Source organism: Callithrix jacchus, chromosome 12 (genome assembly GCF_049354715.1).
Source record: "Callithrix jacchus isolate 240 chromosome 12, calJac240_pri, whole genome shotgun sequence".
In the NCBI taxonomy this organism is placed as follows: Eukaryota; Metazoa; Chordata; class Mammalia; order Primates; family Cebidae; genus Callithrix; species Callithrix jacchus.
In genome coordinates, this window is record NC_133513.1 from 40,749,686 (window position 1) to 40,893,864 (window position 144,179).

Below are 144,179 nucleotides of genomic sequence, written 5' to 3' on the forward strand. Positions count from 1 at the left end.
ATACTACAAACAGAACCCCCCACTCCACCCCCCGCCCACCCCAGCACGCTGGGGCCTCAGTAGGGCCTTAGAGGGCAGGCGTGGGTCAGTCGAGCACTCCTGGAGAACACAGTCCTTAGTGGTTCAGGATATGAGCATGGTTCAGAGCGCTGTTGGCATTAACAGCCTGGTCTTGGAGAGGGGCACACGCACAGGGTGGTGCACCGCCTGCAGGGAATTACAGCGGCGTCTGCGATGGGCTCTCAGTGCCCTGGAGGACCGGTAGAGGGAGGCACCGTCAGCCGGGGCCTGGCCGACAGAGGGCAGCCCAGGGCGAGGCTCCAGTGCGCAGGCTCGCGGGCGCAGGTGGGATTGGACCGCGACGAAGGCCGGTTGGCTCCGCGTGGGCCCAACTGGCGAGGTTGCTGGGGTTGCGGCCGGGCAGTTGGGGAGACCCGCAGGCCCAGGTGAGGAGAGGTGGCTGGGGGCCAGGTGGGCAGAGGGCGTAGGGGAGGCCGGGTGTGAAGAAGAAGATGCCGTTGGTGCACCGGGGGCCCAAGGCGTGGGTTGTGGCGTTGGCTCGGGAGGCTGCCCGGGAGAGCCTGGGCTATGAGGCAGTGCCGCTGCAACGCGAGGGCAGGACCCAGCCCTGGCCGTGTAATGCCAGCTGCACTGTGATGCGTGTCGGGGCACCTGTGCGTGACAGGACTGGGACAGGAACCCTGTGGCTCCGTGCCAGGGGAAGGCCGCCAGCTCCCTGAGGAGCAGGGATGTGGTATGATTGATAAGAAGCCATCATCAGGTGCTAAGATGGCCAAGAACTTCCCAATGACCCAAGGGCCGGTGGAGGTTGAGAGACCTAGAAAGAAAGAACATGAATTCATCAGTCCATTCAGCAGCTATTTTGAACGCCTCCTGTGTCCCAGACACTATTCAAGAAGCTCGGAATATCAATGAACATGATAGGCAAGGCCCTCATATTCCAGCCTTGACTCAAGGAAAACTGTAGGGTGTGGTAAGTTTCATTTTTGGAAATCATGGAATCAGTACTTATGTTTTGAATGTGTTAGGTTTGAGATGCCGAGTAGGTTTTTCCAACAGAAGACTTACAAAGAGCACAGCTGGGAAGAATTTTGCAGCGGACTCTGGCGACTTACCACCTACAGGTGCCATGAACATTTAGCACATTTGATTTTTCACATTACCTATTCATCCTTCTCTCCATTTATCAATTAATCAGTCAACTGGTAGATTTTTTTTTTAATGTGAAATATACACACATAAATCATCTAGTAGATATTTGGGTTGAGATATCAAATATGCTTTTTAGAAATGTAAATCTGAAGTCCTGGAGGATGTCGGACTAGAGTTGACCTTTGGAATCAACATCATATACTGTACATAGTATTTAAAATAGGAGATTGGTGAAGACATCTAGTTCAATAGTGTACACAAAGAAGAGAAGGGGAAGCCAAAAAAGGGAGGGAGGCAGTGTCAACCATGTTGAATGTTACTGTGTAAGATGACTTTGGCAATTAGAAGGATTTTAGTCATTTTGACAAGAACAACCTTAATGGAGAAGAGGGGCCTTAAGATTGGGTGGAGTTTTTTTTTTTTTTTCAAGATAGAAGAAAGCAGAATGTTTATATGCCAATGTGATTAAACTCATAAAAAGGAAAAACTGCTGCAGATGAAAGAGGGGAACATTGTAGAGGGTAGTTGTTGAATACCTGGGAAAGGAGGAGACCCTAAGCAGGTGGGTAGTTGGTTTTGAAATGAGCAGGGACACTTACTCTGTTGTAACCAGAGGGGAAGCTGAGATAACAGGTGCAGATACTGTTGGGGGTAGCATGAGAGTCTATCCGTATAAGCAGTCATCAGCTGAGAGGGAGGGCAGCAGGGGAGAGGAAAGTTGTGGGAACTTGGAGAACAGATGTGTGACAGAGTCCTAGAGAGGGTGAAAGTGGACTTGCACCCAATCCAATAGAGCCGGATTCCCAGGCAGTGCTGAGCACCCATTTGAGATGTGTAGTCCTGTATCTAAAGTGGTGCAAACCAGTGTGGTGATGTCGTGTTCAACTTTGGAAATGTCGAGAGGATTAAATGAAGTAATGCATGAAAAACATTTAATAGAGTGTCAGGCATCTGATGAATGTTAACAGTTTTTATTTGAGCCCTCATTTTGTTTTTCTTTTCTGTTTATACACATGTGACTGGGGAGGGCTGATAATTACCACCTGATAGGCTGTTCTGTGGCATGTTCTCCAATCACAGAGAACTACAGTTTGCAGCTACTCAGAAGTCTGGTTCTTGTTGTGGTTACATGTACACAGCCTGATAATTGAGACTGTTTGCCTTTTAGAGCCATTGTCCTGGACTGGTTGGGCTGGGATTTGTCACAGTGACTGTCCTTAAGTTTTTCTGAAAATCTCTTAGGACTGCATTTCATATTGGATCTGATGTATTAGTAATCTACAGAATCTGCAAATCTAAGATCGGCAGGAAAATTTTCTGTTTCATAGATTTTCATTTCTCCCTGACCATGTGAGCTGTATTAAAATACAAATGATAGTAATAATGGCTGACATTGACTTGAAATACCTTAGCTTGAGCTTGGCTATAATGAATACATTTTAAACAATCCTGCCAACTCCATTTTGCCCACCCTGAGCTATGTTTGCCCACCCTGAGTTATATAGGGCATTCTGTTCTGAAAGCTTGTGGTCTGAGACACCTGGCATCTTTGTAACCAATTTTCTGAGAAACAGGGCCCACCAGCCCTGTACATACTGTATCTGCAACTGTGTAACTGCTACCCCACACTGCTACCCCACATCCTGAGTAAAAAAATAATTTTAAATAGAACTTTTTGTTAGGCCCCCCCTTCTCCCTAAGTTCCTCCTTCTGCTTCTGTAATAATCTGCTTACCACCCCCGACCCTAAACTGGTATAAAAATGTAGACCACCCTTTGTTCTTGGCTAAGAGGTTTGAGCTTTAGCTGACTCTCGGATGCCAGCATAAAGATGGACTCTCAACAAACTCAGTGCGTGGTGCTTCTGTTTAAACTCGCTCGAGTATAACAGACTGAGCTCTTAAAAGTGACGAGCGCTTATCTAAGCAAATCTCATGCATAATCTTGTTTAATCGCCACTTCAGCTCTACAAGGCAGGTACCATTATTATCCTGATTTTTCAGATGCAAAAGTAGGCTCCAAGAGGTTAAGTAACTTGCCCAAGTTACACATACCCTGACCTCCTGTTTCTACTGCAGACATTAACCTTTTTTTTTTTTTTTTAATTGCTTGGTCTTCACTCATCTGCATTGCAGTGGAGTACTTGAAGTTGATGGACTCCAAAGCCAGATTATCTGGTTTCAGAAAACTGCCACTTATTAGCTATGAGACTTTGAATAAATTATCTAACTTCTGTGTGCCTTTGTTTCTTTTTGACAAAATGGAAATAATAGTAGTACCTGCCTGATAGGGCTATTATCATTGCAATTGAGAATCACGTGAGTTAATATATTTACTATGTCTAACATAGTGCCTGGTTGTTTAGATGCTACTATTATTGTCTGCCTGGTAGTACCACCAAGGTGTTATGTATACTGATTGGTTTGATCTATCAAAATAATTTGGCAGGGTGCGTTGGCTCACGCCTGTAATCCCAGCAGTTTGGGAGGCCAAGGTGGGTGGGTCACAAGGACAGGAGTTCAAGACTAGCCTGGCAAACATAGTGAAACCCCGTCTCTGTTAAAAATACAAAAATATTAGCTGGGTGTGGTGTGGTGGTGGGTGCCTGTAATCCAAGCTACTTGGGAAGCCGAGGCAAGAGAATCACTTGAACCTGGGAGGTGGAGGTTGAGTGAGTGGAGATGGTGCCACCATACTCCAGCCTGTGCAACAGTATGAGACTCCGTTTCAAAAAAAAGAAAAATTCTCCAAGTGTCCTGTTATTGCGTCTAAGTAGAGTTTTAAAATTGCAGTGCACTATATTACTTCCACCTCAAGGATCACTCTTGTTTCCTCTGAGTTCATCTCTCTGAGGGAAACAAATAGATAATAGTTTGTTTCTAGGTGCAGAAAACAACTCAGATTTCATGTAGACTCACTTGATCAATGGAGTTCATTTCATTAATCCTGACATTACTTACTACTTAGCGAAGGGGAATAAGGCTTAGGGAGTAATGTGATTCCATGTTGCTTTTCCCAGATGAGCAGCCCATTTAGAGGAATTGGGTTAGAAAGACCAATGGACTACGTAGCCACTATTAGGCATAGCATATGGTAAGTGATGTGGATCAGTGGGCTGCACATAAAAGTGTTCTGAAAAGATCTGTAATGTCTTTGGAGTTACCGTGATGTGTTGTGTCAGATACTGATTAAAAGTGACTGGTAGGCTTGGCATTTGAGACCAGTGAAAGTTCTAAATGATCTTTGCAGATATATAACATGGAGAGTAAATGTATGATATAAAGTAATGGTTCCCAGTGAGTTTGCATCAGAATCACCAGTGTGCAGCTTTATGAAGATTTGCAGAATGACAGGCTCCACTTCCATAGATTCTGAATCAGTAAGTCTCGATAGGGTTCTGGAATGAATCTGTTTTCATAAGAGCTCCCCAAGTGACTCTGATGTGCAGTTAGCATGGGATATTGTTAGTGCAAATCAGTGCTTTTAAGCCCTGACCATGTTTTGCAATTACCTTTCAATCAGCTTTTTTTTTTTTTTAAGTATTGATGTTCTGGAGCCACCCCAGGGATTCTGATTTAATTTGACCTGGGTTAGGTCTGGACAATGGTGTATTTAAAGAAAAAAAATTCTCAGGTGATTCTAATATGCAGCTAGGTTTGAGAATCACTGCCATAGTCAGCTAGATTTCCCGCCATAGTTTATTTGCTCCTGAAAATTTAAAATAAACCTGGCTTCAGGCAGCACTTTACCACCAGGAAAGTGGAAACATGAGCATTTCTGAACTTCCCCAATGTAAATGTTCAATATGATAATCAGGTAACAATTAAAAATGTGAATTGCTGACAAAATTAGCATTTCTTACACTAAGCTATGAAGATTTGATCAAGTTTCCCCTGAGGATGAGAATTTACATTTCCTGAGAGCTTCATGTAGAATCTCAATATTTCAGCAACTCTGGGAGGTATGTATAATTCCCATTTTGTAGATGAGAATTTTGAGGCTAAGGGAGTTTGAGGTTAAGTAGCTTGCACACTCAGTTGTGTGTATTTCCAAGATCTAGGTTCCATTTTCTCAGTGATTCTCAACTTTGAGTGCACACTGGGGTCACCTGAGGAACTTTAAAATAATAGGTGCTTGGCTGGGTGTGGTGGCTCATGCCTGTAATCCCAGCAGCACTTTGGGAGGCTGAGGTGGGTGGGTCATGAGGTCAAGAGATTGAGACCATCCTGGCCAACATGGTGAAACCCCATCTCTACCGAAAATACAAAAATTAGCTGGGTGTGATGGTGCACGCCCGTAGTCCCAGCTACTTGGGAGACTGAGGCAGGAGAATCAGTGGAATGTGGGAAGCGGTTGCAATGATCTGAGATTACGCCACTGCACTCCAGCCTTGGCAACAGAGCGAGACTGTCTCGATTACCAGTGCTGATGTTCCATTCTCAGACATTCTGATTTTGTTGATCTTGTGTGGCCTGGAATTGGGATTTTGCAAAGCTCTCTAGCTAATTCTAATGTGCAGCCGAAATTGGGAATCTTGTGTTGTACCATACAGCTTCCTAGTGGTCTAAATTAATTTTCTCTTATGCACGTAGATTGCCCCTCTGTAGACTGCTGTGACTGGGTTCCTTGTCTTCGTACATTCACTTATAGATATCTTAGTGTCTTTTCTTTCCACTCCTTCCTGACTTTTAACAAATATGTAAAGATTGCCATACGCTGTTCTTGGTTCCAGAATGACACAGTGATGACAGGACAGACCAACTTGCCAGCCTCATAGTACTTATATGGGGGAAGATAGACAATAAACATGTGAGAAGGTACATATGGACTTATATATGTAAGCAGATTTTAAAGTAATACAAAGTGCTTTTGGGAAAAATAAAGCAGGATGATAAGTAGTGATCCCAGCAGCAATGCATGAGATTCTATTTGCTCCACATTCTCACTAGAACCACTTTGTATTGGTTCGTGTGTGTGTGTGTGCTTGATTTTACCGTTTTTAATAGGTATATAGTAATATTTCATTATGGTTTTCCTTTACATTTTTATATTGGCCATTTGTGTTAAGCATCTTTTCATGTGTTTATTTGCCATCTGTGTGTCTTCTTTGGTGAAGTGTCTCTTGATACTTTTGACACATCTATTGACTGTTATTTAAACGTGAGTTGTTCTCTTTTTGAGTCATAAGGGTCTGTATATTTGGGATGAAAAGCCTTTCTCAGATGTGTGTTTTGCAGATATCTTCTCACAGACTATGGCTTGACTTTGCATTTTCTTAAATACTGTCTTTTGAAGAGCAAAAGATTTTAATTTTTTTGAAGTCAAGTTATCAATTATTTCTTTTGTGGTTTGTGCTTAGTGTCTTAAGAAATTTTTGCATAATCCAGTGTCACAAAAGTTTTCCCTTAAGTTTTCATCTAGAAGTTTTATAAGTTTAGAGTTTGCATTTTGGTCTGTCATCTATTTTGAGTTGATTTTTATACATAATATGAATATGGGGCGAAGTTCATAATTCTGTATATGGATGTCTCATTTTCCCAACACGTTTGTTGAAAGCACTATCCTATCCCATTATATCATCTTGGCACCTTTCCTTTCCTAAATCAATTGTTGCTATGTGTGAATTATTTCTAATCTCTCTGTTCTTTCCTGCTGAGCTATATGTCTATTCTTATACCAGTACCACTCCTGTTTCCTCTGCTTTTTCTCCTCCATGCTTCTTCTCCTTCTTTTTATTCTTTTTCTTAGTGGTTACTCTAGGCTATATAAGTTTGTCACGGTCTACCTTCAAATAATATATCATTTTACATATAATGTAATATATACCTTGCAACAGTGTGCTTCCATTATTTCCCACCCAGACTTTGTGCTATGATTGCCATGTATTTTATGTCTACATATCTTATAAATGCCACCATTTAATTGTCATTATTTTTGCTTTAGATGATTATCTTTTTAAATTCTTGTTCTCTTCACTCTTAAAAATCTTATTTTATAGACTGCTTTTAGAACAGTTTTATGAAAAAATTGAGCAGATATTACAGAAAGTTATCCTATGACTCCTCAGCCCCACAGTTTTCCCTGTTATTAATATGTTGCATTTGTTTGGTACATTTGTTATAGATAATAAACCAATATCTATAGATTAGTATTAACTGAAGTCTCTAGTTTACATTAGGGTTCACTAGTTTTATTGTACATATTTATAGTTTTTGACAAATGTATAATGTCATGTATCCACAATTATAGTATCATGCAAAATAGTTATGTTGCCCTAAAAGTCTTCTGTGCTTCATCTATTCATTATTTCACTTCAACTTCTGAACCCCTACTAACCACTGATTTTTTTGTTGTCTTAAAAGCTTTGCATTTTCTACAGTGTCATGTAGTTGAAATTATGTAGTATATAGCCTTTCAAATTGGCTTCTTTTCTTTAGAAACTTTAAGGTTTCTCCATATCTTATTATAGCTTGATAGTTTATTGTTTATCATTATATAGATGTTCCTTGAAAGGGCTGTATATGCAAAATAACCCCCAAATATAGAAGGAGCCAAGAAATCAAAGAATGAGGCAAACATATCTAGTTTGTTGGCAGAGGGTGATATTTAGGGGGAAATTTTGGACAGAAGTGTGTTCTCAGGCAGCAGTAAGACATGTTGACGTTCGCACCATTACTCTCCAGACTCAGGGCTTACATATCATGGGAAAGGGGTATATACAGGCTCCATAGACAATTAAAGACAACCCTTGAGAACAGGCAAGATTGCAGTATGCATTATTGCCTGTAATTTTTATGATAACATCAAGGTTGACATGTTCTTACACTATGGATAGGAAATAAGGTAGGAATCAAGGAGGCGTTTCCATGACTGGGGTTCATCAGAAGTCAGAATAGTGGATTAACATCCAAAATGGAGTAACTTTTGTCTCCACAATGGATGTATCACAGTTTATTCAAATTATGGTTACATCTTGGTTGCTTCCAGTTTTGGGTGATTATGAGTTAAGCAGCTATACACATTTGAATGCAGGTTTTGTATGGATGTAAGTTTTCAGGTTAATTAGGTGAATACCTAAGAGTACAGTTGCTGAATCACATGCCAATACTATGTGTAACTTTGAAAGAATTTGTTAAAGTGTCTTTAAAGTGGCTGTATCAGTTTGCATTCCCACTGACAATGAATGAGTGTTCCTGTTGCTCCATATACTCATCAGCATTTGCTATTGTCAGTTTTTTGGGATTTAGCCATTCTAATAAGTACGTAGTATTACCTCATTATTTTAGTTTGTAATTTCAATAAGAACTTATAGAGGTGGCAAATAAGCATGTGAAAAAGATGCTCAACATCATAAGTTCTCTGATGAGGTGTCAATTTAGGTATTTTGCCCACTTTATTTTTTGTTTCTTTTCCTTTTATAAAAAAAAATTCAATAGTTTTTGGAGAACAGGTGGTTTTTTTGTTACAGAGATAAGTTTCTTAGTGGTAACTTCTGAAATTTTGGTGCACCCACCACCTGAGCAGTGTACACTTTACCCAATGTGTATTACTTTATCCCTTACCCCACATTCCAACTTCCCTTCAAGTCCCCAAAGTCCATTATATCGTTTATTCCTTTTCATCCTCGGCTTAGCTCCCATTTTTAAGTGAGAATATATGATACTTGGTTTTCCATTCCTGAGTTATTTCACTTAGAATAATGGTCTCCAACTCCACTCAGGTTGCTACAAATGCCATTATTCTGTTCCGTTTTATGGCTGAGTAGTATTCCATGGTGTGTGTGTGTGTGTGTGTGTGTGTGTGTGTATATATCACATTTTATTTACTCGTTGGTTGATGGGTATGGGTGTTTAGACTGGTTCTTTATTTTTGCAATGGTGAATTATGTTGCTTTAAACATGGCTGTGCACATGTCTTTTTCATATAATGACTTCTTTTACTCTAAGTAGATACCCAGTAGTGGGATTGCTGGATAAATGGTTATACTTATAGTTCTTTAGGGACTCTTCATACTGTTTTCCATAGTGGTTGTACTGGTTTACATTCCTGCCAGCAGTACAAAAGTGTTCCTTTTTACCACATCCATGCCAACGTGTATTATTTTTTATTTTTTGATTATTGCCTTTCTTGTAGGAATAAAGTATCTCATTATAGCTTTGATTTGCATTTTCCTGATAATTAGTTATGTTGAGCATCTTTTCATATGTTTGTTGGCTCTTTGTATATCTTCTTTTGAGAATTATCTATTCACGTCCTTTGCCTACTTTTTGACTTTTTTGTTTTTTCCCTTGCTGATTTGTTTGAGTTCTTGTAGATTCTGGAAATTTGTCCTTTGTTGAATGCATAGTTTGTGAATATTTTCTCTTATTCTGTGGGTTGTTTGTTTACTCTGCTGATTATTTTTGTGGTGCAGAAGCTTTTTAGGTTCATCAGGTTCCATCTATTTATTTTTGTTTTTATTGTATTTGCTTTGGGTTCTTGGTCATGAAGTATTTGCCTAAGCCAATATCTAGAAGAGTTTTGCCAATGTTATCTTCTAGAATTTTTATGGCTTTAGGTCTTTAGATTTAAGTCTCTGATCCATCTCGAGTTGATTTTTGTATAAGGTGAGAGATGAGGATCCAGTTTCATTCTTCTGCTTGTGACTTTATCCCAGCACTGTAAAGTGGGGAAATGACACTTTTCCCACTGGTAAATAACAGAATTTGTTGAACAGGGGGTCCTTTTCTGACATTATGTTTTTGCTTGCTTTGTCAAAGATCAGTTAGCTGTATTTAGCTTTATTTCTAGGTTCTCTATTCTGTTCCATTGGTCTACATGGAAGACCACTGGAACTGTATTTAGCTTTATTTCTAGGCTGTATTTAGCTTTATTTCTAGGTTCTCTATTCTGTTACATTGATCTGCATGGTCTACATTGGTTCCATTGGCCTATTTTTATACCAGTACCATGCTGTTTTGGTAACTATAGCCTTGTAGTATAGTTTGAAGTGGGATAATATGATGCCTCTAGATTTGTTTTTTGGTTAATCTTGCTTTGGTTATGTGGGTTCTTTTTTGGTTTCATATGAATTTTAGGATTTTTTTTCTAGTTCTGTGAAGAATGATGATGGTACTTTGATAGGAATTGCATTGAATCTGTAGATTGCTCTAGGAAGTTTAGTGATTTTCACAATATTGATTTTACCCATCCATGAAATGGTACCTCCATTTGTTTGTGTCATCACTGTTTCCTTTCACCAGTATTTTGTAGTTTTCCTTGTAGAGATCTTTCCCCTCCTTAGTTAGGTATATTACTAATTATTTTATTTTTATTTTTATTTTTCCAAATGTTGTAAAAGGGATTGCATTCTTGATTTGTTTCTCAGCTTGGTTATTGTTGTGGTGTAGTAGCGCTACTGATTTGTGTACCTTGATTTTGTGTCTTGAAACTTACTGAATTTATCAGATCTATGAGCTTTTTGGATGAGTTTTTAGGGATTTCTAGGTATACAGTCATATCATTGGTGAATAGTGACAGTTTGACTTCCTCTTTACCAATTTGGATGCCCTTTATTTTTTTTGTCTGATTATTCTGACTAGGACATCCAGTGCTATGTTGAATAGAGGTTGTGAAAGTGGGTGTCCTCGTCTTGCTCCAGTTCTCAGGGGGAATGCTTTTAACTTTTCCCTGTTCAGTATAATGTTGGTTGTGGGTTTGTCATAGAGGGTTTTTATTACCTTAAGGTATATTTTTTCTATGCCAGTTTTGCTGAGGGATGCTGGATTTTGTCAAATGCTTTTTCTGTATCTATTGAGATAATCATGTGATTTTTTTTTGTTTTTAATTCTATTTATGCGATATATCACATTTATCTTCTTGTATATGTTAAACTATCCCTGCACCCTTGATATTAAACCCATTTGATCATGACATATCATCTTTTTGATATGCTGTTGGATTCACTTAGCTAATATTTTATTGAGGTTTTCTGCATCTATGTTCCTCAGGGGTATTGGTTTATAGTTCTCTTTTTTTTTTTATGTCCTTTTCTGGTTTGGGCTTCACATAATGATTTAGGGAGAATTATCTTTCCCTGTCTTTTGGAACAGTTTCAATAAGATTGGTACCAACTATTCTTTGAATATCTGATAAAATACAGCCAGTAATCCATCTGGTCTGGGGTTTTTGTTGTTGTTGTTGGCCTTTTAAAAAAATTATTGGTCTGTTCAGTTTGTATTTCTTCATTTAATCTGGGAGGGCTATATATTTCCAGGAATTTATTTATCTACTCTAGATTTTTTAGTTTGTGTGCATAAAGGTGTTAATAGTAGCCTGGAATGAGCTTTTGTATTTCTGTATTATCTGTTTTAATATCCTGTTTCATTTCTTATCGAGTTTATTTGGATCTTCTCTCTTGGTTAATTTAGCTAATGGTCTATCAGTTTTGTTGATCTTTTCAAAGAACCAGCTGTTTGTTTCATTTATCTTTTGTATTTTTTGTTTCAATTTTGTTTAGTTCTGCTTTGATCTTTGTTATTTCTTTTATTCTGGTTGGCTTGTGTTTAGTTTGTTCTTATTTCTCTAGTTTCTTGAGGTGTGGCCTTATATTGTTTGTGCTCTTTCAGACTTTTTGATGTAGGCATTTAATGCAATGAACTTTCCTCTTAGCATTGCTTTTGCTGTATCCTAGAGGTTTTGATAATTTATTTCACTATTTTTGTTCAACTCAAATAATTTTTAATTTCTGTCGTGATTTCATTGTTGACCCAAAGATCATTCAGGAGCAGATTAATTAATTAATTAATTGATTTCCATGTATTTGTATAGTGTCAAGGGTTCCTTTTGGAGTTAATTTCCAGTTTTGTTCCACTGGGGTCTTAAAGAATACTTATATAATTTTGATTTTATGAATTTATTGATTCTTTTTGGTAAACTATTATATGATCTATCTTGGAGAATGTTCCATGTGCTGAAGAAAATATTGCATATTCTGCATTTCTTGGGTAGAATATTCTGTAAGTATCTTTTAAGTTCGTTTGCTCAAGAGTGTAGCTTAAGCCCATTATTTCTTTGCTGACTCTCTTGATGACCTGTGTAGTGCTGTCAGTGGAGTATTGAACTTCCTCAATATTATTGTGTTGCCATCTGTCTCATTTCTTAGGTGTAGCAGCAATTGTTTTATAAATTTTGTGAGCTCCAGTGTTGGGTGTATATGTTTTTAGGATTGTGATGTTTGCCTGTTGGACTAATCCTTTTATGTGAGACCTTATGTGTTAGGTGAGTCTCTTAAAGGCAGCAAATATTTGGCTGGTGGATTTTTATCCATTCTGCCATTCTGTATCTTTTAAGTGGAGCATTTTGGCCATTTACATTCAATGCTAGTATTGAGGTGTGAGGTATTGTTTTATTCATCATGCTAGTTATTGTCTTAATACCTTTTTTGTTGTGTTATTGTTTTATAGGCTCTGTGAGATTTGTGCTTTCAGGAGGTTCTATTTTGGTGTATTTTGAGTTTTTTTTCAAGGTTTAAAACTCCTTTAAGCATTTCTTGTAGTGCTGGCTTATTAGTGGCACATTCTATCAGCATTTGTTTATCTAAAAAAGATTTTAATCTCTCCCTCATTTATGAAGCTTAGTTTTGCTGAATGCAAATTCTTGGCTGACAATTATTTTGTTTCAGGAGACTAAAGATAGGACTCTTTTCCCTTCTGGCTTATAAGGTTTCTGCTAAATCTGCTGTTAATCTGGTAAATTTTTCTTTATAGGAGATTTCATGCTTTTGTCTCACAGCTCAAGATTCTTTTTTCGCCTTGACTTCACATAACCTGATGACTGTGCCTAGGTGATTATCTTTTTTGCAATGCATTTCTCACATGTTTTTTGAGCTTCTTGTATTTGGATGTCTAGATCTCTAAAAAGGCCAGGGAAGTTTTCCTCAATTATTCTCTCAAATAAGTTTTCCAAACTTTTAGATTTCTCTTTATCCTCAGGAACATCAATTAGTCTTAGTCTGGTCATTTAACATTATCCCACATTTCTTGGAGCTTTGTTCATTTTTTAAAATTCTTTTTTTTTGTCTTTGTCTGATTATGTTAATTCAAAAGCCTTGTCTTAGAGTTCTGAAGTTCTTTCTTCTATTTATTCTAGTCTATTTTTCAAACTTCCCACTGATTTTTGTATTTCTCTAAGAGTATCTTTCATTTTCAGAAGTTGTTGTGTTTTTTTTCTTTGTGATATCTATTTCTCTGGAGAATTTTTCATTTATATACTGTATTTTTAAAAAATTTCTTTAAGTGTTTTTTTTTTTTAACTTTTCTCTGGTATCTCCTTGAGTAGCTTAATAGTCAACCTTCTGAATTCTTTATGTGGCACTTCAAGGATTTCTTTTTGGCTAGAGAACTGGTGTGATCTTTTGTGGGTGTAAGAGAATCTTGTTCTGTCTTATTACTACAATTACTTTTCTGGTTCTTTCTCATTTGAGTAGACTATTTCAGTAGAGAGGTCTGAAACTCAAGGCCTGCTGTTCAGATTCTCTTGTCCCACGGAGTGATCCCTTGATGTGGTGTTCTCCCCATTCCCTCAGGGATGAGACTTCCTGAGAGCTGGACTACAATACTTGTTATTGCTCTTCTGAGTCTAGCCACCCAGCAGGGCTACCAGGCTCTGGACTGGTGCTGGGGGATGTCTGCAAAGAGTCCTGTGCTGTGATCCATCTTCAGGTTCCCCCACCATGGATACCAGCATCTTCTCTGGTAGAGGTGGCAGGAAAGTGAAGTAGACTCTGAGAGTCCTTGGTCGTAGATAAGTTTAGTGTGCTGGCTTTCTTGAATGCTGGTTATGCTACAGTGAGGTTGTCATGCCGATATACTTAGGACCTCTGGTTAGCCAGGATGTTGCAGGTAGTGGAATTAGGTGTTGACTTCTTCCTGAGATTAGGATTATTCTGTTGTGTTGCTGTAATGGCCTGAGTTGGTTGGCCTCTATCTAGGAGGTGGAGCTTTCAGGAGAGCACCAGCTGTGCTAGTAGTAGGGGACTCTAAGTCTGCCCTAAGATGGCCAGGGTAACTATTTTGTTTTCTCAGGTGGTGGGGGCTGTGGGTGGGGGATAATGCTTCCCAGAGTTTCTATGTTTTGTGTTCAACTACCGGGGCGGGTAGGGAATGCCATCAGGTGGCAGCATGGTCTGGGCTCAGATTCTCCTTGGGCAGGGTTTGCTGAGGCCACTGTGGGGGATGGGGTTGGTTCTCAGGTCAATGGGGTGATGTTCCATGAGGGATCTTGGCCCCCTCTGTTGTATTATATAGTTCACCAGGGAAGTCGGGGATAGCCAGTAGCAAGAGGCCTGACTCAGCTCCCATGCAGCTGGTGAGGCCACATATCATGCAGTGCCCCACTCAGACCTTGCACCTGCTCAGTTGGTGGCAGTTCCTGTGCTCCTGCACTTGCTTATATCTGCAGCAGGTCCTCCTTGTTCCTTGGACTCCACTCAGGAAAATTTGTGCCCAGTCGAAACTACTACCAATTTCATCTGGCAGTGTTCTTCACTCTGCAGCCCTTCTGCAATTCTGCTTGTTGTCTTCCTCAAGGGTTTTGGTGAGGTATAGTCAGGGATGGCTTCCCTGTGCTTGAGCTGGGGACTGGGAGTGCGTACAAGGCACTTCCTGCTACTTCTACTTTTATGTTTTGTGTGACTCCCTAAATTCCTTCCATCTTTAGGTAAGGTTAAATTCTGCTGTGATCTGGATTTTCAGATTCCCAGTAGGGATTGTGTTTGGAATTAGGTTTTCTCCCTTTAACAGTTTGGGAACTCACAGTTTTTCTCCTGTTTCACAGAATTTGCAGTGGCATGCCTGTTTTGCCAATTTTTAAATAAAGTTGTTTGTTTTCTCATTGTTGAGCTTTAAGGATCTTTGTATATTTTTTAATTAGAAATTCCCTATCAGATATGTGTTTTTCAAACATTTTTTTCTGGTCTGTAGCTTGTCTTTTTACTCTCTTAATAGTGTATTTTGCAGAAAAGAAGTTTTAAATTTTTTTTTTTTTTTGAGACGGAGTTTTGCTCTTGTTACCCAGGCTGGAGTGCAATGGCGTGATCTCGGCTCACCACAACCTCTGCCTCCTGGGTTCAGGCAATTCTCCTGCCTCAGCCTCCTGAGTAGCTGGGATTGCAGGCACGCGCCACCATGCCCAGCTAATTTTTTGTATTTTTAGTAGAGACGGGGTTTCACCATGTTGACCAGGATGGTCTCGATCTCTTGACCTCGTGATCTACCCTCCTCAGCCTCCCAAAGTGCTGGGATTACGGCGTGAGCCACCATGCCTGGCCAGAAGTTTTTAATTTTAATGAAGTCCAACTTATCAGCTTTGTTACATGGATTATTTTTTGTTGTTGTATTTAAAAACTCATTGTGAAAACCAAGATCACCTGGATTTTCTCTTGGATTATTGATGTGTGGTTGAATTTTATACCCTAAGAGAATATTTTGAAGTTCTAACCCCAGGTACCTACGAATCCAACCTTATTTAGAAATAGGGCCTTTGCAGATGTAAGCTGAGGTCCTAATGCAATGACTGGTGTCCCTGTGAAACAAGGGAAATTTGGACACAGACAGAGGGAGAAATTCATGTGACAGCACAGGCTGAAATTGGAGTGGGATGTCTAAACCAGGGAACATCAAAGATTGCTGAAACCACCAAAAGTTAGGAAGAGACAAGGAAGCATCCTTCCCTGGGGCCTAAGAGAGGGCATGGCCTTGCCACCACCTTACCTTCAGACTTCTGCCCCCAGAACTGTGAGAGAATACATTTCTGATTTTTATAAGCCATCCATTTGTGGCAATTTGTTATGGCAGCCATAGGACATGAATACATATTTTGATACCAGGAAGTCTTTTTCTGTTGTAATGAGTACCTAAAAACATGGAAGTAGCTTTGGAATTGTGTAGAGACTGGAAGAATTTTAATATGAAAAGCCTAGACTGCTTTGAAAAGACTATTGGTAGAATTACAGATATTAAAAGTGATTCTGGTGAAGGCTCAAAGAGAGGGGAATTGTAGAGAAAGCATCTATCATAGATTCTCTGCATCTTAGAGAATACATATATTTTCATGAACAGAATGTTACTAGAAATATGAACTTTAAAGATGCTTCTAGTGAGGCCTTAAAAAGGAAGTGCATAAACATATTATCAGACACTAGAGGAAAAGTGATCCTTATTACAGAGTGGCAGAAACTTGGCTGAACTGTGTTTTACCTATGGGTGGAAAGCAGAATTTGTAGGCAATGAACTTGTATATTCAGCTGAGGAGATTTTTAAGTAAAGCATGAAAGATGGGGCCACAGTTTCTCCTGCCTGCTTATAGTGAAATGCAAAAGGAAAGAGATAACTTGAGGAAGGAATAGTTAAGCAAAGGCACCAGCACTTGATAGGTTTGAAAGTTCTCAGCCAATTCAGGAAACATACTCTGGAAACAGGACCATGATTGGGAGTTGCTGAACAAACATTCACTGAAAAGATTACATGTGTGACTTATAGATCCAGACAGCCCTCTCAGACCCTGGAAACCTAATGAAAATTTGCCTGCCATGTTTTGGACTCGTTTGAGACCTGTGAGCCATTTTTTCCTTCTAGTTTCTCCCTTTCGGAAAGGGACCATTTGTCTTATGCCTGTTGTATTGTGGAAGCAGATAACTTGTGGGTTTCAGCGTCCACAGGAGAGAAACTTTGCCCAAGGATGGACTATACCCACGGTCTCACATATACCTGATTTAGATGATTTAGGAGACGATATTTGGGACATTATATTGATATTTAGAGGCGATTTGGTACTTAAAGTTGATGCTGGAATGAGTCAAGTCTCCTGGAGATGTTGAAATGGGGTGAATGTATTTTGCACACAGTTAGGACATGACTTTTGGGGGATTGGAGAGAAAACTGTGGTGGTTTAAATTGTGTGAGCCAGTTGAATCATGCTGTCCAAGGACTTCTGGCTAACACCAAAAAACAGGGAGATACAAGGAAGTGTCCTCCCCTAGAGCCTTCAGATAGAGTGCATCCCTGCTGACACCTTGATTTGAGCCTTCTAGCTTCCAGATCTGTTTTCTCTTCTTTTAAGCCCCTCCAGTTTGTGGTACTGTGTTATGGTAGCCCTTGGGCACCAACACAGTTATCTTCTAGAAGTTTGAGAGTTATTATGTTTTACATTTCGGCCTGTGATTCATTTTGAGTTAATTTTTGTGAAAGGTGTAAGGTCTGTTCAAGTGTCATTTGTTGAAAAGAATAGTCTTACGTCTTTGCTTCTTTCCTAAAGATCGGTTGACTACATTTGTGCGGGTACGTTTATATGGACACTCTATTGTTCCATTGATCTATTTGTCTGTTCTTTCAACAGTACCTTGTGGTCTTGATTGTTGCAGCTTTACAGTAAGTCTTGAAATCCTGTATCACCTTGTCTTCTAACTTTGCTCTCCTTTAGTATTTTGTTGCTCATTTTGGGTTTTCTACCTTTTCATATAAACTTAAGAAAGAATTTGTTGATATCCATGAAACAATTTGCTGGTATGTTTGTTGGAATTACTTTGGCTCTATAAATCATGTTGGGAAGAATTGAGGTCTTAAAAATATTGAGTTTTTCTATCCATGAACATGAAATATCTCTCCATTTGTTTAGATATTTGCTTTCCTTTGTCAAAGTGTGGTAGAGTTCCTCATATAGGTCCTGAATATATTTTGTTAGATTTATACTTATATATTTAATTTTTGGGGGCAGCTAATGTAAATGATACTGTGTTTTAAATTTTCAATTCCAGCTGTTAATTGCTGGTTTATAGGAAAGGAATTGACTTTTGCATATTAACTTTGTATTCTGCAGCCTTGCTATAATTGCTTATTAAGTTCCAGGAGTTTTTATTTATTTATTTTGAGATGGAGTCTCACTCTGTTGCCCAGGCTGGAGTGCAGTGGTGTGATCTCAGCTCACTGCAACCTCTGCCTCCTGGATTCAAGTGATTCTTCTGCCTCAGCCTCCCAAGTAGCTGAAATTACAGATGTGCGCTACTATGCCTGCCTAATTTTTTGTATTTTTAGTAGAGATAGGACTTTGCCATCTTGGTCAGGCTGGTCTCAAACTCCTGACCTCAAGCGATCCACCTGCCTTAGCCTCACAAAGTGCTGGGATTACATGTGTGAGTCACCGTGCCTGGCTAAGTTCCAGGAGTTTTTATTGTTGTTTATTCGTTGAGGTATTTTATATAATATTCATGTCATCTGAGAAGCAAGGCAGTTTTATTTTTTCCTTTTCAACTGTATGCCATTTCTTATTGAATTAGTTAGAAATTGTATATGATGTTGAATAGGAGTGTTGAAAGAAAACATCCTGGCCTTGTTACCTATCTTAGAGGAAAGTCTCTAGTTTCTCACTGTTAAGTTACCTGTAGATTTTTTTGTAGATATTTTTTATTGAGTTGAGAAAGTTTGCCTCTAGTCCTAGTTTTCTAAGATTTTTTTTAAATCAAGGATGGAATTTGGATTTTGTCAAATGATTTTTTGCATCTATTGATATGATTATATGAATTGTTAAGAATCAGTGAGGTGCTTTGCCAGATGTCCACTAAACTATGACCTCCTTGGAGGCAGAGGTTATTGCATCATCCCTGGATCCACATCTCTGATACAGTGACTGGCACATTGTAAACACTCAAAGCCTGCTGAATTGATTTAGCATTTTACTTTCACAATCAAAAGCCATGATCACGCACCTGAAAGACATACTTGTGGCTCAGTACATGGAAGGTATGGTTGTCAGGCAACCACATCCAGCCTGGGTTGTTTGGTGACTGGAGAAGGTATGGGGCTAGTGGTCTCCAAACCTCCCCAATCACTTTTTTAGAAGTACCTGATTGAGGCCAAGGACATAACTGTTTCTGTTTATTTTTCTGTTTGTTATTTTCATCTATTTTTTTAAATTAATTACTGTGCAACTTTAGCCACTCGCTTCTAAGTAGCATAGAGTCCCCAAAACTTGAGTACCATTTGCTATTCTTTAGGAACAGCTTTATTACCAGAAGTGAGTGGCTTGGGCATCACTGCCTTGTCACAGGGAAGTGTTTTTCACCTTTGACCTCATATCTGACTATGAGGACCACAGAGGAGGGAGGTGGGGAAAAAGAACTAGGAGAGGGAAGAATTTCAAATGTGGAGAACTTGGTTCTTTTTTTTTTTTTTTAACCAGTCTACAGAAACTCAAAGTTCAAACCATTAAATGATGAGAAAGCTAGAAGATTGGTTTTCTCTTCTCCTTATTAACTTATCATGGATAAAATGTCCATAGAGGTTAGAAGAGTAGGAACATGCCTTTACTTTTTTCTCTGTTCATGCCAGGGCTTCTAAAAGGAGCCTGACTATAGCTCTCAGTTCAGATAATAATATTATAACTATCACTAATGGTCTTCAATGTTTTAAGGAGAAAGGATATGGATTTAAAAATTTTTGTATCAGCGAAAAGATCCATATTGCTGATAGCCCTTTTCTAAATCTTTTATTTTACAGGTTAAGTGGCTAAAGATTAAGGACAAGATTGGCCTTTAGGCATATGTGGACCCATGGATATGATCTGTGTAAGTCAGTAAGTTATCTCTCTGACTTCTTTTCATTTTCTTAGTGCAGATGTTTTCCTTGTCCTTTAGGTGGCATATTGGTTTTTCTGGAAACCATTGTGAAACTGTTCATATCTACTTAAAGGAACTCATTTGAAGTCTGAGTCTTGAGGCAATAGGCAGAACAGGTATGCTGGAAGGAAAGTATGAGTCTTAGGTGAGTCTCAGGTGGGAGGGACAACTGCATATTATAATTTTACTTGGAGTTTTCCCGGGTTTGATGATCTATTATTGAGTCTAATTTTAGTCCTTATTTATATATGTCCATTGACTGTACATTATGAGTCCTTTGTCTGGAATTCCTCTTTTCATGATAGCAGAACAAGTTAAATTTTGTTAGGTATATTTCTATATTAAGAAGATATTAACTTGTTACTTTTAAAAAACATTTAGTGCAAAAATGGTCAGATTTAGATAAGCCTTGTATGCAAAATTATTTGTGGTAAAAATACTGCAACATTATACAGTTCGTTTTTCTTTCTTTTGTAGAGATGGCTGTTCTGTGATTACTCTGGGATGCTGTTTAGGTCTTGCTGTGTAGTTTTTTTCTTTCCTGGGAAGTATAAGGCAGGAACTTAGAAGGTGAGATACAACTAAGTAGGGTCTTTAATGAGGACGACAGTGTATTTCCCATGATAGCCTTTGTCAGGGCTCTCTAAGATTGCTCCAAGTGTCAGTGACTGGAAAGAAGAACTCCTAGGATTCAGCAGGTAGTCACATCCATGGCTAAGATATATTACACTGAAGCAGTACAGAGCAAAGTCAGCAAAGGGAAATCAGATACAAGCTTCCCAGAATCTTCTAGTGGATTCACATAGGATGCACCTAATTTTCTGAATGACAAGGTATGGAAACCTGTGTGAAATGTTGTCTATCAGGAAAAGTCATCTGAGCCTAAGAGTTTAGGGCCTTTATCAGGGCTGTCAGTGTGACTGATAGCAGTCATTGAAATTCCAGATACCTAGAAGGAAAGTAGATGTTTTAGGATAAATGAGCTACTTGACAGACGGACAAACAGATGGACCTGAGGTTCATTTAGAAAAATTTTATATTAGTGTAGGCAATGGTTTTACCATTAGTGTAGGCAATGGTTTTACCAAGTTCCCAGATATCAGCCAAGGACCAGCTTTGTAAGCAGGCATTCCTAAGGAGAGTAGTAGTCTTGGGCCTGCTAGGTGAAGTCATTAACTCTCGTCTGCACACATATGTAATGTGCATACATTCCTGACTGACATGATCTCAGTTATGAAAATAGTTCAGCTGCACCCTATAAATAATTAGTTCTTTGGATTATGGAAGCCAGGGTCTGCTAATGAAACCATGCCCCAAGGAGTTAACCAGTGGCAAAGAGAAATTCTTGAGCTTATAGGATTGGTTGATAAAAACAACTTTCTGAAAAGCTGAAATTCTCTCTTCTTGCAAGATAACAAAACTGGCTGAAATCAGTTGAAACCAATATAACCAACTAGAGTCTACACAGAATGAGCTTGCTGATGCCACAGCCCAAATTTCTGCTGTATGCTTTTGTATTAACTTTCCCCGAATTTATATATGTGACCCATGAGATAGCATAAGAGATACTGCACATGCCCAAAGACTCTTCAGACCCCAGTTTCCATCTACCAATCTCCTACTCATTTCAGAATTCACTCCCTAAACATTTTCTAATAAAAATGATGCATTTAAGCCAGTACAGGGAGATGGATTTAGGCTAGACTCCGGTCTCCTTGTTCTTAGCACCTACAAAAAAAAAATAGTCTTTCTTTTCTCAAAAACCTGGTGCCATAGTATTGGCTTCTAACACATTGAGCAGTGAACTCTTTTGCCTGGAAACACTGAGTAGAGGTACAGGAATTGTGTATTTTGAAGCAAAGCATCCTCTTATAATTACTGATACACTTCCAAGAGAGAGAGAGAGGAATGTAGGAAGGAGGGAAGAAAAGAAGTTTCAACAGACAGATGGACCTGAGGTTCAGGAGACTGGAGGGAATATGTCAAAATAATTTATACCATGAGTGAAACAAACAGTAGAAGGTTGTTTACCTTGGCGCCTTAATAGCAGAGGCATCCAGATAACAGAGTCATTTTGGAAAGACGTCTTAAGTCATTCATTACTTTTACTTGGACCATTCTAATAATTGAAAAAGTATTTGCTCAGAATGTAGCTCATGCTGACTGTATCATCAGTCCCTGGGTTTCAAGGGGTGAAGCATTGTTGACATAGGGTTCCAGTGCCTTTGGAACCTTAAGTCTAACATTGTTCCAGTGGATGCTCACAGTAATCTTTAATGAGCTTGCTGCTAACACAGTTGGTAACAGTTTGTTCTTATGTCTATGATGGGTTGGTAACAACTATTTTTTAATGCTTAAACTTTCATTAATAACTTAATCTTATCTTTGTACAAGTGTTTCTATTTTTAATTGAAGTACATTATCTTTTTGTGGCTTTTAAAAAATCAATTGTATTGAAGTATAATTGTGTATAAGGCTTTTAACTTTGCAAGTAAAGATGATTTTCTCTTTTCTGTCCCAATATGAATCCTTTTATTTTACTTTTCTTGTTTTGCCTGATTGCATTGGCCAGAACTGTCAGTGGCTCTGGAGGTCGCGCTTTAGCACTTCACTTCTCCCTGCTTTCCTCCGAGCCCCCAGCCCTCATGCTCACATACTACAGAGAATGATTGATTAATAAACCACTGAATGACATTGCTTAATGGTTATGTTTATAATGAGAAAAAGCAATACCATCATTTCTTATAAAAAACTAAAAACCATTCTTAAAAGGCATAAAACATGCCAAATAATTACTAGTAGTCCAAAAAGCTTGTACCGAGAAATTCGTCTTAAGAAATATAGATTTCAGAGGAAGGAACTATTATCCCTGGGGTGACCACAGGTAGGGCAAGAGTCAGTACTATTGAGCATTTGAGACTTCTTTCATTCCCTTCTCTTCAGGGTAGTGTAGGTCTCAGTAGTGTGATAGAACTTTCATAAGCATTGGAAGTAGCCCCAGCCCTGGTGCTAAGAACTGCCAGGGCCCAAGGTGCTGAGCATGCCATTTTTAATTGTGTATCTTGGCATCTTACACTCAACCCAAAGTCCACTGTGAAGAAATAGTCTTTGTTAGCATCTGCTGCAGTTTTGCCAGTTTGTGATAGACGAAAATAGTGTCCCAGCTGAGAATTTGGGAATATGCACAGTGTTGTTCAGTTGTGTCACCCTGCCACCTGAGGAAATGTGTTTTGTTTTTGCTTCCTGAGCAAAACAAGCACTTGTATTTTTTCTTTTTTTTATGATTGGATGGGATCACTTTGTGTCATATTGGAGCTTTTGTTCCTCTATCCTCAGTGCTCTATCACAGAATAAGTAATACTATTTCAAGGATTTCCCTTTTATCAGGGATAATTCTCTACTTTCTATACTTTGTATCTTACCCAGGAGTTGGAGGGAAACCTTTATGTTACAGACCTGACCACTGGTTCCCAAATATCTTTCACAGTCTTTCCCTCAGGGACCAAGTGCCTATATCATTCAAGTAACACCTCTGTGACTTCTCAGAGTTCTTGATGGACATGCAAATTAGTTACCTGGTGTTACATACACATTCTTTATGGAATTAACTAATTAGTCCCTTGAACATTTCTTGCATGTCTCCAGTGTGTTAGTCTAGTGGTTGGAGATTCAAAAGTGAAAATCTTACAGTTTCTGTCCTCAAGATACTTATGGTCCAACCTGGAGGAGATGAGTCCAGAAATCATTATAAAACATGGAGCTTATAAGGGAACACTTCCAGGAGCTTACTTAGCCAAGCTGGAGGGGAGGTGGGAAATATGGTAAAAGCTTGCACTATATTTTCTGAAAAGTTTTCTTCTGCAAATGAAGATTTTGTTTTTATTATATAGTTTACAATTTATATTGTAGACCTCACAGACTACCTACAATTTCAGTACATATATGTTGATGTTGACTTGTATGATCTTATATTGTTACTGATTTACTACAGTAGCTGCAACTCAAAATCGAATTAAATGTTAATCATTTAAAGATTGCTTTGTTTTGTCTATTTTAATATGTACTAGAAACATGTCAGGAAAGGGGAATCTATTTAATTCTTATGTTTCTGTAGGGTTATCTGTGATTTACTACACTGTTGTTTACTAAAATACTAGAATTAGGCATTCATTTCTGATCAAAGCTGTTCTGATACTTTTATGGATTGTCTGAACAACTGACTGTTAGTATGGATTGATATGGATTTTAGTCTATTCATCTGTGCTCTAAAGAGATCTTACTAATGTATGTGTGTATTCATATAAAGAGGATAAGCCATTAGGGTGGAGGGCCATTCACATATTTGTGGAATGCAAGATATAGCATATTTAAACCCCAGTATTTGAATTAGTAAGAGTGTCTCCAGTTATCAAGGAGTGTAAAACAAAATTTATTTTGTCTTTAATTAAAATTGTACTATTTTATATATTTTCAATCATGTACTTGGGAGACAGAAGCTTAGGTGTCATTCTTAGAGGTTCTTAGTTAATTCTGAGCTCTTTAACATCTCATGTCTGCCTCCAGGGAAGGCTCCTTGTGAAATCTATTACCTTACTCTCAGTCACAAGACCACTGCCATCGTTTTGTTTTTAACAGAGTCTTGCTCTGTTGCACAGGCTGGAGTACAGTGGCATAATCATAACTTATTGCAGCCTCCAACTCTCAGGCTCAAGTGATCCTCCTGCCTTAGCTGCCCAAGCAGCTGGAACCACAGGTGAGTGCCACAATACTTCACTATTTATTTTTTCATTTTTAGTAGATAAGAGGTCTCACTTGGTTGCTCAGGCTGGCCTCAAACTCTTGAGCTCAAATGATCTTCCCACCTTGGCCTCCCAAAGTGCTGGGATTATAGGTGTGAGCCACTGTGCCTAGCCCTGTCCTCCTATTTAAAAAAGATATTCTTCCCCTTGTCAAAGTCATGTTTTTTAAAAATTAAAAATGGGACTCATACACATTTGAAATGAAACCAGGTTAAAGATTTGACTCAATGTATTAATTAGTGAGGAAGCCAGGAAGATGGCAAAGGTAGTTCAAAGAACAGTTTGAGGACCTAGGTTTTTCACTGACATTTTAAACCAATGTTAGAGTAAGAATGCTAGACTAGATTAAGAAAACCTGGTTAATGCCCGACAGATGTAAATTATAATCTTTAGTGTTACCTTATCAGACAGAAATTATTTGTATCACTGCTGGACTTTTAACTGGTAGTAAACAATGAAATGAATAAAGTACAATTTCCCGACGTAAGTAATCTTTGGGATGGCCCATCATTATTGTATAACATTGAAGGGACATGCCACTTATCTTTTTGCCTTACCTTCACATTTTAAATTTATTTATTTATTTAGCTACAGGGTCTGGCTCTATCACCAGGCTGGACTGCAGTGGTGTGATCTTGGCTCAGTTCATTTTCTACCTCCTGGGCTCAAGCCATCCTCCCACCTCAGCTTCTCGAGTAGCTGGGACCACAGCTGGTACATGCCACCACACCTGACTAATTTTTGTAGAGACAGAGTTTCACCCAGTTGTCCCGGCTGGTCTTGAACTCCTGAGCTCAAGCAATCCTCCTGCCTCAGCCTCCCAAAGTGCTATGATTGTAGGCATGATCTACCACACCCAGTCTTAAATAAATTTTAAGACCTATATCTCAAAGTTTTAAAATAAATCTATTTTACAACATTAACTTTAGATTCAGATTATAGAAATGCCATTTTATTTGCAGGTATTTAATGGAAAGATCTCCAGACAAAAAAGTATTCTTGGTTTTAACCAATGAGAGCAATGTAACATGGCCTACAGGCCACTTAAGGCAAGGATTAGAAAAGAAAAAATATTTTGTGCGAGAACTTTTTATAGATTGAATGAAGAAGAACTCCTTGAAGATGGACTCTGTAGTTCTTATTTATTCAGTATTGAATTCTCAGTACCTAATTTAGCTTAGGTGTGGCATTTAAATAATTGAGTTTCCATTGAGTGACACTGATTGAATGTGTGTGTGTGTGTGTGTGTGTGTGTGTATTTATATAAAGAGATCCATCATTGGAGTGGAGGGCCATTCACATATTTATTTGTGGAATGCAAGGCATAGCATATTTAAACGCTAATATTTGATAACTAAATGTATCTCTAGTTCTCAAGGAATATCTAGAAATTATTTGATAAAATTTCAAATGAAATTTAATTGTCTTTAATTAAAATTACACTATTTTAAATATTTTGAATTGATGAATAATAATATGTCAAAGCTATGATAGCTCATGTTGTCTAAAAGAAAAATACTTGGCTTTGTGTGTTTTACCAGGTGAACAAAAATTGTTTGTTGGCCCCCAGGATACTAATTAGACCTTTAGCCTGGCTCACAGGACTTAAGGCTCCATATCTGAAGAAGCCTTTTACCAGTCTCATTTGGGGGATGGAGACAACATGTCTTCACCCAAGGACTTTAGAGCAGAGTCTGGTAGGTGCATCATCCACTTTTCTGGGTATGGGATCAGGAGGAGCTTTAACAGTGCCTCTCAAACTGTAGATTTGCATAGGGACCACCTGTGGATCACTATCCTGCATATTCTGATTGCCTGGGTCTTCGTCGGGGAGGGGGAGGCAAGACTGCATTTCTTATAAGCCATCACACTTAGAGAACCAATAGTTAGACTCTAGTGTTTTACTTTACTCTTTACATATAACATTTTTTTCCTGATTATAAATACAATATAGGGTTATTGTGAAGAATTCTGGAAGTACAAAAAAGCACCAAAACAGACAAAACAATAAGACAATAAAAACAACCTGTAATCTGCCACCAAGCTGTTTGTTTCCATAATTTTGTTAGATGTGAACTCAAAGCATACACATTTATAGTTTTTGATACATCATACTAATGCTATGTTTTAGTTAAATCTTAGCTGTCTCCTAGCCAACCCATATTATTATTGTCATGCTTAAAATATTAGTAGCTTTCCATCATTTTTCAGTATTTCTTTTATGCCTTTTCTCATTCCTTTTACATTCAGCTCAGCTTCTATACACTCTTCTACCTGCCCTCCTTGTCATTATTATTGCTCCCTCCCTAGAGGTGTTTTTCCAATCTTTATTGAGGTATAATTGACAAAAATTGTGTATAAGGTATATAACTTGATGTTTTGATTTGTCTATACACTGTGAAATGATTACAAAATTAAGCTAACATATTCATCACCTCACATAGTTACCATTTTCTTTCTGTATGTGTGTATTACAAACATAAGATCTACCCTCTTAGCAACTATCGTTACAATACAGTATTGTATGTATTATGCTACACATCAGATCTTCAGAACTTACTCATCTTGTATAACTGATATTTGATGCCAACTGACCTGCAACTCCCCATTTCTTCCTTCCCCCATCCCCTGGCAACCACCATTCTGCTATCTGCTTTTGTGAGTCTGGATTCCATCTATAAGTAAGATTATGCAATATTTGTGTAAGGTGAAGGATAGGAGTCTAAGTTTATTCTGCATAGTAATATACAGTTGTTCCCAACACCATTTATGGAAGAGATTATCTTGTCCCCAATACATGTTCTTTGTGCCTTGTCATGAAAGAGTTGACTGTAAACATATTAATTTATTTCTGAGTTCTCTAGTGTATTCCAGTGGTATATGTGTCTGTTTTTATGCCAGTGTCATGATTTTGTGGTTACTATAGATTTGTAGTGTATTTTGAAATCAGGGAGTGTAATACCCTAAGCTTTGTTCTTGTTCTTTTGTTTTTATTTTGTTTTTGTTTTTCTTGGCTCAGAATTGCTTTGGCTATTTGGAGTATTTTTTGTACTTCCATATGAATTTTAGGATTTTAAAAATTTCTCTGAAGAATGTCATTGGTATTTTGATAGAAATGACATTGAGCTCTCAGATTGCTTTAGTTATGTGGTCATTTTAAAAATATTTATTTCATTCGATGAACATGGGATGTCTTTCCATTTGTTTGTATATTCTTCAATTTATTTCATCAATTTTTTATAGTTTCCATTGTAGCGATCTTTAATATCTGGTTAAATTGATACCTAGATAATATTTTTTGTAGTTATTGTAAATGAGATTGCTTACTTGATTTCTTTTTCAGGTAGCTTGTTATTGGTATATAGAAATTCTAATGATTTTTGCATGTTGATTTTGTATCCTGCAGCTTTACTTAATTTGTTCATCAGTTCTAAGAGTTTTTGGTGGATTCTTTAGGTTTTTGCATTTATAAGAGCATGTCATGTGGAAACAGGGACAAATTTGACTCTCTTTTTCAATTTGTCTGCCTTTTATTTGTTTCTCTTGCCTAATGCTCTGGCAAGGACTTCCAGTATGGTATAGTTTGGATGTTTATCTCTTCCAATTATGTTGAAATGTAATCTTCATCTCTTCCAATTATGTTGAAATGTAATCTTCAACCTGGTGGGATGTGTTGGATCATAGGGGCAGATCCCTCATGAGTGGCTTGGTACTATCCCCCTGGTGATGGATGGGTGCTTGCTTAGCTCATGTGAGATCTGGTTGTTCAAAGGAGTCTGGAACCTCCCCTTTTCTCTTGCTTTCTCTTTCACCCTGTGATATGCTGGCTCCCCATTCACTTTTTGCCATAACTAGAAACCTCTTGAGGTCATCACTAGAAACAGATATCAGCACCATGCTTCCTATACAGCCTGCAGAACCACGAGCCAAAACAAACCTCTTTTCTTTATAAATTACGCAGCCTTAGACATTCGTATATAGTAATGCAAACACACTAACACATAGTATTATGGGTTTTTTTAAAGAGTGTTTTTAAAAATAACATCTGCCTGGTTCTCTTACTGATTAATTATATAGTGAAGTAACATCATCATTTATATATCTGTATAAGAGCCATGATTTTAATGTTTCTGAAAACTATCCTTTAACAGTTGCAAACTTTTATGAAAAAGCTGATTTTAATGATAAATCAATTATGCTAGAAATGGAAAAATATGGAAATCTACCCATTTTTTTTGTAGATGATTTCTTTTTTTCCAACTTTTATTTTAGGTTTGGGGGTACATATGCAGTTTTGTTACATGGGCAAATTGCTTGTCCCTGTGGCTTGGTGAGCAAATGATTTCATCCCTCAAGGGGTAGTGATTCACTTAGGATAATGGCCTCCAGCTGCATCCATGTTGCAGCAAAGGACATTATTTCATTCATTTTTTTTTTTTTGAGACAGTCTTGCTCTGTTGGCCAAGCTGGAGTGCAGTGGCATGATCTCGGCTCACTACAGCCTCCATCTCCCAGGCTCAAGCAATTTTTCTGCCTCAGCCTCCTGAGTAGCTGGGATTACAGGTGTGTGCCACCACACCCAGCTAATTTTTGTATTTGTAGTAGAGACAGGGTTTCACCATGTTGGCCAGGCTGGTCTCCAACTCCTAACCTCAGGTAATTCACCTGCCTCAGCCTCCCAAAGTACTGGTATTACAAGCATAAGCCACTGCACCTGGCCATTATTTTATTCTTTTTATGGTTGTGTAATATTCCATGGTGTATATGTACCACATTTTCTTTAGTCCACTGTTGACAGGCATGTTAGTTCATTCTATGTCTTTGCTATTGTGAAAAGTTCTGTGATGAACATACATGTGTATGTGTCTATATGACAGAACAATTCAAATCCCTTCATATACCCAGTAATGAGATTGCTGTATCAAATAGTAGTTGTTTTATGTTCTTTGAGAAGCCTTCAAACTGCTTTCCACAGTGGCTGAACTTAAATTCCCATCCCTCTTCTCTGCAATCTCACACACATTTGTTTTTGTTTGTTTGTTGTTTGTTTTGTTTACTTTTTAGTAATAGCCACTCTGACTTGTGTAAGATAGTATCTCATTGTGGTTTTGATTTGCATTTCTCTAATGATTAGTGATATTGAGCATTTTTTTTCATATGCTTCTTGGCTAGGTATATGTCTTCTTTTCAAAAATGTCTGCTAATGTCCTTTGCCCATTTTTTAATGGGATCGTTTTCTCCTTGCTTATTCATTTGTTTAACCTCCTTGTAAGTTCTGTGCATTAATTTGAGGAATCCTTGCATTATTATGATATTGAGTTTTCTCATATAAGAATACAAGTTCTTTATTCTATCTTTTGTGCCCTTCAGTATAATTTTTAAATTTTCACTATATGTTTGGTTCAATTATTTCTGATTTCTAGTTACTTTTTATTACTGTTGTGAATGGTATATTTTCTTCTGTTTTGATATCTGGTTGGTTATCACAGATATATGGAAAGTCCTTAATTTATTGATTCTTGTATAAGATATCCTGCCAGACTCTCTTATTTCTAATAAAGCGTGAATATCCCTTATCCAAAATGCTTGGGACCAGAAGTGTTTCAGATTTTGGATTTTTTTTTTTGGATTGTTTGTATGTACATAATGAGATATCTTGGTATTGGGAGCCAAAAATAAACATGAAATTTATCTATGTTTCATATATACGTTATACACATAGCCTAAAGGTAATATCATACAGTATTTTAAGTAATTTTGTTTATGGAAAAAATTGTGTTAAATACTTAGGTGTGGAATTTTCTACTCTGTGGCATCATGTTGGTGCTCACAAATTTCAAAATTGGGAACATTTTAGATTTTGGGTTTTTAGATTAGGGATGCTCAACCTGTAGTTTGACTGCAGAGTTTATTTAATTTTCCATCTAGATAATTATAATATTGTAAAATAACAATTTACTTGATTTGCTTCCAATCCTTATGCTTTTATTCTTTTCTTTATTGTCTAGGCTCTGTATTTTATAGTATTAGATAAGAGTAGTGATAGCAGGCATTCTTGTATTTTCTTTAAAATAATGAGACAATGTCTAAAATTTACCATTAAGTATAATGCCAGTTTGGGCTAGATAAACTTTAAGTTAAAGAAGTTTCCTTCTATTTATAGTTTGATTGTTGGGTTTCAAATGAGTTTCCTTTATATGTTCAGATATAGTATGATTTGTTCTTTATTTGTTAACATTTGTTAATATGCTAATTTATGTTATAGTTTTTTTCTCATACTATACATATTTTGAATTCTTGTGATAAATTCAACTTAGTTCGGATGCATTTCTTTTCACTGCACCATTTAGTTACTAGGTTGGTGCAAAAGTAATTGTGGTTTTTGAAATTTAAAGTAACAGCAAATGTCATTTTATTTAGGAATATATTCATTACTGGGTTTGGTTTGTCATTTTTCTTAACATGTATTTTCCATGTTTTATTTTTATGTTAGGATTTTACTAACCTTGTAATATAAATGAGACAACTTTAATAAACATTTTCACAACCATTTGCATGAGAAAGATATTTTTGTTCATTGAAAGTCTGATAAAGTCCCATCTGGAAACCTTTTTGGGGCCAGATGCTTTTTCCTCTAGGGAGTGAGATTTTTGATTATTGGTTTGACTTTTTAAATGGTTATTATACTATTCAGCCTTTCTACATCTTCTGGAGTAAATTTTCATAACTTATAATTCTCTTATAAAAGTTTTCATCTCATCAGATTTTTCTAAATTTTCTCATAGTATTTGCTTATTATCTTTAAAAATTAGATTTGCATTTGTAGCCATGCCATGCCCTTTTTCATTTTTAATGTTATTTGTGCACTTACTCTCCTTTGATTGGTAGTGAAAGAGGATTGTATAATATTTTTAAGTTTTCTTTTTTAGAACTAGTTTTTTGGATTTTCCTGATTATTTTATTCTTTAACCTTATTTTCTATTATTATATTTTTTTTTATGATTTCCTCCTTTTACTTTCTCTGGGTTTCCTCAGTTTTTCTTTGTTTGGCCTCTATGATTGAATACAAAAGTCATTTATAGTAGCTTTTTTTTCCTGTCTTTTTTGTGAACACATTTAAGACTATACATTTCCCTCTATCTAAACACTCATTTAACTATTTCACATTAGTTTTGATATGTTGTCCCTTCACTGATATTTCTTAATATTTTAATTTATAAAATTAATTCATATGTTATAAAGTTTCACAATTTCTGTTAGATTTCCTTTTTAACACACATTTGGGAACACATTTTTTCATTTCCATAGTGCTTGTTTACTATATTTTTTATTGATTTTGTAATATGCTATGCCACTGAATTTCTAAATCAAAATATTTAAGGCTGCTGTGGTTTGAGACACACTACTCTGGGTGCTCAATACTGAGGTAAGAGAAAAGTTTTTCCCTTGGATTCTTATCTGAAGAGTCTGCGCCATAACATTAACAAAGTATTAGGAACAATCATGTAAGAAACCGAGACTTTTCCCTGGGATGATTCATATTACATTCTTCAACAAAGCCAAAAACAATTTTCTATATACCTTAACATATTGCTAACTTATGAATGATAAATAATATAAGAAGTTAAAGTGAGACTTTTGTAACACAGTATTCTTTATTCAAGAAATAGACTCTGAAACACAGAAGACTGCATTCTGCAGCTCCCAATGCAAAGGCTCTGCAGGGTGTATATATCTAGGATTTACTTGAAGAGTACTTTCTTGAATAATATGGCAATGAGGAACAGGGGAACTGCTCAAAAGTCAACTCCCCGAGGGTAATCCTAGAAGAAGGATCATCTTTGCTATGTTTCTTTTTTCAAAGCAGGGGGGAAAGATATTATAGGAGATAAAGACGAGGTGTTTGGAAAACAGGAGAAGTAGGTGAAAATTACCCTCATGTAGCTTTATTTTTCTCATTAAGGCTCCAGCTTTCCTTCTGTGTAATGTTTTCTATTTGATCAGTTTTTTTCCTCCCTTTGTTAAGTAAAAGATAATGAGGGAAGTGATTCTGAAGCAGAAGACCTGAATTTCAGGGAGACTTTGCCTTCATCAAGTCGGAAAAACACACCTAGATCAAAGGTAAGACTAGGATCTCTACTAATTTTGGCTAATAATCTAAATTGCTGACTATGCTCTCTGGGAAACAGATTCTATTTTGTTCTCACCAAAATGATATCTTAAGTCTTTGTCACTATAGTGTTGACAATGACAAAAATAGGAATTTGAAAGAGTGGAACTTTTTGCAAAGTTTCCAATGAATTGCATTTTCTAATGAAAATTCCTTTTAATGCTACTCTGGAAATTTTACTGGCACTTGTTTTGCATTACTAATGAAGATACAAAATAAATTCCATATGAAGTATGAAACACCTTTAGATGTATTGATTGTGGACTTTTTCGTTGTTTGAGATAGCATGATTGGGTGTCTCCCAACTATGGAAAAGTAGAGGGCTGTGAAAAGTCTGTGATAAAACCTCTTACTTCAACACATTCCCCCGTTTGTGGAGATAGTGCTAGGGTTGGAGCACAGAAAAAGGGAAATGCATTTTAGTCAGCTGGGTGCTTTGCATTTTTTTTCTTTTACCTAGTCAACTGGAACTTTGGAACTGCCATGATGATGCTGGCCTTGTGCTCCCTTCCTGTAAGTTAGAGCAGTAATGGGGATAAAGTCAGTACATAAACCAAATACTGCTACCACTTCCCCTGTTCAATTGCCACCTCCACCCCAAGTGAACAGGAGCGAAGCTTTTAAAAATGACATTATAACTTGGTTATTATCTCCTGTTCATTCCCTGTTATACTTAAGATGGCCATATCAGGGCTACCATCACATCTTTGGCTGGGATTCTCTGGCTGTTAGTGCTGTGTTGGGCTCTCAGCTCACTCTCGATACTTAACTCTGATCTCTGCTTCTCCTTGAAGCAGAGATGATTTGAAAGCTTCACAGAATGGCCCAAGTAGATTCTTTGTATAGTTTTATTTGACTTCTTCTAGAACTGAACATATTTTGTGATTTTGTTTATATTTTTACTTTTGAGTATTTTTTTTCTTGCTAAATTATAGCTTGGCCTATCTAGGATGAATTCTGATATGCTTTAAACTTTAAAGCTATATAATATTAGTGGATAATAACACTTAATACATAAAGATACCACTTATTTCTAATTTAAGTTAAAAAATTCATATAACTTAATTTCAATAATAATCCCAAAGTTATTTTTGTGTGTGAATGAGATTTGATCAGCCGATTCATGAGATGTGCTTGAGAAAATAGACGGCCAAGTATAGCAAGACAGTATCAGACAAGAAAGGAAGGAAATGTGTGTATATGGTGTTGGGGCACTGGCACTACAAGTTATCAAGACTGAAGTCTCTCCAGTGCAAACTTGGGCAGTGCAAGGTGGAGAAATACTTAGAATTAGGAGATTAGATGGTGCAAGTACTAAAGATAAATATGGTGGCAGGAATTTTATATTCACAGTAAACAAAACACGATAAACACTTATAAGAATCTCTTCTAGGCTGAAATGATAAATCTATTTTTTCTCAAATGAAGCTTTTTAAAAATTTAGTTTTGAAAAATCATTGGAGTAATTCAATATAAATAACTTCTATTTGCATAGTATTCTACACTTGACAGATTGGAAAATATTTAATACAGAGATACACAATGAAGTGATTTTCTAGGAGCAGACATTATACTATGTGATTGTGGCTATAATTCCATTACTGCAGATCCTTTTGTTCTTCTTTTAAATAGCTATAGAAATCATATTTCTTTTAAACCATATTTTTCTAAAACCAGGGCCATAATTTGTTTCCTTTCTTATGTCTGTAGGTTTCTGACAATAAGGTTAACTCAGAGAAGGTAAAACTTCCTCTTCAGAATTTCCCAGATAATGATTATGAGGATTTTTCTGAAGCACCTTCAGAAAGGTATAACTAATATGCTTATTTAGTGAGTTTTCTGTTTATGTTACTTATATTCATAGCTAGCCCTCTGCATGGAGACAGTGAATAATGGCCCTCAAATGTTTAATTTTTCAAGATACAGCTTTTTATAAACCTGATTTAGCTTTATTAGAAATACGTTTACGATCTCAGAAGTATGGTAATTAACACAAGAGAAAAGTATTCTTGAAGGATTTGATTTCTCTATCCTTCAGTGGTTACAGAGCTTCAAAGCTTTTGCAAATATGCCTGGAGTTTTTGAAGTGGTCAGTGTACTTGAGGTAGCATGAAGCTCTTGGTACATCACTAAATTTTATTAGAAATTTGATCTATTTTCAGAAAGAAAAGTATGCACTATAAACAATAGTATTGTTAGTATGGTGAATTTTGGTAGCACACACATATATAAATTTATTTGTTATACTTTAAATTCTGGAGTAAATGTGCAGATCTTGCAGGATTGTTACATAGGTGTACACGTGTTATGTGGTGGTTTGCTGCATACATTGCCCTGTCATCTACATTAGGTATTTCTCCTAGTGCTATCCCTCTCCAATCCTCTAATCCTCTGCTGTTCCTCCCCTAACCCCCCACCCCTTAGGCCCCAGCGTGTGATGTTCCCCTTCCTGTATCTGTGTGTTCTCATTGTTCAACACCCACTTATGAGTGAGAACTAAGAATGATGGTTTCCAATTTCATCCATGTTCCTGCAAGGGACATGAACTCATCCCCTTTTATGGCTGCAGAGTATTCCATGATATATATGTGTCACATTTTCTTTATCCAGTCTATCTTTGATGGGCATTTGGGTTGGTTCCAAGCCTTTGCTATTGTGAACAGTGCCACAATAAACATATGTGTGCATGTGTCTTTATAATAGAGTTATTTATAATCCTTTGGATATAGACCTAGTAATGGAATTGCTGGGTCAAATGGTATTTCTATTTCTAGATCCTTGAGGAATCACCACACTGTCTTCCACAATGGTTGAACTAATTTACACTCCTACCAACAGTGTAAAAGCATTCCTGTTTCTCCACATCCTCTCCAGGATCTGTTGTCTTCTAATTTTTTAATGATCCCCATTCCAAATGGCATGAGGTGGTATATCAATGTGGTTTTGATATGCATTTCTCTAATGACCAGTGATGAGCTTTTTTTCATGTTTGTTGGCTACATAAATGTCTTCTTTTGAAAAGTGTCTGTCCATATCCTTTGCCTACTTTTTGATGGGGTTGTTTTTGTTTCTTGTAAATCTGTTTTAGTTCTTTGCAGATTCTGGACATTAGCCCTTTGTCAGATAGGTAGATTGCAAATTTTTTTTTCCATTCTGTTGGTTGCTGTTCACTCTATCAATAGTTTCTCTTGCTGTGCAGAAGCTCTCAAGTTTAATTAGATCCCATTTGTTTATTTTGGCTTTTGTTGCCATTGCTTTTGGTGTTTCAGTTATAAAGTTCTTGCCCATGCCTATGTCCTGAATGGTATTGCCTAGGTTTTCCTCTAGAGTTTTTATAGTGTTAGGTCTCATGTTTAAATCTTTAATCCACATATATTTAAAAAATTTAAAGTACCCGAAGAAGAGCAAATTTAGGAAAATGAAAGAAACCTAATTTTTCATGCTAACAAAATATTCAAATTTAGGTGTTATAAGCAAAAACATCAGATGAGGAAACATTTTATTAAGCCATATTTCCTTGGAAATTTATCAGTAATATTAGCTATACTCTACGGAATAGCAATATATAAGAATGTGTATATTCTTTATGTTGTGTTTTTGTATGTGTATATGTATCAAATTTGTATGAACAACTTTAATTTGTTTATTTAATGCACTTCATTAAATAAACAAGTAATAGTAATTCCAAAGGCATTTTGAGATTCTGTGATATACTCAGCACTGTACACAAATACAAACTACTACATATTTCTTGCTCTTTAGTTCACAGTTTAATTAGGGAAACAGATATATAAAAGTCAAATTGAAGTACAATGTAGTAAATATTATTTTAGAGTTAAAATCCAAAGATAGTGGGTACAGAAGACTGAGAACTATGCATAAGGGAAGTTTCCCACAAGCTTCTTTGAAGAAGATATTTTAGTTGAATTTGGGATTTAATTAAATAGGGTGTAAAGGAGAAGAACATTTCAGGCAAGAGGAAGAAGTTTGAGCAAGGTAAGGAGTTGTGAAAATGTCTACTAATGGGGAGAAATATTAGGTGCCAAGAGTTGTAGGGCATGTGTGCCCTACCCTAAACTTACGTGTTGGATAAGGGGCTTTGATTTATCCTGATATTGGTTGGGCAGGTATAATTAAATGTGTATTTTAGGAAGAATTTTCTCAAAACATTGAAGATTAGATGCTTCAGTCAAATTAGGACTTTGCTAGGTAGGGTTGCAAATGAAAGTACAAGAGCCAAGTAGATAGTGTTAGCGAGTCAGTTGACTTTGGAGAGGTTGGAAAGGAAACAGAACGTGGGTATGGGTTAGCATTTGAAAAATCTGTTCATAATTAGTAGCTAGACAGAGTTTAAATTGTTTCCTATTTTTAAGATAGAGAAAATTGAGTATTTTTATGATATGAAAGAATGTGTAGATAGGGAGAGATTAATAGTATATTTAAGAAAATATAAGTCATAGTAAAGTACCTCAGAGGAGGCGGAAGGAATGGAATTAAGAACATAGAAGGATGAATTTTGAGTGGGCCGAAAGCAAGGAATATCAAAGATATTGATGAATCTAAATAAACGTTTAAAAAGATAAAGAATTTCTATTTTCTGGCTTGCATTTTCTAGAAGAAGCTAAATTTTTACTAAGGCAGAGTATTAAGATTAGGACTACAAGAGGATGGTGGCTTGGAATTAGCTGCCATGGAAGAGTGGTACAGGAAACCAACCAGGGACATGCTGGTGTTTTCCAAATGGCTCTCTGCCGATATTAGAAAGCCCAGCAACTCCAGTGCTTCCCTCCCACAGCCTAGGTAAAGGAGGGGAGAAGGTAAGGTGGATGGATCTGAGGTGGATCCATCCACAGAAGCTAAGGCAGATGGATCTGAGGTGACTAGTTTGCAAGGTAAAAGAAGTGGAGGAGATGGAGTTTATGATCAGACATTGGGATTATGGAATTATCTCAGAAGTTGGCCAGTTTCAGGTGATGACAATGGGAGTGGGTGGCTGGATTGAAATGGAAGTGAATGTCAATTAAATAATCAATAAAGATGATTAGAAAGTATTTCTGAAATGTACCTATTCTTTGAAACCATGGGCAAATTATACATTTCTTTTCTAGTGATGGAAATTCTAGCATGTGGACAGCCAGAGGCCACCTCAGAAGAGACAGGTGGAGCACTGAGGATGAGGAGGGTGCAGGGCCCTCACAGGCTGCCTCCCCTCTGCTTTCTGGTATGATGTCATCCTATTTTCTTGAAGAGGCTCTAATATATTACATATTTCTAATACAAGTGAAGGAAAAAGCTACGAAAGTCTTCAAAAAATGGGAAAATATGGTTTTCTAGGAGTTTCTTTTAAAAATAAAAAAATGCCCCACACTCCATATTCAAAATATTAAATTTCTGCCCTTTCTTCAAGTATTTTAACATATTAAATATGTCAGTTTTGTAAAATCCATGTTTTTAAAAGCTACGTATTTTATATATTTGAAATATAACCTGCTAACCAATTTCTTTTTAAAAAATTCATTGCACAATATATGCTCTATAAATAAAATAACATTTTTGGATTATAAATTATCATGTTTATAATGGGAAAAAATAAATATGTCTAACAAATTATAACACTAAAGAATATTTCAGAACTTTTTGTGTATATGTATTTACATGTATATAAATATAAAGGTAATTAGAACTATGAATATATACTTAATCTATATATGTATACATATGTATTCATAAAATTTGTGTTTGTTAACTTGGGAGATCACATGCACACTTCAGAAACCTTGGAGTTGGAGAGGATCTTAGAGGTCATCCATAGCCAACATCCCTTTAAATGTTGAAAACATCTCTCATGACTTCATATGAAAAATATCAAACCCAATTAAGACAATATCACATTATGCAATTATTAAAATGCAGATGTCATACAAAAATAGTTTATAAGACCATGCTTTTATAAAATGAGGCATAATTTTTAATTAAAACATGCTTAATTAAACTGAGGCATACACTAAAATTCATCCTTTTAGCATATGGTTCTGTGAGGTTTGACCAAGGTTTACCACCACAATCAAGGTATAGTACATTTCTATCTCCCCATAAATTTCTCTTGTAACTTTTTATAGTCCACTCTTAACCCAGTGCCTACCAACCAGTAATCTATTTTCATTCTCTTTTGGCTTTTTCAAGGCATTATATAAATGGAATCATAAATATGTAGACTTTTGAGCCCAACTTCTTAGCATAATTCTTTTGATGTTCATCTGTGTCATTGCATTTATCAATATTTAATTTCTTTTTTATTGAATAGTATTCCTTTCACCAGTTGAAGGACACTGAGTGGTTTCCAGATTTTGGCAATTATGGATAAAAGTACTATAGATAATCACAAACTTTGTGTAAACATAAGTTTTCATTACTTTAAGGTAAATACCTAGGAGTGGGATTTCTGGGTCATAAATGTGTCACAGACAAACTGTATTCCAAAGATGCTGTACTAGTATTGTTGGTGGCTTTTTTAACTTTTTTTTTCCTCCTACTGTTTTTACTCTTTGTATTTCAGTTAGGTAATTTCTGTCAACCTATCTTCAAGTCTACTGATTCCTTTCTTGGTCATGTTGAGTCTACTAATGAACCCATTGAAAGTATATAGTGTTTTTTATGTACAACATTTCCATTTGACATCTTCCTACAGAATCTGTCTCTGTTGCTAATGCATTTTGTCTGAATTTTTCATGAGAGCTTAAAGATGTTAATGACAGTTATTTAAAATTCCCTCTTGGATAACTCTGACAGATGGGTTGTTGCTGATATTTTTTTCCATGATTGCCTTGTTTTTTGACACTGGTTTCTGTTGTTGCAGCTGCTGCATCTTCCTTATGTGTCTGTGTATTTGATTGAGTGTTGGTACTGGATGTAGAAAAAAAGAGACTGAAGTAAATAGAATTTATGCCTAGAAATAGTCATGCCTATTCCTCTGCTATGCCATTTAGGACACGAACTGGATTTTGGTTTTGTGTTGCTGTCGTTTGGCTTAGACTTAGAATTGGCTTAGAATTCCTTAAGATTTAACTTGTGCGCAGGGTGGCAGCTGGGATGCTAAAGATTTTTTTTTTTTTTTTTGCCTTTCTATTTCATCCTCAGCTTTAGGCCTATGCTTGAGAAGGGCTCTCTCTCCTTTTGCCCATCTTCCAGCAGTAGACTGGTGCTTGCTTGCCTCAGGAAGGAGGACCGAGTCACTCTTTGTTGTCCTATTCCATTCTCGGCCTTGGGCAGGTCATCAGTGACGGGCTTGGTCAGTGATACTACCCCTTCTCATGGCATCCAGACTCTGCCTGATACCTTTGGCAAGTCCACGGTGGAGAAGGTTTCCTTCTTCATTTCGTGTAGCGATAGGAGGTTTGTAACAATAATGACATCAAATTCTGGGCTCAAGACTGTTTTCTGCACCTTCTCCAGGAATAGAGGGACTTTGTTTGCTCTTTTCCCAGCTGCAGTGGGTCTATACTTATACACAGCAGGGATTGTTGCTCCTCTTCCTTCAGTGTAAGACTTTTGTTCTGGGTAAATAGGTCTAAGTGGGGCTTTATGCATTTTCTACCATGACAGTAGCTCCCTTCCTCCAACCTTACCCTTCTGAGGGATTGGTTCTTCCCCTCTCCTGCTCAGCTCTCAGTCTTTCTTATGAGCAGCTGTTGGAGGTCTGTGAATTTGAGTCTGCAAATGTGTGCAGGTTCTCTTTGTGCCTATAGCTTTATGCTGTTCTCTACTGTCACAATGGCTCACATCCAGCCATCAGCAGTGCATTACATTGTATGTCTGAATACTTCTTTCCCATTTGTATAGTGCCTGGTATCTTTTTCTCCCTTGAACTGCCACAGGGAGCCAGTGTTCGTGTCCTGTCACTCCTTAGGAGAGTTCTTTCCTTAGATTTCAAACTACTTGGTTGACCTGCAATCTCAGCTCTCTGATGGATTCAATAAAATTTTGATTTAGTGTTTTTTTTCAACTTGTATGTATTGTTAGGGTGTAAGTGATACTCATACTAGCTTTCTATATTTAGGCAGACATGGAATTTTGAATATAAATATATTTTTAAAGTAAAATAACACATTCCTTTGCAAACAGGGACTACCATGTCTTAGCTGTTAGAGTAAGGCCAGTTCCTAGGGAAAACTAGATAGACACTGCTTTTTTCTTTCTCAGTACCCTCCTTTTCAGTTTCAGTTTAGGACTATGGTTAGGCTCCTCCTGGGGTCTCTTACTGAGGTCTATGCTGACACAGCATTAATGCCTAGAAAATATAAAGAACTGCTTATTTATAAGTAAAAGATAACCAAATAGAAAAATGGGCAAAATACATTAACAGGCATTTCACAGAAGAGAAAATATGAAAAAGTGATTCAACCTAATTTTGAATCAGGAGACTGAAAATTAAGTCATGGTGAAATAATAATTTACATTGACTAGATTGTTTCCATTTTTAAAAATGTGATAATAGTTGATATTGGTGAGTATGTGGCTTGATGGAAACCATTTTGGAAAATAATTTGGTATTTTTTTTAATGTGCACACACCTTATGTCCTAGCAATTTCCTTCCTGGTTATTTAGCTTAGAAAAACTCTTGACCTTTTGTACCAGAAGACATGCAAGAATGTCCCTACTGGGCTTGTTTATAATAGACTTCAACTACAAACAACTCAGGTATCTGTCAGCACTAGCATTTATGAATTAGATATTGTATTTTGTATAATGTGAAGATGAATAAACTCAGATGCAGTCTCAGCAAAAAAAAGATTTAAAACAAAATAATTTATATAAATTTGCAAAATATGCAAAACAGCATAAAGGGTAAATAAAACAAAAGGAATGATAGCACAATTCAGAATAGTTATTCCCTGAGGGAGGAGGACACAGAATGAAGCCTGGGAAGGGGCCACAGGAACATCAGGGGAAAGGCTAATGTTCTGTTTTAAATTGGGTATGTATCTTTTTCTTAAAGATATTTCACTTAACTATTATATTATACCTATTTATTATTTAATAAAAATTTAAAAGCCAAAATGAAAAAAATTAAATTATAAAGTTAAAATATACTAAAGTTTAATGAAAATCAATATAGGATTATATAGAGAAAAAGTTAATAATTTGCTCCCATCATCTTTAATCCTGATTCAAAGGCAACCAATATTAATAGTTTATCTATGAATACACAAGGATATAAAAACATTTTCTGTTTAAAGTTTAAATAAAAATTGATGTGTGCTTTACAACTCTATAACCTTAGTTTTTTTTTATTTAAACTATATCATGTACATAAAGATGTATTCTAACATGGGATTAATAGTTGTCTAACATTTCATTGTATGGAAATACCATAGTATATTTACCCATTCTCCAACTGACTTTTTCTGCAATATATATTTTTACATGTACTTCCTATGTACTGGTACTTTGATTTTGGTTAGATTCCCTAAAGTAGGATTGCTAAATCAAAGTTTATGTTCATTTTATATTTTAATGGACAATACCAGATTCCTTTCCAAAAGCTTAGAGAAATTTATTGTTACCCTAAGGTGTTTGGGGTGGTTCAATTTTCCCACCTTCTTGTTATCATTAGATAACCCATTTTCCAATTTTTGCTAATCTGATGGATTAAAAATAGCATCTCATTATTTAGATTTTCATTATCTTGATTGCTAGTAGGATCAAGTATCTTTTTTTTTTTTTTTTTAAGACAGAGTCTTGCTCTGTTGCCCAGGCTGGAGTGCAATAGCACAATGTTGGCTCATTGGAACCTCCACCTCCTGGGTTCAAACAACTCTCCTGCCTGAGCTCTTGAGTAGCTGGGACTACAGGCACATGTCATCATGCCTGGCTGATTTTTGTATTTTTAGTAGAGACAGGGTTTCACCATATTGGCCAGGCTGGTCTCGAACTCCTGACCTCATGATCCACCTGCCTTGGCCTCCCAAAGTGCTGGGATTACAGGTGTGAACCATCATGCCCAGCCAGGATCAAGTATCTTAATATGTGTTTATTAACTTCTTAGATTTGCATATTTATAAACTTTGTTCATTCTTTTCTTATTAATTTGTAGGCATCTTCACAAGTTGGAAATCTTAAGATGTTGTCTGTCTGAGAAATGTGCTATAAATTGTGACCCTCAATTCTATACCTTAAGAAAGGAGATCTTAATGAACGTTCTTAATTTCTAGAATGTTTAAGAAGGTCTTCTTTACAGGAAAAACATAACAAATATTCCTCTAAATTTTCTTCAGAATTTTTATTCATTTATTTTACTTAGATCACTAATTTATCTGCAGTTTATTGCTAAATATCGTAGGGGGATAGAAAACTGTATTTTTTTTATATGACTAGACAGTTATACCAGCACTATTCACTAAGTAAACCACATTTCCCAAATGAATTTATATATACTTTTATCACATATTGTTTCCAAAAATGTTTGATTTTTTTTTCTATTCTCTAAATTTTTTTACTAATTGACTTGTTTGTTCTTGTGGACATATTATATTATTCTGCTTTGAGTCTTAATCATTCTAAATATATCTGGAAAGGAAAATCCTCCCTCTAATTTCTTAAAAAAGTAAATTTTTGTAGCTATTTGGGCAAGTTTTTGCTACATTGAGCATTTTAAATTATTTTGTTCATTTCTGTGTAAACTCATTTGAAATTTAGATTGAGTGACATGCAGTTATATTCATTCAGGTAGGATTGGGGACTTGTGATTTTAATTTCTTTCTTCCACATATAGAATGAGGGGAGTCAGGTGATCAGCCACAGAGTATCTGAGCACAGAATAGCTGCCACCCCGTGTTCAACTTCCAGATCTGACATGAGAACCTCGCTTGTGCCCTATCTTAGCTGGAAACATTCAAGAAACAGAATTCTGGGAAATGTGGTCCAGCATAGCCATGTCGACATATTTATAAAGCTGTCAGAGTCCACCCTTTATCAGCCTGGCACCCATACACATCCTTCTAAATGTTGCTTAATATCCAAATAAAGACAACCTTATGCTTGCATCTACAGTGATAAAACTAATCAGTGAGGAAGGATCCAAGATGGCTGATCACTAACAGCTCAGGATTGTAGCTCCCAGTGAAAGCGCAGAGAATGAGAGGACGCCACACTTTCAGATGAATTTTCGTCGCTCATGGACCAGAAGATTCCCAGTGGAGGAGCCCCATGGGTTACCAGCGCTACTCTTGTGGCCGGCGCAGCGGTTTTGCTGGCGCTTCGGCGTGGCAGCTCTTCATGCAGAGTAAACGGGACTAGTTCCCCTTCTGACTGATGTTTGGAGCTCCAGGAAGGCAGAGCCACTTATTACGGACTCAAAAAGAAAGCCAGACCAGAGATTCCCGGGCAGAAGAGCACCATCAGTCTTATTGCTGCTGTTTTGGCCAGTGCAGTGGGTTGCTCAGATTCCAGTGCTGGGAATCAATAAACTGGACGTCGGCTCAGAAACCTAATTGTAAAGACGACAGATGGATAAATTTATAACAAAGGGAAGAAATCAGTCTAAAAAGGCTGAGAATACCCAAAATCAGAACCGTTCTTCCTCTACAGGGGATTGCAGTTCCTCATCAGCAACGGAACAAGCCCTGATGGAAAAGGACTGTGTTCCATTATCTGAAGTAGGCTTCAGAAGGTGGATGATAAGAAACTTCTGGGAGTTAAAAGAAATTGTTCTGACCCAATGTAAAACTAAGAACTTTGAAAAAAGGTTTGACAAAATGCTAATAAGACTAGACAATATAGAGAGGAATATAAATGAACTAACGGAGTTGAAAAACACAACATGAGAACTTAGCAAAATATGCACGAGTTTGAATAGCCGAATTGATCAAGCAGAAGAAAGGATATCAGAGGTCGAAGACCAACTAAATGAAATAAAATGAGAAGACAAGAATAGAGAAAAAAGGATAAAAAGAAATGAACGAAGTCTCCAAACAATGTGGGACTATGTACCTGAATGTGACGAAGAGAATGAATCCAAGCTGGAAAATACTCTTCAGGATATTATTCAGGAAAACTTTCCCAATCTAGCAAAGCAGGACAATATTCAACCCCTGGTAATACAGAGAACACCACAAAGATATTCCCCAAGAAGAGCAACCCCAAGGCACATAATCGTCAGATTCACCAGGGTTGAAATGAAGGAGAAAATACTAAGGGCAGCCAGAGAGAAAGGTCAGGTTACCCACAAAGGAAAGCCTATTAGACTTACAGCAGATCTCTCAGCAGAAACCCTAAAAGCCAGAAGAGAGTGGGGGCCAATATTCAACATCCTTAAAGAACAGAACTTTCAGCTCAGAATTTCATATCCTGCCACACTGAGCTTCACAATTGAAGGAAAAATGAAATCTTTTATGAAGAAGCAAGTACTCAGAGATTTTATTACCACCAAGCCTGCTTTGCAAGAGCTTCTGAAGGAAGCATTATACATAGAAAGGAACAACCAGTATTACCCTTTCTAAAAATATACCAAAAAGTAAAGAGCATCAACATAAAGAAGAATTTCTATAAACGAATGGATAAAATAGCCAGTTAACATCAAATGGCAGTAACTCTAAATTTAAATCGACTAAATCCCCCAATCAAAAGATACAGCCAAAACCTAATGGTATGCTGCATCCAGACCCACTTCACATCCAAAGATACACAAAGACTGAAAACAAAGGGATGGAGAAAGACTTACCAACCAAATGGAGAGCAAAAATAAATAAATAAATAAATAAATAAAAAGCAGGAGTTGCAATTCTCACATCTGATAAAATAGATTTCAAAGCAACAAAGATATAATGGTAAAAGGATCAATGCAACAATAAGAACTAACGATCCTAACACCCAGATACATAAGACCCATAATGAGATTTAGACTCAACGAGACAGAAAATTGATGAGGACAACCAGGACTTGAACTTAGATCCGGAACAAGTAAATTTAATAAATATTTATAGAGCTCTCCATTTTAAATACACAAAATATACATTCTTCACTTTAAATACACAAAATATTGATCGGCCATTATTAATACCCATTTATAGAATACAGCAATATTCCCGTTCTCTCTCCCTCTTTTTCTTCCTCTCTCTTCCTCTCCTTCACTCCTTTTTTTTCTATTTTTTTCTTCTTTCCTTTCTAAAGAAAAAAAATACAAAGAAAACATAACATTCCAGAAACTTTGAAAAGCAGTATCAGTCTTGGGGTTTTCTTATAAAGTTTACACAAGTGTTTTACCCTGAAATCTTCCCAATCAACAACCCTCCTTAGACATTCTCATTCTGTCTCCAAAGTTTTGAAGTTATATTAGTAGCTAAACACACACACAGTCTCTCCCACATTCCCTCTCACTAGAAAAAAAAAAAAAAAACTAATCAGTGTACAACTAAAAACATTCTCTCCCTTTCTCCAAAAGTCTCTTTCTTGTCTTGAATGATATTCTTCTGTAAATGATTCACATTCCATTTAATATTTTCAAAAGAAAACAAAAACATGGTATATATATATATATATTATGCATATCAAAAAAGAAAAATTCACAACTATTATGTCCTTATTTGTGCAGCTGGTCACATGGTTGTATCTGCCATCTTGCATCTGTTTGGTATTCTCTTTCAGCTCACCAAATATCTCATTTGGTTGTGGTTCCTTGTCTGATAGGTGACCCAAATATTCATCCCTGAAGATCTAAGCCATTAGTAGTTCTGCCTAGATTGGGTGGTTGTAGTTTTTCATTGACTTTAATCACTTTGACACATGCTAGAGAATCACCTGCAGTGCAGAAATATTCTTCCTTAACCCTTTGCCCAGTTTCTTTTAATACTTAGAATCCAGCACACTAGGCAGTGCAGTTATCCCCCTTTCCCTGATGATTGAGTAGCATATGAGAAGCCCAAAATGGTCTTGTGGCATTCTCAACCTCCAGTTCAATGGATTTGTTGTTTCCCCTGATGAAGCATTCCTCAATCTGTTTAGGTCTGCTTTGATGTCTTTCATCAGTGTTTGGTTGTTCTGCAGTCTTAACATATGAATTGTATATATGTTTTATTAGATTTATATCCAAGTATTTCATATGTTTTGGTGCTATTGTAAATGGGACTTAGGAAAAATGTTTTAACTTCTACTGTTCATTGATAGTAGATAGAAATATGATTGGGTTTTGTATATTATCCATGTGTCCTTCAACCTTCCTAAACCCACTCATTAATTCTATGACCTTTTAAATATATTTTTGGAATTTTTCTATGTAGATACTCATGTTATTGGTAAATAAACACAGTTTTATTTTTCTACTTTTCCAATGTATATGAATTTTTTTCTTTTTCTTTTTATTTTTAATTTTTTTTAATTTTTTATTGGATTTTAGGTTTTGGGGTACATGAGCAGAGCATGCAAGACAGTTGCGCAGGTACACACATGGCAGTGTGCTCTGCTTTCCTTTTCCCCTTCACCCACGTTTGGCATTTCTCCCCAGGTTATCCCTCCCCATCTCCCCCTCCCACTGGCCCTCCCCTTTTCCCCCCTATAGACCCCAGTGTTTAGTACTCCCCTTTCTGTGTCCATGTGTTCTCAATTTTCATCACCCGCCTATGAGTGAGAATATGCGGTGTTTCAATTTCTGTTCTTGTGTCAGTTTGATGTTCTCCAGATTCATCCATGTCCCTACAAACGACACAAACTCATCATTTCTGATTGCTGCATAATATTCCATGGTGTATATGTGCCACATTTTTCCAATCCAGTCTATTATCAGTGGGCATTTGGGTTGATTCCAGGTCTTTGCTATTGTAATCAGTGCTGCAATGAACATTCGTGTACTTGTGTCCTTATAGTAGAACGATTTATATTCTTTTCTTTTTTATTACTTATTGCATTAGCTAGGACCTTTGGTACAATGTTGATTAAGAGGAAAGAGAATAGACATCCTTGCCAGATTCTCCATTTTATGGGGAAAGTATTCTTTTTTCATAATAAAGTATAATATTAGTTGTAGGATTTTTGCGAATGCCATTTATCAGGTTAAGGGAGCCTTCCTCTTATTCTAGTTTCCAGGAGAGTTATCATGAATGGACTCTTTCTTTTGTTAAATGCTTTTTCTGCATTATTGAGATGATCATATCATTTTTCTTTTTTTGTCTGTTGATATATGATGAGTTACTTTGGTTGATTTCTAAATATCTAACCTGCTTTTCATTCCTGGGATAGATCCAACTTGGTCCTGGTGTATTACTGTTTTTATGTTTTACAATTTGATTTGCTAGTATTTTCCTGAAGACTTTTTTTTGTGTGTGTTTTTGTTCATGACCGATACTGATCTGTAATTTTATTTTATTTTATTTTTCATCATTTCGTTTTCTGGTTTTAGTATCAGAGTAATGCTTCCCTTATAAAATTAGTTGGGAAGTGTTTGCTCCTCTTTAGTATTCTGGAAAAGTTTGTATAAAATTGGTAATATTGCTTCCTTAAATGTTTGGTAAAATTTGCCAGTGAGGACAGCTAGACATGAAATTTGTGAGGTTGTTAAATAAATATTTGTGTTAGTTTTTAGTTTTGTTTAGGGCTTCTGTAACAAAGTAGCCAAGAATGGATGGTTTGAACAACAGAAAAATATTTTCTCATGGTTCTGTAAGCAAGCAGTCCAACATCAAGATGTCAGCAAGGTTGTTTTCTTCTGAGGCCTCGCTTCTTGGCTTGCAGATAGCTATCTTTCCTCTGTGTCTTCACATGGTCTTCCCTCTGTGTATATCTGTGTCTTAATATCTTCTTATAAGGATACTAGTTATATTACATTAAGGGGTACTCTAATGACTTCATTTTAGCTTAATCACCACTTTATAGACCCTATCTCCATATATGATCACATTCAGAGTTACTGAGAGTTAGGACTTAGTACATATGTATTTTAGGGAAGGGGACACAATTCAGCCCATAACAATATTCAATTTATTTAATTGACATAGGACTATTTAGGTTGTCTCTCTTTTTTTACAAAATGAGCTTTGGCAGTTGGTATTTTTCAGTGAATTAGTCCCATTTATGTCAATTGTCTAACTTATGGGACTAGAGTTGTTCATAATATTCCCTTATTAACTTTTTTTAAATGTCTATAATATCTTAATTGATCACCTCCCTTTTTTTAAATTTAGTAAAATGCGTCTTTGTTCTGTGTTTCTTGATCACTTTGGCTAGAGACTATATCAATTTTATTGATCTTTTCCAGGAACTAGCTTTTAGTTTCACTTATTTTCTCATTGTTTTCAATTTCATTGATTCCTGCTCTTTATTGTTTCCTTTTTCCTTCTTGCTTTGATTTTATTGTTTTTCTTAATTTATTAAGGTAGAAACTTAGATTATTGATATATTTCTTTTTCATAAATACAGCTGGCCCTCATATCTGTAGATCCTCCATCTGCAAATTCAACCAACTGTAGATCAAAGGTATATGAAGAACAAAGATAACACTACAACAAAAAATTACAAATTTTAAAAATATAGTATAACAACTATTTACATGGTATTTATGTTGTATTAGGTATTATAAGTAATCTAGACATGATTTAAAGTATATGAGAGAGAGGATATGCTTAGATTATATGCAAATACTGTGATATTTTATATAAAGGACTTGAGCATCTGAGGATTTTGGTATCTGTGGGAGGTCCTGTAACCAATCCCCTGCAAATACAGAGGGACAACAGTAGTGTAAGCATTTAGTACAACAGATCTTTCTGTAAGTACTGCTTTAGTTGCATCCCATACATTTTGGGGTGTTTTTATTTTCATTCAGTTTATGTTTTCTCATTCTTAGTAGCAAAAGGTGGAACAATTTGAACAACAATCTAATGGCGCAGTGGATTATAGTATGAAGTATAAAATAATCATCCATGAGTTCATACTGATGTAATTAAATGATTAAATATGCTAGTAAATTAAATATGCTAGTAAATGGGAGACAAATCTCCCATGCAGAAGAATGCCTGATAAATTATGTTGATATTCAATTCTAAAGGAAGTGGATCATCATTCCTACCTCTTAAGTGTGGGTTGCACATATTGACTTTCTTCCAAAGAGTACAAAGGATAACTTCCAGGGCAGTACAAAGAATAACTACATAGTAAGAAACCTAATAAAAACGACTGCAGCCAAGTGATCAAGATCAGCATCAACTGTCATACATCATGTTGATAGAATATACCCTCGATATGATTGATAAATATGGCACTCTACCTCTGTGATCTTATTCCTGAAAACCCATAACCCCAGTCTTAATCTTGAGAAAAAATTTAGACAAATTTCAATGGTGAGACATTGAAGAATACACCCGGCCAGTACTCTTCAAACCTATCAAGGCCATTAAAAATAAGAAAAATCTGAGAAGACATCATAGCCAACAGCTGCCCAAGGAGACTTGACAACTAAATATAATGTTTATTTTAGATGGGCTCCTGAAACAGTGAAAAGGTATTAAGGAAATCTAAGAAAATCAAAATACAGTATAGACTTTAGTTAACAAAAATGTATCAATATTGGTTCAATACTAATGAATGTACCATCCAAATGTAAAACATTAACAATAGGTGAAACTTTGGCAGGGAATATTTAGGAATTCTGTGTGCTATTTTTTAATATTAAACTTTTCTAAACAATAAAATCTCATTTTTAACAAAATATCTTCCTGTTTCTCTTGTGACTTCCTCTTTGATCTATGGGTTACTTAAAGGTATTTTTTTCCAAATTATTTTTATTGTGGTATAATTTATATAACATAAAATTTACTATCAATGTTAAGTGTTCAATTCAGCATTTGTAATTACATTTTTAAAAATTTGTTTGTATACTTTTGGTATAATTGCCAGATCCAATGTCTTGAAGATATTGCCATATTTTCTCATAAGAGTTTTATAGTTTTCCTTTTTACATTTAGGTAATGGATTCGTTTTTAGTTAATTTTTGTATATGGCATTAGTTAAAAATCCAATTTCATTATTTTGCATGTGGACAACTTCCCAGCACCATTCATTGTTAAGACTGTGTTTTTCCCATTACATGGCCTTGACAAAGTTTTGAAAATCACTGGAGTTTTATTTCTGGTTTCTCTGTTCTGTTCTCTTGGTCTGTATGCCTGTCTATGCCAGTACCAGACTGTTTAGATTACTGTAGTTTTGTAGTAAGTTTTGAAATGAAGAAGTGAAGTGTGACCCTTTTCCCCCCATGTTTTTCAGGATTGTTTTTAGCTTTTTGGGGTCCTTTGAATTTCCATGTGAATTTTAGGATCAGTTTGTCTATTTCTGCAAAAGGGATCATTGAGATTTTGATAAGGATTACATTGAATTTTTAGATTGTTTTGGGTAGTACTGATATCTTAATGATATTAAATCTTCCAAACTATGAACATGAGATGTATTTGTTTAATTTTTTTTCAGCAATGTTTTGTAGGTCTCTTTGTACAAGTCTTTCCCTTCCCTTTCTTGGTTAAGTTAATTTCAAAGTATTTTCTTTATGTTATTGTAAATGAAATTGTTTTCTTAATTTCATTTTCAGATTGTTCATGTGAGTGTATATAAATGCAACTGATTTTTGTGTTTGACTTTGTATCCTGCTACTTTACTGAATTTATTTTTTAACTGTGCATTTGTGTGTGTATATGTGTAAAAAAATCCAGTAATCTTTAGGATTTTATACATATATATCATATCATTTGTAAACAGAGATGTTTACTTTTGCTTTCCAATTTGGATGCCTTTTATTTCTTTTACTTCTTAATTTCTCTGACTAGGATTTCCAGTATTAGGTTAAATAAAAGTGGTGAAAATGGCATCCATGCCTTGCTTCCAATCTTAGGCGAAAAGCTTTTACTTTTTCAACATTCAGTATGTTTTTTACTGGTTTTCCATATATAACTTGTATTTATGTTTAGGTGTCTTTCTTATATTCCTCGTTTGTTGAATTTGTTTCTGTAAAAAAGTAGGCTGGGCATAGTGGCTCATGCTTGTAATCCCAACACTTTGGGTAGCTGAGGTGGACAGATCACCTGAGGTCAGGAGTTCAAGACCAGCCTGGCCAACATGGTGAAAGCCTGTCTCTACTAAAAAGAAAAAAATAAATAAACAGCAAGTGTCGTGTGTGGTAGCAGGTACCTGTAATCCCAGCTACTTGGGAGGCTGAGGTAGGCAAATCACTTGAACCCAGGAGGCAGAGGTTATGGTGACCCAAGATAGCACCACTGCGCTCAAGCCTGGGTGACAGAGTGAAACTGTCTTAAAAAAAAAAACAAAAAAGAATATGTTCTTGAAAGGATGTTGAATTTTGTCAAATACTTTTTCTGCATTAATTGAGATAATCGTGGGGGTTTCTTCCCCCCTTTCATTCTGTTAACGTGTTGTATTACCTTGATTTTTATATGTTAAACTATCCTTGCATTCCCGTAATAAATCCCACAGTCATGTGTATGATCTTTTTAATATGCTACTCAATATTTGGTTTGCTGGCATTTTATGGAGTATTTTTATAGTAATGTTTAAGAGGGATATTGGCCTTTATTTTCTGTTCTTGTAGGGTCATTGTTTGACTTTGACATCAGGATAGTGCTGGCCTCTTAGAGTGAGTTGGGGAGTGTTCCCTACTTTTTAATTTTTTTGAACAATTTGAGAAGTATTGGTGTTAGTTCTTTTTTAAATGTACAGTAGAATTTACCAGTGAGGCCATTGGGTCCAGGGCTTATTTTTTTTGGATAGTTTTGATAACATATTCAATCACCTTACTAGTTACAGATCTATTCAGATTTTCTATTTCTTTGTGGTTTGGTCTCAGTGGATTTTGTGTTTCTATGAATTTGTCTGTTTCATTGAAGTTATCCAGGTTTTTTTTTTTCATACAGATTCTCATCGTACTCCCTTATAATCTTTTTTATTTCTTCAGAATTGGTAGTGATATTCTTATTTTTATTTCTGATTTTAGTAATTTGAGTCTTTTCTCTTTTTATCTTAGTTTATCTAATTAGAGGTTTCTCATTTTGTTGATACCTTTGAAGAACTTGCTTTTAGTTTCATTGATTTTTTTTATATTTTATACTCTGATCTCTGTTCTAATCTTTATTATTTCCTTCCTTTTGTTAGCTTTAGCTTCAGTTTTTTGTTTTGTTTGTAGTTCTTTACATTATAAAGCTAGTTTGTTTATTCAAGGTATTTTTTTCATGTAAGTATTTTATAGCTATAAATTTTTCCCTTAACACTGCTTTTGCTGTGTTCCATAGTTCCATATGTTGAGTTATGTTTTCATTCATTTCTAAATGTTTCTAATTTCCCTTGTAATTTCTTCTTTGATTCATTGGTATTTTATAATTATGTTGTTTAATTTTCACAAATTTGTAAAGTTTTCAGTTTTTCTTTGGATTTCTAACTTTATCTCTTATATTTGGAGAAGACATTCTTTATGATATCAATCTTTTAAAATTGATTGATACTTAGTTTGTAGCCTAACACATGGAAGATATGCCATGTGTTCTTGAATATGTGGTCTGTTGTTACACAGAGAATCCTGTATATATCTGTTAGATATACTTGGTTTATTGTATTGTTAAAGTCTTCCCTTTTCTTACCTATTATCTGTCCAATTGTTCTATATATTAATGAAAATGAAGTCTTCAATTATTATTGTAAAATTGTTTGTCTGTTCATTTCTGTCAATTTTTGTTTTGTGTATTTTGATGGCCTGTTATTAGGTGCATAAATGTTTATGATTGTTATATATTCTTATATCAAACCTTTTATGAGATATAATGACCTTCTTTGTAATTTTTAACTTTTTAAAGTTAAAATCTATTTTATCTGATATTAATATAGCTATTCATGCTCTGCATTGGTTCCTGTTTGCATGAATTTTTTTTTTTTTTTTTTTTTTTTTTTACTTTTAACCTATTTGTGTCTTTGGATCTAAAGTGAGTCCTTTGTAGACAGTGTATAGTTGGATCACGTTTTTGTTTTTTAATACATTCTGACAATCTCTCAATTGGAGAGTTTAATCCATTTACATCTAAAGTAATTACTGATAAAGAGGGACTTCTGTCATTTTGCTGTTTTAAAAAAAATTTCTTGTAGCTTTTTTGTTCCTCATTTTTTTTGCCTTACTGTTTTCTTTTGTATTTAGTTGCTTTTTGTAATGCAATATTCAAATTCTTTTAAAATTTCTTTTATGTATGTTGCTTAGCTGTTTTCTTTGTGGTTATCATGGGTATTATATTTAACATCCTAAACTTATTCAAATTTGAATTTATGCCAGCTTAATTCAGTAAAATTAATAAAAAAACTGTACTCCTTTAACAGTTTTTTTTTGGGGGGGGAGCAAAACTGTTAAAGGAGCACAGTTTGTTTAAATGTTACTTAAGTTTTTCATTTGTTACCACAAAATTACAGTTTTATACATTTTGTGTCCTGAAACATAAAATATTTTTAATGCTTTAGTGTCTTGTATAGAAAACAAAATGTAGAGTTACAATCTAAAGTTATAGTAATTATTTATTTTTAGACTAATAATTTAGAAAAATGTCATCTCTTAAATCATGTAGTGAAGAAAAAGTGAAGTTATACATTATTGTTACTATAATACTAGCTTCTATAATTTGTGATGTATTTACTGAAATCTTAATTTGTTTGTGTGGATTTTTTTATTACTTTAAATATGTCACTCATCTTCTGGCTTATATTGTTTTTGGTGAGCTTTTGGATCTGAGGCTTGGTATCTTTCATTCATTTTGGAAAAAATTCTCAGTTATTATCTTTTAAAATATTTCTTCTGCCCAATTCTCCTTCTTTTCTATTTTGGGATTCCACTTACAGGTATAATATGTTAGTCTATTTGATATTGGCTTATAGCTCTTGGATGGTCTCTTCTCTGCCCCTCATCTACCTTTTTTCTCTGTGTCCTAATTTGGATAATCCTCTTGACCTATTTTGTAATTCATGAATTCTTTTTTTGCCTCTGTAAAATCTACTGATGAGCTATCAATGACATGCTTAATTTTTTAAAACATTTTTTACTTTAAATGTTTCCACTTGATTCTTTTTTATGGCCTCCATTTCTTCATTGAAATCCCCCATTTGTTCATGTATGTTGTTTAGTTTTCCCACTTACTTTTCACACATTTATTATCACTATTTTAAATTCATCACTTGACAGTTTTAACATATGTTATATCTCTGTCTGTTTCCGTTGATTGCTTTGTTTCTTGACAACTTTTTCCTCCTTTTGTTACTTCTGTGTGTACTGTATAATTTTTTGGTTGAAAACTGGATATCATATAGTCTAGAGACAGAAGTAAAAATGTCTTATCTGTGGTTTCACTCTTCATAGTTTTAGTTACCTGCAGTCAACCACAGACTAAAAATGTTAAGTGGAAAATTCCACATATCAACAATGTTTTAAATTGCATACTGTTCTGAGTAGTGTGATAAAATCTCACACTGTCCTGCTGTGTCCTGCCTGGGAGATGAAATCTCACACTGTCCTGCTCTGTCCTGCCTGGGAGTGAATCATCCCTTTGTCCAGCATATTCATGCTATATATGCTACCTGCCTTTTAGTCAGTCAGTAGTCATCTTGGTTATCAGATCTACTGTTTTGACCTCCACAGTGCTTGTGTTCAAGTAATTTTTATTTTACTTAGTAATGGCCCCAAAGAGTAGTGATGCTGGTAATTTGGATATGCCAAAGGGAAGCTGTAAAGTGGTTTTGTTACATGAAAAGGTGAAAATTCTTGACTTAATAAGGAAAGAAGGAAAATCATATGCTAAAGTTGCTTTGATCTGTGGTAAGAATGAATCTTCCGTTGAGGTTTTGCTGTTGCACATTAGACTGCCAAAGTTATGGCCACAGTACATTATAAGTGCTTACTTAAGATGGAAAAAGCATTATATTTATGGGCAGAAGACATGAACAAAAGTATGTTTCAGTTGATGGCAATCAGGTTCAGTACTATCCTTATCAGGCATTCACTGGGGGTCTTGGAACATTTCCCTGCAGATAAGGAGGAGCTATGGTATTTTTTATCTATGTTCTAGAGGCTGAGGCAAATATGAATGGACATGCATCTTTTTTTTTGTAGGCCTTCAGTGTCAGAAATTGCATCCATTTACTCAATAACAGAGCAGGGCTTGGGTTTGATGTTGCTGTGGTTACCTTGCATATAGAGGATTTGCTTCAGTGTTTACCCTCTGCTTTAGGTCTTCCTATTGTACATGCACCTCAGAGAAGGTCCTCTCCATAATCTTATCTTATTCCCAGCAGTAGAGAACTCTTATTTATAATTTCCTTACTTGTCAACCTGGTTTGGGGTGACATTCTCTGATGTCCTTGTTCAGCCTAAGTCTTAGGAAGGCCTCAGGTGGTACCTTCTTTGTTATTCTGTTCATTCTGCAGAAGTAGGGAATATCTTATGATCTGGGTCCAGGATGCTTTTCTGTCTTCCCTACACCCCGTGTTAATGAGTCTTCTTCACTTGTGCTTTGAGGGTGATAGAGTTTCATGCCTTTTCCCAGATTTTTCTGCTTTTGGTCCATTAGGGAAATAGGAGAAAACATTCTGGGCATGCTTTGTGCCATTCCTGTGGATGCTGTTTTCCCCCCCACTAAGCTTGCCTCATGAAGGAGAATTTCTCAAGTTCCTCACCCTGTCTCTAACTTTTCTCCTGAGCCTCTGATGAGGTTCTCACATGCATTAGCTTTTACTGTTTGTTTTTAAACCTTTCGTCTCTTCATTAATGTATCTACACATCTTTGTCCTGTGTCAATAAGTTGATTTTCATCTGCTTTGTTTCTTGCAGAGTTTGATTATAATTTATTGCTATAATTATGTACTTTTAAGCTTTATTTTCTTAGGTTTACAAACTTTTTTTTACCTTATTCTGTTGTTTTCTTATCTCCTTGTGAACTCTTATTTAAAATTATTTTCGTATTCTTTTTACAGATGTTGCATACACAGTGAATTTTCTTTTTTAAGCTTATCTTCCATTTTAGAATAGATTTTAAAAATTATTCTGCGTGCTATATTGTATTATTTTTCTGTTTCACGTTTTATTCCATTTTGTTATGAACATGTATAACTTTGTGTATCTCTTTAATTTTGTTGATTGAGCAGTAATGAATTCTTCCTGATTTCCGTTTTTATTTGGATCTCATTATCTTTCCTTATAAACTACATTTTGGAGGGCTACATTTTGCCTGAGGACAATGATAAGTGTGCTGAAGGGGTAGGGGCCGAGGAGCAGGAAGCTCAAAGGTCGTGGTATGGCTAAAATGTTAACCAGGTGTCACAGATGCCCTTACTCAACATCAATCATACCCTTCTCCTAGTGCACCTTCCTGTATGGCCCAGGCAGAAAAATGAAAAATAACTTTTTCCAAGACTTCCTGGTAGCTTATTTGGGCTTGACCAATCATATGCACTTAGCCAAGATGTAAATGTGTAGAGAGGCATCCATTTTGTTGCTATGCAAGCTTGGCATTCCTGGTCCTCATCATAGCTAAGGTGATGTGTTACTAAAGCCAACGGTTACGGTAGTGACTTTCTTATTTCTCCATTGTTGCTCATGTGGTGTCATTCAGGAGCCAGTGGCTAGAAAAAATGGTCTCCAACTTCCTCAGTTTCCTCATTGGGGCAAAGACAGAATTTTTCTTGGCAGACCATCATGCGGTGTTGTTCTTTGATCATGAGAGAGGCATCTGCTCTTCAAGCCCACCCGACGGTGATACCAGCAACAAATAGCTAGATCAAATCCCTTTCTGTAAACTGGCTGGAATGATTCCAGGTTCACTATGATCAGTTGCTGATGTCATCAAGAACATAGGTTCTTTATTTTTCACATTTGCTATTCTTCTTCCTTTTATGGCCATAAGAGGGCAGCCTATGATAATTAGAGCCTTATGCTTCTTTGTTTATGTCTGTACAGAGGGATGAGGGTAGAAGAGAGACTTGCTTCTCTTTTTTTGCAAGACCTGCCTATTTCTATAGTTGGCGCAAATAGCCTACCTATTTCTGAATTATTTACTGGAAAGATCTTACTGTGGAATGATCACAAATGGCTTTAACCATAGGGATAGAATCAGTGTTGGGGAGTCAACACCAGTGTTTGTTACAATCTTCTACATTTTCATTGTTTGTTCTCTCTGCATTCTCCAGCTTTTGCTCTAGCAAAGGTGAAACAATGGGAAAGTCTAAGGGTTTTTCTGTTGGGGATCAAAGATGATCAAAATGGCTTCTACTCTTGGGGTAGTTTTATCTCTCCTTCTAGCCTGCTTAGACCTCCTCTCATACTGAGGTTTCAGATATTTGTGAGAAATTTTAGGATTTCTGTGCCTGTCTATCCCAACCAACAGGCCTCACTTCCAACCCTACAAAGAGCCTCTGGATATAGTGGAGTTCCAAGATAAGATGTGCTTCCCAGGAATGTGCAGATTCTTAGAAATTTCCATCTCTTTCTTTTTCTGTATTGTTTTTCATGTATCTTTTTGCTGGTATTAACTTAAATTTTGTTCATGTTATTTGGCTTTGCAAAGAGATTATGAGAACTTGCTTTACTTGAACATCTTATCTCAAAATTTTGAAACTTTAAAAATATGCTTTTACCATTTACTTCTAGATTTATTGCATTTTGGCCAGTGGAGATGACATATAAAATTTAAGATATTTGGAATCTTGACTGTCAACATGACCTAAAAGACCATAATTTTAAAAAATAAAGGGATTCTATGTGTGCTATTAAATATTAATAGAATGTTCTTTCTAATATTGGTTACAAGTATCCATATGTATTTATTATTCAGTCTTATTAATTACATTGCATAGATCCTCTCCATGCTTGGTGTGTATGTGTTTGTGTTGAATCTGTTTCAGAGTAATTAATCAGGATGTGGACTCTCTGCATCCTTACATCTCAGACTCTAGGAACTTCCGAAAACTTGGTCCCAGGGAGGGAAAAATTTCCCTTTTTCCAAATCCAAGCCTCGTACATTCTTGCCTTGGCATAACTGTCAGTCCATATACCCAATTCACATTATGAAACAGAACACTTCTCAAACCACAGCATTTGTTGCATTTGTAGCACTGAACAGTTTTCTCCAAGTACAGTAGATTTTGTTTAATCTCAAGGTATACATAGCCACGATTTTTTCAAAGGAAGCCTCTTTCAAAGTAATAAGACTCTTCACCCGCGGAAAAGCTAACTTCTGTTGACTCTTAAATGCTGTGCCTTTAAGAGAAACAGAAACAAAAATAAAATCTCCCTTCACATATATGCCAGTAACTTACAGATGTGAATTTTTCTCTTCTTTAGATACACACACAATTGTTTCTGAAGGGGAACTGGATCAGTTGGCTCAGATTCGGCCATTAATATTTAATTTACATGAGCAGTCAGCCATCAAGGATTGTTTGAAAATGCTTGAGAAAAAAACAGCAGCATTTGCTATCATGCAGGAGGAGTTTATGGTAAATATTTTCTTAACAAAAATCCATATGTGATTTCTTTTTTTACATCATTGCTAGGGGGTTTCTTTTCTTTTTTTATTTGGTTTGAGTACATTGTTTTTGCTTTTAAATATTATATATATTTTAAGGTAATAGATATACATGGTAAAATTTTTTAAAAAGCCAAATAGCATACAAGGGTATAAAATAGAAAGTCTCTCTTTTTCTCTTGTGACTTTCTAGATCCCTTTACACTATTCATTGTGTCATGTAAACTTCTAAAGAAAATTGTTGGAATGTACTTTACATCCTTAAATTTGTTTTCCACCTAGATACAATTTTCAAATATATTATCAGCATGTATAGTAGTATCTCATTTTTTTAAGTATTGCATGGTAGTTAAGTATATGGATAACTACCTTAATTTCCAAAATTGAGGTACTTATAATATTTAATTTCTGAAATTAAGGTAGTTATCCATATAATTAACTACAGTGCAACACTTAGAGCATTGGACATTTAGATTGTTCTAGTCTTCACTCTTATGAACAGCAGTCGTCATCTCTCTTCATGCACTGTATGCGTATATGTAAATATTTTTAGAACGAATTTCTAGAAAGATTTTAATATTTTGGGCTATCAATTGTTTAGATCTTTTCTCATATCTTAAGTGACAAACTCTTATTGATTATTTAATTGGTATTTATTTGAGAACAAAAATATCTTTCCATATGTTTTTAAACTTTTTGTATTTTCAGGGAACTGATAGTTTTAATTCTTTGCTCCGTTTTCTATTTTTTTTTCCTTATGGATTACTAACTCTTTAAGGAAACAATTATCTCTTTGTGTGTCTTACATGTGTTTTTTCTGCTGTCATTTGTGTTACACACAGGTGCACATGCATGTGCACACACATGCGTATTTACCATGAAGAAATAGCTGATTTTTAGTAGTCAGATATGGCAATCTTTTCTTTTGGGGTTCTGGATTTGGGGCTTTCTGTGCTTTTTAGGAATGCTTCTTTTACTCTGGGATTGCAATAATTATTTCATGTTTTTGCTAGTACTTTTATGATTTTTTAAGCATTTAAATCTTTGATGTGCTGCAGCTAGAATTTAATTTGGTATAAGATGTTAGATAGGGACCCAGCATTGTATAGCTAACAGTTTTCCCAAGATTCTTCTGGAACTTCTCCTCAGTGATGTAAAATGCCACTTTTATCATATACTAGAGCCCTACATGTATTTTAATTTATTCTTGGACTTTTTCTACTTATTTTCTTATTCCTTTATTGGTATTATTCTTTTAATTAGCATAGCTTCATATTGTCTTTTCACATCTAATAAGACTCATCTCCCATCATTATTCATTTATGAAATTTTTCTCATTCTTCCCACAGGTTTTTTTTCATATTAATTTTAGAACTGGTTTTCAGACAGACTTGATCATTTTATCATACTACTTAAAACCTCACATCCTCCTTGTTACCCATGGCAGTGATTGCTAGGTTGACTACACAAGAGTTACCCAAGAGCTTTGAAAATGTATAGATTCTCAGGCTTTCTCCACAAATATTCTCAGAGAGTAAGACTAGCTACCTCCTCATTTCATTAATATATGAAACAAGATCGTTTATAGTTGTTGTTGGACTAGATCATGTGCTCTGTGCTCTTATTACAATGTTAGTCACAATTTCCCAAAGGGACGTGTATGCCTCCATTATTTCCACCCCTTCACCTTCTCTCCTCTTTCCTTCTACATACATATTGTTTTTCATATGCTAACTTCTGATGGATGACTCACTAAGGCCCAGTTCAAGGCTAATTATTCTTTAGGAGCTTTTCTTCTTGTTCTTTTCTTTTCTTTCTTTTTTCTTTTTTTTTTTTTTTTTTTTTGAGATAGAGTTTCACTCTTGTTGCCCAGGCTGGAGTGCAATGATGTGATATCGACTGACCACAACCTCCATCTCCCAGGTTCAAGCAATTCTCCTACCTTAGCCTCCCAAGTAGCTGGGTTTACAAGCATGCACCACAATACCCAGCTAATTTTTTGTATTTTTAGTAGAGATGGAGTTTCTTAATGCTGGTTGGGCTGGTCTCAAACTCACAACCTCAGATGATTCCCCCGCATTGGCTTCCCAAAGTGCTGGGATTACAGGCGTGAACCCCCATGCCCGGCTAAGAGCTTTTCTTCTTGACTTTTAGGTCCAATCTGGTGCTGTCATTTATACTAGTGTCTCTGTACATTGGTCACATGGTATTTGATTACATGTCCTCTAACTACTGTGTTCACTACTTAAGGATAAGGCCATTAAAATTCGTCTTTGTATTCCAGTATCTGAAACAGGACCAGGTACCTATTAAATGCTCAGATAGTGTTTGTTGAATTCACATCCAGTAAGGAAATTTTTTGAAAGGAAGGATTCTTAGGGTCCTAACTGTAATTTCTTCAAAGGGTAAGGGTAAATCGTGAGATTGTTTGTATAAATTTTTTGTTTATATGTTTTTGTTGCTGTTGTTTTGTTATTTTTGTTTACAAAGTGATAGATCTGTGGATAGGTTCTCAGAAGTGAATAGTCTGTATTTTCTTTTTTATGAAAGAAGAACAAAATGAAGTTCAAGTGGAAAGTCTCTCCATAAAGTTTAACATTTTCTTATTAAGTGGCATTGCTAGGCATCTGAAACTTGAGATATTTTATATAGCACTTTTTAAATGGGGATCTAACTTCACTTATCACACAATACATTAAATAGTGGGTCATGTCATATAGGGGTTTATGAGCACTAAACAAAGGCATATTTGTTCTTTTTTATTGGTTATAGTAAATACACGACTTATTTATTTATTTATTTATTACCTTTTAAAGGCTTTAGAACTTAAGAATCTGCCTGGTGAGTTCAACTCTGGGAATCATCCACTCAACAGAGCAAAAAACAGATACCGAGATATTCTTCCATGTAAGCTAAAAATGGTTTTGATTATTTTCCTGTTTACATTTAGAAAAAGTGAAAAGGGTACTGTATGGCTTTTTGTATGAGATATTTTGGCCTGTGACCATGATGAAGAGTTCTGGTACATAGCAGTGGGTGACCTGGATGTATTCTAAGATATGTGCTAGATATGAGAATCAGGTCCTCTATTTCTGGTATATCCTTCAGCCACTGTCACAGGGTTGTTACAGCACTCCTTCAGCCTTGTTCTCATATATTGCTGCTTCTCAGAGCATGAACCATCCAAAACATAAAATCCAATAGTCTGAGTCATACACCAGTTTTGGTACCTGAAGCCCTAACCACCTTCCCTGACTATTTTGTTTAGACACACTATCTTCTGGCTTGTAGGGTTTCCACTGAGAGATCTGCTGTAAGTCTAACAGGCTTGCCTTTATGGGTAACCTGGCCTTTCTCTCTGGCTGCCCTTAGCATTTTCTCCTTTGTTTCGATCCTGGTGAATCTAACGATTATGTACCTTGGGGTTGCTCTTCTTGAGGAATATCTTTGTGGTGTTCTCTGTATTACCTGGGGTTGAATAGTGTCCTGCTTTGCTAGATTGGGAAAATTTTCCTGGATAATATCTTGAAAAGTATTTTCCAGCTTGGATTCATCAAACGTAGATTGGGTCTTTTCACATAGTCCCATATTTCTTGGAGACTTTGCTCATTCCTCTTCATCCTTTTTTCTCTATTCTTGTCTTGTCATTTTATTTCATTAAGTTGGTCTTTGACCTCTGATATTCTTTCTTCTGCTTGATCCATTCTGCGATTTAAACTTGTGCATATTTCACTAAGTTCTCGTGTTGTATTTTTCAACTCTGTTGGTTCATTTATATTCCTCTCTATATTGTCTATTCTTTTCAGCATTTCATCAAACCTTTTTTCAAAGTTCTTGGTTTCTTTACGTTGGGTTAGAACAAGTTCTTTTAATTCCCAGAAGTTTCTTATCATCCACCTTCTGAAGCCTACTTCAGATAATGGAACACAGTCCTTTTCCATCAGGGCTTGTTCTGTTGCTGATAAGGAACTGCAATCCCCTGTAGAGGGAGAGGGGTTATGATTTTGGGTATGCTCAGCCTTCTTATGCTGGTTTTTTCCCTTTATTATACATTTATCCATCTGTTGTCTTTACAATTACCGCCTTTCTAATTAGGTTTCTGAGTCGACATCCAATTTACTGATTCCCAGTGCTGGGATTCAAGCAACCCACTGCGCCGGCCAAAATAGCAGCGATAAGACTGATGGTGCTCTTCTGCCCGGGAATCTCTGGTCTGGCTTCCTTCTTGAGTCTGCAACAAGCGGCTCTGCCTTCCCGGAGCTCCAAACACCGGTCAGTAAGGGAACCAGTCCCGTTTACTCTGCATGAAGAGCTGCTGCGCCAAGGCACCGGCCACAAGAGTCGCGCTGGCGACCTGTGACGCTCCTCCACTACAAATCTGCTGGTCCGTGAGTGACAAAAATTTGTCTGAAAGTGTGGTGTCCTCTCATTCTCTGAGCTTTCACTGGGAGCTACAATCCCGAGCTGTTAGTGATCAGCCATCTTGGATCTCTCTTTAGACACACAGAAAAAGAGCTATTTGCTTCCTTCATCCTGGATAATAAAGCTATTAATCTAATCTCCAACAGGAAGCTGCCTTTCAATTGTCTCCACAGGGCCCTAACATTGCCTCTCTGTGTTGGATGGGAGGGTAGTGGCACCTTCTGTCTTCCCCACTCAGTTACTCTCAGGAGTTATTCACTTAGGCCATTCAAAGAGCAGAATCAAAATGCAACAATGCAATTTTAACCTTAGGCAGGAAATCTCATTCCATGACTCACATTTCTTTCAACATCAAAGTTTTTGAAAACTAAATTTACCATTTTACTTCCTCCAACTTGACCCTCTACTTGTATTCTATATCTTACGTAATCACCAAGTTGAAACCAGAAAACAGGGAGTCAGTTGATTCTACCTCCATAATACCTCCAGAGGCCTCCCCAATCTCTCAACTCCCACTGCTGCTGACTTAGACTGAGCCCATTTTACCTCTCAGCTGGCTACTGTCTTCTTTACTGCCTCCCTTTCTGATCATTCACAAAAGCTACTGAAATGATTTTCTTAAAATTAGAATCAGAACATGTAGCTGTTCTTTTAAAGCTCTTTCTTTGCTCTGTTACTGTCATGGTACAATTCTATAACATGGCATATGGTTTTCACCTGTTTGTCTCTCTAGCCTCAGCTCTCCCACAGAACTTCTTTTGGTATCTAGAATTCACAATTATTTATTTGTTGGTTTTCATGCCTCTTTACCTACAGTTCTTGAAAGAACTGCTTATCCTCCCTTCTTTGCTGAGGCAGTTACTGCTGTCTTTCTTAGCTAGCTCCACTAGGCTTTTCTTATTTTCCTCAAAGCTAGGTTTGGTGTTTTTCCAGTAGTCTCATAGCATCTCATAACCACTCTCCCCGACTACAAACCATATTTTAATTATTTTCATTTCTGTTTCTCCTACTAGACTAGAGGTAGTTTTTATAAAAACCAGAGTGGAACACAGAAACTGCTGTCATTAGAGAAATACCTTCATGGTTAGTTGGTTTATTAAAATCAAAAATAACTTTATGATTTAAAAAACAGTAAATACCTTTCCAACATGGTTAAAATAATTTATTCTGTTATTTTCTGGGGGGAGAATGTGGAGATGTGCATTGATGAATACTTCTGAAATCAGAGTAATGAACCATGATTAGATATTTTAATAAATAATGCTAATAACTTGTTGCTTCTCCAAGAAGTCAAAGATCCAAATTTTATAATTTCTCTTCCTGCACGTTCAGTTAACCCCCAAGGAGACTGAAAGCAAACAGGCCTTTAAAATGAGCCTCTTGGGTTTGTAAGAAGCTCATTTTACAATAGAGGGTACACATAATATTTGATCTGACTTGAAGTCTTTATTCTGCATATCAAAAGACTTATAACTAAGAAATTCAAAGATAATAAAAACTAAAGTTAAATCATTAAAGCAAGGGAAATTTTGTAAAACTTTCTGGTTTTCATAAAAGCAAATAAACTGTAATTCAACCATATTCTACTTAAAAGCCCTTGGTACACCTGCCTTATAACACAGTGTAATCTAATCTAAAACTCAGCCAACTTAAATGGCCATTATAGAAAGCTCTTGGATTTCTTTTAACCACACATTTCTTGGCTTTATAGAAAAGACTCCTGAAGACTCTCATAGAGAAAGCCAGAGATGTAATTTATTTGTCATCTTCAAATGCTGAGAACACTAAATGGATGAATTCACACACCTCTGAACACTGCAAATACAGGCAGTCTTCACTTTACATGGTCCTAATATGCACAAGTATCAGTTACTGTGTTGAGCTAAATAACACCAGTCCTACAACAATACAATTAACATTGTAGTTACCACAATATATTCACTGTAAGTAATTGCCTAAAGTTATAAGCGTCTTTGCTAGCACTTCAGTCCACAAGTCCTTATGTAAATAACAGATGTGCATCATGACCAGTGACTAATAAATATTACTTGTTTCAAAATATGTCAGTGATGGGTAACTGTGAGCCCGTTGTTCAGTTCACACACAGCAAAGCATGTGGTTGTGTTGTCTCCTTGTCTCTCAATAGTAAATTCATATGACCTTTTACCAAAATGTATAATCAAGAGAGAGAATTGGCTGAGAGAGATGAAACTGCAGTAAAGAAACAAAAAGTGATAATGTTGGGAATAAAATTTGAATGGAGTTGTAGAAAAACTGGCTGACCAGGGACACGCTGACACTGCTCCTGCTCAAGAGACTGTGGAGCTGCAGCCCACAGCACCTGTGGAAAAGAAATTTACTGATAGGAACAAGCAAAGTGGTTGTGATGAAGAGGATAAAGGCAACCTAGAGGAAGCAATGATGGCAAAAAACCTCACATTAAAGAAACTTTGGAGCTATTTCACAACAGTATAAATGCCACAGATAAAAGGTGGAAACTGATCCAAACTTAGGTGTTAGCCTAGACATAGAAAACATGCTCACTCTGTATTGTAAGTTATACAATGAAAAGAAGAGGCAAACACTGTTCAAACTACTCTTGGAAAGTTTGTTTTGTTTTGCTTTAACATATTAAATGCTTTAATTTCCAATATTTTTAATGTTTTAAATTACAGTGTTGTAAATAAATATTAGTCTTGCTATTTTTCTGCTTCTTTATACATTTATAGCCAGCAATAAATGAGTTTTAAATGCTTTCACAAAAAATTTTAAGGACCATGAAACAATAATATCTCCTATTGATTTTAAAGATCTTTTTGCATGCTTTCACCTTGCATGGTCATATTTATGGCCCTGTACTATCATGCAAAGCAAAAATGGCCTTTATTATATAGTATAGGAATTTTTAGGCTGGCTCTGCCAAGATGGCCAAATAGGAACAGCTCCGGAGTGTAGTTCCCAGTGAGAGTGATGCAGAGGGTGAGTGATTGCTGCACTTCCAACAGAGGTACTAGGTGCATCTCAGTGGGGCTGGTTGGACAGTGGGTGTAGCCCAAGGAGGGCAAGCCAAGGTAGGGTAGGGCGCTGCCTCACATGGGAAGTGCAGCAGACCAGAGGAACTCCTCTACTACACAATGGAGGCCATCGGGGCTTTTCCGGTAACTCCGGTTCAGATACTGCACGTCTCCCATGGTCTTTACAGCCCACAGACCAGGAGATTCACACTGGCTGACAAGTGCCACGGATTTTCAGCACAAAAACCTGTGCAAATCTGAGTGGCCATTTTAACTGACACTTGGAACACCTGCAAGACAGAGCTGCACATTTTCCCGAAAAAGAGGGAGCTGAAGGCAGGGAGCTGGTGATCTGGCTAGGCAGGTTCTACCCTGACAAAGAGCAGCAATCTGAAACGCACTGGCTTGAGAGTTTTCCAGCCAATGCAGCAGTTTGAGCTTGACCCAGGATTGTCAAGCTCCCTGGGGGGAAGACCATCCTCCATTACCAAGGCAGTCCACCATTACTGAGGCAGCCTGCCATTACCTAGGCAATCCGCTATTACTGAGGCAGTCCACCATTACTGAGGCAGTTCTAAACTTACATGTATAAACAAACATTTACACAGCAGCTGGACAGAGCCTGCAGCAGCTCAGCAACACCTCTGCAAGCGGACTGTAACTAAACTCCTTCCTTGCTTGGCAGGAGCTCTGGAAAAAGGCAGCAGCATATCAGAGACTTATAAATAAAGCCCCACCTTCCCAGGACAGAGCACCTGGGAAAAGAGGCGGTTGTGAGTTCCACTGCAGCAAACTTAAACGTCCCTACCCAGCAGCTGTGAACAGGACAACGGACAACAGAGCTCCCAGCACAGCACTTGAGCTCTAATAAGGGACAACTGCCTCCTGTAGTGGCTCCCTGACCCCCATATATCCAAAGAAGAATGTCATAAAGGAGAGCTCTAGCTAACACCTGGCAGGTACCCTTCTGGGACAAAGATACCAGAAGAAAGAACAGACAGAAACCTTTACTGTTCTGCAGCCCCCATGTGGGTAATTTCCAGGCAAGCATGGTCTGGAGTGAACCTCCAGCAGTCCAGCAGCAGAGAGGCCTGAGTGTCGGAAGAAAAACTAAAAAAATAGAAAGGAATAGCCTCAATGTCAACAGAAAGGATCTCCACTCAGAGACCCCATCCAAAAGTCACCAACTTCAAGTACCAAAGGTAGATAAATCCATGAAGATGGGAAGAAACCAATGCAGAAAGGATGAGATCACCAAAAACCAGAACGTTTCTCCTCCTCCAGGGGATCACAGTCCCTCATCAGCAAGGGAAAAAAACTGGGTGGAGAATGAGTTTGATGAATTGACAGAAGCAGGCTTCAGAATGTGGGTAATAAATTTCTCTGAACTAAAGGAACATGTTCCAACCCAATGCAAAGAAACCAAGAACCTTGAAAAAAGGTTAGAGAAAATGCTAATGAGAATAACCAGCTTAAAGAAGAACATAACCAACTTGATGGAGCTGAAAAATACAGCACAAGATCTTTGCAAAGCATACACAAGTTTCAGTAGCTGAATCAATCAAGCAAAAGAAAGGATGTCAGAGATTGAAGACCAACTCAATGAAAAAAAAATGAGAAGGCAAGATTAGAGAAAAAAAGAGTGAAAAGAAATTAACAAAGCCTCCAAGAAATATGGGATTATATGAAAAGACCTAATCTACAGTTGATTGGTGTACCTGAATGTGACAGGGAGAATAAATCTAAGCTGGAAAACACTTTTCAGGATATTATTCAGGAGAACTTCCCCAACCTAGCAAGGCAGGCCAACATTCAAATCCAGGAAATATAGAGAACACCGCAAAGATTTTGCTCAAGAAGAGCAACCCCAGGCACGTAATAGATTCACCAGGGTTGAAATGAAGGAAAAAATACAGCCAGAGAGAAAGATTGGGTTACTCACAAAGGGAAGCCCATCAGACTCACAGTGGATCTCTCAGCAGAAACCCTACAAGCCAGAAGAGAGTGGGGGCCAATATTCACCAACCTTAAAGAAAAGAACTTTCAATCCAGAATTTCATAAGCCAAACTAAGCTTGATAAGTGAAAGAGAAAGAAAATTCTTTACAGACATGCAATTGCTGAGAAATTTCATCAACACTAGGCCTGCCTTGCAAGAGCTCCTGAAGGAAGCACTAAACATGGAAAGGAACAACCAGTACCAGCCACTGCAAAAACATACCAAATGGTAAAGACCATTGACACAATGAAGAAACTATGTCAACTAATGGGCAAAACCACCAGCTAGTATCAAAATGGCAGGGTCAAACTCACACATAACAATATTAACCTTAAATATAAATGTGCTAAATGCCCCAATCAAAAGACACAGACTGGCAAATTGGATAAAAAGTCAAGACCCATCGGTGTTCTGTATTCAGGAGACCCATTTCACATGCAAAGACACACATAGACTCGAAATCAAGGGATGGAGAAAGTTTTACCAAGCAAATGGAGAGAAAAAAAAAAGCTGGTGTTACAATCCTAGTCTCCAATAAAACGGACTTTAAACCAACAAAGATCAAAAGAGACAAAGAAGGTCATTCCATGATGGTAAAAGGATCAATGCAACAAGAAGAGCTAACTATCCTAAATATTTATGCACCCAATACAGGAGCACCCAGATACATAAAGCAAGTTCTTAACAACCTATAAAGAGACTTAGGCTCCCACACAATAATAGTGGGAGACTTTAACACTCCACAGTCAATATTAGACAGATCAATGAGACAGAAAATTAACAAAGATATACAGGACTTGAACTCACATCTGGACCAAGCAGACCTGATAGACATCTACAGAACTCTCGATGCCAAAGCCACAAAATACACATTCTTCTCAGCACCACATCATACTTAATCTAAAATTGACTACATAATTGTAAGTAAATCACTCCTCAGCAAATGGAAAAGAATAGAAATCATAACAACCAGTCTCTCAGACCACAGTGCAATCAAATTAGAACTCAGGATTAAGAAACTCACTCAAAACCACACAACTACATGGAAACTGAACAACTGGCTCCTGAATAATGGATAAATAATGAAATGAAGGAAAATGTTCTTTGAAACCAATGAGAACAAAGACACAATGTCCCAGACTCTCTGGAACACACTTAAAGCAGTGTCTAGAGGGAAATTTATAGCACTAAATGCCCATATGAGAAGCGAGGAAAGATGTAAATTTGACACTATTATCACAATTAAAAGAGCTAGAGGAGAAAGATCAAACAAATTCAAAAGCTAGCAGAAGACAAAAAAATAAGATCAGGGCAGAACTGAAGGAGATAGAGACACAAAAACCCCTTCGAAAATTAATAAATCCAGGAGCTGGTTTTTTGAAAAGATCCACAAAATAGACCACTAGCCAGATTAATAAAAAAAATAGAGAGAGAGAAATGAAGTCCATATCTCTGTTTTGGTACCAGTACCATGCTGTTTTGATTGTTGTAGCCTTGTAGTATAGTTTGAAGTCAGGTAGTGTGATGCCTCCAGGTTTGTTCTTTTTACTTAGGATTTTCTTGGCTATGGAGGCTCTTCTTTGGTTCCATATGAAGTTTAAGGTGGTTTTTTCCAGTTCTGTGAAGAAGGTCAATGGTAGCTTCATTGAATCTATAAATTACGTTGGGTAGTATGGCCATTTTCATGATATTGATTCTTCCTAACCATATGCATGGAATGTTTTTCCATCAGTTTGTGTCTTCTCTTATTTCCTTGAGCAGTGGTTTGTAGTTCTCCTTGAAGAGGTCCTTCACATCCTTTGTTAGTTGTATTCCTAGGTATTTTATTCTCTTTGTAGCAATTGTGAATGGGAGTTTGCTCAAGATTTGGCTCTCTGCCTGTTATTGGTGTATAGGAATGCTTGTGATTTTTGCACATTGATTTTTATATCCTGAGACTTTGCTGAAGTTGCTTATCATCTTAAGGAGATTTAGGGCTGAGATGATGGGGTCTTCTAAATACACAATGATGTCGTCTGTAAATAGAGACAATTTGACTTCCTCTTTTCCTAATTGAATACCCTTTATTTCTTTTTCTTGCCTAATTGCTCTGGCTAGAACTTCCAATACTATGTTGAATAGGAGTGGTGAGAGAGGGCATCCTTGTCTAGTGCCGGTTTTCAAAGGGAGTACTTCCAGTTTTTGCCCATTCAGTATGATATTGACTGTGGGTTTGTCATAAATAGCTTTTATTATTTTGGGATATGTTCCATTGGTACCTAGATTATTAAGAGTTTTAGCATAAGGGGCTGTTGAATTTTGTCAAAGGCCTTCTCTGCATCTATTGAGATGATCATGTGGTTTTTGTCTTTGGTTCTGTTTATATGATGGATTACATTTATAGATTTGCATATGTTGAACCAGCCTTGCATCCCTGGAATGAAGCTGACTTGATTGTGATAGATGAGCTGTTTGATACGTTGTTACATTCAGTTTACCAGTATTTTATTGATGATTTGTGCATCAATATTCATCATGGATGTTGGCCTGAAATTTTCCTTTCTAGTTGTATCTCTGCCAGGTTTTGATATCAGGATGATGTTGGTCTCATAAAATGAGTTAGGGAGGTTTCCCTCTTTTTGTATTGTTTGGAATAATCTCTGAAGGAATGGTACCAATTCCTCTTTGTATATCTGGTAGAATTCGGCTGTGAACCCATCTGGACCTGGACTTTTTTTGGTTGGTAGGCTGTTAATTGCTGCCTCTACTTCAGACCTTGTATTGGTCTATTCAGGGTTTCAACTTCTTTCTGATTTAGTATTGGAAGGGTGTAAGTGTCCAGGAATTTATCCATTTCTTCTAGATTTACTGGTGTATGCACATAGAGTTGGTTGTGGTAAACCATTCAGGACATAGGCTTAAGCAAGGACTTCATGACTAAAATACCAAAAGCTTTGGCAACAAAAGCCAAAATAGACAAGTGGGACCTAATTAAACTGCAGAGCTTCTGCACAGCAAAAGAAAGAGTCATTAGAGTGAACTGGAAACCAACAGAATGGGAAAAAATATTTGCAATCTACCCATCTGACAAAGAGCTAATATCCAGAATCTACAAAGAACTAAAACAAGTATAAAAGAAAGAAAGTATACAAAGAAGAAACCCATCAAAACGTGAGCAAAAGATATGAACAGACACTTTTCAGAAGAAGGCATTTATATGGCCAACAAACATGAAAAAATGCTCATCACTGATCATTAGAGAAATGCAAATCAAAACCACATTGAGATACCATCTCACACCAGTTAGAATGGCGATTATTTAAAAATGTGGAGACAACAGATGCTGGAGAGGATGTGGAAAAATAGGAACAGTTTTACACTGTTGGGAGTGTAAATTACTTCAACTATTGTGGAATACAGTGTGGCTATTCCTCAAGGATCTAGAAATAGAAATACCATTTGATCCAGCAATCTCATTACTGGATATATAACCAAAGGGTTATAAATCAATCTATTATAAAGACCCATGCACATGTATGTTCATTGTGGCACTGTTTACAATAGCAAAGACTTGGAACCAACCCAATTGTCCATCAAAGATAGACTGGATAAAGAAAATATGGCACATATATAACATGAAATAATATGCAACCATAAAAAAGGATGAGTTCATGTCCCTTGTAAGGACATGGATGAATCCGGAAACCATCATTCTCAGCAAAGTGACACAAGAACAGGAAAACGAACATGGCATGTTCTCACTCATAAGTGGGTGTTGAACAATGAGAACACATAGACACAGGCAGGGGAAATCACACACTTGGGTCTGTTGGGGGGTGGGGGGGCTAGGGGATGGATAGCAAGGGGTGGGGAGATTGGAGAGGGATAACTTAAGGAGAAATACCTAATGTAGATGACGGGGGGATGGAGGCAGCAAACCATGGCATGTGTATACCTGTGTAACAATCCTGCAAGATCTGCACATGTAGAACTTAAAAAAAAAAAGTATGGGAATTTTTAGGTATAAAGACAATATCTTGCATGTCTTTGCCATTTCACAACTTGCAAATCATTTTAAAGGCTAAGTAAAGAGCGAGTCACACAGGTTCTCCAACTCTTGTTCTAGAACTTTTTCTGTTACTTGTCTGTGTATCAGGGACATACTCAGAACTAATAAAAGTAGTGACTTAGGTTTCTGTTGGCTTCTCACTTTTGAGAGGATGTTTACACATTTCTTATTGAGTGCTCTATATGATCATGTGAGAAGAACAGGGAAGATGACAATATCTAAATTAAATGCAAGATAATGAGGAAGGGATAATCTTTCAACAAATTGGTCAGTTGCATATTCATGTACCAAAAATGAACTTTGATTCTCACCTCACAACTTATACAAAAATTAATCGATTTAGACCTAACATTAGAGTTAAAGACATAAAACTTCTGAAGGAAACCCTAAGAGAAAATGTTAGTGCCCTTGGGTTTGGCAATTTTTTCCTAAATAGGACATAAACCCCTCAAAGTATAAAAGAAAAAAAGTAAACTGGACTTCATCAAATAAAAAACCCTGCTCTTCAAAGCATATTATTATAAAACCAAAAAGAAAAGCAACAGACTGGAAGAAAAGCATGCAAAACATTTATCTCACAAAAACTTGTTTTTAGAATATATAATTACTACAAATTAAGAAGAGGATGAATAATCCAACAATAAATGAACAAAAGACTTGAGCAGACACTTCTCAAGAAAGATATATGGATGGCAAATAAATGCATGAAATGATGTTCACCATCATAAATCATTAGGAAAATGCAAATTAAAGCCATAATTAGATACCATTTTACACTCACTGCAGTGAAATGGAGTTTTTTCTAATAAAGTTAAACCTATGCCTATTATATGATTCAGCAGTTCTATTTCTATGTTTTGCCTGAGAGAAATTAAAGCATATGTCTGCATAAAGGCTTGTGTATTAGTGTTCATGTCAGCTTTACTTGTAATAGCTACAAACTGGAAACTGCAAATGCCCATCAACAGGAGGGTGGATAAACAAATTGTAGTATGTCCACAGAATGGAATGCCACTCAGCAATAAAAAATGACTAATGATGCATTGAACAACATGAATGAATCTTAATTATACTCAGTGAAAGAAGCAGCCAAAAGAGCATCTACTGCACGTTACAGACCAAATTATATTCTCCCAAAATTCATATGTTGAAGTTCCAACCCTTTGTACTTCAGAATGTGATCTGATTTGGGGATAGGGCCTTCAAATTGGTAATTAAGATAAAATGAGGCTCTTAGAGTGTGCCCTAATCCAATCCATCAGGTGTCCTTATATGAAGAAGAGATTGGGACACACAAGGGACATCAGCGATCTGAAGGCACAGGGGAAAGTCCTTGTGAGGACACAGCAAGGGAGAGCCATTGGCAAGCCAAGGAGAGAGGCCTCAGGGAAAAACAAGCCTGCTGCCACCTTGATCTCTGTCTCAGTTTGCTTCATGTTGCTGTAAATGAATAAGTAATAAAGGGTTTGTTTAGCTCACAGTTCTGCAGATTGGAAGGTTCAAGAGTGGGCATCTGGTGAGAGCTCCAGGGTACTTCCTCTCATGGTGGAAGGTGATGTGGAGCCAGCATATGCAGAGATCACACAGTGAAAGAGGAAGCCGGAGAGAAATCAGAGGTGCCAGGCTCTTGCAGAGCGAATAGGGTGAGAACTTCCTCACGTCATTAATCTATTGAGGGGTCTGCCCTTGTGACGCAAACACCTTCCATTAGGCTCTACTTCCAATAGTGGGAATCAGGTTTCAACATGAGGTTTAGAAGGACCAAACATCCTAATCATAGCACTTTGGCCCTGGTCCTCTAAAACTTATGTTCTTACCACATTGCAAAATACAATTATTTCTTCCTAATAGTCCCTAAAAGTCAACTTGTTTCAGCACTATCTTAAAAATCCAAAGTTGCATATGAGACTCAAAGTAAGTTCTTTCCAGCTGTAAGCCTGTACAATCAAAAACCAGGCTATTTACCTCCAAGATAGAATGGTGGTATAGGCATTGGGTAAGCATTTCCATTCTAAAAAGGAAAAATTGGTCAAAAGAAAGGGATAATAGGCCCCATTTAAGTCCAAAACCCAGCAGGGCACACATTAAATCTTAAAGCTCCATAATAATCTCCTTTGACTCCATGTCCTGCATATTGGTCACAGTGGTGTGTGAGGTGGGCTCCCAAAGGCTGTGAGTAGCCCTTCCCCCATAGCTCTGCTGGACACAGACCATTTGCTGCTTCTATGGGTTGTAATTGAATGCTGCAGCTTTTTCAGGCAGAGATAGAATGCTGTTGATTGCTCTGCCATTCTGGGGTTCCAGCAATAGCCCCTCCCTTGTGTCTCCACTAAGAGTTGCCCTGGTCAGGACTCTAACGAAAACTCCAACTCAACATTTCCACTAAAGATTGCCTTAGTAGGGGCTCTCTGTTGTGGCTCTACCCCTGCAATGGGTATCTGCCTACATTCTGAGGCTTTCTAATATATTATCTGAAATTTAGGTGAAAGCTTCCAAGTTTCCATATCCATTGCATTCTGTATGCCTGCAGACTTAACACCACATAAATGTCACCAAGGCTTACCATGCAGCCCTTCAGAAGCAGTGACCCAAACCCTACCTGGGGCCATTTGAGCCGTGGCTGGAGCAGCCAGGATGTGGGGAACAGCATCCTGAGGTGGCCAAGGGCAGTGATGCTCCAAACCTGTCCCCAAAAGGCATTCTATCCTTCTAGGCCTTGGGGCCTGTTAGGGAAGGGATAGCTCCAATTATTTCTGAAGTGCCTTTGAGCACTTTTTCCAGACTTTCCCTCTTCTTGTGTTTTTCTGAGCCTTCCACACTTTTCCAACTTCTGCTCATTGCCCAGTTCCAAAGCCGCTTCCACATTTTCAGGTATTTTTATAGCAACACCCCAATACTCAGTACCAATTTCCTTAGTCCATTTTGTATGGCTATAAAGGAATTCTGGAGGCTGGCTAATTTATAAAGAAAAGAGGTTTATTTACCTCCTGGTTTCGCTGGCTGGAAGGTTCAAGATTGGGCCTCTGGTGAGGGCCTCGGGCTGCTTCCACTCATGGCGGAAGGTGAAGTGGAATCAGCATGTGCAGAGATCACATGGTGAAAGAGGAAGCAGGAGGGGGAGGGAGAGAGAGGGGGAGAGAGAGAGGGAGAGGGAGAGGGAGAGGGAGAGGGAGAGGGAGAGGGAGAGGGAGAGGGACAGAGAGAGAAAGAGAAAGAGAAAGGGAAAGAAAGAGAAAGAGGTGCCTGGTCCTTTTTAACAGTCAGCTTTTGTAGCAGTGAGTAGTTCACTCAACTCCAAGGAAGGGCATTAATCTGCTCATGAGTGATTCGTCTCCATGACTCAAACACCTCTCATTAGGCCCCAGTTCCAATATTGGGAATCAGTTTTTAACATACGGTTTGGAGAGGACAAACATCCAAACCATAACAATACTAAACTTCCAGCTTCCAGAATGTGAAAATAAATTTCAACCCTAGAAAACTAATACACTGTATACTTCCACATATATCAAATGTTAGAAATATTAAACTAATTTGTATTGACAGAGTGTATCAGTGGTTGCCTTGGGGCAAGAAGGATAAATTACAAAGAGGCATGAGGATAGTTTTGCACTGATGGAGATGTTTAATTATCTTTATTGTTGTGGTCTCATGGGTGCACATATATGACAGTTATAGCTCCATAAACTGTGAAAAAAGTGGTTTGTGAGTACAAAAGGTATATAGTTTAAAATGTTTTCATATAGTTTACCATCATAATGTAGATAGATGGGGAAACAAGCTCTTTAAGGCAGAGGTTTAACAAGCTTCTTTCTGTACTTCGTGAGGTTGCTGTATGTTTGTTCCTATTACTACCACCCACTAATGGCAGTAGTAGTAGTAGTAGAACAGTAATATGTTTACTACTGTTGGTTGTTACTAATTTAAGTCTGTTCTAGGTAGTAACAATTAATCCCCACAACAGCTTACCTCTGAGGTATCAGTATATTAGTGTCCTTGTTTTACAGAAAAGCTAAAAGAGATTACGTAATTTTCTCACATTCACAATGCACATAGGAGAGAGGGAGCTGGGATTCAAACACAGGCTTAACCACCACTGTATTTATTGTGCATTGTTTCATTTTGTTTTGTTTTAAAGATCAGAATCTACTTGGAGTGCAGTAGCACAGTCATAGCTCACTGAAACCTTGAACTCCTAAGCTCAAGCAGTCCTCCCACCTCAGCTTCCCAAGTAGCTGGGACTATGGGCATATGCCACCACACCCAGCTATTTATTTAGAAACAAGGACTCAGTCTTTCGCTTAGGCTGGTCTCAAAATTCTTGGCTTCATGTGATCCTCCTGCCTTAGCCTCCCAAGTAGCTGGAATGTCTGTCTGTCATCATTCTTCTTATAGACATGAAACTATATTTTGTAGTATTGTTGCTATTATTTTGTTTGCTTTCTCTTTTCCCTTAATTTGAAGTTGTTGTTCTGATCTATTAGTTGTTTGATTGGAGATGGGTATAGGTGGTTGATGTAGTCTCAAACTCTACCTTTATCTCTCTTTTTTTATCCTGATAAATGAATATCTTTGTTGGTTTTAGGAATCTTGGATTTTAGTTCTTTTTTTCTCAGTTTTTTTTTTTTTTTCCTGAGTGTTACTTTTACTGTACTCTACCTTCCAGTGTTTTAGATGAGAACCGTAATGGTCATCTGACTCCTTTTCTTCATGAGAAATGTATTTCTTTATTTCAAAGTCTTTAACTATTTTACTGGAATTAAGTAATGTTACCAGGTGTGCTTCATTTCCATCAGTCTTATCTCTAGACAAATAAACCCTTTAATTGATCTTCCTTTAGCTGTAATAAGTTTCATCAGTTAGTAATTGCTCCTCTTCAGTCAACTCTTGCATTTTTTTTAAGCTTCTGTGAATTGAAGGGTTTTCTCTGGGTTCTGCCTTGTAAAACCTTTTCTCTTATTATTAATGCCTCTGTAGTTTTGTATGCACTTTCTCTGTCTCTCTCTCTCTCGTTTTATCCTTTTTTTTTCTTTTGCTTGGTCTTATAGGAAACTAAGTTTTTAAAAATATTTCCTCCTTCAAATCATCTACTAAAATTTTTAGCTTGTGTAATGGTTAATTTCATGTGTCAACTATGCTGGACCATGATACTCAGATATTTGGTCAAATATTAGTCTAGATGTTGCTGTGAAGCTATTTTTTAAAGATGTAATTAACATTTAGGTTAGCAGACTTTGAGTAAAGCTGATTAGCCTCCATAGTGAGAGTGGGCCTCATTTAGTCAGTTGAAGTCATTTAGAAAAAAAGACTCAGGTTTCCAGAGGAAGAAGGAATTCTACCTTTGGACTGCTTTTGGAATCAAGACTACAATGTCAACTTTTCTCTGGGTTTCTAACCAGCTGTCCTGCCCTGCAGATATTGACTTGCTAGTCCCCACAATCATGAATCAGTTCCTTAAAATAAATCTTTCTCACTGTATATGTACAGCCTATTGATTCTATTTCTCTAGAGAATATAGAGTAACACAGAATTTGGTACCGAGAGTAATTCTAGGGGACCAGAATTAAAATTCTGATGAGTTTTGTGAATCTGATAAGGTATAAAGGCATCAATGACTTTTCAGTAGTGAATAGATTATTAGTAATTCATAGTATAATGTGACAGTAGAGATTACAAAGTATTGCCATTAGATACCCCCATTCAGACAGTTTGAAGAAGCAAGCTTCTGGGTGCCTGGATTTGATACCCTAGAACATTTTTGAGTTATCATGAGAACAATGAGATTGACTAGTTACTCCTATGTAGAGAAGGAAAGGATTATCTTAGGGATTGAATTTCCCAGCTCAAGTGCCACATAAAAACCCAAAAGTTTGTCTTTCTGCCCTGAAAGAAACCCTTATATTCTATAACAACAAAACTGAGATTACTGAAAATCAAATCCAAAATCTCATCCTAAAAATGGTTGAATTACCATGCAAATTGAATCATCAACCTTTCAGGGTGTCTGCTGTTAATGAGGTGAGTTGGGATGTGAGTTAATGAGGGCATTGACTGAGAAGGCATGGGATCTTGAAAACTGGAATGGAGACATATGGGAAGAGCCTTATAAAGCTGGTGTATTCAACCCCTTGACTCCGAAGAGTTTTCCTTGCCAGTATAAGCAGCCATGCCACCCCCATCTGAGGAGATTAATGCTACTTTTCCTGAGGAAACTTTTATGACCTCTCCTGAGTTTGTTGCCTTGCAAGACATTGCTGATTCTTCTCAAGACTCACAACCACCATCCTTCATTGCTTCTAGACCTATAACTAGATTCAAGTCCTAGCAGGCCCTTAAAGGTAAGGTACAAAGTGTGACCCATGGGGAGGTATGTTACAGTACAAAAGTACTACATGATTTTTCCAATTTATACTGACAGAAATCTGAGACATATTTGTGGGGAGGGATTTTAAGGGTGTGAGACAATGGTGGAAGGAACTTAGTGTTTGATCAGGCTAAATTTATTGAAATGGCACCACTAAGCAGAGATTCTGGACTTACTATGTGGCTTAGGGAGTTAGAAAGAGCTCTTTCAGTTTATTTGATTGGTTGGATTAAATGGATCAAACGCCGGCCCAGTCTAAAGGAAGATAAAATGCCAGAACTGCTTTAATATACTATATACAATGAAGGAAGGGATCCAAAGGATTAGGGATACTGGAACATTACATTGGGTTTGTTGTTTAAGACCTGCCCACCCACCCTAGGAGGTCCAGAGGATACACTTTTTCTGATAACTGTGAGAAACATTATTTGTATCCTTGAAGAGTGCTGTGATTATTCTTCTCTGTAGGTCAGATATTACAGTGGAAATTGCTGCCACTGAATTGGGAAACCTGAGTGCAGTGGGTATAATTGGATCCCAGAGAGATAAGGGCCAAGTGGTGGCACTTGATAGCCAAAGGCAAGGTGAGTGTGGTTCCAGTAATGGACAGCAGAGTCAAAGCAGGAATTAGAACCGTCTGACCTGTAGAGACCTATGGTGTTGATTAGTTGATCATAGTTTTCTTAGAAGTAAACTAGATGGGACGTCTACTAAATTCTTCCTTGATATGTATACACAGAAGAGTCCTAGGTTAAGTGAGCAAAATTCTAACCTGAACCATAGAAACAGAGAAGCTCAGCCAGTCAATAATTTCCCAGACTTGAGCCAGTTTACACACCCAGAACACCTTGAATGAATTAGAGGACGCTGGTACACTGCCAAAAATGTACCCTGTTAATCTTTCAGCCTTCCCCAGAGGGACCTTTGGCCTTTTGCCAGGGTGACTGTACATTTGGAAAAAGAAAATAATCAGACTTCCAGAAACTACTGGACACTGGCTCTGAATTGACACCAATTCCAGGAAACCCAAAACATCACTGTGGTCTACAAGTCAAAGCAGGGACTTATGGAGGTCAGGTATTCAATGGCGTTTTAGTTCAGGTTCATTTTACAGTGGACTCAGTAGGTCCCTAAACCCATCTAGTGATTATTTTCCAAGCCCTGGAATGTATAATTGGAATAAATATACTCAGCAGATGATAGGATCCCCACATGACTTCTCTGACCTGTGGAGAGAGGGTTATTATGGCAGGAAAGGGCAAGTGGAAGGCACTAGAATTTATTCTACCTAGGAAAATAGTAAAAAAGCAAAAGCAATACTACATTCCTGAAGAGATTGCTGATATTAATGCCTCCATCAAGGACTTTAAAGATGAAGTGATGTTGATATCTATCACATCCCAACTCACCTGTTTGACCTATGCAAAAAAAAAAAAAAGATGGAATTTGGAGAATGTCAGTGGATTATTTTAAGCTTCCTCAGATCGTGACTCTAGTTTCAGCTGCTATACCAGATATGGTTTCATTGCCTTAGAAAATTAACACATCCCTTCATACCTGCTGTGTAGCTATTGATCTGGGAAATGTTTTTTTCTCTATACCTATTAATCAAGAATACCAGAAGCAGTTTACTTTCAACTGCTAGGGCCAGTAATAGACCCTCACTGTCCTACCTCAGGGGTGGATAAACTCTTCAGCCCTGTGTTGTATTTAGTTCTCAGGGATCTTGATCACCTTTCCCTTCCACAGGATATTACAGAGGTTTATTACATTGATGACATTGTGCTTATTGGACCTAGTGAACAAGAAGTAGCAAATGCTTTAGTCTTATTTGTCCCCAGAGGGTAGGAAATATATCCAATAATAGTTCAGTGGCCTTCTACTTTAGTGAAATTTCTAGGGGTCTGGTGGTGTGGGGCATGTTGAGATAATCCCTCATAAAGTGAAGGGTAAATTGGATATGGCTCTTTCTACAACCAAAAGAGAGGCACAATGGCTAGTGAGCCTAGGCATTTTGGAGGAGATATTCCTTATTTGGATGTGCTACTCTGGTCCATTTACTAAGTAATGTGAAGCTTACTATGTAAGCTTTGAGTGGGGCCCAGAACAAGAGAAGGCTTCGAAACAGGTTCAGTCTGCCATGCAAGCCTCTCTGCCACGTGGTGGGCTGTGTGATCTAGCAGATGCAGTGGTGACTGAAGTGTTCATGGCAGATAAGAGTGCTGTTTGGACCTTTGGCAGACCTCTTTAAGTGAGTCACAGTGCAGGGACATAGGATTTAGATCAAATTCTTTCCACACTCTGGGGACTCTCCTTTTGAGAAACAGCTTTTGGCCTGCTACTGGGCCTCCGTAGAGAATGCTTAACCATGGTCCACCAAGCCATAAAGTTGGGCATATGCAGCAGCACTCCACTATCAAATGAAAGTGGTAGATACAAGATTGGGTTTGAGCAGATCCTGAAGGCACAAATAAGTTACACAAAGAAGCTGCCCAAATGCTCGCTGTTCTCACACCTGCTACATGACCTGCTCTCTTCAGCCTGTACCTATTGCCTTATGAGGAGTTCCCTGTGATCAGCTGACAGAAGACTTTGACCTGGTCTACAGAAGGTTCTGCATGATATAAAGGTACCACCCAGAAGAGGACAGCTACAGAACTACAGCCCCTTTTTGAGACATCTCTGAAGGACAGTGATGAAGAGAAATATTCCCAGTGGGCACAACATAGGGTAGTGCACTTAGTAGTTCTTTTTGCTTGGAGAAGTGGCCAGAGGTATAAATCTATACTGATTCATGGGTATGTTTAATGGCTTAGCTGGATGGTGAGGGACTTTTAAGGAACATGATTGGAAAAATTGATGACAAAGTGACAAGAAGGTCTGGGGAAGAGGCATGTGAATAGACTTTGCTAGATGGGGACAAAGATATTTGCATCCCACATGAATGCTCACTAGAGGTTGATCTCAGCAGAGGAAGACTTTAATAAACAAGTGAATAGAAGGATTTGCTGTATAAATGTCAGACTACTCCCCCAGACACCCCTGTCACTGGGTCATTGCCCATAGGTCACATGAACAAAGTGGCCATAGTGGCAGGGATGGAGGTTATGCTCAGCAACATGGACTTCCATTCACCAAGGCTCACCTGGCTATAGCTACTACTGAGGGCTCAATCTGCTAGCAACAGATACCAATACTGACTACCTAATGGGCACTATTCCATGGAATGATTGGCCAGATACCTGATGGCAGGCTGATTACACTGGGACCACTTCCGTCATGGAAGGAGCAGTGCTTTTTTTCTTACTAGAATACACAGTAACTCTGGGTATGGATTTGCCTTCCCTGCAGATAGTACTCCTGTCAATTTACCATCTCTGGACCTATAGAATGCCTTATCCACCATCATGGTATTCCATACAGCATTTCTCTGATCAAGGAATTCACTTTGTGGCAAATACTTTGTGGTAATGACCTCACTGCCACTGTCTTACCATATTCCTTATCCTCTCAAAGCAGCTGCTTGATAGAATGTTTGTTGTATGGCCTTTTGAAGACAATTACAGTGAAAGTTAGGTGGCAGCAACTTGCACAGCTGGGGTGATGTTCTCCAGGTTATATATGCCCCAGATCAGCATCCAATACGTGATGCTATTTCTACCATAGCCAGGAGTCAAGAATCAAGGGGTGGAAATGAGAGTGGGACCAGTAGCCATTACCCATAGTGATTCATTAGCATAATTTTTGCTTTCTGTTCCTGTGGCTTATGCTCTGCTGGTCTAGGGGTCTTAGTGACTCTCTTCATTAATGTTGTCTGACACTTAGTCTTCCGGTCTTCAAAGTTGAGTCTTCCTTGATGGACAGCAGAGCATGGAGTCTAGATTTACCTAGGCTGTGGAGTCAAGAAAATTGCTGCATAACATGGAACAAGTTACTTTGTACAGGTTTTTTATTTGAAAAGCATGAATACAATAGCACCTCTGCAAAGGTTTGTTTTGGAGTTGACAAGGTGATGCATGCAGCGCATTATGCTGCTTGAACCTGGTGTGCATGTTTCACTGTCATCTGTTATTACTCTCACTTCTGTTTATGGAGCTTTCCTACGATCACTTGAATTATTTCTTTTGTGCAGTGACTTCCATAGTTTGCTTCTGAAATTCCTTTTTTATATTCCTGTTGTATGCTCTGTGCCTTTTAGCATTTAATTATTATTGTAGGTTTTTTTAATCTTTTTTTTCTGAGTTCTGGGAAAAATTTTAAAGCTGGTTTTCTAAATAATGTATTTGTTTTTCTGTTCAATTCCTGCTTTAGGAGTTTGAGTTGAATGATTGTGACTTTTATATGAAATCAAGCTTTTATTATTTTAGATTATTGAATTTTCACATATTTAATCTCTTTTCAAAATTAGAAAAATGCATTTATTTTTACTTTGAAGTAATTCATACTGTTTAAATACTATAATAACACTGCTAACATTGTGATTAACACTTTCCAGGCTTATTATTATTATATGACATATATCATCGTATATATACATACATATGAATACTGTATATACCATGTATACATATATACATAGTGATATAACATATTTATTATACATACTTAGTAATATAACATATATTGGTAAACATAGATATATATTATTGTTTTAAATAATAAAATAATGCTTTCTTGAATTTTATTTAAAATACAAATAGGAGTTTTTGAGGTGTTATCACCTTTTATAGAAAGGAGAACATTTGTCATGATTGTTTAGAATGGACTCTCTTTTTGAAATACTGGGTATCTTTATATATCTAGCAATTTTTTTTTTGAGACAGAGTCTCACTCATTCTGTTGCCCAGGCTGGAGTACAGTGGTACAGTCTCAGCTCACTGCAGCCTCTGCCTCCCTGGTTCAAGCGATTCTCCTGCCTCAGCCTCCTGAGTAGCTGGGATTATAGGTGTGAGCCACTGCAGCTGGCTGTTTTTTCTGTTCACTCATATTTACAAGGGAAAGTTTCTGTGTGCTATGTTAGTATTTTAGAAGAGTTCCGCCAGATACTATGTAAGTGCCTGTTCGGGTCTTGCCAGCATATTTGCTAGATAAGTGGTCCGTGTGATTCTGAGTAGCAAGGAGAGGTTATTATTGAGAGAGCTGCACTGCAGAGAAGGGCCTCCTTTGCTCTGTATGTTTCTGCTCTTAATGTGGGGGTGGTGGTAGAACCAGAGCTTCAGATGTCTATGTCAGGTGAAGAAGAAACTCCTGGAGCAGTGAAGCTTACTTGGCCAAATAGCTGGTTTTCTCTCTCAAATTTGTTATAACAGTCCATGTTAGATGAGTCCCATATTACTTGGAGCAAATCCCCTTGGTAACATCCTTTTGCCACAATATCTTTGCTTTGAATAACATGCCCCATCACCAGATGAAGGCTGAGAATGGACATAAAATAGTGCTGTCTAGTTTTGGGGACATTGGTTGAATTCCATTAATCCTGGAATTTGTCTGCAGTCAACTATCAGATTTTTTTTTTACCCTGGCCCCTGCTGCTCTGGGTTTGCAGGTTTCACAGATTTGCAGGAGAATATCATTCGTTTGCTTCCACAGAGAGTTTCTCCTCTATTGTGTTCAGTTACAAACTAGAATATACTTCCCTTGACCTAATCTTGCTTGTGCCATTTCTAGCAGAAATTTCTAAAAGTACTTGGATGCTAATGATATCATTCTGTGTTTATTAAAAACTGATCTAAAAAATAAACCTCCCATAATTATGTATTTATTAGATTATGCCAATAGTCTTCAGGGAGGAAATAATTTAAACTCATGGACTCAACCCTTTTAAAAAGAAACTTCTAGGCCAACTTCTCTATTGGTCAAAGGGATATATGAATTTACCTGTGTGAAATGCTTCTGTGAAGTCTGAATGTAATGTATCTCCCACCTTTATCTACCAGATGTTTCTGTTTCTGTAATAGATGATTCAACACGTGTTCCTCTTGGAAAAAACAAGGACTACATCAATGCTAGTTATATTAGAATAGTCAATTGTGGAGAAGAGTATTTTTATATTGCTACTCAAGGACCACTGCTGAGCACCATAGATGACTTTTGGCAAATGGTGTTGGAAAATAATTCTAATGTTATTGCCATGGTGACCAGAGAGGTAGAAGATGGAGTTATCAAATGCTACCATTACTGGCCCATTTCTCTGAAGAAGCCATTGGAATTGAAACACTTCCGTGTATCCCTGGAAAACTACCAGATACTTAAGTATTTCATCATTCGAAAGTTTCAAGTTGTGGAGAAGTCTGTAAGTTTTTAAAGATCAGTATTAGATATATATATTTCACCATACAAGCAGATGTCTTAGAAATAGAAGGCAGGAGTAGGATGGAAAATAAACTGATGAAACTTCTTAAAGTAACTTTTTACTTGTCCCTGGTGCCAGAAGCCACCACCATTTCTACTTCTCCTTAACCAGATCCTGGAGAAAAGAAAAAATTGGAAAGGAGAGGTGGGGCAGGGAGAGTGAGTGTTGAAGTTGTCTGATTCTGGGTTATACCTGCTTCTGCCAAGTGTGGCAGATAGGTGTTGAGTCCTTGAGGTATGCTCATCACTGGACCGGGCACTATCAGTACCTACCGAGTAGTGAAGAGGTTGGTATACTCACTGATAGATACCTCACTTACTGTGTTCAGTGATAATGCCGAGATATGTCTTAGGTACTTAGGGGCTCAGATGATAAATACTTAGCTTTACTTGGGGTTTGGGGGAAGGCTTACTGGAGGAGGCGACATCTGTTTGAGAATTATCCAAATGAGAAAGATGGAAGGAGGAAGTAGATGATCAAAATATAAAATAGCATGGGGTATGTACAGAGACAAGCATAAGTAGTTAAGTGTCTCTGGAACATAAAAGTTCAGTGCCAGGGAGTAGCAAAAGATGAGATGAGGCTGTCAAAAGTAAGCAGGGGCCAGCTAGAATGTGAAATGTCTTAAATTCCAGCTAAGTAGCATGAACTTTATTATGAAGATAATTGACAGACATTTAAGAATTTTAGTAAGTGATGTGATCAACTAGGGCTGTTGGCATGGGGATGGAAAGCACAGACACAAGTGCTTTGCAGATAAAATTGGCAGACATATATGATTTATGACTTATGATTTATAAGCGACAATGGAGGGATTGAAAATACATTCAATACAGTAACCACATGTGGCTATTTAAGTTTAAATTTATTTAAATTTATGTAAAATAACAAACTGAGTTTCTCACCTGCAGTAGCCACATTTCTGGTGCTTAGTAGTCGCATGTTGATAGTGGCTACTATATTGCCACTATTTAAGACATTTGCTTCAGTGTAGAAAGTTCTGTTGAGAAGTGTTGGTCTAGAATAATTCATGGATTTGTTGGTCTAATAGATTTAGGAAATAGAAAAGGAATGGTTTATAGGAGAAAATGATGACTTAGCTTGCTCCAGAGCATTCAGTTGGCAGGTAGGTGATACATGTGTTAGCAGGAGTGAAGGGAATAGGATGAACAGGAAACTTGTAGAGAGTGGTGAGTTTTGGAGTCATCGCCAAAGAAGTTGACTGGACCACGATCACCAGGAAAAGCGTTGCTGAGTGGTGCTGAGGTTTGACCCATAAATTTGCGATAGCAACAAAATATGTGGCTATGTGTTTTTTTCCGGCAGTATAACATTGAGATCCCTGAATACAGGTTACAGGATTGACCCAGGGTGGGATGTTTTCTAGTTCATGTGGCAGGAAGCAAAGGATCAAAGGATTAGAGAGTTTGGTACACGAATTCATATAATCAGACATGAAGTCTAAATTGTCTAGGAGTATGAAAGGGATCATGGGGCCAGCTAGGGGTAAATGGAGGATGCAAAGGAGTAGAAAGCTCCATTTGGTCACATGTTGAAGAGAAGCACAAATGAGATGGTAGTCTAACAGCTTCGGGTCAGAAATTGATGTTGGAGTTATAAAACTGGGAAATTGACAGTAGATATTATAGATGGTGGTAAGTCCAAAGAGTGGTCATCATGGTGGGGACTAGAAGAAAGGAATTATTTTCCCCCGCAAGAGAAAAATAAACCTGTTGTGAAGTTTAGTGTCTGTTGGGCTGTGGATACACTGAATTTGCCCTGGATGATGCCAGAATCTTTGGTATGGAGAAGACAAGAATCTTCAGTGAATGTGGGGGCTTGACCAGGAGGTTTAGCCACTGGCTTATAGCAATGGGAAGATGAAGCTATGAGGTATGAAACTCACAAGGAAGAGGCGTTTTTATATAAGGGAAAGGAATAATGAATTGGAAAACAGGAAGCAGCAAGGAGTGTCTTGAATTCTTCCTTTTGCTTTTTTGGGGTTGGAAGACAGATACAGTCTTAACTCTTAGAGCACTTTGAGTCTAGTGGGAAAGGAAGGCACTAAACAAGTCCATTCCAAATGATGTGTGACCTGGAGAATGAAGGCCAGGTGGGAGTCACAGAGCCATTATCTGCCTGCAGAGTGGACCTGTGCAGCCTTGGCAAGAAGGTCTGGGGGGTGGCCTTTGGGCCAAGGCTCACAAGACTCAGAAGCATGGTGTTCATGTTTGGAGAGTCTGCCTCATCTTTATCTTCATGGCACTGGGTGAGAAATCAATGAGACCCACCTTTGTGTGGATTCCCAGTGGTCAATTCTAGTAGGAGGGATTTAACCCCTGAAGCATGGGGTCTCGTAACAGCAGTCCTCTACTTAGTGCCTTCACAATATTTTCAAGTATTGTTTTTCTTATTTAATTTCAAGTTATTAATGATTCAAACTTGAGTTTTCTATTTGGTATTAAGTTCAAAGAGGTTTTAAATATAACCCTTTCTGCCTACTGCCGTTTACAGATCTCGGGTCATTTCTGCCACTGTCAAGTGCTATGTAATACAGAAGTCATCAATAACCAAAGTGACTTGAGGGTTTCTATATTTATGACTCTAGGTAGAAAATTGTATTAAATAAATCAGTGGAGTAATCTGTATTAGCTAGGGTTCTCCAGAGAAGCATAACAAACAAGATATGTATGTACTTACTGAGCGTGGACACGAGAGAGAGAGATTAATTTTAAGGAATTAGTTCAAGTGATTGTGGAGAGTTGACAGATCTGCAGGATGGGACAGTAAGCTGAAGACCCAGGGAAGAATTGCAGTTTGAGTCCAAAAGCAATCTGCTGGTAGAATTCCTTCTTGCTCATGAGAAGTCAGTTTTTGTTCTTTTAAGGCCTTCAGCTGATTAGATGAAGCCAACCCACTTTATGGAGAATAATCGGCTTTACTAAAATTCTACCAATTTAAATGTTAACTTGTCTTAAAAATACCTTCACAGAAACATAGAATAATATTTGGGCTAATAATCTGGGTACAGAGGCTCAGCCAGGTTGACACATAAAATTAACTATCACTAATTTCAGTAGACACTGTGGATTAAAATAGAGCTCTGAACACCAGCACCTTTATTCAGGAAGCTTAGGAAAAAGAGTTGCACTAGGGAGAAGCAGAGAAGTGAGAAACTCATTCTGGGTTTTTCCATTAAGGTCCTATGTGTGGTAAAATAAGGGCCTCACACTGAGGAAAGGGTCATGATCACCTTGGATGAGATATAGGTAAATTTAAAATGCTTTGTCTGACAACCCCGGAAAGAGTTTCATGACTGCACTTCAAGGGGACTCAGCACAATAGTGGGGCCCACAATCTACTCTCCTCGTCATTGACTGCCCTGTCTGCATCGCTGGAAGAGATTGGTTCCTCTTGTCAGACACCTACATGTGTTAATTAAATTTCTTATGCCATTTCTAAACTAAGATAGAGTGCCTTTTAGTCTTATTCCCAACATGACAGTTCATCTTTCACTCTAAGTAGTTTGAAATCTTGGTTTTCCTGCCCCCTCATGGTACAGAAGGATGGTAGATTAGAATTCGAGACACCTATATTACAGTTCTAACTAACCATGTGAGCCTTCTGCCCTAGCATACATCTCTCAGTCCCCACATTCTTACACTTGCATCTGTAAAATGGTGCTTAGCTCACATGGTCGCCGTGAGGATTAAAGGAGAGAATTCGTGTGAAGCCCCTGGCACAGTACCTGGTACATAGCAAGTGCTTGAGTTTGTTACCTGTTGGTACTGGTATTTTTATTATTGTTGCTGTGCTCTCCTTTGTAAAATGCAGAAAATCTCTATTCCTAGCAACTTCCAGAATTCTTATAAACATCAAAATGAATTTGAGCACATTTTGAAAGTTCTATATAACATCTAGGTACCATATAGCCATTATTATTATTATCATTTGAATATTAGAAGTTGGCATGAGGTTTCTAATATAAGAAATCAATAAATATCTTTCTTGACCTGTTTCTTTTTCTCTAATAGACGGGAACTAGTCACTCTGTAAAACAGTTGCAGTTCACCAAATGGCCAGACCATGACACTCCTGCTTCAGCAGATAGCTTCATAAAGTATGTTCGTTATGCAAGGAAGAGCCACCTGACGGGACCCATGGTTGTTCACTGCAGTGCTGGCATAGGCCGGACAGGGGTGTTCCTGTGTGCAGATGTCGTGTTCTGTGCCATCGTAAAGAACCATTCAGTAAGTGTGTGAATCAAGCAAATAAACCAATGCTGTTAGCAAACACACTACATTTAACAGCCTGATCATTTGGGAGACTAATATTTGGCCTTCAGAAACAACTAAGTAAATCAAAAGCACATGAGCTTTGGATACCTCATTCTCACTGAACTTGCTGCAGGTTCCTGAGGGTGTCTGTGAGATTTAAAGTATGTAATTTAAATAATGGCTTAGGACAGTGTCTGGAACATAATAGATACACAGAAAATGTGAGTTCCATTTCCTTTTCCTTCCCTGTATCCTTTACATATGGTGTTTAGACTCTTACTAGAGAATGTTGATGAAGTATGCCTGTTTTAAATGAATATAAGTAACAAGCACTGAGAATATAAGGAAAAATGTAGATAGACTTCAGAGTTAATGAGAGGTCCCTGTTTAATTGCTGGTTCCCCACATGCTTTAGATTTTGGTGACTTTGTGTAAATTGCTCATCTCTCAACCCAGTTTTCTCATTTTCAAAATAAATATAATAATGTAATTGAGTTTGAGTCAATAATTAACAATCCTTTTCCTTTTAATTTGGAACCAACTAAGAGATAGACATAGGAATCAGACGTGATGATTGCAATATTTCCTTTATGATTATTTTTATTCCCAAGTTTTGTTTGTTAAAATAGATTCCATCTGTATTCTTTGTTTTTCCTTTTATTTTTAGTTGACATGTAATAGTACATATTTGTGGGGTACAGAGTGATATATAGATACATTTATATAATGTGTAGTAATCAGATCAGAGTAGTTAACATATTTATTACCTCAAAGATTTATAATTTGTGTTGTGAACACTGAAAATCTCTCCTAGCTTTTTGAATATATACAATAAATTATAGTTAACCATATTTGCCCCACAGTGATTCAGAACACAAGAGCTCATTCCTCCTATCTAGCTGTTATTTTGTATTTGTTAGCCAACCTCTCCTTATCATCTTTAATACCCACAGTTCTACTCTCTACTTCCATGAGCTTGATTTTTTAGCTCTCATATATGAATGGGAACATGCAGTATTTATCTTTCTGTGCCTGACTTGTTTTTTTTAATATAATGTTCTCTAATTTAGCCATGTTGCTGTAAATGGCAGGATGTCACTCTTTTTTATGGCTGCATAGTACTCCATTTTCCAATCCATTAGCATGGGATTATTTCCATTTGTTTTGGTCCTCTCCACTTTCTTTCAACAGTGTTTTATGGTTTTCCTCATGGAGGTTTTTTACTTATTTGGTTAAATTTATCATAGGTGTTGTTTTATAGCTATTGTAAATAAGATCGCCTTCTTTATTTCCTTTCAGCTAGTTCGTTATTGGTGTCTAGAAATACTGCTGACTTTTTGCATGTTGATTTTGTATCTTGCAACTTTACTGAATTAGCTTTTTAGTTCTAAGGATGTTTTGGTAGAGCCATACTTTTGGGTGAGATATATGTGTGTGTGTGTGTGTGTGTGTGTGTGTGTGTGTAGTCATGTTGTCCGCAAAGAGGGACAATTAAATTTCTTTTTTTCCAGTTTGGATGTCTTTTATTTCTTTCTCTTTACTAATTGTACTAGCTAGGGGATCCAACATTATATTGAATAAGAATGGTAAAAGTGGTTATTCTTGTCTTGCTTTCCAGTTCTTAGAAGAAAGGCTTTAAGCTCTTCTCCATTCAGTATGATGTTAGCTCTGTGTTTGTCATATATGGTCTCTATTGTGCTTACATATGTTCCTTCTGTGCCTCATTTGTTGAGAGTTGTTTTTTTATCGTGAAAGCATGCTGAATTTTATCAAATGCGTCTTCTGCATCTATTAAGATTCTTATGTGGTTTTTGTTATTCATTCTGTTGATTCGATGTATCACATTTGTTGATTTGCATATGTCAAATCATCCTTGCATTCTGGGAATAAATCCCACTTTATTATAGTGCATTATCTTTTTGATGTGTTGTTGCATTTGTTTTGCTAGTATTTTGTTGAGGATATTTTTGCATCTATGTTCATCAGAGATATTGGCTGGAACTTCTTTTTTATTGTGTCCCTTTGAGAATTTGGTGTGAGGATGATAATGGCTTCATAAAATGAGTTAGGGAGGAGTCCTTCTGCCTTGAATTTTTTGGAATCGTTGCAATAGGATTATTATCAGTTCTTTGTACATGTGGTAGAATTTAGCTGTGAATTCATGTGATCCAGGGCCTTTTTTTGGTTGATAGGATTTTTATTACTGATTCACTTTTGGAATTCATTATTGGTCTGTTCAGGTTTTCCATTTCTTCTTGGTTCAATCTTGGGAGGTTGTGTGTTTCCAGGAATTTATTCGTTTCCTCTAGATTTTCTAATTTTTGTTTGTAGAGATATTTATAATAATCTCTGAGGATCTTTTGTATTTCTGTAGGATTAGTTGTAATGTCATCTTTGTCATTTCTGATTGTGCTTAGATTTTCTTTTTTTGTTGTTTAGCTAGCAGTCTATCAATTTTGTTTATTCTTTAAAAAAACAGTCCAGGTGCAGTGGCTTATGCCTGCAATCCCAGCACTTTGGGAGGCTGAGGCAGGTGGATCACCTGAGGTCAGGAGTTCAAGATCAGCCTGACCAATATGGTGAAACCCTATCTCTACTAAAAATACAAAAATTAGCCAGATGTGGGTGGTGCGCACCTGTAGTTCCAGCTGCTTGGGAGGCTGAGACAGGAGAATTGCTTGAACTCAAGAGGCAGAGGTTGCGGTGAGCTGAGATCGTGCCACTACATTCCAGCCTGGGTGACAAAATGAGACTCTGTCTAAAAAAAAAACAATGTGTTGATCTTTCGTATGGATTTTTGCACCTCAATTTCATTTAGTTCTGCTCTGATTTTATTTGTTTTCTTCTGCTAGTTTAGGATTGATCCATCCTTTTGTTCTAGTTTCTCTAGGTGTGACATCCGATTGTTCATTTAAGGTCTTCCTAACTTATTTCATGTAGGCATTTAGCACTATAAACTTTCCTCTTAGCACTACTTTAGCTGCATCCCAAAGATTTTGATTTATTTTGTCTCTGTTTTTATTAATTTCGAAGAATATTTTTTTGATTTCTGAATTCATCTCATTGTTTACCCAAAAGTCATTTAGGAGCAAGTTGTTTAATTTCCATGTAATTGTGTAGTTTTGAGAGATCTTCTTGGTAGTAATTTCTATTTTTATTGTATTATGGTCTGAGAGTATGCTTGAGATGATTTCACTGCTTTTAAACTTTTTCAGACTTGCAGTATTGCTGAGCATGTAGTTGATCTTAGAGTATATTCCATGTGCAGATATGAAGAATGTATATTCTATGGTTTTTGAGTATTCTGTAGATGTCTGCTATATAGTCCAATTTGTCAAGTGTTGAATTTAAGTTCAGAATTTCTTTGTTAATTTTTTGCTTTGATGATCTCTCTAATCCTGTCACTTGGGTGTTGAAGTCCCCCCATATTATTGTGTGGCTAAGTCTCTTCATGTCTAGAGGAACTTGTTTTATGAATCTGGGTGCTCCAATGTTGGCCGTGTGTATATTTAAGATAGTTAAGTCTTCTTTTTGAATTGTTCCCTTTGTCATTGTGTAATGTCCTTCTTTGTCCTTTTAGATCATTGTTGGTGTAAAGTCTGTTTTATCTAATATAAGAATAGTGACCCCTGCTTTCTTTTTGTTTTCCATTTGCATGATAGATCCTTCTCCATCCCTTTACTTTGAGCCTGTGGGTGTTCTTACATGTGAGATGGGTCTCTTGAAGACAGAAGATGGTTGGGCCTTGCTTTTTCAATCCAGTTTGTCATTCTAAGCCTTTTAAGTGGTGTATTTAGACAATTTACCTTCAAGGTTTATGTTGATGTGTGAGATTTTGATGCTGTAACCATGTTGTTAGCTGGTTGCTTTGTAGACTTGATTGTGTATTTGCTTTGTAGACTTGATTGTATATTTGCTTTGTAGTGTGTGTGGGCCATGTAACTTGTGTGTTTGTGGTGCCAGGTACTCTTTTTTCATTTCCACATTTAGCAGTTTTTAAAGGACCTCTCGTAAGGCTGGTCTAGTGTTCATGAATTTCCTTAGCTTTGCTTGTCTGAAAAGAATTTTATTTCTCCTTTTCTCATGAAGCTTAGTTTGGCAGGATATCAAATTATTGTTTGGAGTTTCTTTTATTTAATAATGCTGAAAATAGGTCCACAGTTTCTTTTCACTTGTAAGTTTCTACTGCAAGGTCCTCTCCTAGCCTGATGGGATTCCCTTTGTAAATGATCTGACCCTTCTCTCTAGTGCCTTTAGGATTTTTTCTTTTGCACTGACCTTGGTGAATCTGTTAACAATTTGTCTTGAGAATGGTCTTCTTGTATGGTATCTCACAGGACTTTTCTGAATTTCTTAAATTTGCCTGTTGACTTCTACTGAGATTGAGAAAAGTTTCGTCCACTATATTTTCAAATATGTTTTCCAAGTTGTTTTCTCGTCTTCCTTTCAGAAATGCCAGTGAGTCATAGGTTTGGTCTCTACCTATTTATCTTATTTCTTGTGGGTTTTGTTCATTTTCAAAGTTCCTTTCCTCTCCTCTTACCTCTCCTTTCCTTCTTTCCTTTCCTTTTTTTCTTTTCTTTCTCAGACTCTAGCTCTGTGGCTCAGGCTAGAGTGCAGTGGTGTGATCTCAGCTGACTGAGATCTCCTCTGCCTCTCAGGTTCAAGCAGTTCTCATGCCTAAGTCTCCTGAGTAACTGGGACTATGGGTGTGTGCCACCATTCCTGGCTAGTTTTTGTATTTTTAGTAGAGATGAGGTTTCACCATGTTGGCCAGGCAGGTCTCGAACTCCTGGCCTTAAGTGATCCGCCCACCTCAACTTCCCAAAGTGCTGGATTATAGGCATCAGCCACCATGCCTGACCCGAAATTCTTTTTTCTTTATGTTTGTCTGACTGAATTGATTTGAAGGACCAGACTTCAAGTTCTGATATTCTTTTCTCGTCTTGGTCTATTCTGTTGTTAATGCTTCCAACTGTATTATGAAATTTCTGTAGTGAATTTTTCAATTCAAGAAGGTCAGTCTGTTTCTTAAAATGGCTTTGTCAACTTTTTAACTCTTGGATCATTATACTGAATTTCTTAGATTTAGTTTCAGCTGTCTCATGAAACTCATTAAACTTCCCACCCCTATTCTGAATTCTATGTTTGTTATTTCAGCCTTTCAATATAGTTAAGAACAATTTCTGGTGAGCCAGTGCAATTATTTGGAGATAAGGAGGCACTGACTTTTTGAATTACCAAAGTTCTTGCACTAAATTTTTTTTCTTCTGAGAAGGCTGGTGTTCTGTTATCTTTTTGAATTTGCTGTCATTTCCATGGGGCTTTTTGTTTTTATATTCTTTATATCCCTTAAGGGTTTGACTGTGGTGTAAGCTGAGTACAGTCAATTGGCTTTATTTCTGGGTTCTTTCAGAGGGCCAACGCTCTGTATGGGATCTTTATTAATATTTGTGGTTAGATTCTGGCACTGGATTTCACAGGCAATGTGTACTGGAAGAGTTTTTGGTGTTGTAATTTAGGCTTCACTCCAGTAGATGGTGCTTGATAGTGAGTAGGACTTTTCTTCAGCCACACAGCTCTTTTCATTTCAGTGCATTTGTAGCAGTAGGGGTGGGGAGAGGTAGCGATGATTCTGTGCCAGGTCCATTTCCGGGCCTTAGGGGAGCCCCTTCCAGTCACTGGCACCATGCCTAAGTCTCCTTAACCTCAGGGGGACCATGGTGGCCTGTGCTCTCCCCTCTCTTGGGGCACCTTGAGCCAAAGATTAGGTCACCAGGAGATCCACAGCACATTGGAGGTCTGCTGGTTCTCTGTGCTTGGGGGTCAGAGCTAATTGTGTAGTATGTCTACAGGTGGTTTGTTGATACAGTAGGTTAAGGGTGTGAGGTCTCCAGGCGGGGCCATGTTGCTGTGGGTGTACAGCTGATGTGGCACCCATAGCCCAGGGTCTTCTGCTCAGCAGACAGTCATAGGAACTTCCCAGTTCTTTTAGCCTTGACTGGCTCTCAAGAAGCTATTTTTAGAAAGTGACAACTTGTATCACAAAGTAAAGAATAGAAACAAAAAATTTTTTAAAAAGTGATCTATACTTTATATCTACCACATTTCATCTGCTTGTTGTCTAAATTTATGTATTTTATATTACCTTTCTCATAATAGGTTGCTGTAGCTATTATAGCTTTTCATGAATTTATCTTTCAGCTTCATGCCAGAATTAGGCGTGGATTGCATACCATCATTACAGTAACAGAGTATTCTGGCTTTGTCCATGTTGTTAATATTACCAGTAGATTTTATGCCTTGAAGAGTTTTCTTTCTGAATGTTTATTTTTTTATTTATTTTTCATTCTGAAGAACTTCTTTTAGCATTAGCATTTCCTGCAAGTCAGGTCTAGTTGTGGTGAATCCTGATTTCACCTATCTGAAAAATACTTTATCACTCCTTCATATTTGAAAGTACCTTTGCTGAATACAGTATTCTTGGATAACAGATTTTGTTTTTTTACTTCACTACTTGGAAAATTTATCACACTTCCTCTTGACCTATATGATTTCCCTTGAGAGTCAATTGCCAGATGAATTGGAGCTCTTTTCTATGTGAATTGCCTCTTTTCTCCTGCTACTTTTTAGGGTCCTCTCTGTATCCTTGAGCTTTGAGAGTTTTATTGTTATATGCTTTGGCGTGACCTTATTTGGGTTGAATCTGTTTTGTGTTCTCTGACCCTCTTATACCTGAATATTTATATATGTCACATTTTGGAAATTTTTGTCATTATTTCTTTGAGTAAGCTTTCTACCCCTTGCTTTTGTTCAACTCCCTCTTGAACACCAGTAATTTTTGTATTTGGCCTTTTGAGGTAATTTTCTATATCTGGTGATGATCTTCATTCCTTTTTATTATTTTTTTCTCCTATGACTATATTTTCAAATATCCTATTTTCAAGCTCACTGATTCTTTTCCCTGCTTGATTCATTCTGCTATTGTGAGGCGGTGATAAATTTTTCAGTTCAGCTAATATATTTCTCAGCTCCAAGGTTTCTATTTGATTTTTAAATTATTTCAATCTCTTTTTAAAATTTGTCTAATAAATTTATGTATTGCTTTTCTGTTACCTTGGAGATCTCTGAATTTCCTCAAAGCTATTAATATTAGTTTGAATTACTGATTACAGAGCTCTCGTAGAGTCATCTCATTAGGTTCAGTCGCTGGTTCCTTGCTTTATCTGTCTGGGGAGGTCATGATTTCTTGTTGGCTGCAGTCTTTTGTGGATGTGCAAGAAATATATATCTTGTATTGATGTCTTTGAATGACGAATTAGTTATTTATTCCAGGATTAGTTATTTATTCCAGTGTTCTCTGTCTAGCTTATTTTTGTTTTTTTTTTTAATGAATATGTTTGCTTATAGATGCTTTGTAATGTACCTGTTGATTTTCTGTGTGTGTGTGTGTGTGTGTGTGTGTGTGTGTGTGTGTGTGTGAGGCTAAATTCCTGCCCTCTTTTTGGCACTAGATATCACCTTATGACCAACTGTGCCTTGGTTCCAGTAAAAAAAATCAGAGAGCGGCTTATCCCAAATAGGGAAGGTCTCAAAGGGGATATCATGGCAATGTGGGAAAAGTGGCTGGGAATTCATGCCCAGGGAACCTGTGCAACATATCTTTTGCAACGTGGTGCTACTAAACAACGACTCTGGTTTGGCATCTCCTTTAGCTGAGTTAAAGACCAGAGTTTCCAGGGCTAGGGATGGTAGTCCCACCTCACCTGTTGTCTCTGACTGTTCTCAGGATATTTCTTTCTTTAGGCATATGTAGTGCTTCCTGTTGGTTGAGATAGGGACAGGTGTCCTGCCAGGGAACACAGATGGTGGGAAACCTGGTTTTCCACTTTAATGCTGTCCCTTTTTCTAGTATAGAAATCATGAGTCAGGTGGAGATTTTTTGCACACTTGGTGCTGGGCAAGTTGGACGGATAGGCATTGTAGATGTGGAAACCCAATTCTCTTACTGTCTACTTAAGAATTTTTTCTCCATCTCTGTGGAGAAAAAGGTGTTTTCTCCTTGTATTTGATTTCTGGGATATTGTTGGTGATACTTTCAGTGCTGTATATTTGGTTTTGGTTTTCTTTGTAAAAATGTGAAGCCAGCTTGCTTCTACACTATTATTTTGGAACAAGAAGTCCTCTGTTGGCTTTTTAAGCTAATTCTCTTTAAGACAATTATTTTATCTTTGAATTAATTGTTTTTATGTAAATTACAAGTAAGTCTTAATGGTTCCTTTGCTTTGTTAAACAGTACATATTTGCAAATAACACAAGTGTAGTTTTAGAGCTTCACAATCAATAATGACTACAAAACTCAATATATGAGGAATCATAACTCCAAGTGAAAATAATATAACTCTTGGTCTTCATTTATTTGCAGTCACTTCCATTTTCATTATTTCGTTAACCACTATAGCCACATTCAGAAAGCTGTGTCATAACTAAATAGTCCAGTGATGCCTATTTTATAGTCAGTAAATTGATTAAAAATTAATAATTTAAATGTGTTTCCATAATTTGCCTATCTTAAATTACAATTTTTAAAAAATGCTTTTAAAGAAGTAACAGTTTTTACTTCTGTTGTGATTGTATTTTATTAGTTTTTCTTTTTATGGATCATGCTTTTGATGTCAAGTCTAACAGCTCATCACTTAGCTGAGGGCCTGAATAATTTTTCATGTTTTTTAATGAAAATTCTATACTTTCATATTTGATATTTAAGTTCATAGTCCATTTTGAGTTAATAAATTATGAAATTTAGGTGAAGATTCATTTTTTTGGCCTATTGATGGCCAGTTGTTTCAATATCATTTATTGAAAATTCTATTCTCCTTCTATCGAATTATTGTTGTACTTTTGCCAAAAATCATTGGACATATTTGTATGGGCCTGTTTCTGGTTCTATATTCTGTTCTATCGATCAATATATCTGTCCTTCTGCTAATACCTTACTGTGGTGTTACAGTAAGCTTTAACATCAGATAGAATGATTTCTCCGACTTTATTCTTTCTTTTCAAAGTTGTTTAAGCTATCCTAGGGTCTGTGCCTTCCCTAATAATTTTAGAATTAGTTTGGCTACATCTATAAAAAACTTGCTGGTATTTGGATGGAAATTGCTTTAAATCTGTAGATAAGTTGGAAAGAACTGACATTTTTAGTGTATTGAATCTTCCGATCCATGAACATGGTAAGTATCTCCATGTATTTAGGTCTTTGAATTCTTTCATCAGCATTTTGTCATTTTCAATGTATAGATCTTGTATATATTTTGTTAAATTTATTGTATTTCATTTCTTTGGAGCAATTGTAAATGGTATTGTGTCTTTATATTCTGTTTCCACATAGTCATTGCTAGTATGTACAAATTCAGTTGATTTTTGTTTGTTGATCTTGTACCCTGTGACCTTGTTGAACTTACTTATCAGTTCTTAGAGGGTCTTTAGAATTTTTTTTTTTTTAGATTCTTTGGTATTATTCTATATAAACAGTCATGCCATTTGCATGTAGATTTTTCACTTTCTTTTTGATATGTACACATCTTACTTATTTTTCTGGTCTTATTGCTGTACTAAAATGTCAACTGCTATGTTGAATAGGAGTGGTGAGCACAGGCATTGTTGCCATCACTGATCTTAGAGGGAAAGCAAACTAAAATCTTATTTTCTGTGAAAAACCCTATGAAGAAGATAAAAAACAAAAAACAACCTAGAGAGAAGCTATATGCAGGGCACATGCCCAACAAAGGCCTTGGATCTAGAATTTATGAGGAACCCTCAAAAATCAATAGTTAAAAAAAAGAAAAACAGAAATAGGTAAAAGGCATGAACAGACAATTCACCAAAGAGAATATACAGATGACAAGCACATAAGAAGATGTTCATCTTCGTTTGCCTTTGGGGAACTGCTGATTAAAACCTGGATGAGTAGCATCATACACCTATCAGAAAGGCTTATGTAAAAATAGTGACAGCACCCCATGCTGATGCAAATTTCGAGAAATGCTGGTGAGGATTTGGAGAATTACATGAAGATTTGGAGAAACTGAATTGCTCACACATTACCCATACTCATACAATGGGAATGTAGACTGATACAGCCACTGTGGAAAACAATTTATCAGTTTCTTGAAAAAAAAAAAAAAGTTTCCATATTACCCAGCAATAGCACTCTTGGGGCATTTATACCAGAGAAATCAAAATTCATGTTCACACAGGAACCTGTATGTAAATGTTCATAGCAGATTATATTCACAGTAGCCAAAAACCAGAACAACCCAGATGTCCTTCAACAAATTGATGGTTAAAGAAACTGGCACACATCCACATCCTGGAATATTATTTAGCAATAAAAAGAAGCAAATTATTGTTACACCAACAACTTGGATAGATCTCTAAGTTATTCTGGGTGGAAAAAAAGTCAATCACAAAAGGTTAGATATTGTGTGATTTTATTCATAAAATGAATTTTTGCTGTTTCTTCTTGAAATAACCAAAGTATAGAGAAGAAGCACTGATACCATTTGTCAAGGGTTAGAGATTGGGGTAGGTGAGCGTGACTTTATAGGGATAGCAGGAGGAAGTCATGTGACAGAATAGCTCTGTATCTGGGCTATGGTTATAGTTACATGAATCTTCACATATAATACAATTGCATGGAGCTATGCACACACATGCACACACACACTCTCACAGTCACAGCCGAATGTAAAACTGGTGAAATCTGATTTAAGCTTTGTGGATTGTCCCAATGTCAGTTTCCAGGTTTTGTTATTACATATGTTTAAACAAGATGACATCATGGGAGGCAAACTGGGTGAAAGATATACAGGGCCACCCTGTACAACTTCCTATATATCTATAATATAAAATAAAATGTTTTATGGTAGACATGGTGGCTCATGCCTACCATAGGCTGGGCATGGTGGCAGGTACCTATAGTTCTTGCTACTCAAGGGGTTGAGGAGGGAGGATTGGAGTTTGATATTGCAGGGAGATACAATGGCACTACTGCACTCTAGCAGCCGAGACAACAGAGCAAGACCCTGTCTCTAAAAAACAAAAAAGTTTTTTAAAAAAGACTTAAAAATTTTAAGTATAAAAATGACATGAAAAGTTATGAAAATAAAGGAATGCTTATTTTTTTCTGTTTTTATATGCTTTGGAGTTACAGTTGACAAAACTTACATGTGTCCACCATGTCTTGCTGAAATGACTCATACTCAGCTTGTTCCACATGTGACTCTCTAAGCAAGTTCAGTAACACCTGAGCTGGTTTATATCCTGATCTGCTGAGCACACTTCTCAGTGCTCTGACAGTATCAAATTGCCGTAAGAGTTTCTGAGCACTTACTCCCAGTTTCTCGACTCACTGTGGACCAGCAACAGACCTTTGTAGGCCTGCACCAACTCAGTGACCACACCCGGCTGTACTGGTGTCCACGCACAGTGCAGAATCTAGTGTTGGGCTGAGTGTTGCTCCTGGTCTCCATGTGAGCCGACAGGGCTCGGCTCTTCATATAAGAAACAGATATGCTTTTGTTGCGGCCACAAAGTCTTCTGTGCCTTTCCAGAATTACAGTGCTGCTTCAAGTTCTACCTTAGGATAATAAACAGGGACACACAAGGACAAATTTGTTACTTCTTTTGGAGAGCATTTCTTATTATCAATGATTGCTTCCTGCTTTCTCCGGGAAACCTATTAATACAAGTCTTCCTTATCTATTGGACTAGGTTAAAAATATTATATTTTCTTGTGACTGGAAATGAGATCTTTCTGGTTAAACCTTGACATCTCTTTTACTCTTCTGGCAATCTGTGGGTTTGCTTTTCCCCCTGTGTGGATCATACAAAGTTGCTGTCATCTTCTTACAGTTCAACATCATGGATATAGTGGCCCAAATGAGAGAACAACGTTCTGGAATGGTTCAAACGAAGGTAAGCTTTCACCACGTACATTATAATAAAATACCTATGCAACTATCTTGCATGTTCTGCACATGTACCCCAAAACCTAAAATGCAATAATAAAAAAAAGAATAATGAATATAAAGATTGACATTGCATAACACTTTACTGCTTATAAACCTCTTTTTTGACATAATCTCATTGAATTCCTACTGCTTGAGGTAAACATTAGTTTTGCTTTGGTGCTCTGGTATTCCTGAACAAGTACTTCAAATTCAGAGCAAGGAAGGTGCTCTATGGGGTCACTCAGAAGGGGAGGAGCCAAGCCCCAAGCTGAGGTCTCCTGATGTCCAAACACGTGCCTTGTCCATAATGCCGTGCTATTTCAGTAACATCTAAAGTTATTTTAAAACATTTCTAGATAGCACTTTTAGATATTTAGTTGCCACTAAACTGTCAAGGTTATTGGGATGTGGTAAAAATACATCGTTTATGTCACAGAGTAGTAATCATTGGGAGAGCAGATAGAGTATAGATAATAATAAAAAACAGCTGTGTTAAGCCTTCAGGTAACTAGTTCTAGGCCAAGAACTATATCATGATCATTTATCTTCCTCACAGTTTTAAAAATGTATTTGCATAAAGTTCTTAAGTGCTTATAGTTAAATGTTTGCTAATTTTAGGAACTTTTCAGTGTGGCTGAAAATTACAAATGTGTTTTCTGAAAGTGCATCCTAATAATTTGATTACTTAACATTCTGTTGTTTTTCATATATACATACATAGGAGCAGTATCACTTTTGTTACAGTATTGTGCTTGAAGTTCTTCGGAAACTTCTGACTTTGGATTAAGAAAAACTTCTGTTGCCTCTCATTTGAAAGTACCAAGTGGCATGGCTTTGAGCCTCCTCAAGAAGAACATGCTCACACTGTGCTGAAGGGCTTTGCTATCATACAATCTGCTTTCTTGGTTTATCAATTTATGTTCTTTCTAAAAAAATCCCTGAAGGGCAACATTGTTTGGCTTGGGGTGAACAGTGTTTACTCATTGATCTTGCTAGATGATATATAAAAATATCTTCCCACGTTTTCCAGTGAAACAGATGTTACATAAAATAATGGCAGCTTGGCTGTTTGGTTGAAGGGATTACATAGCCCAATAAAGGATTTAAACTGTATTCATTAAGATTTTATTTGGAAAGGTGGCTGGAGAGAGCTGAGAATTTCCAAGACTTTATAAGCCCTTGTTCTGGGAGAACATAAAGGCCAGTAAACTGCAGGATCACATCATGACCTCTTCCAGGCATTTTTAAGACAGATATCTATTCATGTTCTTTAGCTAGAGTCTGTACTTCTAGCTGGCATTTGAATAACCCAATTTAAAAAGAGTCCAGTTAGGGTGGACTAACTTTGGACACAAACTGGCTTCCATTTCCTACATTTTCACGCTGCTCCCCTCCTACAGCAGCTAGACCAGGACCTGTTGGTCTGGGAAGCATTTCATAGATGGGCAGAGCTCATTTTGGTGAACAGTCCAAAACTAAAATAGTTGTTTATATAGAAAGTCCAAGAGGAAATTTTTGCCAGGCCTGAGTTCTTTCCTATCCCACCCTAACACTTAACATATTACTCAGTCCGCTTTGTTAAAAGCAAGTATTATATTTAACTTGCCTCTTACTCTTTGCCCTTTAGCTAACTAATAAAGTTTGATATAGGCATTATTATATAATTCTGAGTCATTTGGGGTATCTCTCACGCCTGATGTATTTTTCAAACTCAGATCTATGGTAGTTTTTTCTCCAGAGTTCCATTAAATCATTTATTTCCATTACTATCTCACCTCTGCTGAAACATTTAGAAACTAGATTTGGGAACCAGATTTTGGAAAACCAGATTCATAGTCATGAAAGTGGAAACTTCCATATTCTGTTTTTGAAAAGTGTGTGGCCATTATTACATTAATTTTCTCATACAATGAATAGTGATATTCTGTACAAGGAGTTTTGGTGACCAGTTATACCTCATTATAAGCTATAAAACAATTGATATGTGTGTTTTACAGTTAACTTTGAAGATCAGACTGTTCTATGCATTGAGAAAATGTTTACTATTAATCTATAAATCTTGAATTTCTAAGAGGCTTGTTTTGTTCTTTTGGCTGAATGGGTATATATGAATTGGTTGAATAATTGATAATTCTCATTTAAAAAATATTATATGCCATAAATGTATTTGATATGAAATCAAATAGATGATTCTGTTTACATTGTTCATACAAATAATAGTCTGTTAAACATTAATTTCATTTTGATAATTGGCCTTTAATATTTGTATCTAATTTTATTTTCTCTGTTACTGTAAAATAATAGATATAACGTTTAACAGTTTTCTTGAGAAGGATTCTGTGCCATTACTTAAATAAAATATTTACTATGTGTTGCCTGAAGTATTTTTATTTATCTACGCCTTGAAATAGTCTTGTAAAGAAAAATCCCACAATGCTTGATGTTAAACATGTCTCTTCTTTAATGTGTGCCTCATATTTTTACAGCTGGACTAATTTTAGTTTTCCAGGGAAATTAAAGGAGTGACTATGGAAATACTAATTGCACTTGTTTTCACTTCATTCTTAGAAAGTGAATGCCAAACTGAAAACCTCTGACTAATTGAAATAATTTTATATCAATAATGAATCAGTTTCTGCCTGTGATATGAATATAAAACTCTGATCGACACCTTTGTAAGTATATGAATGCTAAAGGAAGTTTTAAATTCCTTTAAACATGTCCAGATAATGCTCACATCTAAATGAACAGTAAATGTCTGAAAAGAGCCAAGATGTTTTTGAGAAAGAAAAATTAACTGGAGAAAAGGGAAATTTAAATATAAGCATGTATACATTTATTAACTTTCAGTTTTAAATACATATTTTTAAAGTTGTATGTTCTTGAGGCTTACGTGTTAGACCAGGCTTTTCAGAAATAAACATTGTATCTTTTTTCTTTAATTAGAGTTAGTAATTTATTTTTCTTTGGACTTTTTACCCCAATCTCCCTAGAACATTATTGAATTTTCAGCTAAGTTTACCTTTAGTACTCAAAAGTTATTTTAGTGATTTATTTTTATTGAAAAAAACCTCAAAGGAAAACACCTTTAAAAATCCTGAAGCCGAAAACTTTTATTTTCTACTTAATTTTTTCGAATTCCTGGGAAGAATTCATTTTCTTCTATGTTTTCTTGAGGTTCATGTAATTGAAGAATAAGATTCAGAAGATCTCTATTAAGTGAAATCAAATCATTAGTATTCAATGGGGGTGATGGATTGCACACTGGAACACTCATTTGTCTTAGCCACAATCAAAAAACATTACCTCACAATTAAACAACTGGAATTAGAAGGGATCTTAAAAGACTGAATACAACCATGGTATCTGAAACTTGAATGTAACAAAGAACATTTTTTAGAAACCAACAGCAGCATCAAATTTGTAGGTGAAAAAATAGAGCCCTCCTATTAACAAAACAATACCTCCTGTTAGCACAGTAGCTGAGTATCGCTCCAAAGTTATCTAGCCAATGCAATAAGACTATAAAAGTGCTGTAAAAATTGGAAAGCTAGGACAAAATTCTCTTTTGTTTGTATGTTGTCCACATAGAAACAATAGACTCAACTCAAAAATAGCATTAGCACATTTATTATGAAGTTAAGATACAAGATAACTATGTAAAAATTAATCTTTCTCTATATCTATTATCTGTCTCTTCATCTATAGCCATCAAACTATGGCCCACAGGCCATATCTGACTTGTTCCTTTTTTTGTAAATAAAGTTTTATGCCCATTTGTTTACATATTGTCTATGGCTGCTTTTGTATTATGACAATGGCTGAGTGATAGTATCAGCAGAGACCACATGGCTTAGAAAGCCTACAATCTTTACCACCTGGCCCTTTAAAGAAAATGTTTGCCAACCCCTGTTCTATATCTTCAACAGGAAAAATATCTATGCCTATAAATATCTAGGCATTTATAAGATATATATTTTATAAAATACATGAAATACTTAAGATTAAACTTAACAAGAACATTAAGTAACAGATGATGCTTATGTTCTAAATGAACAGTAATTGTATGAAAAGAGCCAAGATATTTTTGAGAAAGAAAAATAAACTGGAGGAAAGGAAAAGGGTTTGCTTTAGCAATAGTCAAAACTATTATCTAAAGTCACAGTAATTAAAACAATGTGATTCTGGTACATGGATATATAGATAAATAAATGGCACAAAATAGAGTTAAGCATTACAGACCCCTTTATATTTGTGAATCTATTATATGCTAAGGATAGCATTTCAAATACAGAGTTTCAGATACATGAAACAAAAATTGATAAATCAGATAAAACTGGAAAAATATGCAAATCCATAATTAGAGTTTGAGATTTCAGCATTTGTCTCTAAGTAATTGATAGAACAAGTAAATGAAAAATAAGTAAAGATATAAAAGATTTGATGTAACTGCCAACCTGTTTGATGTAACTGATACTTACAGAACACTAAACTACAGCAGAGTACACATTCTTTTCAAGTGGACATAGAACATTCACCAAAAGAGACTATATTTTGGGCCATTAGTTTCATTATATTTCAGAAGAAGGGAACTATATAAAATATACTTATGGAATTCACTAGAAATCAATAAAGATTTTTTTAAATCCCCAAATATTTGGAAATTAAACAGCATACTTCTAAACAACTCATGAGTCAAGGAAAACATTAGAAGTTACAAAATATTTGGAATGGAATGAAAATGAAAATGCAACAAAACGTGTGAGATGCAGGGAAAAAACTGGGAGAAAAGTCATGCATTGTTTGGTTCATGCTGAATTTGTTATACCTATGCAGTCTCTACAAGTTTCATGCTAAAAAAGAGTCCTGAGCTGAAAACCCAGATCTGGAGGAATGCTTGCCTTCAAAGTGATGTTTGAGGGAATGGATGGGAATGGATAAGCAGGGGAACTTCAACATTCGCTTCCACCCTGATTGCCTTCCAGGGCCTCTCTTCCACGAAGCCTTCTAACACTCATCTCTCCCTCCTCTGATTCCTTCAGCAGTGCTTCTCAAACTCTGGTGAAGGGCCAGTTTTATTTACCAACTGATGGGCCTGAACCCAGCCAAAAGATCCAACAGATATGTACTAGGATGTGTGGTGGGGCTAAGCTGAGGATGGCATCTGAAACCGGATGGGCATTGCTCACTTTCAAAGTGGAAAAGTGTGAGGAGCACATGGTAGGGCTTCAAGGGGTTAGAGCATTGTATCTCTTATCTGCTCTAAAAGGTAACCAGCCGAGGCTCCTTTCCAGAACAGAGTCACACTGAGGAGAATCCTTAGAATTAAAATTGAGCAGAATGAAGAGAATGGGGTGAAGAAAAGAGGTCATATAAAAGTGAGTGAGGAGTATAGAGCCAGAAAACCTCAGAAAGCAAGCTTAGTGAAGTTACAAGAGCTGTCTGTTCAAGTCAAGGTTAGTTCAGGAAAACCAAATTCACATGGAAACAAGCAGTAGAGAGGATTATGATCAAATCCCATACAAGTTACCTTAAGAAAAAAAAAAACAAAAAAAAAACATAAAACCAAGGAGCTGAATAGCATAGGCTACAAACAATGAAGGTACACCAGAAGGATATCCGCAAAACACAGTTCTCAATGGCAAGCAGCTCGGGAAGAAAACGATACCCTACTATTTCAAAACGAGCTTAAAGACAATAGGAAAATTGAATAAAACATGATGGAACAACAAAACTTAGAACTAGACAAATTTAAAGCAGTATGACAAATCAAGAAATAAAAATTAGAATAAAAACAAACTAGAAGGAACACAACAAATTTGATAACCGATGCTTTACAGAAAATAGAAAGCTTAAAAGGAATAATTTCAAAACAAAATGTAGAAAGAAAACAGGACTTAAGAGCATAAACAATTCAATGATAGGTAAAGAAGACTAGTAGATAGTAGAAAGTTTAAAGAAAAAACTAAAGCAAGTGTCCAGAACAAATTCACTAATTCAAGAAATATTTAGAATAACTAAAGAAAATATTCCTGAAATAATTGTTTTAAAAATTATATGTGGAAATATCATAGTACATATCTGAAACCATCAAATTAGTATGACCAATACCAAGGTTTAATACATTTGTTAAATAATTTATTTAAAAATTAATTTTTTAGTAAAATTGCTGTATTTTGAAGAAAGAAAATGGGAGGGAAAAAGAATATGAGGAAAAGAAAATTAGATTATTTTCCAATTTTTAAGAGTAAGGCTTTAGTACAAAAGAACAAAAGAAGATGAGATAATATAGTTGAATTAATAAGTTAATAATATAGTTAATGGTTAATAAGTCCAAGGAAAGATTTTTATGAGCCAAATATTTTATATCTAGAAAAACTGACCTTGATGCACAGGGTGCAAATTGAAATTGACATGCAAGAGCTCAGAAAATATTGTTCCCAAGAGCCATTCTTCAATAGTTGCAGAAAAATAATTCTAATCAAATTTGACATCTGTTCTATATTTTAAAAAAGTAAACTTGGAATAAAAGAGAATTACCTTAATCTGCTAGGGGATATCTACAGCAAACTTACAACAGAAGTACATTTTATGGTAAAACATTGTTTCTCTCCTACAAGTCAAGTATTGTCTTGGACTGTTCTAAAGAATGGATTGGGCCGGGCGTGATGGCTCACACCTGTAATCCCAGCACTTTGGGAGGCCGAGGTGGGCGGATTATCTGAGGTCAGGAATTCGAGACCGTGACAAACATGGAGAAACCCTGTCTTTACTAGAAATACAAAATTCACCCGGCTCGGTGGCACATGCCTGTAATCCCAGCTACTTGGGAGACTGAGGCAGGAGAATCCCTTGAACCCAGGAGGTGGACGGAGGTTTCAGTGAGCTGAGATCATGCCATTGCACTCCAGCCTCAGCGGCAACAAGAGTGAAACTCCATCTCAAAAAAAAAAAAAAAAGAAAAGAATGGATTGGAGTGCAACTGGGACACTGAGTCCACCATATAGCCCAGCTTGGAGACCATCACCCCAGGAAATCAAGTAAGCATCTCTTTATGTAAAAGAACATATCTTCCTCACTGGTAACGATGCCCGAATTCTTTTTCAGATAGGATGAGTGAGTGGATTTGGTTAATTCTCCACAGAGCACCTTTAAAATTCTCTGTTAAGCCTTTCTCCACAGGATCACCACTGAGATGTTAGTGATTAGAACCATGTCTCTTATAAATCAATGTATAGAAGGCACTTCATGGACCAAACCGAAATGTGTATGTCGACAGTATTTCATTCGCCAAGAAAATACACCTCCAGCAGAGCATAGGACTTCAGCATAGGTGCTGAAGGGCTTATTTACCAGGAATTCTGCCTGCATGAAGCAGAACACGAAGTAAACATTTAAGTGAAAAGCAACAAAGGACTGAATTCAAGAGGCTGGCTTTCCAAGAGTCTGAGCCTTACTATATGGCCTTACAAAACTAAATGGTGCCTGGGTCTCTTCGTGACTTCCCGAGCTGCTTCCCATTGGGAACTGGGGCATGCCAGGACCTGCCCAGGATGTGTCTGGGCTGGCATATCTGTGGGGTCAACTTATTTCTGTGAGAGTTCTTATGGCCTCTGGGGAAGATAATGACCGGGCCCCTGGCACCAGCTGCCACCCCCAATGCTGGTGGCATGCCACTTGCTGTGACATTAGAGCACAATGGCCATTCCTGACTTCTCAGGTCACATCCTATGTGAGAGAATCATCGAGGCATAAAGAGACTGCCAAGGACCATGAATAAGGGATTTGTAATAATGTTAGGGAGGCCAAGTGTTGAGAAGGGTTGTTCATATTTCTGTCTGGATGTAGACCTTCAGGTAAAGTATGTCAAGTTGAGGCTGGATAAATGGCATGATAAAGTCCGAATAGTATGAGTATGGTAAGAACAGATCGCCTGGGGTTATCCTTTTGTTGGGGGGCTCCTCAGGGGTTTCAATGAAAAGAAAACAGGCCTCAACTCTTCGCTGTAATGATGAGAGCATAGGAACTTGTTGCTTTGAGGCTGGGACAGGAGCCACACCTGCAGTCGGGAGGATGTTCTGCCAGGGGAATCAGAGTTTGAGGAACCCAGGGACCCCCCGGAGCAGCTGCCTGAGGGGGTGAGGAGGAACTTCAGATTGCCATGCAACAAACACTGTGAGATGGGCTGGGGGCTCCCAAATAGATCAGTGCTGGGGGAGATGCCTTTGGGTGAGGAGGCTATGGTTTTGCTCTAGCCTGGCTCTATTGGGACTTTTGGTCCCGGAAACTCACAGAAGTAGCCCTTCTCAGGCTACTCTGGTTGCCCACACCCAGATACATGAACATTCGTGGAGGTGTGTAACTCCTGGCACTACGCCGCTTGCCCTGTGACACACTTGCCCTTTGACACACCTGTCTAATAGGTAGGATAGGCAGGAACATGATCATATTCCAATTGTCGACGAAAACAGTCAAACATTTTACATGGATAAAATGGCATCACTTCAGCTTCTGGCATGAAATTAGGACTATAAGGATAAGGAGGAGTGAGTTTAATAATCCAAGAGCATAATGTAGTGACAAATGTGTTTTGTCTTTAGCTGTTACATAGAAATTTCATTATGTATAACTTGGTTAATGAGACTTCATTCTCCAAAAGTTTTTCCAAGATGGGCTCATAGTTCTATTGTCCTTGATTTCTGGCATTCTTTCAGTTTCTTGAAATTCTTTCTATGTGCATGACATTTTGGCCCTGTATAATGTGTCATTCTTCTCTCACTTGGAGGGCTTTGTAGACATTGTTTCACTTACTTTCTCTTAACATTCAGTGTTGTTATGGAGGAATTTATTGTGTTGGAAACATCATGCTCATACACATAGGGAGCGAGCACATTTTATTGTTTCATTTAACTCTTTAATGACCTAACCAGCATGAAGGCAAAAGAGCTGGGTTGGAGGACATTAAGGAAGAAGGATTGTTTTCCCCAAGCACTGTTGTAAACTCATTTATGTTTTATTTCTGAAAGTTTTAAATTTTATTATGTAAAAGTGAAGAAAATAGGTATGTATTCCACTAGAATTTTTCATTAACATAGAGTCTTTCATTGACATGCTAAGTCATTTTTTTTCTTTTTTAAAAAATGTCAACTTTTAGTTTAGATTCAGGGGATACATGCGCAGATTTGTTACATGGGTATATTGTGTGATGCTGAGGTTTGGGATATGACTGATCCCACCAGCCGGGTAGTCAGCATAGTACCCATTAGGTAGTTTTTCAATCCTTGCCTCCATCCCTCTCTCCCCACTGTAGGAGTCCCCGATGCTTATTGTTTCTATCTTTATGTCCATGGGTACTCATTGTTTAGCTCCCACTTGTGAGAACATGCAGTATTTGGTTTTTCATTTCTGCATTCGTTCATTTAGGATAATGGCATCCAGCTGTATCCATGTTGCTGCAAAGGACATGATTTTGTTCTTTTTATATGGCTGTGTAGTATTCTCAATGTATGTGTACCGCATTTTCTTTATCCAATCCGTCACTGATGGGAAGCCAGGCTGACTCCATGTCTTTGCTATTGTGAACTGTGCTGCGATGCACATACAGGTGCATGCGTCCTTTTGGTAGAATAATTTATTTTTCCTTGGATGTCTACCCAATAATAGGATTGCTGGGTTAAATGGTACCTCTGTTTTAAGTTCTTTGAGAAATATCCAAACTGCTTTCTACCGTGGTTGAACTAATTACACTGTCACCAACAGTGTATAGGCAACCTCTTTTCTCCACAGCCTCATCAGCATCTGTTACTTTTTGACTTTTTAATAATAGCAATTCTGATTGGTGTGAGCTGGTATTTCACTGTGGTTTTGATTTGCATTTCTCTGATGATTAGTGATGTTGAGCATTTTCTCACACGTTTTTTGGCTGCATTGATGTCTCCTTTTGGGAAGTGTCTGTTCATGCCCATACCCACAGCTTCTCTTCACATAGCACTGGAAGTCCTAGCCAGAGCAGTCAGGCAAGAAAAAAAAATAAGAGATAATATGATTCTATACTGAGAAAACCCTAAAGACCCCACCAGAAGCCTCCTAGAACTGATAAACAATTTCTGTAAAGTTTCATCAGATGAAATCAATGTACAAAAATCGGTAGCATTTCTACACACAAATAACATTCAATCTGAGAGCCAGATCAACACCAACGTATTGACAACAACCACAAAAAATATCTAGGAATACATCTAACCAAGGAGGTGAAAGATCTCTATAAGGAAAATTACATTACACTGCTGAACAAAATCATAGATAATGCAAACAAATGGAAGAACATTCCATGCTCATGGATCGGAAGAATCAGTATCATTAAAATGGCCAACTCACTTTTAAACTCTGTTCATTATCCTGTTGCCTTTTTTGAAGGCCTCTCTCCTGTGGCTCTTCCTGTGTGGAAGCCGTAGTTTTCATCTATTGTGTATTCTTGAGCTGCCTGTTGCCTTATTTGCTACCGTGTTCTAATGGCTTTTTTGCTTGTTCCTTTCCTCTTTGGAAGCCGCTCTTCCTTCTGTCTGCCAGCTGATGCTGACAGCTGGTGTTGAAGCGGGGCAGGGGGAAGCCCAGATTTTGCTCTGTTGTCTCTAAACCCTTCCTTACCAATACTGTCCCATAGGGGCAGAGGGTGTCTCTGCTCCTCAGTTTCAAGTAGTACCTAGTTTTGAATGAGTGAAGGAATGCAGATACCTGACTTTCACTGTGTGATCTCTTGGCGTTTGGGTGAAGTAGGCCACCACAATGCCCTTTCACTTTTAGAGAAACTGAGTGCCACCACAGGGCCAAGCATAAGTAGTGTAAGTCTTGTCACAGAGGACCCTCAGGAGCTTTCCTTTTTCATGGAATGAGAAGAGACACATTTGAGTTTTCATTCTGCAGTGCCAACTAAGATTGTTACATACATCACATTTGACAGATGGAACAGCAGCTCTGGCCCATTCTCTCCCAGGCCATTTTTTGAGAGAGGAAGTTAGTCATGATGAATGTGTAGTGGTGATAGGGGTCACATTTAACGCATGCTGCTGTTTGTCCAAAGTATTTTGGAAATCTGTCAAGCTAATACTCCTGAATTTTGGAATTCCTCTTTTGCTTAGAAGCTTCTGCTAATAACAGACCCAAGACTTACTGGTTTAAAATGAAATAAGTCATAGAATATGTGAGCTGTGTCTAGGATTCAGCCCTCTATGTATATAGCTGCTCAAAGATTTTGCAGCCCCCTGCCCTGTCTGTCTCAGGGAGTTGGAAAAGCTACCAATGGTGATCAAAGGTGACATGGGACTCAGGCCCTGCTGACCCTGGAAGCAGGCCAGGGACAGCTCACTCACCCAGCACAATCTCAACCAAAGAACCAATGGGACAAAGGGAGAACAAAAAGAAATAGTCTGAATCAAAATAGTGGCTCAGCTGTGCAAGGCCTCCTTCACAATACTGGAGTTGGGCTAAGACACTTGTCCTCTTTGGCCCAACTTGATCTTATGTTGGCCTCTTAGGGTCCTCTGCGGGGTGCGGTTCATATGCATGTTCTGCCCATGATGGGAAGTGGATTGTGGGCATTTCCTTAAGTAGAAGTGACCATCCTTTCCCAGATACCGGTAAAGATCCGAAGCCCGTTCGGTATGTCTGTCTGCCCCAGGCCAGAATCGTTCTGCTCCATCTGGAACACACACTATGCTTATGTTCCAGGCTATGAGAACAAGCCTTAACCCTGCAGGGCTGCTGGGAAGGAAAGGTGTGTGGACCCAGATGGGTTCTGACTGCTAAGATCTACTTTCTTGTTTCTTTCTTGAGAGAAAGACACTGGAGAGACCAGCACCAGGCTGGGCTTAGAACAGCCACATCTCATCTCAGAACTGTTACTGTCCAATAATTAATATCGAACTTCCTCTTATCACACACCCCCTACCAAAAAAATACAACCCCACACTGAAAAAAAAAAGGAAAGAAAACAGATCGCTGTTTTACAAGCTGATTGTTGGGTTGATAATTTCAATATCTACCTCTGATATTAACCTTGTTTCAAACATATTTCAACCTTTGCCATACTCATTTTGTATATCAGTACCTAAGGTATTTTCTAGCCCTCCAGAAGCATTTGTTAAATGAGTGAATAAAATATCATGTAAAGGGGTAGCAGAGTGAACTCATGCTGACTCTGAATATTAGCTGCATGCCTGTTCCGTGCAGGACTTGGGCTTGGAGACAGCTCCAGCATGCCAGGAGCTGGGAACCCACAAAGGCGGCAGCTCCACCTGGAGGGCCTTGATGGTCCTGGTCCTGCAGCGCCCCGGACAGGCGCCCCTCTCACAGAGCCAAGCATGTGGCTGATGCCCGGAGATCATAAATCAAATCCCTGGAACGCCTTCAGATGGGATCACGCCACAGCTGGAGGAATTTTCTTTTTTTCCCCCAAACTTAGCACATCATAAAACATAGCCATTTGGGGAATGAGAACAGCCAGGAGGCGTTTTCGCCTTGGAAGCTCTATTCCGGGAAGGCTGGGAGGGTGCGGTCAGGACTGTGATATAGCCACACAGACCAGACAGCTTCGCCAGCAAGCACCACAGAGGGCCTCGCCCCATGTTCCAGGCTCTCCGTGGACCAGCAAGCTGGCTGCTGTGGCCCAGGGCTAGCCCAACCTAGCAGAAAAATGCTCTTTCTCCAGGGCCACCTCGGATTTGTGACACTCAGGCTTACTGGAAGCAAGTGTAGGTTTGTCCTGGAGTCAGCACCGCTGAGTCCGTCAGCATCTGTACCTGGCCCAGGTAGGTGTAATGCACTTCTGGCACTTCCTGGCCTCAATGAGCAGCACCCCTACCAGGTCCTTGTCCCCGAGTCAGGGCCGTCAGTAGACAGTGTCCATCGATTCCTCCCCTCCCTATGCAAGAATACTGCTCTGCTTTCAAGAGATGGAGACTTGTCCTGCCCCTTGAATTGGGGGCAAATCTTTGACACTCCCTGACCAATAAAACGTAGACAAAGTGATGATTCTAAGCCCTTAAGAAGACCAGCAGCTTCTGCTACCCTAGGGAAGCCACCATCATGCTATAAAGAAGCTTGGGTAAGACTAATGCTGAGAGGCCAGGTGAAAAGAGCCACACATGAGCACCCAGGTCTGAAACAGTGATGATATCTGCCCAAGCAGGTTGCTGGCAAGATTGCATGAGGCCACATGAGCAGAGTGCTTAGCATGAGCCAGGAACGCACTAGCAGTTGAACCAGTGTTCACTTCCTTCCCCATAGTTTTCTTGCCCATCTGACTCTAGAGAAGCCTTCTTTTACTCTGGCAGCCCTAGGGCCCAAAGGAGAAACATGGTTGAGTAACACTTTGCTGCTCTTCCAGCGTGCTGAAGGAGACACAGTGTTCATTAAGTGCTGATACACCACTTCAAATCTAGCCTGACTTGTAAAGCACACATTACATGTGAGAATTGCTTTCTGACCCTTTCTGGAAGCCTTTCCTCAGATAGCCCAGTGGGCAGCATACCCATTTTACAAATGTGACGGTGACAACCTACAATGCCTAAGATTTGCCCAAAGCAGCCAAGTGAAACCCAGAGTGGGATCTATATGTGCACATTCACAGCCTGTCCAGGAGAAATGGCACTGGACAGTTGTTAAAAATGGCAAGAAAAGTTTTTCCAGTAGGGGAGAAAGACAAGCATAGACCTGAGCTCAACTCTGCATACAACAAAGACAGCTGAGGGTTCCTAGCCAAGGTGCAGGGATACGGTCAGGGTTCCATGGGTGGAAAATCACTGAGAGGAACCTAGTTAGGTATCAAGGGTTGGGGGAGTCTCCATAAACTGAGTTCAACAGGCCAAGGCCTCATCAAGAAGCGGGCTCAGAGGAGAAGGACTAAAGTCTGGGAAGGAAGGAGTCCTTGCCAAGCCACACCTTCTATTTATTATCAAATTAAAATTCTCCAATATGGACAATACAGAGTCTACTTCCATCCATGCATCCTTCCACCCATCCATCCATCTAGTCACTTACTCTCTAGTTTAATTTTTCTTTCTCCATTGAGTGAATATTTCTAGATACGTCCTAATTAACAGAGGCAACCTAATAAGCAATCTTTCTTATCATCTATCTAATCTATCATCTATATCATCTACCTATTATCTATGTATCTGTTTATCTATCATCTACCATCTATCCATCATCTATCATCTATACCTATCATCTATATCAACTATCTTTCTAGCCTAACATAGACACATGCATGTCCAACCTCATACATATGTATATGTGTGTTTTATACATCTATATGTCTGTATATATGGTTATATATACATTAGATGATGTATATGAGAGAGATTTGTGGTTGAAGCAGGCTGTGTGAGAAAGGCGCAGAGGTGAGAAGCAGCATGGTACATTCAGGGAACTAAAAGCTGATTAGCTTGGCTGGAGCCAAGGGCGAGGGGAGGGGCCGGCTTAGTTTATGTGCCTTGGGGGACCAAAGACAAGGAGCAGATGGGACGTATTAGCTTCACCGGGCAAAGGTCACCTTAATTGGAGGTTCGGGATTGTCAGTGAAATAGGTGATAGTCCAGCCAATGTGACCTGCAGGAGGACCCACCTCCTTAAGCATGGCCCCACAGTCTCCTGAAAGCACCTTTCTTAGACATTTATGTTTTTCAAGACCACCAGTCCGAGTCTGAGAGAAAAGAGGCCAACTGCATAAATTACCAAAAAAAAAAAAAAAAAATGTTTTCAATGCCCCAGGGAGAATCGTCTTTATCACAGACTCCTAGGTATCTAAGCTATGAGAAGTTTTGCGATTCAGCAAACCTGTAACTTTGTTTAATCCAGAGGCAAGCTTGTTTGTTCTGCATGATGCCTTTCCTCCCCAGGAAAAGCGCATCCTCTGTGACTACTATGGCAACACTAGGCTAAGACAGCGTTTTTCCCAGAGGCCTCTGTTCCCATTTACTGTGCTACCAGGGAGTAAGGCGCTGGCACATCGGCACGCATGCCTTACCCTGGAGGTGGGCAGCATTGTTCATTCTAAGGGTGTCTGCACTCTCCTCTGCTCGGAGGAGCTGGTTAGAAAGTGCACACGTATAGGAGAGGTGGACATGCGGAAGGCATGCTGGGGCACTGGGACGGAGTGTGAACTGTGGCCAGGACTCAGGCAAGGAGAGAGGCCTGTGCTGAGTTTCCAGGAAACAGCCTTGTAGTGGGGCCTTGAGAGAGTTGGGTCTTTGACAGGTGGAGGGAGGAGGCGTTCAGATGAAGGAGAAAATAGGAGCTACAGCAGCACCAGGCAGGAGGTGGGATCCAGTCCAGCAGGCGAAGGACACAGACTTCGACTGTGGCATTAGCTGTGTCAAGTCAGCATAAGTTGGGGGGGCGGGGGCGGCAGGCAAACCCTGTCTCTCAAACTTTCCCTTTTCCAGTGCACACCTGGTGTGTGCACATGCATATGGGTGGCTCTGGCTCACTCACGTAGTCGTTCTTACATGGGGGAGGGGAGGGGATGAGAAGGGAACATGTACTTTATGAAAAAGCCTCTTGAGTGACTCTGATAGTCACTATATTAGTCAGGCCTTTTATTTTCTGTATTCTGCTGTTCTGACAGTGTGGGACCTTGCTGCCCCTCCCAGGGCTGACAATTCCTAAGGATGGTGAACAACTCACCCAAGGTCTTGCTTTTCAGACACAAACCAACCAGTCCAGAGCCTACACCCTGAACCACCCCCTCCAGGGGACTCTCACTCATGACCACTACTCACCTGCCCTAATCACCCAGGGCCAGGTGCCAGACACCTGGGCAGCCCCTGTGCCCCAGAGCCCTCTCCTGTTTTTCAAATTAGCCATCCTAGGCCTGTTTACCTTGCCTTGCCTGTTGCTTCTCACAGAAACCTCAATAAAACTTCTTGCCTACAGATCCCCAACTTTCCTTGCCCCCGACCAAACCCAGGACTTCCTTGTTGGGCTCTGACTGGGGAACCATGGCTCCTGTTTCTAGGGACCTGTGCAGAAACCTCTTCCTTCATGACAGTCATTTTAATCCCTGCACGTCATACCACACCCGATTAAAAACAAATCCCAAATACCCTTATGGCAAGCCCTGGGGTAGGTGATCAGGATAGTCCATTTGATGCCTACTGACCTACATAATTATTAATGACACCTCCTTCACTTTAAAAAGTGTTCCAGTTCAAAATACTTCAGGACATTGGTATGGGCAAAGATTATTCTTAGGTAATACCTTAAAAGTGGAGGAATCCAAAATAACAATGGACAAATGGGATCACATGAAGCTGAAAAACTTCTACACAGCAAAGGAAACAGTTGACAGAGTGAAGAGACAACCTACAGAATGGGAGAAAATATTTGCAAAGTATCTGTCTGATGAGAGATTAATAACCGTAATATGGAAGGAACTCAAACCACTCAATAGCAAGAATAATAATAGTAATCCAATGAAAAAATGAGAAAAAATCTGAATAGACATTTCTCAAAAGAAGGCATGCAGATGGCCACCAGATATATGAAAAATATGCTAAACATCACTAATCATCAGACAAACGCAAATCAAAACAGTACAATATCATCTCGCCACAGTTAAAATGACTATTTTCAAGAAGACAAAAGATAGCATGCTGGCAAGATGCGAAGAAAGGGGAACACTGATACACGGTTGGTGGGAATGTAAATGAGTACAGTCATTATGGAAAACAGCATGGCGGTTTCTCCAAAAACTAAAAATAGTGCTGTATGACCCAGCCATTCCATGGGTTCGAAAGGAAAGAAATCGGTATATCAACTTACCCAAAAGAAAAGAAATTGGCATATCAAAGAGATGTCTGCACGCCCACATTATTGCAGCACTCTTCACAATAGCCAAGACAAGAAGCCCTACATCCATGGCCGGATGAAGAAACTGCCGTGTATATACACAGTGGAATACTGTTCAGCCTCAAAAAGAAGAAAATCCTGCCGCAAAAAAGATGAACCTAGAAGACATACTAGGTAAAATAAGCCAGACACAGACGGACATACTGCAGAGGGTCGCTTATATGAGGTATCTAAGATAGTTGAACTCATAGAAACAGAGGGTGGAATGGTGGCTGCCAGGGGCTGGGGGGCGGGAGAAATGGAGAAGTGTTTTTCAAGGAAAAAGTTCCTGTTATACAAGGTGAGTAGGTTCTGGAGACCTGCTGTACAGCATAGTACCTTTGGTTAACAATATAGTAGTGTGCATTTGAAAATACATTAAAAGGACAGAGTTCACGCTGAGTGTTCTTACAAAAAAAATGACCCACAAAAGTACACAATTTTTGGAGGTGATGAATATGTTTAGTTCCTTGGTTGTGGTGATGGTGTGTGCATATGTCCAAACTCATCAAGATGTATGTATACATTAAATGTGTGTCATTTTCTGTATATCAATTCTATCTCAATACAGCTAAAAAATAAAAGTTTAAAAAGTTAGGAGACAGAAAACTGGCAGAAGTTAGAGGACAGAAAAATGGAAGGAGGTCAGGAAAGAATCAGGAAGCTCAGAGATTCAGAGTCCAGAGGGAAATGTTTGTCTCAAAAAGAGAAAGGATATTTCTTAGAAAAAGACACGCTGGGGGAAGATAGAGACGTTCTGAGGAGAAGAAGAGAGAAGGTGAGAATGTCATTATAGGATGAATTTCTCAATAATTTACAAAGTGAATTCATCTGGTATGAGTTGGGAAGTGGGGTGGGATTGTGGACTAGGGAGAAAGAAGGAGATTGGGAACAGCTGTTGGGACACTAGCACGAGATGAAGAGCTGGGCTGTGCAGCAGCCTAGGGGCTGGTGGAGGTTGCCTGGCTTGTCAAGGAGCCAAGGCACACAGTTGTACAGCTTTCCGTCCATGTTGCACAGGCCAGGAGCGAGAGGAAGGCAGGTGGTGGCTTATCAGTGGTTGGTTTCTGACAAGGCAGCCACAGAAAGGGGAACTCTGAAAGGGTTTTGTCTGTGTGTGAGGATAGAGCTCAAAATGGTTTTTAGGAGGGACTTGCAGGATAAAAGAATGGGGTGTTCTTTATGGAAATAAAAAGAAGATGAACCAGGTCTGAGGAGAGGTGGAAGGGGAGGCAGATTGTGGCCAACGAGGGCAATGTCAGAGGGCTTGGCCTGGGAGCTGGTATGATTCTCGGGGGATGAAGAAACCCAAGGTGCGGATGTTTCTGTGTGTGGCTGACAAGAGTGGAGTCAGAGGCCACCAGAGGACCTGGGAGCAGAGTTCCAGCAGAGTCAGAGCATGGAGGTTGGTGTCCTCTCTTCCTCCATCCTGGAGACAATGGCAGGGGGCAGAGTGAAGAGGGTGCTGAAAGTCCGGGCCCCCATCCTGTGAGAAGACAGGGAGCTTTGTCAGGGTGCCATCAGGGAGTGGCATTATTTTCCAATGATGTGGTGTACACACCACCGTGGAGTGGACACAGATAACATGGTGGGGCGATAGCAAGGGAGGGGGTCTCAGAATGGAAGGTAAACTCTGTTTTCTTTATGAGTGTTTCAACTGTTGGTGCTGAGTCACAGAATAATGTATGTGATGGGATGAGGTAAACGTGAGTAATAAAGCTAAGTGTTAGAAAAGCAATTGGTATTCCTAAGATAGGGAGATGGAAAGGTGGTGGGATTTGAAAATGTTAAGAGCCAACAAAATGGGGAAAAGAAGTTGAGAGTTTGGGTGGATATTGAAGTCATCACACTGATGAGTGGAATAGAGATGGAGGTGGGAATAGAGGGTCAGGGGCTGCGGTTTTAAGACAGGAAGGGGAAGGGGAAAGTTGCTGGATGACTCTGCAGTTGTCATCCAAGTGGAGATGTTGAATCTGGAGTTGGGAGAGATCAGAGCCAGAAATATACATTTCAGCAATGTTAACATCAACGAGACAGTAAAAGCCATGAAACAAGTTGAACCACCTGGGATAATGTAGAAGAAAAAAGATTAAAAATGAAGAACTTGTCATTCAACTGTTGAGAAGAGAAAGCTCCAGCAACAAAGATCACGAGGTGCCCACGGTGTGGCAGGAGACCCAGGAGAAGCGCCATCGGGGAAGGTGGCCCGGGAACGGGGAGGGGACTATGGTGCCTGAGGCTTCTGGAAAGTTGAGGAAGATGAAGACCTGGAGCCAACCATGGGGAATAAAAAATAGACTGAAAAAAAAAAAGAGAGAGAGAGAGCAGAGCCTCAGCACACTGGATTCTATAAAACATCTAACATTCATGTCATGAGAGTTTCAGAAAAATGGAAACGAGGTAAGGCTGAGAAAGGATTCCAAGGAGTAATGGCTAAAAATTTCCAAAAAGACATAAACAGGACCGGGCGCAGTGGCTCAAGCCTGTAATCCCAGCACTTTGGGAGGCCGAGGTGGGTGGATCACGAGGTCAAGAGATCGAGACCATCCTGGTCAACATGGTGAAACCCCGTCTCTACTAAAAAATACAAAAAATTAGCTGGGCGTGGTGGCGCGTGCCTGTAATCCCAGCTACTCAGGAGGCTGAGGCAGGAGAATTGCCTGAACCCAGGAGGCGGAGGTTGCAGTGAGCCGAAATTGCACCATTGCACTCCAGCCTGGGTAATAAGAGTGAAATTCTGTCTCAAAAAAAGAGACATAAACATACAGATTCAAGAACCTGAGCAAATCCCAAGCAGGATGACCCCTCAGGAATCCACAAGAAGATACACAAGAATGAAAAATCTGAAAACTAAACATGAAGAAAAGAATCTTGAGAGCAGTGAGAGAAACAACACGCTGCCTAAGGGCAGAAGCAGTTAGAAGGGTGATCCACTTCTCATCGGAAAAGAAGGCAGCCAGAAGGAACCTGAATGAAGTGCTTTAGGTGCTGAAATACAAGAATTGTCAACCTGAAATCCTAGATCCAGTAAAAATATCCTTCAGAAGTGAAGCAGAAATAAAAAATTCATAAGCCACATGCCTGACAGAGCACTCACATCTAGAATATATAAAGACTTTCAAAATCCATTGTGAAAAACAAACTGGCTGGAAAATGGGAAAATACATGAAGAGGCACTTCATGGAAGAGGACATACGGATGGCAAAGAAGCACTAAGAAGACATTCGGCCGGGCTAGCCGTTGGGTCAATGCCATTTAAGATCACAGTGAGATATCTCACAGCGCTTCAGGACAGCCAGCATGGAAAACAGGAGCAAAGCCAAATGCTAGCAACGATGAGGGCACTGGGTGTCGCATACCCTGCTGGTATAAATGTACGATGTTTGGCCATTCTGGAAAATAGTTAGGTAATTCTTGATAAAACTAAACACATTCTTCTCATAGGACCTAGCCACTGCCTCCTTGGGCATTTATCCCAGAGAAATGAAAACTTCTCTCTACAGGAATCTGTACGTGATTGTCCATAGCAGGTTTATTTGGGGCTTCACAACAGCCCCAAATTGGAAACGACCACAATGTCTTAGAATAGAACATGGTACATTTACATTATAGAATATGACTTAGTAACACAAAGGAATGGACTACGGAGATATGCTGACTTCCGAAGTGGATCTGAAGGGCAGTGTGCTCAGTGACAAAAGCCAACTTGGAAAGGTCACATGCTGTATGACTTCATTTAGACAGCATTCCCTAAATGGCAATATCATAGAGTTAAGGGAACACATTAGCGGTCCCCAGAGATTAGGGATGGAGGGTGGATGTGTCTATAAAAGGGTAGCCCGAGGGAGGAAGATCTTTGTGGTGGTGGAATGTGCTGTATGTGGATTGTGGCAGTGTTTTCATAAATCTATGCAAGTGATAAGATGGCACAGAACCATACACTCAATGTGCCAATGTCCAGTTCCTGGTTTCAGTACGGTGCTGTAGATCATAAGACAAAAACCACTGGAAGAAACTGGGTGAAGGTTGCATGGGACCTCTTGGTACTATTTGCAAGTGTTTGTGAATTGATAATTATTTCAAAATAAAAAGGAAAACAAGTAAAACAAAATAGATAAAGGTACATCAAGGTACGAGAGGGTAAAGGTAACCTTCAAAGGAATGACGGTGATGACAGATGTCCTGTCAGCAGCAAGAGATGCTAGGATAAGTGGAGTAACAATTTCCAAATGCTGCTTGGAAAATAATTTCTACCTGACTTTCATATCAGCTAAGCAGAAAAACAAGAGTAAGAATATAAAGGGATACAAACCAATACTGTAAAAGTTACTGTCTTCTGATTCCTGGGAAAAGAGATACCTACCAAAATATGCAGAGACACCCTTTGCTGTGCTTGGTAGTGTGGGACAAACACACGGCTGCGCAGACTCAGTCAAGAAAGCAATTGTCATCAGTGGGACAAACTGTAATTTCTCAGTGACCTTGGAAAATTGTCAAGACATTAAATACTCTCTTGGTGTTGGTTATACACACAGAGGAAAATGAAAAATATACTAAAAATAATACATATTTAGAACACTAGAATCTAACATATTAGAAATATGAATAAAGGGGTTGTCTTTTTATGTCTTCATTAAAAAAAACTCGGAAAAAGTAGTTGAACAGCATTTCCCCGTTCAATACATTATCAGTTTTTATTGCTGTGCTGCATTTTTTCTTAGCTTATTGCATTTTTTCTTAACTTATTCCATTTTTGAAAAAATCTGTTTTTGTAAGATATCACTGGGCAACAGGGAGGCCACTCAATTGCGTGCTTTGTGGTCTGCGTGTGAATGGAGTGACTGGCACATGGCGGCAATCGCTGGAGGACTTTGAAAGAAATGAAGTGATCAGTCACTGGTCATGATTTGCGAACTGAAGAGCTAGCAGCAGAAATTGTATTTTTCACAATACCTTGCAGTTATCATGTAATAGTAATAGCAATCTGAGCCCTATTGTTGGGGAGGGTGTCACTTAAGGATACTGTAGTAAGTGAAATTCACGCATATCAGACTGTACAGTGAGGGCTGCCTGCGCTTCCACAAAGACAAAACAGGTGAGACAGGGGACATGGAGAGGCAGGAAACTAAGGTGACCATGCACTTGATCACATGTGTCACACACTGGAATTCACTTTTGACAGGAAAAGTTAAAAGTAACATTTCGTATCTAAAGATGAGAGACAGATCTAACTTCAGGCAAAACAGCCAATTGAGAAGAAGAGGTGATTTGGTGGTTCAAGTCTGACAAGGTCCCTGTAATGCCAGGTCTGCTTGAGAGAAGAAGCAAATGATCATTTGCTTTCTCAGAGAAAAGGTAAAAATTCAATATGCAGATTGAAAGGTAAGAGTACTGACTACAAGAGCAGAAAAAAATATATAACTTCAAAACCATGAGGAAAGCAAAGGAAAGTTACGGGAAATAAAAACTATAAAATAAAGTAAGTGAAGTTGAAATATATGAGTAATCAAAAAAGTAAACAGCTTCACTTGTCTACATACCGTCAGATGAAAATTTTAAACATTCATTTACAGTATATGCTGTTTACAAGAGACCCAACTAAAAACTTCACAGAAAAATGAAGGCTTAGGAAAAAATACAGGCAAACACAAACCAAAACAATGACCATGAAGCAGTATTAATAACAGATAAAATAGGATTCAAGAAATGGCGTTCAAGGGATAATACAGGACAGTGCATTGTCTTATAAAGAACAATTTGTAATTATGAGCTGTGTGCACTAGAGAATGTGAAACTATCATCTCAACACATATAAAGGAGAAAATGGTAAGACATTGTAAAACGATCATCATAATGGCAGATTTTCATTTACTTCTATAGAAGCTGGAAATGTGCACGGATGACAAGATGATTGGTAAGGAAATGGAGTCAAAATCATATGTTGCTGCTTGATATGATAAGTAAATACGCCACCCTGCAATTATCAGACAGTTTTTTTCTTTTAAACAACCTGTTTCATATCTAGGCCGGTGCTTCATTCTAAACGGGGTAACTTCAGTGGTGATAGAAGACAAAGATCGTTGGCCTAAAAAACCTGGAAAGTAAATTGCAGAGACATAAAGTAACTAGGAACCCTCTAGGTTTGCTCCATTCCTTGCTGAGGGCTCTGGGCCTCGGGCTTCTCATCTGAAAGATGGACATGAGAACGCCTGTGCTGTCTGCCTTCTAGAGCGAGGCCAAGAACTGGGGTAGAGAGAGGAGGTGGAGGGGCTTCATGCATGCTCAGCCCCGCCTGTACAGCTGTGTAAGCTTGTGCTGTAAGAGTGTGTCTGGGTTTCAGAGAAGGTAAGAGATGGGAAAGGCTGGGCTTACACAGGGAGAAGACTGAATAAACTGTGTGAAGAGTCTGGGCTGGTTCTTCAGGAGGAAAGTCTGGTATGAACAGAGAACTATTATTGTCTTAGAAATGAGGAAATTGGGAGAGTCCAGGTCATCAGAGGCCACCTAATTTTGGCTGGGCTGAGTCACCCTAACTGGACGTCTGGAACCTGATCATTGGAGGCATCCCCAGAACTCAGAACTCAGCTGGCCCAGCCTGGGAAGGCTTTGTGAGGCCATGGAGGCCCAGCTAGTGCTCGCTCAGGCATTCCACTGTGGACCCACACAGCCCTCAGTGGTGGGTGGTAACACTCCTCCCAAGGGCTGCCCCAGGGGGCTTGGACAAGGCTGTAGACCCACACCGCAACCACGGCTTGAAGATCTACGTGTCACCGCATTTACAAGGTCTGCAGTGAAATAAAGGAAGGACACTTTTAGAGAAGAAAGAGTCTGGAAACAAAAAGAACGGCTCGTATTCATTTTGTTATTCCTGTGTAACACATTACAAAGTTAGCAACTGAAAACCACTCGTTTATCTCATAGCTCTGTAGATCAGAGGTCTCGGTGGGCTCAGCCGGGTTGTCTGCTGGAATCCCACGACTGACAGTGAATTGCTGGCAGGACTCATTCTTTTCCAGACAATTTGGGGGAAAAATTGTTTCCGAGCTTATTCAGGTTGTGGGCAGGATTCATGTCTTTGTGGTTGTTGGACTGAGGTCCTCTCTTTCTTACTGGCTGATATCTGGGGACCACCCCAGCTCCCAGAGGCTGTTCTCAGGGCCTGGCCCATGGCCCCCCATCTCAGGAGAGAACCTCCCTAGTGTCCACGCCTCTTTAGGCATCAGATCTCTCTGACTACCTCATCTCCCACCGCCAGAAAAAAATGTTCTACTCTTAAAGGTCTCCTGTGATTGGGTAAGACCCACTCAGAAAAAAGTCTCCTTAAGGTCAACTGACTGACTAGTGACCTTCATAGCATTCGCAAAGTCCTCACACCAAGTAAGTAACATAGTCACGGGAGTGATCGATTTTCATACTCACATTTTACTCACTCGAGGAAGATTATAAAAAAGGCAAGAGTCATTACGGGTCATCTGAGAATTCTACCCCTAGCACAGGGCTAGGGATGAAATGCAGTGAGGACAGCCCTGAAAAGAAGTTACTGGTGGGGACTGGCTGGCCCTGGTGAGAAGGGGAGTTCAGTTTAGGGGTCTTCTCAAGGCCTCTGTTCCTTCCCTCATAAGCTCTTCAGACTAATGCAGTGAGAATCAGGGAGGCAGCCATGGTTGGGAATCAAAAAGATCATGGACTTGGATGTCATCTGAACTGTGTGCCTCTTCTTGCTGTATCAGTTACCCTGAAACCTAGTAGTTCTTTAAAAAACATTTTATTTAGCTCATGGCATTGCAGTGTGGGTCAGGCTTCATGGGATGGCCCCTCATGGCATCACCTGGGCAACTCCAGGTGAGGTGGAGGGTCCCTGCAAGATGGCACACCACATGGCTGTCAGCAGGGAGCCAAGTCAGAACAAAGCGCTAGAGGCCTTGGTTCTTCTCCCTGGGCCACTTGGGCACTCCCATAGAAGGGTGATTGGGTTCCAAGAGAACTCAGATTTCTTACAGCCTGAGCACAGAAACTGGCCCAGCATCACGTCCACAGTGTTCTCTTGGCCAAGCAGCCACAGAGCCTAGGCCCAAAGAGAGGGCATGAACCCCACCCCTCGGTGGAAGGAAGGTCAAGGGATTCTGGGGCCATGTTTGACTACCGCCCTAGCTGTATGACGCTGAGCCTTAGAGTGTGACTTTCCTCATCTAGAAAGTAGGAAGACATCTTTTCAGGGCTGCTGTTAGGGTGGATCATTCGAGAATCCTGGTTTTAGAGCTTCAAAGACAGAGAGGTCTCAGAGGTGAGGTCTTTGTACTTTCAGAGAGCCAGGGGTGCTGTGCCTGACAGGAGGGAGAGCAGGAGAAGAGGGGCTGGGTCAGCCTCCCTCTGGGAGACAGCAGCTCTGAAACTCCTCCCAGGGCGCACCCTGGAGACTCAGGGTCCTGGGGTCCACCCCGTGAGACTGTAGATGGGGCTTCTTGAGCTAACCTGGGGCAGCAGCAGCAGTTGGAGGGTGGGAGGCTGCCTCTTGCCCTTTAGTCAGGAGTATGGATGGAGCATTTGGAGGAGCCTGGATTGAGGCTAGGGAAGCAAGATTTGGCTAGGCATGTCTCCCATAAATGTGGGTGGTGGATAGATGCCTCTTCCTGGGCTCATGGTGCCAAAGGCAAGGCGTTACCCTTCCATCGGGGCCATCAGCCCTGGTCTAGAGAGCACCCACAGATTGTCTGAGTGCAGGTGCCCCGTTCTGGCTCATCCTGGAGAAGTGCTTTTTCCCATCAGGGAGGTCAGAGATCAAGGAGCTTCTATGGCTGGGCATGATGGCCACACTCCAGCCTGGCGTGGACAGAGTGAGCCTGAGCTAATGACATCAGATCTGCTCTCCAGCCCTGTTGCTGGCATCCTGCTTCTGCAGCTGCTGTGGCTGGCAAGGCCGGGGACTGTCTGTCAGCTGTGGATGGAGCCTGACTTAGGGTTTTCATCGCACCACCAGGCTGTTTGGGTGAGTGTGCCTCTCAGTGTGGACAGGAAAAAGGGGAGTTTTGTTGAGTCTGTCTTTGGTGCCAAGCACTGTGTTAAGCAAGCATGGCCTGTGACCCAATCCCTACTTTATAGCAGGGAGCGTGGGGCTCAGAAGGGCACAGAAATGCCCACTGAGTTAGCTTTCTGTGGCAGTGTCACAAACTGCCCTCCCTTTGGTGGCTTCCAACAACAGTTATCCTCGCACGGTTGCTGTGGAGCAGAGTCAGGGTGGCTTCGCTGGGTCATTTGCCTCAGGGTGTCCCACAGGCTTCCCTCGCACAGAGACTCTGCTTCCAAGCTCACTCAGGAGGTCTGTCACTTGCGGGCTGTAGGCTGAGGCCAGGCTTAGTTCTCTTCTGTGTGGGCCTCTCCAGGTCACAGCCTGACCACCAGCTTTCCCTGGAACAGGCAAGTGAGCAGGCAGGAGGTACCCAGGGTGGAACCTGGAGTTTTTTTTGTGACCTAACGTTGGAAGTGGCTGCTGATGACTTCTGCCTGCTTCTGTTCATTAGAAACAAGGCACCAGGAGTAGCCCGCAGTTCAGGCAGGGGTTCCACAGGAGCATACCACACACATATACACCCCACAGGCCACACCACACACTCCACACATGCCACAACACACACACACTACACACATACACACCACACACACCACACCACTCACACCACACACACCACACATGCACAGCACACACAACACACATACGTCACACACATCACACATATGCACACCACACACCACCTGCAATCCGCAAGCACACATCACAAAACATACACTACACATGAACAGCACACCACACACAAATTGAATATACCACAGACACACACACACCACACCACACATACTCCACACTACACACACTATACCACATGCACCACACACACTCTACATCACACACACATTACATCACACACACATATGCAGACACACACGTACATATACATTTGTATACACACAAGCCACACAGTCACACACACACACACCGTTGCTGGGGGAAGGAGGAGGAGGAGGAGGACAGTGTAGGTTAGACAGTGGCTGCTGAGAATGCAGGTTCTGCTGTCACTTAGAAAATCATCTTGGGATTCTAAATAGAATTATGAGCCAAGTTGATTCTATTTCAAATAAAACCTAGTTCAAGAAGGAAGTTAAAGGGTCCAGACAAACCCTTTTTTATGATGGAATAATTTTGGAGCTCGCAGGAACCAAGCAGTCCAGCTGCACAGCCTGGAGCTTGCAGATCTGTGTTCTCTGGGTGGGCTTGGGCAAGCTCTTAACCTTTCAGCGTGACAGTGACACCTCCCTCATGGCTTGGAGCCTGGCGAGCACTAGCATGCCCTTAGCAAATGTGACCTCACCTCCTTTCCATTTCAAATAACCTGGCTGTCTTCACAATCCCCAAATTAGCTTTTGAAAAGAGGAAGGACATTTGGTTTTATGGCTGCTGATGGTCAGTTAACTCGAAGATGGGATCCAAGGGGTAGGTGGCTGGGAATCTTTTGTGTGCAGGTGCAGGTGTGGGTAGGGGCCTGAGGTGTATGTTCACGGCTTTGTGCGTGTGCGTGTGTGTGTGAGAAAGATTGAGAGGACAATCCCCGCCCTGAGTCACAGCACTAAGCATGCCCACTAGGTGGCACTGCCCGCCTGCTTAGCGATCAGGGCCTAGCCAGAGACAGTTCCTGGACTCCCCACCCACACTCTCAGCTGCTGAACCTGCGTCTCCTGCTCTGTTCTGGGTCAGAAGTTCATGGCTAAGAGAGGAGCCCCAGCTGGAAACCCCTGCCATCAGACCCACATCCTGTTTGAGCATGGACTTAAGGTTAGGCCTGACTTCTACTTCCCAGTGCTGCACGTGTTGATTTCAGGGAGGAAAGGAAGGCTTCATCTGCTCCATGCTAAGAACTTGACACACATTATTGCTTTGGATCTTCACAGCCACCTGTCAAGTGAGAAAACGAAAGCTCAGAGACGTTAAGCATCTGCCCAGGGTCACACAGTGGGGAGGCAGAGGGAGCCAGCCCTAACTCCACAGCCCCTCACTTCCTTAGCCTGCTGCCTGTGCCCTGCTCTCAGAGGGAGTCTGGAAAGGTTGGTGGAAGAGGGTGTGCTGGACACAGGGCAGGGAACATGTGGGGCATCAGGACCAGAGACAGAAGACTCAAGCAGATGGGGAGGAGATTCTGCAGTCGGAGGTCTTTGCTCCCTGCACCCCCACCATGTGGTGCAGTAGGGTGGCTGTAGGGCTGTGTGAGCCCAGACCTGTGTGAGTAGCGGCTCACCCAACCCTGTCCACATGAGGCTGTAGCCTGGTGGCCCACAGAGGTGCAGTCAGTGGCTGGTGCTTTTTGGGTGGCCGGAGCCTCCACCAGGCCCTGTCCTCAGCTCTTTACTTGTCCCTCCTGGCCCTTGCAGGAATCAAAGTCTGTGGCCCTTGGATGGGCTGGACTCTGGGCCCCAGCTCCTCTGAGGTGACTCCCAGAAGCCTGGGAGAGAGGAGTCCAGGCTGGATGGAGGCCCATGAGCCCCAGTCACCCTTAGCTTCCTGAGGGGGCACTGAGGTCTGTCTGCCACTCTGGCCCCTCCTGGGGATGACAGAGCTGGAGCTGGACAGGATCAGGTGCCCACAGGTGCTCCAGTGCTAAGACAACAGATTCCCCACAGAACCATCAGGCAGAGACCCCGTCTGCCTGCTGCCTCCCTGCAGGAAATGCTACAGTGAGCCAGAGCCATACTACTCCCTACAATTGTCATCGACCCTTAAGGCCACCTCTGGTCACTGTGCTTATCTCCACATGGTCCTGCAGGGCAGCCTGGGTGGTGCATTCACCCACGGTCCCTGGCTCCATCCAAGCTGGTTTAATCACAGCTCTGCCCCCAGCTGTGTGATCCTGGGGAACTAACCCTCCTTGAGCCTCAGTTTCACCTTCTATAAAATGGGGTTCATGAGAGTGCCCACCTCCCGAGAAAAAGGTGAGGATTCTGTGGGATTGGATCTGCACCCAGTGTGTCCTGGCTCTGGCCTCCTCTGACCCCTCAACCCTGGGGCCCAGCCCCTCTGACCCAGGCTTCTCGTGGGGCACAGCTGCCTTGAGCCCTTCACCATCCAGATACATGAAGAAGGCCAGGGACTCCCAGTCGCCACTCCCTTCCTGGAGTTCCCAGCAGGCCTCTGCCGGAAGCCAGGGCCCTGGCCACTGCTCCTGACTGGACAACCAGGCCTCATAGCAGTTTCCAGGAGGGGCTGCTGTTCTGGGCCCTCAGGCTCTGGGTGGGGAGGGGAACTTGCCCACAAGGCATTAGTGGGTAGAGCAAGCGGGGACTTGGGCTCTGGAGGAGGCTGTGCTATCCAGTGAGCCTTCTGCCCAGTCCTGGGCCTTCCTTCTGGGCCCCCACAGGGACGGGAGTGAGGAAATCACCTGGATAGGAGAGGTGGGGAGAGAGAGGGCAGAGGGGAGGCCTGCACTGAATACCCGCTGGTGCCAGTAGAAGCTAGGCGCCAGGCAGACAGGGTCCTATCTCAAAGCTTCACTCCACTCGAGGAAGGGACCACTCATGGCCTCTTTCTTTTCAGAGAAGGGAACTGTGGCCACCCAGGGGTCATAGAGCTGGTCAGAAGCTGCCAGCCTGATGCCACACCTGTCGGGTTCTCCCCATTGGCTGCCTCAGTGTCCCAACACGCTTGTGCTAACATTTGACGGGTGTTCTGCCAGGGTGAGACATGCCAGAGCCCTGGGAAGAAGCCAGGCACTTCCCAGCCTCAGATGCAGAGGTATTAGAGTGGGAAGGGAAGCACTTGGGGGTTTGATGGGGCTCACAGGGCCAGGCTTGTCACCCTGCACTTCTGGAAGCCTCCGAAGTTGCCTAATCAGAAGGCACAAGTTTCCACAAGCCAGGAAACCCGGATCCTGAGGCCAATGGGGAAGGGCTAACCAGTGCCCATTCCAGCCAGGGCGTGGCAGAACACAGACCTGGGGGCCAGTTGTTCCACAGGGTGGCCTCACCCAGTCTTTGGGGAAGGCTGCTGGTGGGGCTGACTTAATCCCAAAAAGGAACAGTGCAGTGAGGGCATTAGAGATGGTGCCAGGCTTGTACCACCAGTATTTCATGGGATTGGCTTTCCTTTCCTGGGAAGCCATGCCCTGGGGAGAGGGAGAGAGCCAGGGTGGGAGGTCGGGAATAGGGCTATATGGGAGACTTCTCCATCCAGCCCCAGCATGCCCTCCCCAGCAGCCACAGCATGGCTAGCCAGATCTGTGCCTCTAGCCCTGACTTCTGAGTTCCAGACACAAGTGTCCCCATGTCCAGTGGCTGCCCCTGCATAGGCTCCCATGTCTTCATCCTCAGTATGTCTGTAATGATGCCACTCTGCAGGAATGGGCTCTCCATGCTCTTTCCTGCCTCCCTGCCCTGCATCCACGAGGCTGCTCACAGCCCAAACCGAAGACCGGATCTCCTACTCTGCCCGCTCAGCCGGCAGTCACCAAGTTAGCCCTGCTGTTAGGTCTCAGACACATGAAGGCTCCCCTCAACCTCTCTGCCTCAGGCCCTGCCCATCCCATTCAAGGACTGTTTAGTGAGAACTTTGCTAAGGCCCTGCACCATGATATGACTCTCCATGTGGACAGCAAAACAGCCTTTCTTCACGGGTGCCGCCCCCGCCCCACACTCCGTCACTTAGAAGGTGGAGCTCCCTAACACCACTCTCAGGGCCCCCGCCTGCCTCTGCAGCCCCTCCACCTCCACCCAGCACCCCAGCAGCCTGGCCACAGTGTGAGAGCAGCGTGCCTCTGGGCGGGGTCTTCTCCTTTGGGTCTACGCACCTTCAGCAGTGGCAGGAGGAGTGGGGCCTGCAGGCCAGGGTAGAGCCCTCACCCAGGAGCCCTCGAAGATCACTTGGGAGGGAGGGGAGAGACGGTGGATGGAATGTTTATGTGCCCCCAAATTTGTTGTTGAAATCTTAAACCCCAGGGTGATGGGATTAGAATTGGGGCCTTTGGGAGGTGATTTGGGTCATGAAGGTAGAGCCCTCTAGAGTGAGATTAGTGCCTTATGAAAGGGACGCCAGAATATTTCTCACCCTCTTTCTGCCACATGAAGATGCTGAGAAGCCGGCGGTCAGTATCCTGGAGTGGGATAAGGCAGCGGTGGGCATCTGAAAACCCAAGCACTCGATTCCTGGACTGGTCCTTTCAGCCCTACCCACCTCTGACCTCCAGGGAGGCGCAGGGGCTGGAGGAGGCGCAGGGGCTGGAGATGGAGTTCCGGCACATGGCCAGCGATTGCATCATTATGTCTCTGTAATGAAACCCCAACAAAGCCCCTGCAGCAGGATGCTCGGGGTTTCTGATGCCGAAACACAAGGGTGTGCTGGAAGGGGATCCGGAGGGTGTGGGAGCCTGTGCCCTACCCCAGATCTGGCCCGAAGTACCTCTTCATCCAACCATCCATTTGTAGCCTTTATCACAAACTAATAGTAAGGACAGCTCTTTTCTGAGTTTTGTGAGTTGTTCTAGCAAATTATCAAGGGGGAGGTTTGTGGGAAGTCTGCTAGGCAGAAGCACAGGTAGCCTAGGCCCTGAGATTTGTGACTGGTGTCTTGAAGTGGTTGCAGCCTTTCAGGGCAGCGTCCCTAGCCTGTGGGTCTGTGCTAGCTCCAGGCAGTGTCAGAATTGAGCTGACTTGTGGGTCCTCTGTTGGTGTCAGAGAATTGTCACTCACCCCTTCTGTTACCTTACCTCCTTACTTCCCCTCCGTGGCAGCATCTCCAGCTACAGGTCTGTGGTCCAGATCCTACCCAGAGGCAGGGTGGCTTCCAGATCCTCATGGAAGACACAAGAAATTCAAGGGAAACACACCCCTCTGAGGGTAGGAGGCAGGACCCCTAATGAGAGGACTAATGCTCAGGCCAGAGAGAAAAGGGCTGTATGGCACGGAGGATCAACTCCAGGAAACAGCCCCGAATCCTCTGTGCAGCCCCAGGGGAGCAGGCCACGCCTGGGGGACGGGCCCAAAGTGCTGCCACCCGGGGCTCAGTCAGCAGAGCACTGCCTGGAAACCTGGCACCAGCACCGCTTTCTCAAGGAGCACATCTGCATTTCTAGCAGCTCACCCTGTGGGGATGGAAAGTCCAGGCTGGGCTGAGATGCCTGGGGCAGATAGAGCTGAAGGGGCCACCCCAGGGGGAAGACAGAGCAGGCAGTGGGCACAGGCCTCAGGGACACCCCTGCAGGAGGCACACTCAGCTTGGCTCCTTACCCAGCAGAGAGGCCCACACTGGCCAGGGCTCTGGAGCCTCTATCTTAGTTGGCTTGAGCTGCAGAAACAAAGACCCACAGACGAAGGGGCTTAAACCACAGAAAGTCATTTTCCTGCACTTGCCCAAATAGTTCCCACAGGGCTGGAAGTCCAAGATCAGTGAGTCGACAGGGCCGGTTCTCCAGAGGCCTCTCACCCTGCCTTGCAGTCGCCGCCTGCTCCCTGTGTCCTCACACAGTCCTCCCTTTGGGTGTCTATGTCCTCATCTCCTCTTCTTATATGGACATCAGCCTTACTGGATCGGGGCCCACCCTAATGACTTCATCTTAACATGTCTTTAAATGCTTTATCTTCAGTCACATTCAGAGGTACTGAGGGTTGAGACATCAACATCTGAAGTTTTTATAAGTACAGTTTAGCCCATAGCAGCGCCCCAAGAGAGCAGTGAATCCCAAGGCCTCAGGGAGAACTCTCTGAAGGAGGATGGAATTTGCCCTTTCAGCCTGGTGGGTCCGAGGGGAAGAGAGATGTGACCACAGACCGTCAGCTCCCTTGGGTGTCCTGACCACCACAGGGTTTCTAGTCCGGATAAGCTGAGGAGCAGGATAACAGCACCACCCCAGCTAGTTCCATGGGGCCTGGGCCCTCGGTGGCTGATGTGGGCCAACTGTGCTGGTCATTATGGCTGTGCTGGATGCCAGGGGCTTCTTCATGCTGATCACGACTCTGGAAACTCACGGAGTCTCCACAGTTACCGCCTGGCCAGCAGGCTGGCCCCACCATCACCCTGTCTCCCACAGCCTCACAGAGCTCTTTCTGGGTCTTTCACAGCCAGTGTCCATTTTCCAAAGCTCCGCCCCCCATGAGAAGGGACATGCTGTGTGCATTTGAGAGCTCAGATGCTTGCTGGCATCTGTCCGCTGTGCTCTGTGGTGGCCTGGGAACGGGACATGGTAGCAGGAATGAGAGCTATTGGAAAATCACAAAAACGTGTGTTTTGATGATGTTGTAAACTCTCCAGTCTATAAAGAAATCCAAATGATGTAACGGGAATGCACTCAGAGGTCCCAGGCCCAGGCCCTCCAATTCCCACCTCTGTGTCTGGGAAAGATGCTGACCCTCAGGGCGCACAGCAGGAGCTGACGGCAGAGAGAAACTCACAGGGGTCCTCCAAACCCCAAGAAAGGCAGCATGTAGCTTTGTCTCTTTGAACTTACTCAGAAATTCCACTGAAGATCACTCACATACGTGAGACTCACTCAACAGAGTACTAAGGAGTGGCTGCAGAACTTTGGCCAGAATGTGTGCCACTCATTCATTCATTCAGCCAACAGTTTTCGGTCCTTTCTAGCACTTATCGAAGTCTTTTAATAGTGGTGCTGTCTCTCAAAGTGTGGCCACCAGGTTAGCAGCAGCGCCATCGTCTGAACTTGACATTGGAAATGCAAATTCTCAGGCCCCACCCCAAACTCACCAATCAGAAACCCCAAGGGGATCCCAGTGTTCTGTGTGCCTGAACAAGCCCCTATGTTGATTCTGATGTACACTTAGGTTTGAGAGCCACTGCCCAGGGATGAGGACGGAGGACAAGGAAGTCCAAATACAAGGGATGATAGTGAGATAAAAGGAGTGTTGAGTGTGCAGGAAGGAATGGCGCCCAGGAGGAGGATCAGGTCTGAGCCAGGTATTGAAGTTCTCTCTCGATGTCACCACATTTGAGTTCTCCTTGAAATGTAGGGGGAGCCCTTGAGGGATTTAGAGCTGGAATGACACAACCATGTTGGACCTTTAGAAAGATCGTCTTGAGACTTGTGCTGGGGCAGGACTGGCAGGGAGCCAGATTACAATCAGAAAGACAGTAAGGACGTTGGTTCAGTAATAGCCTTGGCAAAAGATGAGAGCCTGAGCCAGGGAGTGACAGGGGGCACGGGGGTGGGCTGGGCTCAGGAGCCCTCAGGCCGGTGCAGCCGCAATGCTGACTGATTGCTGGGGGTAGAGATGAGGGTCAGAGACACCTCAAATGATTCCCAGGTTTCTGGCGTGGGGACCAGCTGGTGGTGACGTCATTCTTTGGAGCAGCAGATGGAGGAGGAGTGAGTTTGGAGGAATCCATAATGAGTTCCATTTGGGATCTGAGTTTGAGCTGCCTGTAGAACTTTCGGATTGCAGTGGAGCCTGGAGCCTGGAGCCAGGGAAGATGGGGCTGGGGATGCTGTGGAGGTGGGAGCACTCCCCTGGGAGTGGCAGGGAAGAGCGGGCCCAGGTGGGCCTCACGTGAGCATAGCCCTCAGATCATTGCACTTTGCAGAGTCCACTGTGACTTGAGGACAAGGATGCAAGAGAATTAGGGACATTGTGTGCAAAGTCCCTCATGTGATCAGAAACTTGGGTTGGGGAGAGGGAAGGCCATGGCTGGGTGTGAGCCAGAGCCACAGAGGGTTCCAGAGGGCACTCTCTTGCTCTCTGAGCTTCTGTCTTCCATAGAGGCAGAACTGCCCGAATGGAGTGAGACCTCCTTGGTGCTGCTCAAACCCCACCAAGGTCCTCTGAAGATGCGTTGTGGCTGAGCAGGAAAGAGATGGGCTTGGAACCATGTCCAGAAGGGACTGTTTCATTTGTGTGGCGGGGAAGGGAGCATTTGCTTCCAGGGTAGCTCTGTAGCCCCCTGCCAGAGACAGGAGGGTCTTGGCAAGACTTAGAGGGGGCTTTCTGATCTATGAGCTGTTACTCATCACAAAACCCCTTCCCTGGGGTGTCTTGCAGGAAGTTGGACTCCAACTTTTTTTATTGTTACATAATGGTTATATATATTTTAGGGGTATAATATTTTGAAATATTCATGTAATGTGTAAAGATCAAATCAAGGTAATTGGGATACTCATCACCTCAAACATTTGTCTTTTCTTTATGCTAGAAATATTCCCATTATTCTCTTCTAGTTACTTTAAGATATATAATGGATTTTTTAAACTATTGTCACCATATTTATCTAGTGAACACAAAGTCTTGGCTCTTTTATGTTACTGTGTATTTGTACCCATCAATCAACCTCTCTTTATCCCTTGCTCTCCCTAACCTTCCTGGCAACAGGAAACCACTGACCTGCTCTCTATCTTCACGAGATCCACTTTTTAAGCTTCCACATATGAGCAGAATGTGATATTTGTCCTTCTGTGCTTGGCTTATTGGACTTATCATGATGTCCTCCAAGCTCATCCATGTGGCATGAATGACAGAATTCCATTCTTTTTTATGGGTGAATAGTATTCCATTGTCCGCTCATTTCTTTATCCATTCAGATACTGATGGACACTGAACTTGATTCCACATGTTGGCTCTTGTGAATAGTTTGGGAATAAACATGGGAGTGCAGACATTGCTTTGATAAACTGATTCTTATGGGTCTAGGCCCAGCAGTGGGGTTGCTGGATCATATGCACTCCAACTTTGTGGATAATGCAGAATGGTCCCCTCCCATGGGAGCTGGGTCTCATGGATCTCAAGTCCCCTTGGCGCTGAGGTGGGCCAACCTGAGGCTCATTCTCCAGGTGACTGTATACTCCAGGTGTATTAGCTGGTGAGGGGGGCAGTCCACAGCCCATCCTCACCAGGTGTCACTTCACTGCAGACTGAGCCTGAGACAGCACTCGAGGCAGCCTTGCTGGCTGGGCGGGCAGGGTTTCAGGCTTGAATCTATTTTCCTTTCATTAATCTGCCGGTTCTTTATTGGGGGCTGGGCGGTCATTTATGAAATGAAATCACAAACTGGGACTGTTTTGAGGCTGGAGGTGGGCACAGGCCATGCCAAAGTCACCTGTGCAGCTTTGAGGGAACCTATTGACTAGTAAGTGATAGCACATGATAGAAGAACAGCCTCTGGTGGGTCCAGTGCCTCCCTGGCACCTCATGGGGTACAGGTGCTGTGCTGGGTGCGGTCCTGCAGGCATCACAGTCCGACCTGGGCATTGCAGAGTGTCATGGGATGGGAGACAGGACCCTGGCAGCAGCCTATGGAGGGTGTGATGTGATAGACAATGCTGTTGGTGGGATGACTGGGCATAGGAAGCAGGCGCAAGGCTCGGGACAGGTCTTGTGGCACTATCTGAGCACGCTGATGAAGAAGGGAAGACCCTTGCAGACCAGGGAGTGAATGTATTAAGAGTGGAGTGGCAAGGAACCTCCAGGCAGGTGGAAGATTTTCAGCATGACTGGAGCAGCAAAAGGGAACAGGAGCAGTGGGAGATAAGGCTGGGGTCCAGGGCATGGAGACTTGGGGCTTAGCTCTACTTGGGAGAGTATAGGAGTTTCTGCAGGGAGTGTACATACTAGCAAGACTGCCCTGGCAGCCAGGGCCTGGATGATCCGAGATGAGGGGTGCGGCAGTTGGGAGGAATGGTCTGGGAGAGAAGGGAATAACCAGAGAGGCAGATTGGAGGGTTTTGGGGCTTCGTGGGAGCATGAAGGCAGGGGGAGGGGTGTCTGGGCCTCCATGGAGCGGGTTTCCCCTGTAGTCCATCATGAGTCTGTTAGACGTGTGCTGCTTTTCTGACCATCTTATTTTTGACTCAAAAATGTGAAAATATGAAAGCTTTAAAAATAACCGTAAAGTTGATTGTACTTGTTTTTGAAGGGAAACGTAGGAAATTAACTCACAGTTTCTGAGGCCTCCAAGTTGCCTTCCAATTCCTGTTGAAAACTTGGACAGAGGACTTGTAACATCCTTGTCGACTGTCCTTATTAACTCCACATTTTATTCCAATTGCGCTTAGCACCTGCCTCCAATTACTCGGCTCTGGCAAAGAGCAGAGCTCTGATTAAATGCTGGGCTCTGCGTTCGCACAGCATCACCCAGGCGCGGGCCATCATCCGTCTTCATCAAGCCTACGGCCCCGGTGGCCTGACAGCCGTTCCAGGAGGGACCAAAGACGGTTAGCACCCAGAGGCTGCATCACCCAAGAGAGGCCCTGCAGCACCCAGAGAACAATTTGTATTCATTACTGTTCTCTCCAATCATTGTCCGGATTTTCATGGGCTGCTGGAGAGCTGGCATGGACTGCCCGGCCAAGATGTGAAAGGGAGGGCGTGGGGCATGGGGAGGTTAATGACAGAGAGGGCGCAGATGACAATGCCCACAAGATAAGGCGGGGGCCTTGGGGGGTTGCCACAGCTGTGGATGAAACCTTCATTGCTGGAGCACCTGCCGAGGAGGGGCAGCGCCCACCACGGGACTTACCCCTCCTGTGTGTGCCCCACAATGAGGTCATGAGGTCATTTTCAGGTTGTTTTTCCATTTTATAGATGAGAAAATGGGGATCACTTTGTGACCGCTCACCCAGAACAAGGAATCTGCCCCCAAAGCCCACCACAGAGTGTGGCTGCTTCCCTCCAGCCTCCATCCAATGAGAAAATGACTTTTCCATCCCCACTGCTCCCGGCCAGGAGTGGGGCTGGTGACTGGTCAGGAGCGGTCGCCTCCGCCACTTCCCTGGCCGATGAGCAACCTGATTCGAGCAGGGCTGACGACTGGAGGTGTTAAATGCAGGCAGGTGTGTGTGTCAAGCCAAAGGCTTAGCCCTGGAACATGGGAGGAAGTAAGTGGGGAGCCTCCGCATTCCTGAAGTGGACCAGAGCCGGGTTGGAGGGCAGCTCGGCTTCAGTGTTTTGCTGTCTTGACCTCCAGCAAGTCTCTCATGGGCGAAAGCCTGCCTCAGGGAGCCACACCCCTGAGATGGAGCTGCAGGGCCACCTTCACTACTAGGGGAACCTAGATCTGGAATATCCTGGTCAGCATATTCAGCTGTTATAGGCGAGACAGGTGGCCCTGTGCACAGACTATGGGGCACTCGGCCACATGCAGTCACAGCAGGGTGGACCTGCAGAACACTCCCCTTTCTTCTCCTAACGCTCCCACTGGAGGAGCCGCTCAGCTTCTGAGGGGACACACACCTGGTGAACACAGCCAACAGCTAAGGGACAAAGACACCTGGCCGTGAATAACAAAATCAGGGTCCCAAATTGAGGAGTCTGACCTTCCCCCTGAGTATCCAGCCTATCTGTGCAGCCAGCCCATGTCTGGAGGGCGTGGCTCAGGGAACAAGGGGAAGGAGGTCAAGTCTACACCTGCCCTGCCCTGTCCCATCCACATGTCCGTAGGCTCAGAGAGCAAAGCTTTAGGCATTGAAAGAAAATCTCAAGGCCCTGGGTGTGGGGCCTGGCAGGTGTGCTGGGACCTGGCCCTCTGCCTCATTCCTCAACTAGGCCTTGTCCCCACAAGGGCCTCCTGTGACTAGAGACCCCAGTGCCCTCCCGTCCTGGGGCCTGACATGTCAGGCTGCTCACCGCAGGCTAACTGCATTCTTCAAGCCCACCCCTTACTGCTCCACACATGGCAAAACACTCCATTTTCATTTCTGGAGCCCACTTGGTCTTCTGCAGGTTTGAAGGTGTTTCTCAGGAAGGCAGGCATTAGTGTGAGAAGCTGTCTTGGGAAAATTCATCGGAGGAGCGCTGGCTGGGGAGGAGAGTGAGAGGCGGGTGTCGGGACACTCATGTGGCATCTGGGAGGTGACCCATTTCTGAGGGTTTAGAAAGAGCAGTGCCGCTCCTTGAGGGGGGTGTGGGCTATCGAGGCCTGTGCTTGTTAGGGTTAGAGGAGCTGGGCTTGAATCCCAGCTCTGTCTTTTCTCATCTGTTATCACTTTGGACAAGACACCTAATTGCTCGAACTCCTTTTCTGCGCAGGTGTCGGCTGACTTCAGCAGAAAATGAATGTATCGAATTGATGGGGTGGTTGACAGAGAAGCCTGGGACACAGGCTTGGGAAACAGGCAGGAATCAAGGCAAGCTTGACCACTGAGGTCAACTTGGACGTCGGGCTGGGTGGCTTATTCTGCCAAAGATGCAACATGGCAAACGCCAAGGACAATCTTTAGTCGATGCATGTGGGTTTGAGACCCGCCTCCCGTCCCTAACACCTGGGTTCTGTGGGTTTGAGACCCGCCTCCCGTCCCTAACACCTGGGTTCTATTTGACTTTGCCAATCCTTAGTGGCTTTCCTTCCAATGAAAGTCAAGATCTATCACCAAGGGACTTTGTGAAGCTAAATGAAAATAGTTTTGTTAATACCTCCTAGGATAGGAGACAGCAAACTTTCTCTATAAGAGTCAGATAGTAATTATGGCTTTCAGGCCATAGCGTCTCGTTGCTACTCAACTCTGCCATCGTAGCCTGAAAGTAGCCATAGGCAATGCATAAACAGATGAACCTGGCTGTTCCAACAAAACTTTATTGATAAAAATGGACAGCAGGCTGGATTTTGCTTCCAGGCCTTAGTTTAAGAAGCCTCTCCTGGGAAATAGTAGGTTCTCCTCTGCCAGAGAAGGCTGATTGAGTGATAAAGAAATTGAGAATTGTGCTCAACGAAAAGGGGCATGGAGAATGGCAGAAGGAAGGGGAGGAGCTCAGAAGGTCTCCCCAGAAAATTATTGAACTGCATCATACAGCATCTGCTTCCAGCACTCCCCGACAGCCAGAGAAGTCCTTCCTCAAATACCCCGCACCCTCCACTGAGGGAGGCCGAAGAATGTCCTGGACTCCTAGAGGGTCTGGCCACATGGGTGCATTGAGTAGGGGATGCTGCCCAGTCTTAAGGTTTGATGAACTTTCCAAACTGGATGACATGTGCCACCACTGGGGGTCCCGACCACAGGGGAGTGGGCAAGGCTACCGTAGCACCGCTATTCCTGGAAGGGATCATACTTGCTTGGGTGGAGGTGTGCTTCTGCGACCCCTTCCCTCGCCTGTGGAAGCTTTGGAGCCAGTCCCCGAGTATAGGATCACCCTCTGTGCAGGAATCCATGCCACGTGCTCTAAGTCACCAGATATTGACCCTAGTGGTCATACATTTGTAGCCTTTATGTCAGATTCAGCAGTGGAGTCTCTGGTCCATCTGCCTGGGGCTGGGAACTGGGGTGAATGTGGAGGAGGAAAGAACACTCAGATGGTACCTGGGGGTATTATTTTACCCCATGTGCAAGGGTAAAAGTTCTCATCACTCAGATCACCCCATGCCCCCACCTCGCATGTGAGGGAGCTAAGGCCTCCAAGAAGCCCACGGCCTCCTGGTAAACAGAGAACAACAGTTGAAGCTATTCAAGGTCACATTTTGGTCTTTCTCTGTCTGCCTATTTTCCATTATTCAGGATTATCCTTGAATTTGAATCTATGTTTTGATGATGAAGAGGTAGACATTCAGAACTGTCCTAAACGTCCTCCTAGGTCATAAACCTGTTGCCATTAACATGAGACTGTCCCCCCACAGACCTCCCTCCCTCAGGCTCTGGATGGCTGCTGGGAGTGTGCTCCTAGCCTGCCACCAGGCCCCGCAGCCACACCCTCTGTGACAGGGGTGCTGGGCCCCGATAGGAGCGTCCCCCAATCTGTACTTGGTGAAGCAAGGCCTGTCACTGTCACCCTTTATCACACTCTCACGGGCTGTTGGCTTTCTCAGCATTCTGCCTGGTCTGTGCTTGTCAGTGTCCCATTATCAGAAGGACAGACAGTGGGAGAAATCTGTGTCCTCTCCCTTGTGTGTGACCCTGTAGTCTTTAATTAGCTCGTGACAGCAGTGGTCTATAATTTCCGCCCAAGCCGCGCTTTGATATTTGCAGCACCAACATTTCGGGAGGACCGCTGATAAGGTTCAGGGGCCCAGAGCAGAGAGCTCAGCAGAGCTCCAGCAGATGGCCAAGGCATTGCATGGCCCATGTCGCTAATCCCTTAATGAGGGCCTGGGGGCTGCTGAGGGCAGGGGCCATGGGGATCGAGGGCGGGAGAAGCACAGCCCAGGCTATGCAGAAGCCCCAGGAATGTTTTACACTAACAAACCAGCCCGCAGGGCAGCTCCTCTGGCCTCATCATGCTTATGAAAACTTGCGCTAATTATGGATAGAGCAATGTGGCTCTGCAAAGGAAGCTCTTTGAAATCTCATGGCCTCTGGTGATAATACTCCAGAGCTGTGACATTAACACAAACAGGCCCTGGTAGGTGGGCAGGGTGAGAATGTGCTGGCCCTGCAAGGCCTGCTCAGCCGAGCTGGAACGATGCTGTGGGGGTGGGGACTGCTCTGCCATGCACCACAGCCGTGGTTGATACGTCTGTTCACAGCAGTGACCATTGTCTCCCCACTTGCTTTAGTTTGAGGTTTAGATTTCACCATCTCTGCAATTCTCAAGCCAGCTTTGTAAGGCACGTGTCACTGTTCCCAAGTTACAGATGAGGGAGCCTCACTGAAGGTCACCCAGCTGAGAAGGAGCAGGAGTGGGATTTGATCCTAAGACTGGTTCTGAAAACCCATGTAATAACCACTATGAGGGTGCAGCCACCTTAAGTCCCCAAACCGGGCTTGCTATAGCTGATGGACCAGGCTTGAGGACCACCTTGTGTCCTTATCACTCCTGACTGCTCTGCTGCTCCCCCATCCAACCCCACTGTCTGCCAGGCAGCACTGTAGATAGAGCCCCATTCCAAGTGGCAGGTACGTTCCTCTGTAAATCCAAAGTCTGGCAGCCCAGCCCACAGGTTCCAGCCTCCATGGCAGGCCTGTGCTCTGATGCTGGCATGGTCAAGCTGCCCACCAGCTGCGACATGAATCTGACCCGGGCCATGTGAATCTGCTCTATACCCATTCCTGGAGCTGGTCCATCCCCTGAATCCTGCCCCACAGCCACAGCGGGGCACCTGCCTGCCTCCATGCATGGGTGTGGAAGAAGTGTGGCCTGTGGCTGCTGATCAGACGCAAGCCCTCTTAGCTTGCTTGGACTCTGGACAGAGGCAGTGGCCACTCTCCGGTGAGGCTACAAGATGGCGAGACCTCATTTGATTCCCCCTGGAGCTCTCCGAATGTCCTCATATGGGCTGGGGTAGAAGGAGAGAAGCCTGCATGCAAAGCAGATGGGATTCCTTTCAAAAGGGGAAGGGTGGAAAAGGCCTGGGACTCTACTGTCTCTGCTTTCATTGTCTTTGCATTAAACTTTAGACATCTGTGTATTCCTTTAATATCTTTCTTCTTGTTCTACATGGTAAGCGCTGTGAGGACAGAGACTTTGCTCGCTGTTGGATCACCAAGTCCTAAAGCACTGACTCTGACCTGTACCCACTAGATGCTCCATGCAAAGGTGGGAGTCAAGGGAAGGAGGAAGGGAGGGAGGGAAGGGCTGTC

General features: G+C 39.8%; 1 protein-coding gene across 36 annotated transcripts; it reads left to right on the top strand.

The window, feature by feature from the left end:
• The first annotated feature begins 370 nt into the window (after positions 1 to 370).
• PTPN20 (protein tyrosine phosphatase non-receptor type 20) lies at positions 371 to 104,190 on the top strand. Of its 36 annotated transcripts, none has more exons than XM_054242858.2 (15): positions 371 to 446; positions 19,703 to 19,770; positions 19,895 to 19,966; positions 20,299 to 20,391; positions 24,457 to 24,574; positions 26,162 to 26,317; positions 32,647 to 32,741; positions 34,501 to 34,598; positions 37,899 to 38,011; positions 59,139 to 59,293; positions 62,139 to 62,229; positions 85,105 to 85,460; positions 89,555 to 89,770; positions 101,714 to 101,776; positions 102,533 to 104,188. In XM_054242858.2, the coding sequence occupies exons 6-15, from the start codon at positions 26,284 to 26,286 to the stop codon at positions 102,596 to 102,598; spliced, it is 1,287 nt and encodes a 428-aa protein (XP_054098833.1). In that variant the 5' UTR covers positions 371 to 446; positions 19,703 to 19,770; positions 19,895 to 19,966; positions 20,299 to 20,391; positions 24,457 to 24,574; positions 26,162 to 26,283; the 3' UTR covers positions 102,599 to 104,188. The 36 variants fall into 36 exon arrangements, with proteins under 36 accessions (XP_054098833.1, XP_078200094.1, XP_054098840.1 ...); XM_078343968.1 differs by having other exon boundaries at positions 24,477 to 24,574; positions 85,126 to 85,460; XM_054242865.2 differs by lacking the exon at positions 19,703 to 19,770 and having other exon boundaries at positions 19,840 to 19,966; positions 20,299 to 20,654; positions 24,477 to 24,574; positions 85,126 to 85,460; positions 102,533 to 104,190.
• Positions 104,191 to 144,179: the final 39,989 nt, after the last annotated feature.

What these genes read in the sequence shown, in the direction of transcription:
- PTPN20 (XM_035267753.3), top strand. Translation starts at nt 26,284, where the DNA reads ATGTCTTCACCCAAGGACTTTAGAGCAGAGTCTG. An exon ending in TCATGCAGGAGGAGTTTATG is followed by an intron (nt 59,294 to 62,138) that starts GTAAATATTTTC and finishes TACCTTTTAAAG; the next exon opens with GCTTTAGAACTTAAGAATCT. An exon ending in CTGGAATGGTTCAAACGAAG is followed by an intron (nt 101,777 to 102,532) that starts GTAAGCTTTCAC and finishes ATACATACATAG; the next exon opens with GAGCAGTATCACTTTTGTTA.